A 106,057-nucleotide genomic window follows, 5' to 3' on the forward strand; every position below is an offset into this window, starting at 1 on the left:
TTCCATCAAATGCACCTCGCCAGCCAGACTGCTGCTACATGCATACAGCTACGTGTTTCCAAACGTCTCCTTCTTCTTCTTCCCAATTACACTTCCTCATTCACCATAGTTCCTGTGTGCTGCTATTTCGGTGCATTCACACAAAAAGAGAAACCACGCAGAGGATTCGAACAAGTTCACAGCAGAGAAAATAATGACACTTTTAAAGCGCTAAGATGTTATACAATGATGGCAGAGTGATAATATCCGACATATTCTCATTAAAGGTGCTACATTCGATATCCAGAGCATTAATATAGCAGCAAACAACTATTTGCTATGTAATGTCTACCTGAGCAGAGAATGAAGTCACTCTCCCTCTGTGTGTGTTGTAATCAGAGCTTCTCTGTGCTTTGTTGACGTAGCCGGGTCGGCCCTGCGTGCTTTCAGTGCATGTTCGTGTATGTGAGCGTGACCCACTGGCTAGCTCACTGCTGCTGCTCTGCACTGCTCTCTTACGGAGGTTACATCGGATAACGCTGTCTCGACCGACAGCATTGTAGCGGAAGCGTAGCACCCACCCTCCAGTTCCCCCTCAGGTAAACACTGTTATCTCTGTCAGCACTTTCGCCGTTGTTTGCACTGTTCGCACCGCTAGCTGCAAGTCGTGTCTCGCCGTCGCCATGTTGAGAGCCATTGAGAGGCAATAGAAATGCTCCCAATCGCGTATTTAAGTACCTTCCAAGTTGTACTCGGATATATGCTGTTTGGATGACAGATTATTATTTGTATGCCTCCACGCCGGCAACAGCTGTGGCCGGAGGCATAATGTTTTTGAGTTGTCCGTCCATCCGTCCGTACCATTCTTGTGAACGTGTTATCTCGGGAACGCCTGAGGGAATTTCTTCAAATTCGTCCACCTGGAATCAAGGATGAACTGATTAGAATTTGGTGGGCAAAGGTCAAGGTCACTGTGACCTCACGTCCGTCCCATTCTCGTGAATGCGATATCTCAGGAACGCCTGGAAGGAATTGTATTACATCTGGCACAAACATCCACTTGGACTCAAGGATGAACTGATTAGATTTTGGTGGGCAAAGGCCAAGGTCACTGTGACGTTTTTTGGCCATAACTCAAGAATTCATGTGCTAATTATGACAATTTCACACAAATGTCTTATAGGATAAAATGATGAAGTGATGACATTTTGGACAGACATGGATGTCAACTGCAACTTGACCGGTTGACGGAGGCATACACCCGCAAGATGGTAATTCTAGCTTTATGCTGCTTTTGACCATAAGGTATTCAAGAAGTTTGACCTAAAAGAGAATAATCAAGATTCTTGCATAAAAACAAATATTAAAACTACAATACACGTTTAACAATATGCTGATGAAAGCAGTGATTGTTCGTAATATTCGTCTAAATCTTCTTCAAAGAAGCGCTGGATGGGATTCCAGCTTTAATGTATAGTGGACTGATTAAAAAAATCTGCAATAAATGAAGTGTTTCTACGTCTCTGGATGTCGATGGTTGCAATGATAATCAGAGTGAATGCATAAGTAATCAGAGCTACTTGTGTTGTCTTAATCTCATTCATAGTAATTTGTGTTATGAATATAATGTTTGCGTGTCATCTCGTAAACCAAAAGACTCCCATATTAGCATCATTACACACTGGCCTGCTCCAAGCCTGATTGATCGTGTTTGCTAGTTTTTCCTCAGACCACCATGAAGAGGGGAGGCGAGGCAGAGAGGCACTTAGCATGTAAAAAGACCATATGTGTGAGCATGAGTGTGGGCACAGAGCAATGATATGCCTGTGGTCCTGCCTGGGCTTATGTGAGTCTGTGGGAGGCAGCATATGACTTTGTTCATACTGTAGTATATTTGTGTGTGTGTGTGTGTGTGCGATGGTCTTCATGTGTGGGTGTGTGCACTTTTTCCACAGGCTGTCACTCGTGCTGCTGCTGAGTCTTTGGTAACTTACACTGCCTGTGTGAGAGTGTGTGTTTCTCCGTGTGTGTTTAAGCTTTTGTTTAATTTCTACTTCCTGTTTTATTCTTGGCCTAATCCAAACGCAACACAGCTGTGCAGTCAGCCAGAGAAAGAGGGCTTGGGGGATGGGTTGCCAGGTCCTGGTGAGTGCAGCCATGCTCTACAACTGCTACCAACAGATGGAAGGGAAATGGGGTTACCAGCTTGGGCTTATCTTCTCTTTGTAGGCCAGACTGACCCCCCCATACACACACACACATACACATACACACACTCCCCCACCCCCTCATTTGGTCATAATACTATGCTTAAATCTCTATATTTTGGTGTTAGCTTTTTTTTCCTTCTTCTCACAGTAGTTTGATGCATAGACTATGGAAAAACAAAACAAAAGATGAAAAGTTATAGCCTACATGATGATGGCAAATCAATATTATGAGATACTAAGGGTGCTTTCACACCTGTAGTTCGGTTCATTTGGTCTGGACCAAGGGGGAAAAAAATTATACATTGTTGTGTTCGGTTCCTGTTCACACTGACGTTTAACAAACGAACCAGAAGAGTAACCGTGAAGTTATACAGACTGACAGGTAACTTGGTTGATTGGACAGTTTTGGTGATTGTCATCCTGCATCATCAGGACTCACGTGGGAAAATCAAACTACGGTGAGTGACAGAAGTTTATGCAGCACTTGAATGCTTCTGATCTGTACATTCATGTCCTTTGATTAATAAGTGATTATAAGCATTATTAGTATTATTAGACAGCAATTCAACATCATGTTATGGTGAAAATTAGTAGAGACAGGACTGTACAAAAGTCCATTCGCGCGCTCCCAGATGACAAGTGCGAACGTCGAAGAGCACACAGACACGTATGAGGCATATTACTGTGGCATCGCTGTCGCACAGTTTTTAACGGACTTAATTAACTGACAAAGTACACAGAGTCGGTTACAAGCACAGCAGTTTTAAGAGCTTTTGACCTATTAATCAGGGAAATTACCAGCGCTGACATGCTTCTACACATGGTCTTAAATATAGATACGATCGCTTCCTGAACAGACTTCACGATCAGAAGATGGATTTATTGAAATCATGCTAACATCCCTTTCTGCTCTAATAAAATCCTGTGGTTGGTTCGTTTGCTTTCACACCACAAGGAAAGCATACCAGAGTCCGCTTGGAAGCGGACCGTGACCCGCACCTTCTCAGGTGGACCAGAGTTTGATCGTTTGGTCCGCACCAGAGTTTGAATGAGCCTTCACACCAGCCTTAACAAACCGTACTAACTGGGAAAACAGACCTGAGTTGGTTTTTATCGAAACAAATGGGTTAGGTGTGAAAGCAACCTTTGTTGTTGTGTGTATAATCACCTGAAAATAAGAATTGCTGTGTTTTCGTAACTCTAGAAGGAGCCGTTTATATCTACATAGGGAGTGGGTCCTCTCCAGGGAGTCCGCCAAAACAAACACTGTAAACTCTGCCTGTTTGGGCCGGAGTTGATAACGTTACTCGCTCCCGTTACTCGCTCCCGTCACCGTCGCTCTCTCTCTCTCTCGCTTCACCACTCACTTCCCACGCACACACACACACACACACACTCAACGCACTGGCTCTGCTCCAAATGACCTACGCTACTCTTACAACAATCGGCTCTAGAGAGGGCCATTTGCGTTTTCACGTCGGACACCGTTCTTCTACACGCTTGACAGGGAGAGGCTTCAGTTGGTTGCAATCTGCAACCTCACCGCTAGATACCGCCGGATCCTACACACTGCTCCTTTAAAAGGACTGTTTGTAACTTTCAGAAATGCTTGTTAACAGCGACACCTGTGGCCGTAATGTCAACGAAAGTCAGGCTCGCACTTGCTCGCTCTAAATAGACATGAACGAGCATCGCTCAAAACAGTGAGGCGACACACGTCAGCTAAAACCACAATATCACTCTATATTTCACCTGCTTGGTAGTAATGTTAGCTGACCAGATGAAGGTCTCTCCATGAATCAATGATGATCATAGTGTTGGCTTTTCCTGCTTCAGCCTCCTGACCAGGAACAGGGAAGACACCGGCACCCGATCAGAGACGATAACGTTTCTTGCTGTGGCGCCCCGTCACTTCACCAGACACAGAAAACCTCTGTTGTTCTGGAGGAGCTGCAACATTTATTTCTGCACAAACGTCCACTGTACATTCACTAGATATTCTCAGAGCTACGAAGTCTTCTGCAGTGTGTAGTGTGCGCGCATCTTGAGTCTGAACAGCGTAGCCACACGCGTACGCGCATATGCGAGCGCGCATGGGACACCGACCCAGTAGATTGATATGTGTAAAAAGTTACAAACAATCCCTTTAATAAGCTCCATATAGCTTCCTCCATTTTGACTCTCCGGCCCCTTAATTGTCAACACTGTCCAGACAGCTTCCTATTGGTCAACAGCACAAATTTGCAGGTCAAAGTTCGACAAAGTTGTACTCAACATGAACATTTTGCATTTATTTCCGAATTAATTGAATTTGCCACAAAATTTCAGCACTTTGAATGCAGTTGTAACCTCGCTTATAGTCTCACAATTTTGACCTCTCTCATAAGGTTGACATATCATCTCCAGTATGATCTAGACCTTGTATCTCATAATGAAACATTTATATCATGTCTAAATTGTCATCAATTTTTTCCCCTTTTCCTGTTGGCAATGGGCTTCCATTATGGATAGGATTAGTTGAACCAACAGATTATAAATATAACACAAATATAGTTTCCTATCATACCGCTCTGTTTCTTTTCATGTCATGCCCTAAAATAGTTTCTTTATTTGGCTGGATATATAATATCTACATAATGGAGTCAAATTCAGATTCAGACATACAAACGTAAATATACCTCCATCCAAATCTCCTGTTTTCTCCATTTTTGTCTCATCTCCAAGAGAGGTGGTTGATGCCTAAAAATCAAACAAACTTTTAGAGGAGCCGGTGCTCAAGACATACAAATGAAGCAGTATATTGATTAGATTAATATTTCAGATGCTGCTGTGTCGGTGTTTGTGTATGTGATGAGAAGGGCAATCAAAAAGCTAAAGATGTGGACTCTCAAGCTCGAGCTCCACTGAAGTCAGCCCTCTTCAGTCTCGTCTGCCTGTGGAGAGCTGAGGCATCTCTCTCTGGTCTCTCTCAACCCAGCGCTGCACATTCATTATTAATCTACCAGAGTCTCTCCCTCCTCCTCAGCTCAGCCAATTACAGTCGGGCCCCTGCGACTGCTGCCTGTCTCATTTGACGCTGCACTGGTTTGGCTTTGATGTCTCTATCAACACGAAAGAGCCGAGGACCCGAGTCTTAATAGAGCAGAAGGGGATTATGTGACTGCCTGCCTCTGGGGGTGGAACATTTTTTTATGTATGTATGTTTAATTCATACTTTATTTTATTATCAGGAGACTTTGGGCCATGCTTTAGCCAGGGTCTTGCCACTCTCTTGCTCTCCTATCACAGTGACATGGTCGTTAATCCTGTTACTCTTTCATTTGGAGAGCCCCGCGAGCGGAGCAGAATCCGTCTACCCGAGGCCTCGCGCTCCTCCCTCCTGGGCTGGTAGCCTTTTTCCTTCCTCTGCTCATTTCATGTGGAGAACGCCTCGATTAACCAACCAGCAGCAACCACTCTGCATGCAACACTGGCGGTTTGGTATGAGGTCAGGCTGCTTTTGGCTCATAAATGTTCATGTTTATATCAGAGTTCAGAGGTCAGTCTGCTTTTGAAATCAATTCAGGAAATGGAAATGTTACTTGGCACAAATATATCGAAGTTCTGCATGCAACTTCAATTAACAGTCAAGTTTGAATGAAGGCAATCTCACTGAGATTGACATTAAAGCTGCAGTAGACAGAATGTTTTTGGCATCATTGGGCAACACTTCCATAATAACCTTTCAGCATATTGTAATTCAAGTGTTCTGAGAGAAAACTAGACTTCTGCACCTCCTCATGGCTGTTTTCAGGCTTTAGAAATATCTAGCCCGTGACGGGAGACTTTGGCCAATCACAGGTCATTTCAGAGAGAGCGCGTTCCTGTTGAGCGTTCCTATTGGCTGTGCTCCGGCTGGTGGGCGGTGCTTGGTATTTCCTCAACTGATCCCAACATGGCTGCCGGGTCACAAACTTTCTCATTTTACAGCTAAACATTACACTACAAGATGTTTCTGAAAACATTTGAGGCGAGAAATAGTCATTACAGTAACAGAATATTAATTCATATTTGATCAGCGCTGCCTAGTTTGACCGTTCGATCGGAGTTTGCGAGTGATTGACAGCTGGCTGGAAGACGGCTCCAGATCAGCTCTGATTGGTTGTCTTCCTCCGGTCTGTGAAATCTTGCAGATGCCATTAGGAGCACCAGAGGACACAGAGGCACATGATTTTTTTTCACAGATTACCTGTGTCATGCACTACTGTAAGGATACAGTGACCGTTTTATAAAAAATTACTTTTTTAAAAAATCACATTTGCTCCATTTCTACCTACTGCAGCTTTAATGTACTGTAGATGCTCAGCTTCCCGGTTGAGTCACTTATTTGTTTGAAGTGGGCTCTTCGTCCTCAGTTGAACTTTTAATAATAATCCTTCCATCACTTCCCTACCTCAGGTCCCACCCGCTATTTGCAGCGCTGACCTTTAAAGCAGGAAGTTACTGTTAACACAGCTCCAGCAGCTGCAACGACAACCTGCTTTACAGCATTTTTCTCGTCAGGCGCAGCGCTTGTGCACATTTTTTCCTCTCACACGCTCAAAGTTAAGGTTTTACGGGGTTTCTGCCGCTTAAAAATCCTGACTTCAGTTCAACGGTGTCAAGCTCAAGGCCGCATCGGCTTCGTCGTTCGATGACAACTGCATATTGCAAAAATTCATTTTCATTCTGCACGATTTTCATTAACTGCGAACAGCGAAGGGAGAATATTACATAAACCTCTGATGTAATTTTCTGAGCATGACTCAAAGCACTGGGGGACCCCACGCAGAAGACACATCTCAAAGCTGGTTTTCTTTAACAAAAGACAACATTGCATACATTTATTAGGGATGGACGCCAATTTCCAAATACATGCAAATCACCATTGTCCTTTAAATGTAGTGTTGACATTATTGCAAACACTTGTCTCCCTGCTGTTTTGTGTATTATATTTTTATTATCTTAGGATAAAAAAAACATTAACAATTACATGGGATGCCTTGTTCTGCATAATTTAACGTATACACAGTGGGGACAGGAATGGCAATGCTTTAGACATCATCACAGCCTCTTCATAACCCCGCCCACCCCAAACCCACTGCCCGCATGCAGTTTGCACTGCACAAAGACCAAAAGTCACGTGAGACAGCCTGCAAAGAGCACAAGAAGCATTCACAGTAAAGGAGGATAGGATGGAGGGGAGGGAGAGTAAAAGATGAGAGGAGAAAAGGAGGGGGGGAGAGAGGGAGTGAAACAAAGTGACTGCAGCACTGGCCTTGGTTTAGACAGGAGAAGGAGCAGCATAGTCCTGGTATATCTTTCTTCTCCCACACTTCAACTCCCGTCTCCTGATTGTGGTTTCCATTGTCTTTGACACAAAAAAGTTTTATATATGGTTGTATATATGTATATACATGTACGTATGTATATAGATATATATAAACACATTTATAGCTACAGCACCTTTTCCCATGGGGCAACAGTGTCAATACCTCGCACATGGTACATGGCCGTGCCAAAGAAAAAAAAGAAAAATAAAAAACAATATATTGGTCAGGATATTTATCTTTTTTTCCCTAAAAATGGCATTTGACATGATGATATTCTATTGCCGTCTGGGGGAGGGAAGGGACAAAGGTTCTTCTTTTGAGTTTATATTCAAGTTTTCTCCTTTTTTTTTCTTGTGTATAATTTCTTCTTTTTCCTGTTGTTTTAAAAAGAGTTCACACTTTCGTGATTTGCGTGTGCTGCTCTTCATCAAAAGGTTCATTTTCCGGATCAGAGTCAGTGGTGTCAGAGTATCGATAATGGTCTGGCTCATTGTCGCTAACGTCCGGGGTGACGGATGTCGAAGTGCTTGCCTCGGAATTCGAAGGCTCCTCCACGGTTTTCGTAAAATACAACTTCACCTTGAAATGAAGAAAAAACACACTTCAGTCTGTGCAGTAAAAGAATAATCAAATCAAGTCTCATCATCGCTCTTTCCGTTACAGCAAACATAGTTAAAAACAGACAGACTTAAATCAATCCTTCTATCCAGAAAATATGTCAATGAAATCCTCACCTTGAAGTTTGGCGAGAAGTAGCGGTTAGCTTTGTCTTTGTTGGCCTTGTCCAAGTCGTTCTTAGTGAGCGTCAGGATGAGGTAGTCCCTGTCCCGGTCGCTTTCCCTGCCGCTGTCCCTGCAGCTGTCCCTGCACTCGGCGCTCTGCGGTTGGCCCGGTGCCGGTACCCCCTGCTGGCTGTCTGCATTGTTCACCGCCCCGTTCTCCAGCTTGTCCCCGCTCTCCTCTGGGGGTCCAGGGATGAAGAAGGTGTTCACCCAGAAGTGAAACATTTTGTCCTGGAGGTCAGAGGTGATGACATGTAATGAGAAATATGGAGCGAAATAGAGAATTCAAAAAGGAACTTTTCATTACGTTATGCTATATTTTTCTTATTGTCAACAAATCTCAATAAAAACTAAACCAACAAAAGGAATTAGTCCGTCTCTCAATACTTCCCAACCTTCCTACCCCGTCTGTAGCACTCGCCGTTGAGTCCATTTGTTTCTACTAAAGACGTGGATCTTTAAAAACTGCTCACAAATAGTTTCATTTTATTACTGATCTTTTACTTAAACACCAGTAAATGAAAAATTTGTTGGGGACTATTTTCCAACTGTGGATTAATGCACATTTGGTGGGTTAGTGAGTATTTATGGCTCAGGACGGATCGACTCAAAATAAACGACAGTACCCTGCTAATGGCAATAAAGGAACATGTAAACCAACGCAATGGGGTGGCTAACTGAGGTTTTTAATAGTTTTACGACAACAAAAGAGGTCCATGGCACAGGAATAATCCATCATCAGGCTCTTGCAAAAAAAAAAAAAAGAAGCTCTATTTACGTTTTTTGTATTTTCATGAGATTTGTTGACAAAAGGAAAAACAGAATGGCGCCAGCCTTTTTCTTTAAAGAAAAAGCATAATGGTTGGCACCCAGCTAATGCCTTGTTCACACTACACGACTTTAGCCCCGATTCTTCGCTCCCTGACTCCCAGATCAGAGGCAAATCGGCGTTGGCTCGCCGTCCGCACATCGGCACATTTCAGATATCTAGCCTGCTAAATCTCTGGACCTGTCGGGGACTCCGGCCACGAGCTCCAGCCAATGAGAGCGCGAGACACAGGTTGAGGGGAAACCTGGGGTCGCCTGTAACAACAGGAACTTACAGTACTGTATGTGCTGCATTTGCAACATGGAGCAAAGTTGTGTTACACCTGGAGGAGTGTAGAAACAGGCGTTTTTGTAAACACGTGCAAACAACATTAGCAGTGTGTCTCGTGTATGGTATCACGTCATTTACTGTGTATTTGTCGTGTGTGTGTTTGTGACAAAATGTAGTTTGGGGACCTCATTGAGGATTTCTCACGGTGGAAGTGTGTGACCCCCCCCTGTCGCCGGTCAGTCATGTAGTGTGAAAACCACAACTACTTTAAGACTCCCGATTACAAGACAGCGAGTTGTGTAGTTGTGAACAGTACAGTGATCTGATGACTTTGACAGTCTTGTAGTGTGAACTTAGCTTGAGTGAGAAAACGTTCAGTCAAATGCCTACTTATTGCTCAATACAATACAATACAATGTACACAATCAACAGCTGAGAAAAAAAAAAGACAAGGCAACTAACCTTCTTCATCATCTTATTCTGTTTATGGAAGAACTCCACTTTGATATCTCCGCAAACCGGCAGCGGCTGGGGGAATTCGAAAAACATGTGCTTGTCCTCGCGCCGCGTGTGAGCGGGGTTCGACGTGTGAATCTTCACTTTCAGCTGGTACACCACAAACTGGGGATCTGCAAGAAAAAGAGTCAACGTTGCACCGGAGGGGGGCACGATTGTGAGATTCGGGAGAGAGAGAGAGAGAGAGAGAAAAAAAAAAAAAAAAAGAGACAGAAAACACAAGAAGAAGAAAAGTGAGTGACAGGAGGAGCAGGGAGTGAAATCAAGAGGGCAAGACAGGATACCAGTGTTATTGCATGAGTTTGACAAAAAAAGAAAACAGCACAGCACACCACCAACTCTCCCCTCTGAATACGTGCAAAACATTATGTTAACATTATGGAGGGGAAAGGGGAAAATGTAACACCCAAAGAGACCCAGAACCAGAGGCATACGACCCTATTCTGATAGACGGTCACGGTTTGGTCTTGGACCAGTGCAACACGTAGCATATATAATTTAACCCCTCCTTCTTCCTGTCAGGGTGGGGGTGGTGTTGGAGATGACTTCATATAGAAACTAGTCCTATCCTGCTAGGCAACATGTCCATACCTCAGCCTGCTCCTGCCTGGTGGATCTCTGGGGCCATATAAAAGCAAATGAGTGAAATGATAATAATGGATGAAAGGCTCATTTACCCCAATGCCAATTCCCTTTCTTGAAGCCCTGAGGGGTCGGCTCGCTCCTGTTTTTAACGGTACTGTCCCCTTAGAGAGAAAGAAGGCAGATTATCACAAACAGGACCTGGCTGGCCCGTCAGGGGCTTGACAGCACAGCAGTTACAAACACAAGAGCTCTACACAAATATTTGCATCTAACATAGCGTTTCCTTAAAAACAACATACAGTACGTGGCTTTAAAGTGAGGGTGTGCATCTGAACATATTGGTGTTTGTGTTGTGAGATGCACAAAGGGGAAGGAGGAAAAGGGGGAACTTGAGATCGAGGACGACCACAAAACATCAGTTGTCTCTTTGGTGAATTTAACAAACGTGAAATGTGTCTATGTTGAGTTATTTGTAACAGAATTATCAAACTAGCTGCTCCTCTTTTATGGCTGTGGTGAGCTAAAAACCTGAGGCTAGAAAAGGGTGATGTGTGTGTGTGTGTGTGTGTACATGTGTTAAGACGTCAAACTCAGAATAGGGCCTTGTGTTAGGAGGAAAAGAGAAGGATCAATACAGTCAGGGGATGTTCAGCACAGTCAGGTGTTAAGGGCGAAAAAGCCACAGAAATTAAGGAAGGAGAGGCGCTTTTTCTGACCCGGCAGTTAAAAATGGTCGGATACAAAAAAAGGCACAACGTTGTGTGACTCAGACACATTGAGAAAAAAAAAAAGAAGTTTTTTTTTTCCCTCCTAAAAACCATAGAAACCTATTTAACAATAAAAACACACAGCGTTAACATGTTGAGAAAATACAGACATGCACAATAAAAAATACATTTCTGCTGAAAGGAGAAAAAGCGTCATTATCGGATTTTACCGACAAAAGGTCTCACAAATGTCTCCGTGGGGACGACTTCATTTGAATTATAAGTTGTGGAAAGCTAAAATCAGTTTTGGTTTCAGCACAATTTGAAAAATCAAGCACAATCTTGAGTCCAACTGTCTGTAACGCTGCCACTGAACACAGGCGACAACAAGTGCCACTGTTTGCACACACACACACCATTTTACAACAAAGTCGTACCACTCAAGCTCCGAGCAAACACGCAGTGATATGTAAATACTCGTGACTGAAGCCAAACTACAGTGACTTATTAATACGTGTGTGCAAAATAAAATCACTGACCACAATATTTAATTCCTTTAAACCAGCAGTAGGCAGAATAGTTTTCACATCATTGGGCAAAAATTCCATAATAAGCTTTCAGCATATTGTAACTCAAGTGTTCTGAGAGAAAACTAGACTTCTGCACCTCCTCATGGCTCTGTTTTCAGGCTCTAAACAATCTAGCCCGTGACGGGAGACTTTGGCCAATCACAGGTCATTTCAGAGATAGAGAGAGCGTTCCTATTGGCTGCTCTTTCAACAGAAGCAGCTGTCAATCACTCTTGAACGCTGATCAAACGGTCAAACTAGGCAGCGCTGATCAAATATGAATCAATATTGTGTTACTGTAATGCCTATTTCTCGCCTCAAATGTTTTCAGAAACATCCTGTAGTATACTGTTTAGATGTAAAATGAGAAAGTTTAGCTCCGGCAGGTGGGCGGTGCTTGGTATTTCCTCAAATGATCCCAGCATGGCTGCCGGGTCACAGATTTTCTCATTTTACAGCTAAGATGTTTCTGAAAACATTTGAGGAGAGAAATAGGCATTACATTTACAGAATATTGATTCATATTTGATCAGCGCTGCCTTGTTCGACCGTTTGATCGGAGTTCAGGAGCGATTGACAGCTGCTCAGAGACGGCAAGGCTCCAGCTAGGCTCTGATTGGTTGTTTTCCTCCGGTCTGTGAAATCTTGCAGATGCCATTAGGAGCACCGGAGGACATCTGATTTTTTTCAGATTATCTGTCTCATGAACTACTGTCAGGATATAGTGATCGTTTTATAAAAAAAAAATGTTTTGTTCCAACTTGCCTACTGCTGCTTTAATGACTTTTAGTTACTTCCTGGTTGTGTGTGTGTGTAAAGCACATAAAACTTATCTGGCTTTTACTGTGCTGTCTAGTGTGTGCGTGCAGTTTACTTCCCTCGTGCAGGGCTTTAAGTGCTCTACACTGTTTAAACAGAGCATATTGTAATTCTCTGAATACTGTGCATAAAGTATGACACAGCAGAAAATGAACAAATGAAACCTGACTCCTATAAAAAGGCAATATTTATAAAAAAATGATTCAAGTTTGCAATTTTACTATCTCAGAAACCTCCAATTTCTGTTTTCACGTGCTTTACTTGAGCAAGAGAAGCCAAAGAAAAGACATCCTATGATCCTAACGACATTTCAAAATGTCATTATGACAAACAAGGGGGATCTGATTGAAAATGATTTTTTTTTTTTTTTTAAGTGGGCAGAGAATGAGTTGGCCTTGTTGTAAGCAGCAACAAGAGGACTTAATCAATAAGACACGGCGAATTCAGCCACACTTGATTTTTAAAACCCCCGGCACAGAGGACGACTCAACTCTACCACTGCTGACCTGCTCTGTTCCACAGTGCTACACTGCAGCGTGGGTTGAGCCCTACAGTGCACAACACATCCAAGGCTGTCGTTTCGTTTGAACAGCGGCGTGCATGCCTACGCCCTAGTTTGGAGTTAAAGTTGAACATTGAGCGTGACTCACTGCAGGTGCCCCCGCTGAACATAGGGAGAGTCTCGAACACCATTTTGTGGAAGAGGAGCGCCACCGGCTTGTACTCTAGCTGGTTCTTCAGTAGGTAGCTGTAGTAGTAGACGTAGCGCCGCTGGCTCGGGATCGTTACTCCCTGCAACAACACGAGACAATGTTTAGACATCCTGAACGTACAAAATGTGTGTTTTTAAGTGTTTGCAACTAGAGCTGAAACTAAATATGACTCAATCATTTGAGTCACTTTTAAAGCAAAAACAAATGCCAAATATTTTCCGGGACCAGCTCCGTAAAAGTATTTCCTGCTGTTCTCTGTTTTATATCATTGTAAACTGGATATCTGTAGATTTTTAAGTATTTGAATATGTCAAAACATCTTTCACAATTTACCGACAAAAAGATGGAAATCATTAATTTCAGCCTTATTTGCAACAACTGATCTGAAGTGATAAACAGCTGCAGTATTGAGACATTTGGTCTCAGATTGATATCTCACCTTCTTGTCCCTTGTCCTGACTTCTCCGTAAAAGTCGAGCGCTTCTTGGGCCTCCAGGAATTTTCCGCGATGGAGGAGATAGGCGCAGATCATGACGCCGGTGCGGCCCTTCCCGGCCTTACAGTGGATGGCCGCCACGTGATTGTCGTCCTCGCTGAGCCACTGGTCCAGGTCTTCACAAAACGGCTTAATTAGCTCCAGCTGAGGAGGGTTGTGGTCTTCGAAGGGGTACTGTGCAACTGATGCGTGGCGGGGACGCGGGCCCACGCAAAGTTGTAACCAGAGAGGGAAAAAAGGAAACGTGGACACAGAGCAGACAGGTCAGAGGAGACAAGACGGGGGAGGAAGACGCAGTGGACATTTCGTGGGAATTTATCAAACATTGTGTGTCATCAGGCTTTTAGGTCAGACAGTTTATTTTAAGATGGAGAGCATCTACAGGATATATAAAAGGAGCCTACCTCTGCAGTTAAATTTGGCAGCATCGTAGTGTCTTTCTGCGCAGCTGAAATGGGGAAGAACAAAATCCAGTTAGCGAAACACACAGAGGAAGTTATTAAGTGAACAAAGGAACGAGCAAAATGTGGAACACTTACAGGTTGTAGATTTTGTAATGGTTTTTATGCTTTGAATCCAAAAACCTGTTTGCAGGAGAGAACAGGATATATTTATATGAGCTCAACTGCCAGAGCAAAAACACATAAAACAGACGCAAATATTCGTACATTCTTACAACTCACCGTACTACATCGTCTATATTGTTTCTGTACACGCCTTCGAGTCTCTCTGCTGGAAAGCCCATTGCAATGATGTTGGGGTAGATATCTGTTCAGGCGGGGGTCAAGGAAATGTACAATGTGCAAGGCAGTGGAAATCAAGCCTTTTTCAGAGATGAAGGCATGAAAGCGGCATTACCAAGGCACCCAGCGCCACATCTTTAACTTGAAGAATAAGTAGGTCTGCCTATGCTTTCAACAGCTATGTAACAAAAAAAGCATTTCTTTATTTAAAAGAAGTTACAATTAATAAGAATTTTCCATTAGAGCACAATTACAAGAATGCATAGACAGGCAGCCGAGCGTGAAAAAGTTTCAGCCAATGTCAATATGAGGGTGTCATTGTCGTTATATGGATAGATGGGTGTGCAGAGGAGGGGCGCTGATCAGTGTGTGTGTTTGTGTGTTGTGACAGATGGCCTTGACAGTGAGGAGCAGGCAGAGAGGACAGGAGTAACAGCGCTCCTGCACGAGCCAGGCCCACATGTGGGTGCACGAGGATAGTCTCCGCTCCCTGACCTGCATTTATTTTTAGAGCCCAAAGTTATATTGGGACGATCGCAAATGTTCGGCTTATCTCTCTTTCGAGCTCGGCCGGGACGATTTGAATATCAATGAGATCGAACACAGGCAACATAAAAACTCACATGGTAGAAAGAAAAAAAAGAAAAAAAAAAAAAAAACTTTGGGTTTTTATGCCTTGCAGGTTGCAGCAGAAGGTAGTTGCGTTTCTATGACTTGCAGACACAAGTGGAAAGCAACACTTTACCGAACCACAAACACCAAACTCCACTGAAGGTTTAACTTCTGGTTGCACCACCTTGCTCGCGCTACACCTGCTCTTTAAAAGTTACCTAACACCATCAAGCTCCGTATTTCAGCGCAGGATAGTGATGGAAAAAGGTCGTGGCCGATCATACGGTGACATACGTGCAATCTTAAAAAAAGGCACACATTAGTGTCATGTCGCGGATAAAAGAATAATTGAGTTGGCACGCATGTCTTTGAGGCTGAGCTGCAACGCCTACCTGTAACTGAAGTCTGCTTGTCGCCATAAGCCGTGGGATTTCACACTTTAACCGCCGTCTAAAGGGCAACCTTTTTACACTTCCTGTGCCACGGTGTCAAAAATAGAAAAACTGAATATTTCTTATTAGATGCGTCTGGTTCATTTTGAGCAGACCTTATTTTTCCCCCAGAGTCAAATCACTTTTGAACTGGTCAGAAAAATTTGACACGCATCTGAAAACTCTGGCTTAGCTCGTGTGCACACATGCAAGTACCTGCGCGTGCAAAAACACCCAAGAACAACCCTTTTCATGGTGCACAGTGCACACACGCACAGTACACTGTTCAATGAGTAGACCTGCTAAAAATATTGGACTCCAGAACAAGGAGACACATATCCAAAGATTAATGTAACAAATGACAATCTTCAAAAAGCCCCAGTAAGAGGAATTCATTAGGTGTCTCAATGCAGCGTTATGCAGCTGAGGTAGGGGTGGGCAATATATTGAATATGCTCGATGTGTGCGGCTTGTTCTACGTGGGATGGAGTAAATGACCATCACGCCGGCATGAGACCTGCTTTGGCGTTTTGCTTCTCCTGTGGCTCTCTCGTGTGGCGTATGAGGATGGATAGGCGTATGAGGCGTGCTTTTTTTGTATCTGGAAGGAAGCAGGGAACAGGGAAAGAGCCTGGAGAGAGTGAAAGAAGTTAAGCGCCAAAGCGAGTTTCTAACGTGTTGAGGTTGGAAAAGGTGATGGAAGATGCCACTTCGAAAAAGACGGTCAAGCTAGCCCCCTCCTTGTTTTGCGGCACTTGTATATAGAGTGCAGTCTCGTTGTGTATACTTGCGTTCATGCGACTGTGGTGTAGTTTGTTTATAGCCTAACGTTAGGGTTTTTACTTCTGCCGATTGCATTCACGCTTCAAAAATCATAAAAGTGGGGTTACTTTGTGAAGATTATCTTGCTGAACAAAACGTGGAAGTATCATAAACTTGTGTTTGCCACAGAGTTTATTTTCTGCAATAATCCAAAAGCCAATGGGAAAATCCCATTGGCTTTTAGTCGAGGGAACCAGGGCGATGCTAACTTACGGGTTGGTCTACAAAAATACGTCATCCCTGCAGCACTCTATACTAGGCATTACTGTACGAGCGTGCAAGAACTGGCTTCAAAATAAAAACGACCACGAATTAACTTAAAAATAAAAGTGATCTTCCGGTGAATGAGATCGGCAATTTCACATAAATTCAATAAGTCACTCAGTATGTCAATAATAAATAAAACAAAATGAATAAACATTAAATAATAAATATAATGAATGATAATTAAAAGAACCAACACCTGCAACAAAAATGAATTTCAATTGTTTGAATAATTAAATCAAACTTAATAATACATTTCCAAAGACCAACCTGACTTCAATATGGCAGTACACCACCTCAGAGTGTTCAGGTTAGTTTGCTAGAATGATCACACTGGTATGATAACAACGCATCAAAGGGTTATGTTATTTAAGAGAAAATATGAAAATAGAGATATATATATTGTATATTGCGATATAGCCTAAAAATATCGAGATATTGTTTATAAGCCATATCACCCAGCCTTAAGCTGAGGTATATTCAACACAGGCCTTGATGCCTGAATCCAACAAGCCCAATAGCAAATCTATGGTATTATTTGCATACTGCCAAGCTACTCCCCTGTAGCTCACGACAGAGAAGCCTATCTGTCCATACTGTGCCATAATCCCGTCCATTAATGCCTCAAAGGCCTAATTAGGAGCCAAATACAGCTTTTCTAATGCTATTTGATGGGCTATGCTAACCCTTGGACCTACTGGCAAAGTGATCCCAGTCGGTCTATTCTAAGTGTTTTTAAAAAGCTCCAGAGCTCCCAGGAGAGCCTCAGCCCAGGGCATGGGGGGCTTGGTCTCTGCAGCTGGGAGGAAACGCACATACGGGACCCCCGACGGAAGCTCCAAGTAGGAGGAAAAAAAAAAGAAAAAAAGAAAGAAAATCTGCCGTTTCAGGCACGCCTTTTCTTTAAAGCCAGCCCTGCCTCGGCTCTATGCATACGCCAAATCCACAACTGAGAGCAAGAGAGAGGGGGAAAAGGGAGAGTGGGAACCGGCGAGCGCTGAGTGAGGAGGGGGTGGGGAGGACAGGAAAGGAGGAGAGCAGAGGAAAGGGGGCAAGCAGAGGGAGGGAGAATTAGAGTGGGAGTAGTAAAGAAAAAGAGCAAAGGAGAGGTGGTGGGTTGAGAGGGTAAGAGAGGGAGAGAGCACTCAGACGGCAACGCTGATACAAGATCACTGGCAACTCTATTTTAAGGGCAATTCCCAGAACTGTGATACTGCATTACATAACTGCAGAGAACCCATATTGTTTTTAGACACCGTGCCAAAAATGATAAAAGGGATGGTTAGAAAGGGCCCACATCTGAACAAGAGGAGACTTCAAGCCAAAGAAAGATGCCACCTTGGAGTGATGTGCCCCCTTCACACCTGCACAAAGCTCTAGAGGCAGCTCGAGTAGTGCCACAAGCGTCACCACATTAGAAAACCTTTCGGGGAATCATCTGATCAAATATTATGATGCACAGGTCGCAGCATCCGGAATCACACACAGCCCAGCTGACACTTCAGTTCAATATGTTATCTATAGTATTGAGTCAAGGTAACTAGCACTCAGCTTTACATTTCCATTCTTCTACTAAAAAAAACCCTGCTACTACCACCAAGTTCATGCAACAATACTGATGATAACCAAAGCAAATTATGTCCAAAAATATAAATACCTCGGCCTGTTTAAATGACATGCTGTGATAGGGATGCAATTTATCGACTAATCTGCCAAATACTTTTCTCGATTAGTCAATTAATCACTTGGCCTGTCAAGTGTAAAAAAATAAGAAAAAATGACCACCACTATTTCCCAGAGCTCAATTTGAAATCTTCAAATGAACTTGTTTTGTCTGACCAGCAGCCCAAAACACAAAGATATTCACTTCAATCTGAGAAAACCAGAAAATGTGCACATTTAAGAAGCCGAAAGCAGAGATTTTTTTGCATTTAAAAAACACATGAAAATCATCAAAATGTATTACACGACTACTTGTTTCAGCTTTGCAAATCAGAAATATAAGACTAAGGACTGAAAAGGCCGAAAAAGGCGTTTTCAAATCCTGATAAAGTAAAGTATGAATCCAAACTATAACCATGACCCCACTCTCAGTATTGTCACACATTATGTTCTGCAGTTAGCTGGCCATGGTCAACCACATTAGTTCCTAATCTAGTTTCTCACCGGCCAAAAAACTGAAAGTACAAACTTCAGTAGCAGCGATACTGCACTTAGGGAAGCAGGTCAACTATTATCAGTGGTACAGATGAGAAATGAGTCCTGCAGAAGGGCCTGAAATAGCAATTCTTAAAAGCTGGAAATGATTGTATCTCCATTAAAAGGGAAAGGAAAAAAAATGTAATTAGATTTTCAAAGATTTGTTGAAATCCATCAATGAATACTCACCCATAGAGGACACAGCTGAGGTAAAGGAAAGGTGAGGGGTTAGCTTACATCAGGGATGCTAGTCTTTTCAGCATCATAAACCTACTATATAATGAAATTAAACAATCTAGATGTATAAATATATAAAAAAAAGCATAGAGATAAATCCATCTATTTAAAAATTCTGACTTAATGCCACTAACAATTTCACAACCTCGAGCTAGGTCCACCTCTGGGTGACTGCTTTGCAAGTTAAATGAAATGAAATATATACAATCTAGATGTCTAAATATAAAAAAGCATACAGACACCATCTATCTGCCTTTAAACCAGCTGATTAAAAAAAAAAACTGACTTAATGCCACTAACAATTTCACAGCTAGGTCCACCTCTCGGTGACTGCTATGCAAGTTAAATGAAATTAAATATATACAATCTAGATGTATAATATAAAAAAAAGCATACAGACACCATCTATCTGCCTTTAAACCAGCTGATTAAAAAAAAAAAAGCTAATGCCACTAACAATTTCACAGCTAGGTCCACATCTCGGTGACTGCTATGCAAGTTAAATGAAATTAAATATATACAATCTAGATGTATAATATAAAAAAAAGCATACAGACACCATCTATCTGCCTTTAAACCAGCTGATTAAAAAAAATGAATTAATGCCACTAACAATTCCACAGCTAGGTCCACCTCTGGGTGACTGCTATGCAAGTTAAATGCCCTTTTTTTTCCTCCAATCACACATTAATGGTCCAGTTGAACGGGGGTTTTCCAGGCTATAATGTGACTGTGACATTTTATGCGTGCTGGTTTGACAGATCCACCATCTTTCAAACATGCTGGGGTGACAGCAAAAGCTGCTGCTGTCTGACCAAAACTAGCCAGCTAGCTCCAGTAAGTAGCAGGAGGAAGCTAACTAACTACCTCACACTGACAGGTCTGCTTCCAGTTCTGCTACTAGTACGTATTATTACTGCTTAATGTCCTGTAGAAAATGAGAACCACACAAAAGGAAGGATACATGTTAAGTCCAGGTCGAAGCCATCCTCTTGATATCTCCTTTTGTTCCGGCTGACCATTTCTTTTATAATCGCAGCCATTGTAGCAGGTTGACAGGAGTCTATAAGGAGGGTTTTCTAGTATCTGTGTCGCAGTCGGTGGGTCTCGGGTCCTTTTTGCAGAGAGAGAAGACGGTGCTAGCCAGCAGCAGAGCTAGCAGTGGCTGTAGGATTAGAAAGGCTTCTCTGGATCATAAAGACGAGGCCTTCTTGCTCTGCTGCTTCCTCCGTTACAGGCCCAGACTTTTCTCCCCCAATCCTGCAACTCGTCTTGCAAAAAAAAAAGCCCCGATTTAAATACATGCAGTTGTCCTTTTTAGATACACGGTCCAACGAGAAGAAGAAGAAGACGACGATGGCTCAATGAGACAGCGATGAAGAGGATGGAGAGAACAATATATATCCAAGTCACACACTGTAGAACGCAGCTAGATAGCTTAGCAACCAGCTAGCTTAGCAACCAGCTAGCTTAGCAACAATAGCTATGGCTACCTCCTCCTCGTTCGATCCGAAAAGCCTCCTCTAACGAGTCAACATTGTCATCGACTGATTGCCAAAGAAATACATGTGAAAAAAAGAAAGTGACAGGCTCCACCTTGAGTATATACGGGACTTATACAAAGATGAGCAATCTGCAGAGATTTGTTTGACAGTTTCCGTCCCGGGGAATCATCTTTCTTCTTCTTCTTCTTCTTCTCTCTCGCTCTCTCTCTCTCTCTCTCTCTGCTCCAGCTGAACTCTCTTCAGGCTCCCATCATGGCCTCCCTCCACCGAAGAAGGAAAAAAAGAAGGTAGAGCAGGCTGGGATTTTTTAACACAACAAATATCACTCCGCTGTCACTATATAGTTCCATACAGTTTTAATTAAAAACCGCGCAAAATGCAGCGTTAGCTTATATTGTTTTAATAATTAATATTAGATGACAACCAAAAAATACTTATAAGTGTTTTAACCATAAAAAAAAGCGTACAATAATGGAGTTATTTTTTTGTGCTTCTAGGCGGAAGGATATAAAAGTGAGTCCGCATGCGACGCTCCCCCTTCTGTCAAAGTGATCACGTGTTGCTGTAATTAGGGAAGTTTCCAACATATAATGTCACTTTTTTGTGGTTTTAAACTGTCATTTCAAGGCTGGAGAAAATATTTATTTTTTGTAACCTACTAGTGCATTTGTTTATGATTGCAGTGGAACATTTGTTTACTTTGTTGTGATTCATTTCCTGCTTCATACAATCTAACTATTATTAATTGCATTGACCACAGACTGTAATTTTATGGTTAACATTGTTGTCATTGACGAACACTAACAGGGAATAAAAACATTACGTCATACAAAATTAAATTAAATATACACTAATAACCTAAATATAAATATATATCATGATACATTAAGATAATAAAAATACAAAATAAATAATAATAATAATAATAATAATGAGAATAATAATATAAAAATACAAAATAAATAAATAATAATAATAATAATAATAATAATAATGAGAATAATAATAATATAATAATAATAATAATAATAATAATAATAATAATTAACTTTACAAACACACAAAGAAGTAATCAAAATGTTGAATGCATCCAAAGTATTTATCTGAAGTAAATTCCAGGATAAGGTTCTACGTGGCTTGGATTAGTCAAATAATCAATTAGTCAACCCACAGACAATCAAACGGCAAGCATTTTGATTATCGATTAATCGATAATTTTATTTTAATTGCCAGAATTTCACTGGTTCCAATTGCGTAAAACATTTGCTGTTTTATTTTTAATTCCTACCAGTACATTTATTATGATTGCAGTGGAAAATTAGTTTACTTTGTCGTGATTCATTTCCTGCTTCATACAATCTTCTCAAATTATTAATTGCATTTGACCACAGACTGTAATTTTATGGTTAATATTGTTGTCATTGACACACACACACTAACAGGGAATGAAAATCATTACTAATAACCTAAATAATTAATTATACAATTATCTGACGGGGACTTTGTGCAATAATCTGGCTCATCAATATACATATTGTATTTTTATATTTTATATTGTATTATCTTTCATATTTTTTATATTTTATATTTTGTATTATTGTATTATCTTTTCATTAGCACCTATGGGATTGTCACAATCTAATTTTGTTGTACTACACTATGACAGGGCTTGAATTTATGATACATTAGGATAATAATAATGATAATAATAATAATAATAATAATAATAATAATAATAATAATAATATGGGAAAAAAACATTACATCATGCAAAATAAAATTAAAGATACACTTATAACCTAAATAATTCATGATACATTAGGATAATAATAATAATAATAATAATAATAATAATAATAATAATACTTCATACAATCTTCTCAAATCATTAATTGCATTGACCACAGACTGTAATTTTATGGTTAACATTGTTGTCATTGATACACACACTAACAGGGGAAAAAAACATTACATCATGCAAAATGAAATTAAAGATACACTAATAACCTAAATAATTCATGATAAATTAGGATAATAATAATAATAATAATAATAATAATAATAATAATAATAATAATAATAATAATAATAATCAACTTTACAAATACACAAAGAAGTAATCAAAATGTTGAATGTATCCAAAATATTTATCTGAAGTAAATTCCAGGTTAAGGTTCTACGTGGCTTGGATTAGATCTGAAATGATTAGTGAAATAATCAATTAGTCAATCCACAGACAATCAAACGGCAAGCATTTTGATTATCGATTAATCTATCATTTCATTTTAAGTGCCAGAATTTCACTGGTTCCAATTGCGTAAACATTTGCTGTTTTTTTTTAAAATTCCTACCAGGACATTTATTATGATTACAGTGGAAAATTTGTTTACTTTGTAGTAATTCATTTCCTGCTTCATACAATCTTCTCAAATTAACTGTTATTAATTGCATTGACCACAGACTGTAATTTCATGGTTAACATTGTTGTCATTGACACACACTAACAGGGAAAAAAACATTACATCATGCAATATAAAATTGAAGATACACTAATAACCTAAATAATTCATGATACATTAGGATAATAATAATAATAATAATAATAATAATAATAATAATAATAATAATAATAATAATAATAACAATAATAATAATAATAATAGATTCAAGATTCAAGCCCTTTATTGTCATTGTGTAGTACAATGAAATTAGATTGTGACAATCCCATAGGTGCTAAAAAAGACAATACAAAAAAATACATAGTGCAATATAAATATAAAAAAATATAAAAGATAATACAATATAAAATATAAAAATACAATATGTATATTGATGAGATGACAGTTTTGCCAGATTATTGCACAAAGTGTCCGTCAGATAATTATATAATTATTGCACAGCATCATATAATTATAATGATCATAATACTACTACTACTACTACTAATAATAATAATAATAATGATAATGATAATAATAATAATAATAATAATAATAATAATAATATAATAATAATAATAATAATAATAATAATAATAATAATAATAATAATAATAATAATTAACTTTACAAACACATAAAGAAGTAATCAAAATGTTGAATGCATCCAAAATATTTATCTGAAGTAAATTCCAGGTTAAGGCTCTACGTGGCTTGGATTAGATCTGAAACGATTGGTCAAATAATCAATCAGTCAATCCACAGACAATCAAACGGCAAGCATTTTGATTATCGATTAATCGATTATTTTATTTGAGGTGCCAGAATTTCACTGGTTCCAATTGCGTAAACATTTGCTGTTTTATTTTTAATTCCTTTATGATAGTAAAATTGATATCTTTGGTTTTGGATTGTTGTGACAACAATCCAAAACCTTTGACTCTGGAAATTGTGATAGAAATTTCTCAAATTTTCTAAAATAACCAATCGATTATGTGGTTAATTAGCAGATTAATCAATAACAAAGATAATCGTTAGATGCAGTTTAGATTAATTTCCAACCCCACCAGCAAAAATCACTGCGTTTGACTGCGTCCTGCCTTTCGGGAAGCGGCTTTGTAGGCCCATTATTGCTAAAGCCAAACAGCACCAGCAACAGCATGAGATGGGCCTCACTTTCATGATCTTCACATCCATAATGCAAAATGATTGAGGACACAATCTCTCCTAATGAACTGTGTGTAAACGTCAGCAGCCTACATCTGGAACCAAGGAGGCCCTACTCAATCCACGTTCATGCAACACAGCTCTGCAAACCATTCCACATAGAATCTGTTACATTTTCATTTTTATAATATATATAATAAGCAGCCTTGTACATCAACCATCATGCCAGTGCTGCAACACCTGAGTGGAAATGTGACTTTTGGGGTGTTAAAATACAGTTAACCTACATTCAGAAATATTAGGCCTGTATAGGACACAAGAGATTTACACCACTGGCTGTCCTGGTCATTTCTCAGTGACATGACATGTTGGATGTACAGTAGTTGGAGATTTTATAAAGTACTGACGGTGCAGTTCAGCAGATTTAAATGGGGTTACCTGGAACATCGCAGATTAAATGATCTGATCCCATGTGAGGCTAATTGGGAATCTGCTTCTTACAGGGGATACTGGTTCTCCTCATAGAAGAACACTCATCTCGTAGCAATGTAAGCCCTTACAGCTTAATGACTGGCAAAATTAATCAGTCCTTCAACTTCCCTCAACCATCTCTTAAGTATAATTTGAAAGCGTCTCAGGATCTCCTTAATCTGTTATAAAAGATCGGGCTGGCAAAGCCAATCCAGAGCCAAACCCAGTGTTTTACAATTCAAATGTGCACAAGATGTTAGACCATTTTAAAGAACATCTCCACTGTTGACTGCTGCTTGTCCAAGTTCACCCTCCATTTAACAGAAAGACAACAGGTAGAAAGGACAGGACTATATTTGGCTCTGGTGTCAGTGAGAGAAGTTATCCCTATGAGTGCAGTTATCAAGCCCACCCCCTATCAGAGAAACCCACAGTGACTGTGCCCTTTTACATACATTTACTTGGTTCCGTTATTTTAGTGTTTTCCTGTACCACTTCTTGCCAGCAGATGGCTGCACTGCACTTCTGGCTTTGCAGCCCCAGAATGCCACACTGCCCTTCGACCTTTAACCTTCACTTGACAAGTATGTACCTTGTACAGACAGAAGTTAATGTGTTATACAACCGCATAGACAAATCAGGACAAAGGTATCACGGAAAAGATTATTTTTTTAATCCATTACATTAAAAGGCATCTTTTTTAGGTTACAGTACACAATATCCCGGTATCAGGCAGTCACCAATGATTCAAAATGACATTTCAGCCAAACGTCAGCAAGAAATTAAATAAAAGTCTGTTTTGTAACGTTGACATTTGAGAGGAAGGCACTTTCACATTATTACAAAAAAATCAATGTTGTACTTCACAATAATATGAAACATTAACAGGATGAATTCATTAACATTCATGGCCTACGTGTAGAATAAATAGGCACTGTGGGCAGTGATACAACTGCAAGTAACTTTCATTCAGGTCGACAGACGGTGATATAATTGCCATAAAATGCTATAAAAAGTGATTTTTTTTTGTCAGATATTACATGTAAATATCAAAATTGATTTCCCTGTCTTGGGATGTGCTCCTAAATTTTAAAAATAAAAATCTCAACTTACCTTTAATTTATTAAAATACATAGCTTAATTTAATATGCATATATAATACAATGTATTTATAAATCACATAGTTTTATAGGAATGTAATGCTTTAACTGCTTAAGAGAAGTCGTTTTGATTCGGTAAAGACTTGAACAAAACACCCACCCCTGCCAGAATGACTAATTATTTATAGGAATCTAAATTAGTGTTTTTGTACAATATAAAAACAAAAATTTAAGTAAAATACTCCTGGAGGGGAGGGTGTCTATTTATGCCCCTTTAACTGCTTTTCACTGGTGAACTGAGCGCTGTGATGATTACTTGTCTTTCTGCACAGAGGTGTAGTAGTCGACCAACACCTTCCAGGCCTTGGGGGCCATGAAACCATCTGGAGGGTTGTCTCCGTTTCGAGCCATGTTCCTCATCTTGGTTCCAGAGATGAACTCAAACTCGGCATGTCTAAGAGAGGGAGGAATGAGGTAAGGGCAGGACAGGTTATTAGAAGTGTTCTGCACTATTAGAATATTTAGAAATCATATAATTACACCTATACCGAAAGGTGGATATAAATCTACAAGAGTGAGCCTCAGGGAGTTGTCTTAAGATTTATATACTACAATCTGTTTGCAATATGAACAAGATTAGATGCGGGGTCACAGATGATTTACGTCTCCATAAAATTCATGTTTCGGCTTGAAAGATTTGGGCCTACAAATGTGGGCAGGATAGTGTAATATAATGCTGAGTCAGAATTTCACAGCAAGTCTGGAAAAAATGTGGTGAGCACTAATGATCTACTACACTTTGTCCTTATGCTCCAGTTTTCTAGCACTTGGGTTCACTGTAGGACAACCATGTCAGTAGATTCCATGTTTTTTTAACCCATTTGTGCTCAAAGACTATATTTAGTATGACAAGGAAAAAATGCCACAACATTTGTTCTGATCGGTCAAAAGCCTTGAAATTTGGTACGGCCATACTTTGGGAAAGTACCTAACAATACAACTTTGACATTTTTAGATCACATGAAAAGTCACACTTTTATTAATAGTCAAAATCAGGATTTTTGGAAAATTAGGTTAAGTGATTATTAAATGTTTTCCCTTTTTCATTTTTTTCTTTACACTGCATATATGTGCATATCTTTGATATTCAAGTTGTTATGAATTCATAGATACCAAATACTTGATGGTGCTCCTTGTAGTTTCTGAGATACAGACATTTTCTTATCATACTATATCTACTATTTGGGCACATAGGACTATATTGTTTTTTCTTAAAACGTGATGGAGTCTATTGCAAAAATAGTGGTCCTATCATGTGCCCAAATAATAGATATGGTATGATAAGGAAAACGCACTTTTCAACCAAACGGTTGGACCGATTTTGAAAATGTCTTCACATTTGTACAGAGAACACTTCCACCAAAGGAAATTATTTCAAATTAAAGTCAGTTGTGGGCACCAATATGTAAAAAAACAATTAGACAAAATTAATAATATGTAGACAACAGGACATGCAAGAAACATCTGCAGACGTCTTCTTTTTCTTCACTCACCGCTCTTTGTCATAGAAGTCCATGGCCTTCTTGGACTTGTTGTAGGCAGCGACCCGGAAGGGGATGATCTCCACAGAGGTGAGGCCCGGGGCCATGGTGAGGACCTTGCTTCCGTGAGTGGGGTCATACAGGTCCTGCTTAGTCTCCGGATGGGGCATGCCAGCAGGGTCTCTGCCAACAATGTAGAAGTTGGCTCCGGCGATCATTCTGGCTCTACAGTGCCACTGAACCTGATGAGACATTGGAACACATGCGCGTTAATATTCAATCACACATGTATATCACGGGTAAATGGTTGAACAGTAGAGGGTCGGACTGACCGTAACCTCGTTAACAATAAGTCACCGATCCTCCTCACCTCTGTTGGTCCAGCGTACATCATAGGTGATGGGAAGATGGCAACAATGGTTCTGGCTGGGTCCAAGATGCCCTCCTCCAGGACAGCCGCGTGCTGCTTCATCCGCCACTCCAGCGGCACGTCGTCATCTTTGGTCCAGCCGCCGAGCGGGTGAAGCAGGAGGACTGGATTGTTGTAGCCACGCTCCAGCAGACGGCGCTTGGTGTCCTGCATCAGCAGGGCGTGACCGTTGTGGACCGGGTTGCGCAGCTGGAACGCGAATACTGCATCTAAGGGGGGAAAACACGGAGAAGCACAAAATAAAGTTCACATAACAGTAATAGTATCGGCAGTAGTACAGTACAACAGAGCTGTTGGGTTTCGTGATCTGTGCAGGCCAAATTATGTGAAGATTATTGTGCATTTTAATAAGTGTCACAGTAAACATGCTCATAATACCATTCACGTAACTCAAACTCTTAAATTTCATAAAGTTGGCATCGGAATTGCTCGTGGTTTGTGTTAAAGTCTGTTGATATTCTGTATTTTTTTTATTGTCAACAAATCCCACAAATGACCAACAATGAATTGATGTCACTAACAAGTATTTTATGTGTAGCAAAACCTAATATAGCTTATTCTTCCACGTCATAGAGCTCCATTGTTGTCCAGAAACTAATCAATGTTGCACTGGGTGACATCATTACCACGAACATGAACAGTGTTGTTTGTTTTTTGTCGATTCCAAATCTGTTTGAGTAATGTTTGCTAAAAACTACAGTCCCTGTCTATTTTAGGAACTCATTCAGCCTTTTTTAAACAATGAAAGTACATATTACATACTTATTTTTTTAATCCGTTTTTAGTTCTTCAGTAGGAATAAACAGACTTGAGTATTTAGGGACGAACGACTAATGGATTGATAGTTTTGATCTTTTTGTGGAGTTTGTTAACAATAAAAAAATATAGAGTATTATAATCTGTTAAGTGCACATCACAACATGCTCACACTAGTAACAAAACTCAGGATGGGACCAAAGAGCAGCAAAGAATGCTGAAAAACTAAAATGAACACATACTGTATTGGGGTGATAAATAAATGACATAATCTTGAACGCAGCATTCACATCAAAGTGAGCAAGTGAGAGTTAAAACAGGAGATCATATTTCATTGTTTGTGACTTTACTTTTTGGTCTCCATTGATCACTGAGCACAGATCACAAACATTGCCATGCAGCTTTAAATTTACCATTTTATTTTTGCATCTGGTCCTTTGTCAAGTTCTTCTGAAAGACAAATGGTGCACTACTAAATACATTGCTTTTAATGTTTATGTTTATTAATTTCTTCACTAGCTGCGATGGATGTTTTTTATTAAATAGTATTAATCATAAGTGTCACGCCAGTAGCTACTTGCAACACATTGTATGCCATTGTGTGTTCCCTGATTGTTACTGTAGTTGTGTGATTTAGTCATTTCGATTTTCTAACCTGCTTTCATGCCTTTGAACTTCTCCTTGAGCTCCTGCGGAGTGAGGCGGTAATGGTCGAGTCCGTCGTTCCATTTGATTCGCTCCAGCACCTCCAGGTCACCACCTACCAGCCAATCGCCTCCCTCCATAACCATCTGCACAAGGTCATACACAGAATATCTTTTTTAAGGAGTCAAATAATTACCTGTATTAATATTCAGGTGCCTTTGAACTGAATAATATGTAATATTTTTCCGGGACTTGATTTCTATTTTATTTGCCACAAAATGACAAAGTTCAGTATTGACACAGCGGAGGATCTTTTCATGTGGAAGACATCAAAATTATGACTCTGCGTGTTGAAGATATTCGATGAATGCCTTATCACCTTAATGTAAGGGTGCTGTGGACAAGTGGTGCCCCACTGTCTGGCGCTGCGCTCCTCCTTGCGGTGTGGGTAGAACTCGGGGTTCCTGAGAATAGCCACGCGTGAACCCTGGTACTCCAGAGCTACGGCTGCACAACCGTCCAGTTCCCGCTTGACCTCAGCGCTGACAGGCAGGACGATGGGAACAGACAGGTTGATGGCCCCGCCTGAGACAGAAGAGGATGCAGTGATTTCAATCAGAGAGTAAATATCATCACAAAAATGTTATTTACACAATGCTATAAACAGTAAGAAAACTAATACAATGCACTGCACACACAGATACTGAACCCCAAATTGACCCCAAAGGCTGTGCTTGCAATTGGTGGTGTGTGTGAATGAATATTTAGATTAGATCCTGATGGACAGGTTGTCACCTTGCACGGCAGCCTCTGCCATCAGTGTATGAATGTGTGTGTGAATGGGTGAACGCTGACATGTAGTGTAATGCGCTTTGAGTGGTCGGAAGACTAGAAAGACGCTAGTCCATTTAAAACACTCATCACATCTGATAAGTAAGTTATGATTTATGTTTGGGGACAAGCAATAGCAGTTTTTCCCAACCCGGTGTACTTCTACAGATGCCAGGGGGTACGTGGAAAGATTTAGGTGAGTTGCAAATAATTAAAAAAATCCACATATTGAGTCAACTGAACACTTGAACACCACATGTTGCAATTGAGAGTGCATTAAACTCGTCAGCAGGCGAGAAAAGTTAAACAGTAGCAAAAAGTACTGAACAAACACTTCAAATAGTTGGCTAAAAGTAATGACTAAACAGTGGCAACAGATGTCAAAAAGTAATGGATAAACAGCTGAAACAGAAAGCTGAAAGAAATGGATGTGTAAAACACATTTTACTACCTGTTCTGTCCTTTAGGAACATGTAAAGTGTTTGGATGGGGTGTGCCTGGGTAGCTCTGTTTGGAAATAAACTCTCTAGAATGGGATTTTTTTTTTTCTGTTGTACAGTACTGCTGTCATATTTAAAAAATCAAATTCCAAGTCATAAAGACAATCATTCATAGTTTTAAGAGAACATTGTGTAACATGTCAGGGGATCTATCATTAGAAATGGAATATAATATTCATAACTATGTGTTCTTTAGTGCATATTCACCTGAAACTAAGAATCGTTGTGCTTTCGTTAGCTTAGAATGAGTCCTTCATATCTATGTAGTGAGTGGATCCCCTTCACGGAGTCCACCATGTTTCTACCGTAGCCCGGAACCGACAAACCACACACTGGTTCTAGAGAGAGCCTTTTTACGTTTTTACGTTACCCGAATGCCACCGTAGTTCTCTGACACGCTTGTGAAACTGCTGTAACGTGAGCCGCAGAGTGCAAAAACCGCGGTACCGCCAGCCGCCGTCTGACTTCCGTTGCTCCTCAAATAGTGTTATTTTTGTAAGGATGGCCTCTGAGCGAGGAGAACAGTGTTACCGCGGTTTTGCGCTCGGCGACTCACTTTACCGCAGTCTTGGAAAGGGAGGAGTATTCGGTTGGTTGCAATCTGCAACCACACCACTAAATGCCAGGTAGGGCTGAGTGGTGTATAGACAATAACCTAGCACGTTCTAAGAAGAGTAATTAAATACGACCGTCTCTTACCATCCAGCAGGCTGCCAAAGTGTAAGACCTGGAGGAACTCCCTCTCTCTCATGAAGCCCTTCAGAGGGCTAGCCCAGCCTTCTGACAGGACCTGCACCCACTGTAGATCCAACTGTGGACAAAGAATAATCACTCATTAGAAACAGCATGCAAGACACTTAACGTATGGATTTAACTGCACTGATGGTATTCAGTGTAAATGTCAATACGCTAATCAGCAAGTCTGTAATTACACTACGAATGAAAGAATCAATGGATTGTGTGTGTAGGAATGCTGGATGGTGTACGGGGTTACACTTACTGTGCTCCGTTTGAATGAGACATTGCTGCTGACATGATAATCATCAAGAAATCCTCATTAAACCATAACAAGATGGTCTGAGATAACATGTTGCGTACGGAGCCATGGATGAATAATAAACTGAAGATGGAGGAGATATTATGTATTCTTTCCTTCTTATTTCAAATACAAAAATAGAGAGTGAAATAACCATTTGACTAGGCCCACTGAGAAGATAGAACTAGAAAGAACGTTCACTTCAAAGTACTTGTACGTAGACGAGGCTGAAGCGCTGCCCTGATTCATTTATCTTTATTTCCACACTGCTATATGCCTGGTAGGCTTTTATGTCTTTATTAGTACCCAGGGAAGACCATTAATGCACCGTGTCCGAACAGTGGGGAATGTTTATGGGCTCATCATGAGCAGCTCTCCGCCATGTCCCGTATTGACCCCCTTGTCCATTTGCTGTGTGATAAAAAAGAAGCCTGTGTGCCGGAGCGGTGGGTTACCTTGGTGATGCTGATGGTGGGGAGCGTGTCTGCGTCAGCCACAGCAAGGTTCAGCTTGTTCTCTGTAACAAAGAGTTCATTCACCTCCTCCATGATCTCGCCTGGTACAATATTCTATATACAAGGAGAAAAAGGGAATATTAATATTATAGTTGGATATGGTTATTAATGTAGGGCTGCAACTAATGATTATTCTCATTATCGAATATTCTGATGACTTGTTTCCCTGATTAATGAATCAATTGTTTGGTGTATAGAATGGCAAAACAATTTGAAAAACATCCGTCACAATTTCCCAGAACCCAAAATGACGATTGCTTGTTTTGTCCGACCAGCCGTTCAAAACCCAAAGATATTTCATTTGCTATCATAAATGACAAAGAAAAGCAACAAATCTTTATGTTTGAGAAGCTGGAACCAGAGACCGTTTCGCATTTTTCAAACTAGTCAGATGCCTGACCGACTAGCACTGGACTTTTATTTCTTCTTTCTTTCTCCCTCCCCCTTCTCTCCTTTAACCTTCCATTAGTGAACGTGAGACTACAGTAGGTGAAGCTCTAAATGGTCCAGGAGATTCGACTGTTTTCAGGCCATTAAATAGGTGTTTTCGCAGGTCGCAATAAGCACCATAGATGTGGGTCAGTAGCGGCCTATTACGCCTACTTCACTAGAGGTCGCTGTCATCTTCTTTTATACTTTCTTTCGGTGGTCTACCATGTGAATAGATGATAAAACCCAGTGGCGGCCGGCCAATAGAGGGCGCTAGGGCCATGCTAGGCCGAGTGGACATCGCTACGCAGCTGGATGACGGCCACAGGACTGCGGTGAGGAAACACAGTGTCTTATCAAACACAATCCACCGGGTCAATTTCTAGAAGAGGCCTAGTTGTTATTGAAGATTCAAGATTAATGTAATTGTTATTCAGACTATACGCAGGCTAAATGCACAGCAGAATAAAATGACATTGCATCTGGCTCATGAATGTAATATACAAATGCAAAAAAACTGACTAAAGTTTAATGAAAAGTGAATTATATAAACATACTGTAAACAACAGTGAGTATATTGCACACAATCTCCTCTCTGTGTGAGGACAGTGCACCTGACCAGCAGCACCTGACCTGCAGCACTCAGAAGGAGAGAAATGCAAAATTCTAATATGCAGGCTTTCTCATCACATTGACTTTTCTTGTACATAGTTCCTTAGTCTCATTTGCTTAAATTGGTCATGCAGGCATCACAATTTAATTGAGATCGGTAAATTAGTTGTATTGTTCTTGTTAACTGTATTTTATGTAGTATTAATATCTGTGGATGTGTTATGGTTGTGCCTTATGAGTAAGGTGAGAGAGTTTTGAAACAGAAGTGTTGAAGGAGTTTACTATCTTTACACCTCAAGGCACTTGAGTCCATGTTTCTGTACATTCAGGTGTCCAAATAGCTTCGGGACTTAACAGCAGTTTTCCTATTTACACTTCCTGTTTACTTCCCCTGATCTTTACCTCACTATTGGTTTACCAAACAAAGCAAGGTCAATAGGAGCATCACATTAAGTAAACATTTCTATTACATGTTATATTGTTATATTACATTAGTATTGTATTACATGTTTATTATTGTATTATAATACATGCAGTGATGGAAGTACTCAGATCTTGTACTTCAGTAAAAGTAGCAATACTACCATGTAGAAATATTCTGTTACAAGTAAGAGTCCTGCATTCAAAATCCTTCTTAAGTAAAAGTGCAAAAATACAAGCATATGAATATACTTTAAGTACCAAAAATAAAAGTACACATTATGCAGAATAATGTATATTAATGGATTATACTTATTGATGCATTAATGTGTTCATCACTTTAATGTTGTAGCTGGTGAAGGTGGAGCTCATTTTAATGACTTTATATACTGCTGGGTAGTTTAATCTATAATAATACATCATCATTTATTCGTTGATTATATTTTGTATTAATAATCTGAATCTGTAAAGTAACTTAAGTTATTAAATCAATGTTGTGGAGTAAAAAAGTACAATATTTCCCTCTGAGATGTAGTGGAGTAGAAGTAGAAAGTATCAGAACATGGAAATACTCAAGTAAAGTACAAGTACCATCAAATTGTACTTGAGTAAATGTACTTAGTTACTTTCCGCCACTGAGTAAATGTTATACTGTTGTGTTTTTCTAAGCATTCTTTACTGCTGCTGTTGGAATAAAATAATTGTGGATTATTTAACTGCAAAGTAGTAATGTGTTTTTGATACCTTCACTTTTTTGCATTAAATCATACCGGGATGTTTGCTGAAATTGATTGGATGTGGCACAGCCCTACCTAGAAAACTTTCCACCAGTCGCCACTGATAAAACCTACTAGTGGGTGTAGCAGGGCCCTACTGACCCATATTTATGAGGCTTATAGCGACCGATAACGCCCATTTAATGGCCTGATAACTGTCTGATCGGCTGAGAAGATTGACTGTCAAATGTTCAATATAAATTTAGAAATCCTTATTCAACTAAGGAACAATTTTGTCAATGTTGAGTTTGAAGCCAAGATGAAATGAATAAATGGGGCACTTTGTTATATTTCTAAAGCCTGCTGCTTTATTTGCAATATCAATTAGGTGTTTGTCCTCCTTTGTTGGTTTCCGATCCTACAGGTAGCTTTTTATGCATTTACCTGTTATCTAAACCCTAAATTAGTCACTATTAAAAGACAAGAAATAAACCAGCAGCTGGCTACTTGGGGTTGTGAGTGCTGGAGTTAGGAAAACAGACTGAGGCCTTTGGAAAAATATACTGATAATCCCTGCTACCTCCCTTTTGTTTTGATGTGTAATTGCATTGTAACTGTGCATTGTGTATACATTAAAACATCATTAACATGCCATCACATGTCAGTGTCCACACCAGTGCCTAATAAATTGTTGGCATTTAATGTTAGCAGATAAAAAGGATAAATATTTTCGGAAATGCAATAATATTACCAGATTGCCCAATAATATAAGCTATTGAATGAGCATTCAACAGTTACATAATTTACAGTTAGGATGTGTCATTTTACTCCCACCACAGAAGGAAATGGCATGACTGTTCACGTAGTGAAGCAAATTACACCTGGGTTAGTGTCACCAGTGAACTATACTTAGAAATGACTCAAACCTGCTGTGACACAGACCATGCCTTGGAGCATTTATGAAGAAATACACTTACATGCATGTAAATGCATGTTTACATTCACCTGTATGCTTAAGTTCTTGGTGCAAAAAATGCATTTTCATCTCGGTGTATAATCTTGCAATGCCAGATATTTCCACAAAATGTTTGTAATGTATGATATGGTACGTGTGGAAATACGTTAATCTTTTTTCTACCCTGCATATTTGTCATTCTACAGTGCTCCTGCTTTCTTTTCAAGTTAATACACTGTTGCCTACCTAACACTTGTATATTTGTGAATATCCAAAAATATATCATACAACTGCCATTTCATCTTTTATTTCTTCTCCTGACTCTTCTGGCTTGAGGGCTACACTTAATTTTTTTATGTGCTTGAATCTCTCAACAGCCGTTTGCAAATATACTGGAAAAACAAAGTTTGGAAACTTGTGTTTGGTGGATTATTTCTCTGTTGTTACAATGCTAACTGGCATTGTATTTTACATCGTTGGAAAGCCTGTTTATTTACCTTTGCAATGATGTCCAACTTGTAAGGATCATGCATTTGTGGGATGAGCAGCACAGCTGATTATGTGGGTAGCGCCCAAGAAAAATTTGCCAAAATGCTCTGCCAATGGTAAACAGTGTATTCTCATAAGGCTACCAGGAAGCCTGCAATGACTGCCCTTCACCGTCAGGCCCGTTTGCGCTGGTGTCGACAACACAGACAATGGAACCTGAACATGTGGGGGAATGTCATGTTCAGTGATGAGTCCAGGTTCTGTCTGCGAAAGTTGGATGGCAGGGTCAAAGTATGGAGACGACGCGGAGAACGCTATGCTGATTGTTGACTCGATCGAGTAACAGCTTTTGGTGGGGGCAGTGTCATGGTGTGGGGCGGCATCTCCTTCACTGGCAAAACAAGGCTTGTCATCATTGAAGGCCATCTCAATGCTGTGAGATATCAGGATGAGATTCTGCAGCCAGTGGCGATCCCATATCTCCACAATCTGGCACCTAACTTCATCCTTCAAGAAACAACGCAAGTTGGACATCATTGCGAAGGTAAATAAACAGGCTTTCCAACGATGTAAAATACAATGCCAATTAGCATTGTAACAACAGAGAAATAATCCACCAAACACAAGTTTCCAAACTTTGTTTTTCCAGTATATATAGTATAGCTACATTTTCACATATAACCTGTTAACTGCTTTCTCCCCAGATACGGAGTTTGACCATGCAGTGAACGATGCTCTCATGAGGTTTTTTGACCAGTGCACCAGGTTTGTGCAGGAAGTTGATAACAACCCCTCAGCTCTGTCAGAGGTGGACAAGTTCAAGGAGGGACCAGAGATGAAGAGGGTCACGGAGAAGATCGCAGACCGTCTCGGAGTCAACTACAATAGCATCACAGCTGGTCAGTGGTGGAGGATGGTATTCAGATCTGTTATTCATGTTGCAAACACTTATTACAACATTATATAAATGCACCTTTACAGGTAAAAAGCCCTGCATTCAGAATAGGGATGCACCGAGATACCGATACCGGATCTGATACCGAGCCGATACTGACTCAAATAGCTGGATCGGATATCGTTGGCAATGGGGCCGATCCATTCAATTCAGTTCTATTGTCATGTTCTGGCTGTGCCAGCCTCTTATGATTTACTTTTGTGATTTTGGATTTGGTGTTTGTTATATTATTCCGGTGTTTCCTGTTTTATTTTGGTAATTCACTCCTCCTGTGTCTTGTCTGGTTTTACTTCCCTCCTTTGTTTGTTTTCCCGCCTTTTGTTGATTGTCTGCCCCGCCCTGATTTGTTTCACCTGTGTGTAGTCTTGTCTAGTATTTAAGCCTGTGTGTTTCCCCTCTGTCCTTGTTGGTTTGTCTTGTCTCCCCAGTCCCGTCTACCTTGTCCTCCGTGTTCATTGTTTCCTCCAGCTCTGGTCTTAGTGTTCCTCCTGCCCGTGTTCTCGTATCCTCTGGTTTGTAGTTTTGTTTTGTTCTCAGTTTGGTTTTGGTATGTTTTCTTTGTACTTTGTTCCCCTCCTTGTTTTGTGGTTTTTGGATTTTGTCAGCTTTAAATAAAGCTCGCTTTTATTTAAAAACTTCCGTTCCTGCTTGTTACTCTGCGTTTGGGTTCCCTCTGTAAACTCAGCACACGACAGAACGAACCAACCGGTAAAATGGACCCAGCAGAGCTGCAAATGTTTTTTTTTGAAAGTTTGTAATTTTGAAAGGACTGTGGAAAGACTCTTTTCTGCTGAGTCTGATGCTTGGAGTCCCATCTTGGAACAGCTTGCTGTGCAGAGGCTATATTTTAAGGAGAAGCCATGGGTGAGCCATTTTGTGCCCCACTTAGACATTGTTACAAAGAGACTGAACCAGTTCATGCACACCCATCAGCTCTCTCTGCCTACAAATCACCATTCTCAACTACAGACTGTTAACATTGGCTTCCTGACCTTCCAGCCCATGCCCCAGCAGTCAGCTAGCTCTAAGCTAGCATCAGCCCCAGATCTGTTCTTAGGAACCCGCCTTGCCCTGGGAGGCCCACTAAGTTTCCAGTCTAATCCTCGCCATGCTAGCATCCAGGACACTAGCTTCAAGCCGGATGCCATGCTAGGGGTTGGATCTCCCAGAAGGAAGCGTGGGTCTCAGAGGCGGCGTCCTCCTAAGTTTCTCAGTGTTCAACCCGAATTCAAGCCTACTCCTGTGTCGGCGGTCCGGCCGACCTCTGCTCCAAGTGTCCTGTCGGCGGTCCGGTCGACCTCTGCTCCAAGCGTCCTGTCGGAGGTCCGGCCGACCTCTGCTCCAAGCGTCCTGTCGGAGGTCCGGCCGACCTCTGCTCCAAGCGCCCTGTCGGAGGTCCGGCCGACCTCTGCTCCAAGCGCCCTGTCGGAGGTCCGGCCGACCTCTGCTCCAAGCGTCCTGTCGGGGGTCCGGTCGACCTCTGCTCCAAGCGTCCTGTCGAGGGTCCGGCCGACCTCTGCTCCAAGCGTCCTGTCGGGGGTCCGGCCGACCTCTGCTCCACGTGTCCTGTCGGCGGTCCGGCCGACTCCTGCTCCACGTGTCCTGTCGGCGGTCCGGCCAACTCCTGCTCCACGTGTCCTGTCGGCGGTCCGGCCGACTCCTGCTCCACGTGTCCTGCCGGCGGTCCGGCCGACTCCGGCTCCACGTGTCTTGTCGGCGGTCCGGCCGACTCCTGATCCACGTGTCTTGTCGGCGGTCCGGCCGACTCCTGCTCCACGTGTCCTGTCGGCGGTCCGGCCGACTCCTGTTCCAAGTGTCTTGTCGGCGGTCCGGCCGACTCCTGCTCCACGTGTCCTGTCGGCGGTCTGGCCGACTCCTGTTCCAGGTCTCCTGTCGGGGGTCTGGCCGACCTCCGTTCCGGTTGGACCGCAACCTTCACCTACTTTTCCGGTTGGGTCGCAACCGCCACCTGCTTCTCCTGTTGGGCCGCAACCTCCACCTGCTGTTCCGGTTGGGCCGCAACCTCCACCTGCTGTTCCGGTTGGGCCGCAACCGCCACCTGCTTCTCCGGTTGGGCTGCAACCTCCACCTGCTGTTCCGGTTGGGCCGCAACCGCCACCTGCTTCTCCGGTTGGGCCGCAACCTGCACCTGCTGTTCCGGTTGGGCCGCAACCGCCACCTGCTTCTCCGGTTGGGCCGCAACCTACACCTGCTGTTCCGGTTGGGCCGCAACCGCCACCTGCTTCTCCGGTTGGGCCGCAACCTCCACCTGCTGTTCCGGTTGGGCCGCAACCTCCACCTGCTGTTCCGGTTGGGCCGCAACCACCACCTGCTTCTCCGGTTGGGCCGCAACCTGCACCTGCTGTTCCGGTTGGGCCGCAACCGCCACCTGCTTTACCGGTTGGGCCGCAACCGTCACCTGCTTTTCCGGTTGGGCCGCAACCGCCACCTCCTGTTCCGTCTGGTTCGCCGGTTGGGCCGCCACCTCCTGTTCCGTCAGGTTCGCTGGTTGGGCCGCAACCGCCACCTCCTGTTCCGTCTGGTTCGCCGGTTGGGCCGCCACCTCCTGTTCCATCAGGTTCGCTGGTTGGGCCGCCACCGCCACCTCCTATTCCGTCTGGTTCGCCGGTTGGGCCGCAACCGCCACCTGCTGTTCCGGTTGGGCCGCAACCGCCACCTGCTGTTCCGGTTGGGCCGCAACCGTCACCTGCTTCTCCGGTTGGGCCGCAACCACCACCTGCTTCTCCGGTTGGGCCGCAACCTCCACCTGCTGTTCCGGTTGGGCCGCAACCACCACCTGCTTCTCCGGTTGGGCCGCAACCTGCACCTGCTGTTCCGGTTGGGCCGCAACCGCCACCTGCTTTACCGGTTGGGCAGCAACCGCCACCTGCTGTTCCGGTTGGCCCGCAACCGTCACCTGCTGTTCCGGTTGGGCCGCAACCACCACCTGCTTCTCCGGTTGGGCCGCAACCGTCACCTCCTGTTTCGCCTGGGTTTCAGCCCAAAAACCTTGTTACTGTGACTGCTGGGCCACAGTTCCAAGACCCCGAGTTCCCCGGCTCTGACTCTGCCTTGCCCCCGGGTCATCTGCCGGAGTTTCTCGGCTCGGACTCTGCCCTGCCTCCGGGCCGTCTGCCCGAGTTCCCAAACTCTGTCCCGGTTCTGCCCCCGGGCCGTCCGCCCGAGTTCCCAAACTCTGTCCCGGTTCTGCCCCCGGGCCGTCCGCCCGAGTCCCCAGACTCTGTCCCGGTTCTGCCCCCGGGTCGTCCGCCCGAGTTCCCAGACTCTGTCCCGGTTTTGCCTCCGGGCCATCCGCCCGAGTTCCCAGACTCTGTCCCGGTTCTGCCCCCGGGTCGTCCGCCTGAGTTCCCAGACTCTGTCCCGGTTCTGCCCCCGGGTCATCTGCCGGAGTTTCCCGGCTCTGTCTCTGCTCTGCCCCCGGGCCGTCCGCCCAAGTTCCCAGGCTCTGTCCCGGTTTTGCCCTCGGGCCGTCCGCCTGAGATAATCGGTGCCCGGTAAAAACTTCCGTTCCTGCTTGTTACTCTGCGTTTGGGTTCCCTCTGTAAACTCAGCACACGACATCTATGTTTATATTCTTTATACATCACAGTATATACTGGAATTTTAATTCCGGTTTAAGTTTTGACCAGTTTGTTGCTGCATTAAAAAGGTTTACACTTGAATTCCTGTTAATTTTTTTGATTTTTTACCAAGTTGCTGGTGTACAATTTATTATTTTATTGATAAATAACAGTTCAGTTCATGTATATCTATGTATTTATTTGTTACATTTTGTTTTACAAAGTCAGAAAGCAATGCTTAAGTCCAGCCTGATGTTGCCTCACTCATAAATTAATGATCCCAGTCACTTCCACACAGTGAGGCACACAGCTTATTAATTAAACGCTGGTATCGGATCGGTACTCGTTATCGACCGATATCCAAAGCCCAGGTATCACTATCGGTATCAGGACTGAAAAAGTCGCATCGGTGCATCCCCGTAATAAATCAATAATTAATGGATTCAAATGGAGCCATTTTTAAGGAAAATCATCTGAAGATCAGCAACTGTGACTCAAATACTCAAGAACTTTGTGTCTATTTTCACTATGCTCAGTACTAAATCACATTGTTTTTTCCCCAGAAAATCTCTTAAGTAATTGATAGGATATTGCAGAAGTGTAAAATAAAAAGTCACATTTATTGTGCTTGGAATATAGGACAAATACATTTCATCCTTTTATGTGTAAGGCAACATCAGGCTTGACTTAAGCATTGCTCTCTGATTTTGTAAAACAAAATGTAACAAATAAACACATAGATATACATTTACTGAACTGTTATTTATTATTAAAATATTAAATCGTACACCAGCAACTTGATAAAAAAATCTTCAAAATGAACAGGAATTACAACATGTGGGATCAGGTTGGGCGTGCTGTACGTGTTAGAGTGACCAACACAACCACGCTGGCTGACCTGCAACGAATCCTGGTTGAGGAATGGAACGCCATTCCACAGCAACGCGTGACCAGGTTGGTGACCAGCATGAGGAGGAGGTGCCAGGCTGTTGTGGCTGCGTATGGATCGTCCACCGCTACTGAGGCTCCTGACGGTGTATTAAATGAATAAAGTGTAAAATTGCCAATATGTCTTGTTTGTTCCTTGTTACTGATAGAGAGTTCAATCATCCAATCCACCAAACAACTCAAAACAAGAGTCAACACCAACAGGAGAATACACTGTTTACCATTGACGGAGCATTTTGGCAAATTTTTCTTGGGCGCTACCCACATAATCAGCTGTGCTGCTCATCCCACAAATGTATGATCCTTACAAGTGGGACATCATTGTGAAGGTAAATAAACAGGATTTCCAGCGATGTAAAATACAATGCCAATTAGCATTGTAACAACAGAGAAATAATCCACCAAACACAAGTTTCCAAACTTTGTTTTTCCAGTTTATATGGGAATACACAGTATGTATACAGTATATCCATGACAGGACATTCCTAAGAGGGATCTGTATATCACTGTAACTACATTCCCATCCTCTCAGCCTCAGGGAACAGGAACCCAGCTTAACCAGCAAACTGGTTGTGCTTAAATGTGAGTCACCTCTGCCTCATCGGCAGCAGAAGCAATGCTACTGTTTCTCTATGTCTCTATGAAGACCTATTATTGGTTGTGTTCTGTGGTCAGGGTTACACTTGTCTTTCTTGTTTGACTTTTGTGATATAGATTGTGACAAATAAAAGCATCACAGTGATGACATGCCAACATTGTACAGTGTAATGTGAACTTTTTGTCTGCATCTATGACCGGATCTGTAATTCATTTGCATGAATTTATAAATGATTATAAATGATCATTGGGTGGCAAAATGTGGCACTGAGTACAAGACAATACCTTATTTTTTTATTTATTCTCATCTGTGAAATGTGAGAATCATTTCCTATAGGTTCCTCTATAGTTTTCTACAGCACAAATCATTTAAAATAAATTATTTCTAGACTTAATAACCTGTTATTTTAATATCATATGTTTTATATTGTGTGCATATGCTGTTTCTCATTTCATTCAGCTTAATCATAGATTTTTTTTGCTGCTGCAATGACCTACTATTCCCTCTGTAATCAATAGAGTCATCTGCTCTGAGCAACCAAACACCATCTTAAGGTCACCATGATGTTATCTGTCTCTAGTTGTTACAAACCTCTCCTCTTTCATGTGAAAGCCTCCTGGCTGGAAAACTGGAAAATCCAGGACTGACACAGAGCAGTACGTTTTCTTCATGTGTACCATCTAAAGTCATTGTTTAGTTTTAGGGAACCAGCTAGAATAGCTTTGAGGCATAATCTCTTATTTAAATAAGGATATAGTATTCCGGGTACTAACATCCGACAATGTAAACCGAATGACGCTGATGAAGAATACTTGCCAAACGTCCTGATTTTCCCGGGAGCCTCCCATTTTTCCATTGCCCTTATTATCTTAACCTGTTTTTTGGCACTGTACAGAGTGTGTAAGCCTCACTGTTTCCACCCGGACGATAATAGAGCTACACCTAATGTCGTTTCCCGGCGGAAGAGGGCTGTTCACGACACAACGCGGTGTTGCGGGGCCCAAAGTTGGGCATTTCTCGACACAGCGAAAAGCTGTCGTGGCGCGACGCAAGCCATTGGAAATAACGGGTTTCAGAGCGCAGTGGTGCTGTTGTTGTGTTGTGTCTGAAACGGCCGTCAGTGAGTGAGAGAGGGAGAGAGAAATGGAGAGTATTAAGAGAAAGAAATACTCAAGCAGGTGCAAAAAATGAATAAAATCTGATAATATTAGTTCACGCTAGAGATTCACACAAGTTCATGCAAGAGGGGCAGATTTTCCAGTTTTCTTTCCTGAGAATTTAAAGTAAAACTAAAAGTAGGCCTAATTAACATAAAAATACTGTTGCAGCAATACTGTTCATTCTTTAAAAGTCACCAGAATGAAGGAAACAAAGTCTCTGAACTCGTATTTTTCTGGGGGAGGACACCCAAGTCTCAAGGTTAGCAAGTATGTGAAGAAGGCCTGTGTGAGATACAATGTGAATAATACAGTGGGCTGTGTTACACCCACCTGCTCCCTGAGCAGCTCCAACACCTGGTGGAGGCACTCATTCACTGTGAGCTCCCCGGTTTTCAGCACTAGATCTGATGCCTCGGGACGTTCGTACTCTGAGTCAATTCCGGTGAAACCTGGAAACAAATGTGAGACCACAAATCAGCATTTACATTCCATTGTAATAAGGTTAGAGTGAAACGGGTTTGGCATTACTTATGTCGCTCATAGAGAGGCAGCATGAAAAACATTGGGTGATAGTTTGCTAAGGCGAGCACTGTCGCACCGACCTTTGATCTCTCCGGCGCGAGCCTTCTTGTAAAGCCCTTTCACATCCCTGCTCTCACACACCTCCAGAGAAGCGTGGATAAACACCTCGAAAAACGGCAGTCCGGCGCCTGCGTGGATCTTCCTCGCCTCATCACGATCCTGTGGGAGAAAACAGTGCAGTTATTGCAGTGTATACTGATTACTGACTAGTATACTGACTTTTTGGAGAAAACATTCAATTGTTTCATTGTTTCCAGCTATCTGAATAACAGATATGCAACAGCAGCACAAGACTTCAACTGTTTTTCTGACCTTGGCGCAAGGAGAGATGAAACTGGCGACGCACACCAGCCCAGCGTCTGCGAACAGTTTGGCCACCTCGGCAACGCGACGGATGTTCTCCTCGCGGTCTTCGGCGGAGAAGCCCAGATTCTTGTTCAGGCCGTGGCGAATGTTGTCTCCGTCCAGTGAGTAGCAAGGAATAGCGTGGGACACGAGGAACTCTTCCAGGGCAAAACTGATGGTGGTCTTCCCGGCACCTGACAAACCTATATAAAAAAAAAATGTGACAAGACATATAAGCATGACTGCGCCACTGTTTTTAAAATCAGATTAACCCGTATGGTTCCTATGTGGCAGCCACCTCATGACCAATACATGGATGTCATATAAGACCGTAGAGATTTACCGGTGAGCCAGATGGTACAGCCTCTGAAGCCTCCTCTGCTGCCCACGATCTGCCCTCTCTTGCTCCGGGTGACATGGTGGGCCTGGTACGAGACATTGGTCGACCTGTTGAGATCCTGAGACAGAAGAACACATGCTCAGACAGACAGAAGCCAAAGTGTCTCTCTGGTGGGAGTTAATTATGGTAGCTGGATGTAAAAAAAATAGCCAAACAGGATTGGGCTGGTCGCATTAAACCATCTAACCATGCCTGAGTTTGTTTGACAAAGACTCGTCATATCATGCAAAACTAACACAACAGTGATTCACACTCAGTTTAGCATAGCATAACTGGTTTTACATTCCCAGTTGAGAGTGACTGTGTGGAGCAGGCTGTGGATAAATGGGGCTGTATTGACTTCCAGTGGGGAGGAGGGAGGGAGAGGACTGACCGGACACAATGTGTCCAGTGTGCTGCCTGCAGCCCAGCGATGATGTGGCAGTGGCACACGTTCGCCCTCTGCACCCACTTTCCCCTCTTCCCTACATCCATCCCATGGCTTCACTTTTTGCAGCCCGCCTACTCTTCCTCCTCTTAATCACTGTCCCGCTGTGCTTATAAACTGCCTCCACCCAGGGTTATACGTAACATACAAGACCGTGCCACAAGGGTTTCAGTCTGACAATCTGCATTTAAAGAGCCATTTTTCCACACACAAAAACAGCCATGAGTGTAAAAGTCAATGACCTTGATTCACCACGCATAAGGGTGTGGTTCAATCAAAGTGGGGGAAGATCACCACATAATGTTATACTTTATTACGGTTGTCTTCCTAGTGGAGGGGACTCATAAATGTGCTGGGTTTATGGATAATCCAGTCCGGCCATTGCTGGTATGAAAAAATAGAAATCACACCAAATATGACTAAAAGTTTTTCAAAAAATGTGCAGTTTGGTAAAAAAAGCGTGACGTTCAATACTGCGGAAGGATGTAAATGTATAGTAGTGTCATCATTTGTCATCAATTGGCGTTAATCTACCGCAGTGAGCATTTCGAAGTGACTCACAGCTGTTACTCACGGCTCGTAAGCAGCACAAAAAATGAGTTACACGCTCTAATGATGAGCATAATGTCATAATCAATTGACACGGCCAATACAGCTTGTGCATGTACACACCCCACAGCTGGAGAGAAACAGCACTATTCGTCCACATCTTGGCACCTAGTCACCAAGTGCGTATTGTTTAAAGAGAAAACTTTGGACGTGCTTATTTCATTTGAATTCATCTTTGATCTCTTCCCTCAATTTGCTCGCTTTTACATTTTTAGTTGTTCTGTTGAAAAAAGCACTTTCAGCTGCATTCCTGGGTAAGAAATGTGCTATAAACTCTTGTTATTATTACGTAACTCTTTTTTCCTCTTGCTCCCAGGACAGATTACATACTCTTTCTCAGGAAATCACAAAAAGATAAACATTTTTGATTATAAAGTGGTCTGAAATTTCTCAACTGAAGGCATATTTTTTACTAACATGTTTTTGCACTATGGAACTGAGATGCTGGAAACTTGAATTTCCCTCGGGATCAAGAAAGTTACTATCAATCTATCTATCTATCTATCTATCTATCTATCTATCTATCTATTTATCTATCTATATGAAATAATGGGAAAATAGTAAGGGTGCTTTGTGACAGTAATAATAACACTTTGGGTGCTTTAATAAAAAAAAAAAATCACAGGTGATCTTAAAGCTGCATAGGGGGAAAAAAAAAGTACGATATGTACTGTACTTTCATACTGTATGAAGACACAAAATAGGTTTGTGAATGTACATGATTGAGCCAAAAGGTAATTATTATTCTCATTGGTAGCAGCATTCCTGTGCAGCACATATAGACTGTGCATATGCAGCATCTGTGAAACAGTGGCCTCTTTCTCCCCAAACTACAATATGAATGGGCTACACTCACATGCCCTCTATACCTTACTACAACAACCAGCCTATTCAGAGGCAAGGCAAGTCTGTAGCCTTCACACCTGGCAGTCACTTCCAGTAAAGAGGCACAAAAAAAAGTGCAGAAAATGATCTTTTAAAGGCAACATTGTAGTTACTTTGAAGGACGAGGTCGCTGTCAACCAGGAGAACACATATAGCGGATAGTTATGGTGTAAGCTGTATTATTAAGACACTCAGCGGTGACACAACGTTACTTAAGGAGGAGTTTTACATCTCAGGCTCTCACACACACTTGGCTGAACTTTTCACAATCATTTCTAATCTGACAGCTGGCATTTGTAGTTGTTAATCTCTCCACATCTTACTCACCGTACGAAGCTTCTTCACTCCAGACATTTCGCTGGTTAACACACCGCCGACGGACTGACTGACTGCTGAACACCGGGGCTTCACGCTCACACACCGGGCTGGAGGAGAGAGAGTCGAGGAGTCGTGAACCTCCACAGAAAAACTGGTCCTGAAAAAGAAGACGAGGGGGGTTTAAAAGGAAACTTCCCAGACACGTAGCATTCCGCTGGCCCAGCCTCCTCTTCGTCCTCCTCCTCTTCCTCTTCCTCCGACAAAATCTGCATAAGCAACTGTAACGTTATATTACTGGAGCACCAACACCCTGCAGCACTATAGGACAGGTCGGGCTGGATATTCCCTTTACTCTATTGTTAAACAGCTGTTTTAAATTACACCAATACTGTCAACAAACAATGAGGAAGTTACTTCATATTATATCAGTTCACAACATAAGATAATAATGATAACAATTATAATAGTAATTAGAAATATTCAGTCATTTTATTCAGCCGAAGTTACAAAGTCGTTCACACAATATGAAGTAACTTGTCTTATTAGTTACCTGATTTGATGTTAAGTGAGGGAACATAATGAATTCCCAAAACATGCAATTAATTAAAGGGAGCCTTGCAGTGGTTCCCACAGTAAGGTCTGGGGACCCTCAGGGGGTCCTTGATGTGGTAAAGGGGGGGGGGGGGGTCCTCAGCAGAAATCATTTAATCATTTATTTCCTTTTTTTTTAAACTTTGATATTTATTTTGCATTTTCAGCTTACATCATGATCATCCATACAGAATTCAACGAACAATACAACACTTAACAAATTCAGCAAACAGTACAACATTTAACAAAAAACAGTTGTCAGGGCCAGTCAAACATGTATATATTCTCCAACAACACATGTCTCATGTTTCATGTTCCATGTAAATGATCAATTTTTCCCAGTTCTTGTCAAAGATATTGCTTCTGGTACGTCAGTTTTTCCATTAAAAAAAATATCCCGGACAATCTCAAACCAGTGATCTTTCCCTGGAGGTTCCGCTTTATACCAGTTTCTTGTTATAGCTTTTTTGCTGGCTATAAGCAGAATTTTTGCCAGATATCTATCTGCTCTTTGCACTACCTCTTCAATGTTCCCTAGTTGGCCTCCAGATTGCCACAGAGCCTCCAACATGGTTGCTGGGTCTTTAACTGTCTGCTTTTGATTTGCGGTGTTATGAAGAACCTAGTAAGATTCTTCCATCCAAATTCTCTCCATACTCGTGAACTACTATTGTGTCATACACACTGTGTCATACACATTTTAGACCATTCTTTGGCTGGGAATCATTTATTTTCACTATAATTTAATCCATAAGTAACACAATGACAGAATTCATATGACTATCCTGGTCATGGGTTTCATACACTTTCTTTAATAAAACATCTAAAAGCAACAGTCCTATCAGACGGGGGGGTGGTGTTGGATTTATTATGTACAAAAGTGCTTACTATGATCTACAATAACCTGACTGTCGGATTTGTTATGAATAGAGTGAATTGTGGGGAAAGAGAGGAGAGGGAGGTGCTGTTCTTCTTTTTCAAGGCCAAAGGGAGGAAGGAGTCAGAAGGAGATAACAGAAGAAGAAGACATGCAGCAGAAACATCACGTGCCATAAGCTCATGAATATTAATATTGTGTAAACCATGAATAGGCTGGATCAGGGATAGCTCGGGGTTCAGACTTCGCGAACTGACCCATGCACTGTATGTTGTCAGGGACACGTAGGTTGGATCCAGATATCTGTAAACTCTTTTATTTTTACTTATGCAACATTGATTGTTCGGAATAAATTGAATCATTATGCTTTAACTCATCTGTTTGGAAATTCTCTTTGTCACACAAGATTAACCAACACGTAACTGGGCCTTGACCTCCTGGAGGTAGAAGGCCAGTTCCTTCAGTGGGGAGGGGGACCCTGGGACAAGATCTTATGGGGTCTGTGCGGTTTAATTTGTGTCTGTTTGGGGGTCCACTAAGTTGGGGAACCACTGGCCTAGGGTGTTCTTAGTAGCCGTGACCAGAGAACGTATATTGCCAAGAAGTTAAAGGGACTGTTTGTAAGAATCAGAAATGCTTGTTAGCAGCGACACCTGTGGCCGTTAAGTCAATGATAGTCAGTGTCAGGCTCGCGCTTGTGCTCGCTCTACATAGACATGAAGGAGCATCGCTCAAAACAGTGAGGCGACACACATCAGCTAAAACCACAATATCACTCTATATTTCACCTGCTTGGCGGTAATGTTAGCTGACCAGACGAAGGTTTCCCCATGAATCACTGCTGATCCTAGTGTTGGCTTTTCCTGCTTCAGCCTCCCGACCGCGGCCGGAGGGAGACAACGGCACCCGGTCGGAGACGATAATGTTTCTCGCTGCGGAGCTCCGTCACTTCACAAGACACGGAAAACCTCTGTTGGTCTGGAGGAGCTGCAGCATTTATTTCTGCACAAACGTCCCCTGTACATTCACTAGATATTCTCAGAGCTAAACTAACTCTTCTGCAGTGTGGAGTGTGCGCGCGTTCACGTCTAGAGGTGGAGCGAGCTGAGTGAAGGCAAGCAGGCAGAGGAGCAGAGGAGCAGAGTACAGCAGAATAGAAGAAACAAATCACCGGCATTCACAGATAAAGGATCTTTCTTAGTTTATTCTGGGCAAAAAAAACGAACGCGTTTCAGCTATAAGACACTGATGATGGCTTACAGCTGAAACACGTTCGTTTTTTTGTTTCTTCAGCTGATTTAATGTAAGCTACAATGAATTCACTTGATTATCCATATTATCTAAATGCATTTTGAAATGTCATGTTGTCTCTTTGGGACTCAAACACGTAGGCTATGTGTCACTGTCATTTTACAGGTGAAGACCACATCTCAAGTGCGGCTGTTGGTAAGTATTTTAACTAACTAACTTAGCCTACTGTGCTTTTCTTTTTTTACCTGTACTTCACCTGAGAATTTCCATGTTAATTTATACTTCTACTCCACTACGGTGAGGCAAATGTTGTACTTTTCACTCCACTACATTTATTTTTGACAGCTACTTTGCAGCTTATTAATATAAAATATGATCAACTAATAAATTCCAGTGTGTATTCATGGATTGGCTACCTGGCAGTTTATAACATTAAAGTAGTTAAAACCAGTAGTTAAACCAGTTTAAACCAGCTGCAATACTAGTGATGCTTACACATGAACGCATCATCCAACGATATAATATAAAAATACCATGACCCTTGTGTAGAGTTTGTGTACTCAGATAAATCTGAATAACCTGGGAAAGCACAGACTGTACTAGTTTAGATACATTACTTATCATCCTCGCCTCTGCACTCTGCTAAAACTGGCTAATCACAAGTAACTCTTTAACAATAGACAATGCTTTCACTCAGAAGCAGGGTGGAAGGAGTGGGCTACAAGGGGGGGAAGGCTAAACCAAGATTATAAAGAATGATGTAGTGAGGTAGCTTCCCTAATGAATATAAACTAGCTGACCAAATAGCTGCAGGTTTTGAAAACATACCTATAATAAGTGCTCTGATCCCTATCACTCCTAACAAAAATGTTGACCGCATTAACTACATCCACTATAATGTTCTCCGTTTGACTAATCTAACCCGTGATGCAATTGCCGGACTAGCTGAACAAATGGCTCCTACGTCACTGATGGTGATCCAAAATAGAATGGCATTAGATATGCTGCTGGCAGAGAAAGGCGGTGTATGCTCAATGTTCCAAGACTCATGTTGTATTTTCATCCCTAACAATACAGCGCCGGACGGGACTGTAACTAAGGCGCTAGAGGGGCTCCGGACGCTGTCTGAATCCATGCACGATGACTCAGGTATCAACAGCCCCATTCACGACTGGTTAGACCGTACCTTTGGGAAATGGAAGTCCATGGTGGTATCTCTATTCTCCTCAATCCTAGCTGTGTGTACATGCTTAGTATTATGCGGTTGTTGCTGTATTCCTTGTATTCGCCACCTCACCTTATCTAAATGCATTTTGAAATGTCATGTTGTCTCTTTGGGACTCAAACACGTAGGCTATGTGTCACTGTCATTTTACAGGTGAAGACCACATCTCAAGTGCGGCTGTTGGTAAGTATTTTAACTAACTAACTTAGCCTACTGTGCTTTTCTTTTTTTACCTGTACTTCACCTGAGAATTTCCATGTTACTTTATACTTCTACTCCACTACGGTGAGGCAAATGTTGTACTTTTCACTCCACTACATTTATTTTTGACAGCTACTTTGCAGCTTATTAATATAAAATATGATCAACTAATAAATTCCAGTGTGTATTCATGGATTGGCTACCTGGCAGTTTATAACATTAAAGTAGTTAAAACCAGTAGTTAAACCAGTTTAAACCAGCTGCAATACTAGTGATGCTTACACATGAACGCATCATCCAACGATATAATATAAAAATACCATGACCCTTGTGTAGAGTTTGTGTACTCAGATAAATCTGAATAACCTGGGAAAGCACAGACTGTACTAGTTTAGATACATTACTTATCATCCTCACCTCTGCGAGAATATTTTAATGCTAATGATTTCGTACTTTTAAGTAAAGTTTTGAATGCAGGACTTGTACTTGTAAGAGGTCACTTCTACACAGTGTTATTTCTACTTTTACTTCAATAAAGATCTGAGTAGTAGGCTGCTTCTTCCACCACTGGTATTTTGTAAACTTTTCGACTAAATCCCATCCAGACCTTGCTGCCACACCAACATCATCTCTCAATGTTTTAATCCACCTTGTCAGCAGTATTATACTATATAAAATGTGTACACTGCAAAAAAGAAAATTAAATCTTTAATTCCTGGAAAGACACCATGAAAAAAATAAGCAATGTAGCAGTAGCAATACTGTAATGGTACAGGTGAACTTGAAATTAAAAACTTCCCTGTTGCTTCATTCAGATAAAAGACCAGGCCGAACAGTGATTTGTTCATGGTTTGCATATGAGAGGCATTCAGATTAAGATGTTTGTATTAGGACCACACATTTCACTCCATTTTGCAAATAAAAACACAATAAAGCCACTGTAATGCCCTCTTTTCCAGACTATTCTCCGTCTTCCTAAACTTAAGCAGGACCGTTGAACAACTGACACTCGTCCTCAAAGTCACAGCCTCCGAGCAGCTCCCTGTAGTTCTCTCTGACATCTTGATAGAGCGGCACGGAGGCCTGCTGCTCAGTCAAACCGGGGAAAGTCACAGGATTCTCGTTGAGCAGCGGCTGCAGTCTCAGGTTGCCTCTCCCACAGTCGTATAGCACAAAGAGTAAGTTAGCTGCATAGGGTAAAAAGTGGCTGGTGCGGAAGGAGCGTTGTGTCTGTGTGGCGTAGTTGGTGGAAGTCAGGGCATCGCTGTCCTTGAAGAAGCCCAGGAGGGTGAGCAGTGGCAAGAGGGTCTCTGCATGGCCGACCTGGACTGTCACAGCCTCAGTCACCTGCTGGCCTAACCTGACATACAGGATATACAACATCAGTTACATCACACAATGAACTCTGTACAAAGTGGAAAGGTATGTCGACGTATATTATTCACACAAGACATAAGATAAGATACAAGTCTGGAAAACAGCAAATTTCTCCAAAAATCTCATGGACGCCTAAAACTACACATTGTAGATATTAGTGCTGAAAGGAATAATTGATAAATCGATGAGTTGATCGCCAGAAAATTTTGATTATCGATTTATCGTTGAAAACAGCAAAAATACAAAAAAATCCTTTTTAGCTCTAGCTTCTCAATTGTGAGGATTTGCATTCTATCTTTGTTAACTAAACATCTTTGGATTTTGAACTATTAGTCAAACAAAACAAGACATTTTAAGACATCACATTTGGCTCTGGGTATAATAATATAATAATAATTGATGGATTAATCGATAATGAATATAATCGTTGCAACTTTAGAAGGTATCACACAAAACGTGTCTATTTAGACCTCCATACATACTACTAAGAGATATGGTAATGTTTTTTGCCAAAAGCAACAGCAAAACAATCCAAATCACAGGAAAAGCAGATTCAACGCGGATAATTATTTGATCCATTCCACTTCAGGTTTTTAAGTGTAACGGCCTGAATAGAAATTTGATCTCTGTACTTGGAAAACTTGGAGGAGTGTGCGAGTACAACTTGTTCACACAGGAGATTAATATTTTTTGATAAACACTTCAAATTGCTATGTTGTTAATTACCGAATGACCCGAGAGCCAGAAAGTAGGCAGACGTGCTGAATACAAAATCTCATCCTTGTGATGAAAATCCTCATTCAATAGATTTTTATGCAACTAAATTTTTCCTCCTCCGAAAGCTTTTAAATAAAAAAAAATAAAAATCACATTTCACATCAACGTTAAGACTGAAAAGCTAAACCTAAAGACAATAATAACAATCATATAAAACAGAAAAAAACATTAACAAGATTACAGAGTATCAGCACCCTTCATTTTCATGTACTGAAGGACAGGTTGTACTCACCTGGTCTCGTTGGCTGCTTTCTCCAGCCGACTAAACATGTCATGAAAGAGAATGCAGCTCGACTTGCTGTTAATATCATAACCATAGGCTCTTTTCCAGAATTGTTTCAGGTCATTTGCGTACTCCATAACCTGTTGAACCAGATAGGACAAATATGGTGGTTTTCTGTGAAGGCTTAAAAAAGATAGTGATCTGTCATTCTTCTGTCATACGAGGTAACATTTCAGGCTTCCTGAGGTCAAGTTCTGCTTGTAACACAAGACATAAAACACTCTTTGTGACATGAATAATGCCAAAAAAGGTTCTCAATGAATGAATACTGTGGCAAAAGCAGAGAAAAGCATTACCTACTGCTTTTGTTGTAGGTAAGGCAGGAGTCTTTCTCTAACTTGACCTTACAAACGTTTCTTCCTTTCTTATTTACTGTATTTGTTTATTCCAGTGGTTCTCAACCTTTTTCGTGTCAAGGACCACTAAATTGATAATAATTAGGTCATGGACCCCCATTTGATAAGATTTCGCTTCAAGGACCTCCATCTGAAAATATTTTGGTTGTTAGATATGATTAAGACCAGAATTATATAAACTGGGAAAAAATAAGCTTGGAAACTTGTGTTTGGTCGATTATCTCTCTGTTGTTACAATGCTAATGGTCATTGTATTTTACATCGTTGGAAAGCCTGTTTATTTATCTTCACAATGATGTCCAACTTTTGAGGATCATGCATTTGTGGGATGAGCAGTACAGCTGATTATGTGGGTAGCGCCCAAGAAAAATTTGCCAAAATGCTCTGCCAATTGTAAACAGTGTATTCTCCTGTTGGAATTGACTCTTGCTTTGAGTTGTTTGGTGGATTGGATGATTGTGAGGTCCGGTCATAAGTGGTCACTGGAGACGCATGTGGAGATGCATTATAATGCCAGGTGTGAACAAATGTATTTAAAGCTGTCCACTTGTGATCCGATCGCTCAGGACGCATGTTAATGCCAGGTCTGAACAGGAAACAGAACCGTACACACTGCTAAAAGAATGTGGCCATATGTGGCCCAGACCATCTCCGAATGTGGTCTGAGTGATCGTATCTCAATGTGTCCTCAATGCGTCATGAGTGCGTTCACACTTATACTTAGAGCTGTCCACTTGTGATCTGATAACTCAGGATGCATGTTAATACCAGGTCTGAACAGGGCCTTACTCGCATTGGGCTCACTTCTAGAGTGAATTAAATTGTAAAAATAAATGATTCCCCTTTTTGCTGAGGACCCCTTGGAACTCCCTCAAGGACCCCTCGGGGTCCCCGGACCTCTGGTTGAGAACCACTAGCTTATTCAACAGAAACAATTCAGATTAAATAGGAAGAAGTCATGCACCAGATGTAATATAGGGTGTCTAGCACAAGTTGATAATTTGCAGAAGGCTTTTAAACTCAGGTTCAAACAAATAGATAAAACATCGTGTTACTATCTAGGTTTACTGTGTCCAAAAGACTTGCCAGTGATAGATTTAAACAAATGTTTAGCAAATCAAGAACACATTGTGATAAAAAAAAAAGAACTGAACGTACCTGTGCATCGACCTCATCAAAAAGCTGACACCAGGGGGAGTTCACAGTCTTGATGGCAAACTCATAAGCACACAAATAAAATGCAGCTTCAGCCATATCTGCAGGAGAAAGGTTGCAATAAAATGTTGATAAGTAGTGAAATCAGCCTTTAAAATAAACACAATCAAAAGCACTTGAACGTGACCTGATTAATCTCAACACCACGGTGTGAACTGCACTGGTTTGAGGCCTGAGGCACTTCTTCGAGGCCACAAATAAAGTTAATATTGGCTACAGCTCAGGCTAGCGGAGCTTCAATACTTTCAAATTAGAAAACAGCTCCATCTACTGTGCAAACATCCACTGTGAAATATGACCAATGGCATGTTCAGCACACCATCTCTGCCAATACTGACTACTTAACCTCTATTAATACTGAAGTGCTGCTAATTATTGCAGTAACAATGGCATTAGAAGCATTTGAGTAGGTAATTATGGGGAAAATTGAGACAGTGTTCAATTGGGACACTTTCTATTAATTATTTCCAATTAATTGCGAGTGTAACTTTGAGAGCATTTTAGTCAGCTGAACATCCAAAAATGTGACCTTTGTTGACGGGCAAGCATACAGTTTAACATTTACGGAAAACAAAGTTTTCAATAATAAAATAGGGATGCACCGATACCAGATCTGATATCGGTGGCAATGGGGCCGATTTATTCAGTTCAGTTCTATGTTTATATGCTATATACATTATATGCTGGAATTTTAATTCCTGATTAAGTTTTGACCAATTTGTTGCTGCATTAAAAAGGTTTACACTTGAATTGTAATTCCTGTTCATTTTGAAGATTTTATTACCAAGTTGCTGGTGTACGATTTAATATTTTAATAATAAATAACAGTTCAGTAAATGTATATCTATGTGTTTATTTGTTACATTTTGTTTTACAAAGTCAGAGAGCAATGCTTAAGTCAAGCCTGATGTTGCCTTACACATAAAAGAATGAAGTGTATTTGTCCTATATTCCAAGCACAATAAATGTGACTTTTTATTTTACACTTCTGCAATATCCTATCAATTACTTAAGAGATTTTCTGGGGGAAAAACAATGTGATTTAGTACTGAGTATAGTGAAAATAGACACAAAGTTCTTGAGTATTTGAGTCACAGTTGCTGATCTTCAGAGGATTTTCCTTAAAAATGGTTCCATTTGAATCCATTAATTATTCATTTATTACGGGGATGCACCGATGCGACTTTTTCAGTCCTGATACCGATAGTGATACCTGGGCTTTGGATATCGGTCGATACCGAGTACCGATCCGATACCAGCGTTTAATTAATAAGCTGCGTGCCTCACTGTGTGGAAGTGACTGGGATCATTCTTTTATGAGTGAGGCAACATCAGGCTGGACTTAAGCATTGCTTTCTGACTTTGTAAAACAAAGTGTACAAAATGTACACAAATAAATACATAGATATACATGTACTGAACTGTTATTTATCATTAAAATAATAAATTGTACACCAGCAACTTGGTAAAACTGGTGAAAACTTAAACAGGAATTAAAATTCCAGTATATACTGTTATATATATATAGTATATAAACATAGAACTGAATTGAATGGATCGGCCCCATTTCCACCGATATCCGATCCAGCTATTTGAGTCAGTATCGGCTCGGTATCAGATCCGGTATCGGTATCTCGGTGCATCCCTATTCTGAATGCAGGGCTTTTTACCTGTAAAGGTGCATTTATATAATGTTGTAATAAGTGTTTGCAACATGAATAACAGATCTGAATACCATCCTCCACCACTGACCAGCTGTGATGCTATTGTAGTTGACTCTGAGACGGTCTGCGATCTTCTCCGTGACCCTCTTCATCTCTGGTCCCTCCTTGAACTTGTCCACCTCTGACAGAGCTGAGGGGTTGTTATCAACTTCCTGCACAAACCTGGTGCACTGGTCAAAAAACCTCATGAGAGCATTGTTCACTGCATGGTCAAACTCCTTATCTGGGGAGAAAGCAGTTAACAGGTTATATGTGAAAATGTAGCTATACTATATATAAGATAGATAGATAGATAGATAGATAGATAGATAGATAGATAGTAACTTTATAGATCCCGAGGGAAATTCAAGTTTCCAGCATCACAGTTCCATAGTGCAAAAACATGTTAGTAAAAAGGCAGTAAAAAAGTTAGTAGTGCAAAGTACAAAAAAATATACCAGATATAAAAATACAAGGAGATGAAGAAAAATGTTAAAACTGAATATAGTGCAGGGTAACAGCTGTGATACATGACTATTAAAAAAGTGAATATAGTGCAGAAGAGACTGTTACAAGTGAGTATATTGCAGAAGAGACTGTTAAATGTGAGTATAGTGCAGAAGAGACTGTTACAAGTGAGTATAGTGCAGAAGAGACTGTTAAATGTGAGTATAGTGCAGAAGAGACTGTTACAAGTGAGTATAGTGCAGAAGAGACTGTTAAATGTGAGTATAGTGCAGAAGAGACTGTTACAAGTGAGTATAGTGCAGAAGAGACTGTTAAATGTGAGTATAGTGCAGAAGAGACTGTTAAATGTGAGTATAGTGCAGAAGAGACTGTTAAATGTGAGTATAGTGCAGAAGAGACTGTTACAAGTGAGTATAGTGCAGAAGAGACTGTTACATGTGAGTATAGTGCAGAAGAGACTGTTACATGTGAGTATAGTGCAGAAGAGACTGTTAAATGTGAGTATAGTGCAGAAGAGACTGTTACAAGTGAATATAGTGCAGAAGAGACTATTAAATGTGAGTATAGTGCAGAAGAGACTGTTAAATGTGAGTATAGTGCAGAAGAGTGTTAAATGTGAGTATAGTGCAGAAGAGACTGTTACAAGTGAGTATAGTGCAGAAGAGACTGTTACATGTGAGTATAGTGCAGAAGAGACTGTTACATGTGAGTATAGTGCAGAAGAGACTGTTAAATGTGAGTATAGTGCAGAAGAGACTGTTAAATGTGAGTATAGTGCAGAAGAGACTGTTAAATGTGAGTATAGTGCAGAAGAGACTGTTACAAGTGAGTATAGTGCAGAAGAGACTGTTACATGTGAGTATAGTGCAGAAGAGACTGTTACATGTGAGTATAGTGCAGAAGAGACTGTTAAATGTGAGTATAGTGCAGAAGAGACTGTTACAAGTGAATATAGTGCAGAAGAGACTATTAAATGTGAGTATAGTGCAGAAGAGACTGTTAAATGTGAGTATAGTGCAGAAGAGTGTTAAATGTGAGTATAGTGCAGAAGAGACTGTTACAAGTGAGTATAGTGCAGAAGAGACTGTTACATGTGAGTATAGTGCAGAAGAGACTGTTACATGTGAGTATAGTGCAGAAGAGACTGTTACAAGTGAGTATAGTGCAGAAGAGACTGTTAAATGTGAGTATAGTGCAGAAGAGACTGTTAAATGTGAGTATAGTGCATTATTATCTGTCCTGCAGACCATATAAGTGGTGAATCATCATCATCATATATTGTATGTGATATCATGGTAACCTACCTGTAATAGCCCACAGCTCTGTGAGTCCTGCCTTGAAGGACAGTGTGCTGTTGACACACCTGTGCTTTGAGCTGGTCATGAATGTGATGAATCCATCTCTGAGCTTCTCCTCTGAGATCAGTGAGGGGAACAGCTTTGACAGCCTGACGGCCAGGTGCTTGTGATCGTCCACACCTTTCCGGACGAGTCTGCCGTCCATGTCCTCAGTGTACCACATCCTCCACTCGGTCTGGATCTCCCGCAGCCAGCTCTCCGTACCAACCGCGCTGCTCTTCACTAACGCGTAAAGCTTCTGCATCTTCTTGACGTTTTTGCCGGTCGGGTACCTGGTGCCGTGTCTTATGATGGCGGTCAGATGGATTGGTCGACATTGTGCAGATGGAGGCTGCAGGATGGATTTGTTCACAGCGAGGATGTCCTCTATGAGATACGGGTTCACTTCCTCATACCTCCCCTTCGTGGTGAAGTATTTGGCGATTGCTGGTATGTTCTCATTTCCCCAAGAGTTTACATCCAAACAGCAGCAAAAGCCAGTTATGATGGTGAGATGAACAATTGTTTTCCAAAATGCGTTCGGCATGATGTGGAGCTTGTTTATTATGGCCGTGTGCTCCTCCCACGCACCAGAGACAAAACCCAGTGACGTCGACCATGTGGGACTGTCCAACCAATCCAGCCTGTCCTATAAGTACACTGTGTGTTAACATAGCAGACTGTAATGGACATTGACCATTTCTAATCACGACGGCTTGTACTTTACTCAATGGTGGAAAAAGTACTCAGATTTAAACAGCAATACCACAGTGTAAAAACACCCTTTTACAAGTAAAAGTCCTGCATTAAAAAGTTTAAGCATAAAAATACAAGTAGCCTATAAGTACAAACAGAGGTGGATGAAGTACCTGAAAGCCGTACTTGAGTAAAAGTACAGATATCTAACCAGAAAAAAGACTTTAGTAGAAGTTGTAGAAGTAGAAGTCATCTATTGGAATATTAATTGAGTAATATTCTAATAGTTGACTTAATATTATAATAGGTGACTTGGACTTTAGAAGAATATTAAGTCACTTATTAGAATATTACTTGAGTAAAAGTCTTAAAGTGTCTGATATTAAATGGTTCTCCGGTTTCCTCCCACAGTCCAAAGACATGCAGGTTAGGTTAAATGTTGACTCTAAATTGCCCGTAAGTGTGAGTGTGAATGGTTGTCTGTCTCTATGTGTCAGCCCTGTGATAGTCTGGCGACCTGTCCAGGATGTACCCCACCTTCACTTAATTGTTTATTAATTATTATTACTGATGTGTGTTAGTAGGCCTAGCATTTTACTGTTGTAGCTGAGGTGGAGCTAGTCTTAACTACTTTATATTCCGTTAGGTAGCTTTATCCAGTGGTTCCCAACCCAGGGGTCGGCCCTTGCTGTTTTGCTGTTCACTCTGAAATGTAGAGGAGTAGAAAATAGAAATACTCAAGTAAAGTATTATACATGAAAATTGTAATTAAATAGAGAGTAAATGTACTTAGTTAGATTCCACCATTGTTGCCCCCTTCCTTTTAATCAGTCACTAAAGGTTACCCTGGCTGCCTAATGTATATCTGTGTTGCTATATTTTAGCCACCATCCTGACATTTGTTATTGCCTATTATTTGCTGTATAATAAAAGTGAGTTCTAGAAGGTATCTAAATAAATTGTATTTTTTACTTTTCTGGCCTTACATTGATTAAGTTGATTTATACGTTACAGTAAGAGTCAAACCACTGATGAAAACTCTAAGTTATTCCATGTAAAAAAAAAAGAAATCTGATATTGTTGCATACCATAACATCTTTTATTCTCTCATCTTTTGTTCCAGATAAGTCATCGGCAAAAGTGAATTCAGTTTTCCTACTAAGAAAGTTGTTAATAACTGATTAAACTGTTTTTTATATTATAGTTCTTTCTATGGAAAGAAAGAAAGCCAAATCTCAGAAAAACCCCCCAAAAAACATCAAGCCATATCTTAATTTTTAATTCAGTGTTTCAAAAAACATGTTTGTGCCTCCTGAAAGTGTTTGGTTACAGCAAGCAGCAAAGTGATCGATGTAAGAAATCCATATTCAAAATTTCCAAAGCAGAACATTAGAAATGCTCATTCAACAAGGAACATTTTCATGGTGGCATATTGTTTAGCAAACAAACATAAAGCCACTACAATGCCCTCTTTTCCTGCATCTACCCCGTCTTCCTAAACTTAAGCAGGACTCTTGAACAGCTGACACTCAGTCTCAAAGTCACAGCCTTGGAGCAGCTCCCTGTAGTTCTCTCTGACGTCTTGATAGAGCGGCATGGAGGCCTGCTGCTCAGTCAAACCGGGGAAAGTGACAGGCTTCTCGTTGAGCAGCGGCTGCAGTCTCAGGTCGCCTCCCCCACAGTCGTATAGCACCAGGAGTAAGTTAGCTGCATAGGGTAACATGTGGCTGGTGCGGAAGGAGCGTTGTGTCTGTGTGGCGTAGTTGGTGGAAGTCAGGGCATCGCTGTCCTTGAAGAAGCCCAGGAGGGTGAGCAGTGGCAAGAGGGTGTCTGCATGGCCCACCTGGACTGTCACAGCCTCAGTCACCTGCTGACCTGACCTGACATACACAACAAATAGGGTTCAGAATTAACTTTTCTTTTCTTTCTTTAAAAAGATTTTTGGCATTTTTGCCTTTATTTGACAGAGGACAGTGTTGAAATGGGGGAGAGAGAGGTATGACATGCAACAAAGGTCCCAAGGCCAGAATCTAACCCGGGATGTTGTGGTTATGGGGCATGCACTGTAACTAATTCGGCTACCAAGATGCTACGGGGATCAGAATTTAACAGCCTCTGCTGTGACACAGAAGGAACTGTAATTCATAAGTGAAGTGTTAAGTATAAATAAAACTCAAGAGAAGACAAAAGCACTTGCTACAAAGAAGAATAATATGCAGCCTGCACCATGTCTGGGTTGTTAGACAAGTATTTATGCCACAATTATTTTTCAGTCTATATGTGGGCTGTCAGAGTTAACGCGATAATGCAAATTCGTTTAACACCATTTCTTTTTAATTTCTTTAATGCATTAATGAAACTTGCGATTTTTAGATTGTAGCGGGCTCAATTTTAAAGCTAGAGTGAAGATACTGGCATCACATGAAATCAGAAAACCTAAGGAATCCATTGGTACCAACCATGTCATACTAGCTTGTCGCAAAGGAGGCTAAATAAAGCTTTGAAAGTACGCTGAATTTTAGCGAGGAAAAACTGGCATGGCCATATTCAAAGGGGTCCCTTGACCTATGACCTCAAGATATGTGAATGAAAATTGGTTCTATGGGTACCCAGGAGTGTTCCCTTTATATGTGTGTAAGAACACATTTTAAACCTCCATAATTGTAATTAAGGGATAGGAAACAGATTACTCTTAGGGTACTTAACCTTTGACAACAGCAAAACAACCAAGATTGGGGGACAAGCAGGAAAAAAAACAATGATACCTGTGTTTATTTCATATATATTCCACTGAAGGTTTTCATCAAAGTCTTTGCCAGGTATAACCTAGATTCGTATGGACTGTGCAGTTCACTTACTTGTTCTCGCTGGCTGCTTTGTTCAGTCGGCTAAACACATCGTGGAAGAGAATGCAGCTCGACTTGCTGTTAATGTCATAACCGTAGCCTCTTTTCCAGAATTCCCTCAGGTCACTTGCGTAATCCATAACCTGTCGGTGCAGATGGTTCAAAAGTAGCCTGCATGTGGGTGGCCTTTACACAAAGACTTTATAAATAGAAGTATTTCCCAAGATAGCAATTATGCATTCTGTGAAATAACATTTCGAGCTGCGTGAGAGTTAAGTCAGCTATGTAACACAAGACACAAAACACGCTTTCTTACATCGCATGATGCTAAAGGCTTTCTCAATGAATGACTGGTGTGGCAAAACAGAGACGGTAATGCTTTTCAATCTTTGTTTTGGAGTGTATACTCCTTAGAAACAAGCAGATATCTAAATGATTTGTCTAATGTTGAGGGTGCTAGTGTGTACCTCTGACCTAGATAAGACAGGGCTATTTGTTTGATTTATCTTGTTTGTGTTGGATTCAATAGTCGGTTTAGTTTCTGTGCCCCTGGTTGACCCAAAGTGCCCGTCTGATCAGCCCCTTACACTAACCCTGTGTACAATAGATGTGCTAGCACGTCTCTGTGTTTCTTTTTTCCCCTCCGTAAAGTCCCAAGAGACTTGCTTGTGATAAATCTGAACAGTATTTGCTTATGTAGGAAAACATCCTGTTCTACACTCGTGATGAAGAGCTCTATAAATAAATGAGCTTGTGACGGTGAAATAGTACATAAATTTGCTGCCAAAGTTGCAGAGTATAGACATTTTTGCATCTTGAAATGTAGCTGTTACGGCAGTGTCTAATACACATTTTGACATGTTGCAGCAGAAAATGCGCAGGTATGACTAATAACTGAACTATGACTGAATTCCATTTAGCAGCTCCAGTTTCAGGGTCCTGGTATTGCGCAAGCAGGCTCATTGTCACACTGTCATGTCTTATTGGGACACGTGAATAGAACAGAGCCATCGTTAATGTTATTAGTGACGCCTGTGCTTTTACTACTATGACAAAGGCCTGTGAAAAAAGGCCCGTTGTGCAGGAGAACAACCCATTTGTTCTCTCTGTAATAAATGACTCCATAAATGAATGGACTGGAAACAAACGGTTGCCGCTGCCACGTTAAATTTACATACAGTTGACCACTAATTGCTCCTACCTTTGCATCATCCTCATCGAAGAGTTGACACCAAGGCGAGTTTACCGCCTTGATTGCAAATTCATAAGCACACAGGTAAAATGCAGCCTCAGCCATATCTGCAGGAGAGGGGTTGGTATTAAATGTTTAGTGGTGAAAGTACGTAGGAAATGCAGCCATTTCAAAATTGAAAAATGCTACAGAAATGAAAACATACAAAAAACTACAGTTTGTCAGAAAGTACTTTGTCTTAATCTTAAAACTGAAGCACCTAGATTGGCACTTAAAGGTAGAGTGTGTAAGATTTGGCGACATCTAGCGGGGAGGTTGCAGATTTCAACCAACTGAAACTTCTCCCATGTGCCCAGAGGGTTACCTCCAGGTCTGAAAAGTGAAGCCAATGTGGAAGTGCCTTAAACTTGCATTCTTTCTAATAGCCAGCAGGGGGCGACTCCTCTGGTTGCAAAAAGAAGTCAGATTGTATAGAAGTGTATGAGAAAATGAGCCTACTTCTCACTTGATTTATTACCTCAGTAAACATTGTAAACATGAGATTATGGTCTCAATCGCTATAGTTTCAAGTCTTCTTCAATACAGCATTGTTCATTTAGTAAATTATGGTCGCATTTAGAGTGAAATAGACCATAAAGCAGGGGATGCTTTAGGGCGTGGCTACCCTGTGATTGACAGGTCACTACCACAGCATTGTCCGTGTTTTCGTCTTACAACTTTGAACCTTTCACAGTGTGTTTTCAGTTCATGAAAGATAATTATAGCCTTTTTGGTTGCCTAAAAATGTCTTATTCAGTGTTCAGTTGTACTTAGCTCCACCCTCTCGTGTCGTTTGTCCGTTCTGGGTTACTGTAGAAACATAACGGCCGGCTCCGTGAAGAGGACCCGCTCTGTATGTAGATATAAAGGGCTCATTCTAAGGTAACGAAAACACAACGATTCTTATTTTCAGGTGATTATACACTAAAGAAAGCATACTAATATTATATTCCATCTCTGCCAGTTGATCGACCAAAATGTTACACACTGTTCCTTTAATTATTGCCCTTTTGCGAGGCCTATGATACTAATTCAAGACCATGAATGAAGAGGTTCACTACAACCTGGTGCAGAGTCCTCAGCACTTACAAATTAGTGAACAGCTCCACCCAGTGTGAAATATTATCACTGAGATGTTCTGCACACTATCATCCCCAACATTGACTACCTTACAGTTTTTGTGTTTATTTGATGTATAGTTGCTGATATACAGTATTTAATCAGTATAAACTGGGTCTATAGTCTGTTTCTGAGGCTTGGATTAAATGCAAACTCCAAGAATCTAGAATTAACCCCTTCATACACCTGTGATAGACCTGTGACACACACAGTATAGTACATACAGTATACAGTCTTGATCAATCATTTAAGAAACCCAGTGTTAAGGACCACTGAGAGCGTGGATCCTTTGGAGTTATAAGAAAGGCTAAATACTTTAAGAGTCTCTGCACACAACACACTCAACAGCGTAAAAAAGCAGTGCTTCTGTAGATATCACCTTGTGTGATGAGACTGTATGGCGCTCCAAGATGGTCTGCAACCTTCTGCTGGACCCTCCTCATCTCCGGTCCCTGCTTGAACTTGTCCACCTCTGACAGAGCTGAGGGGTTGTTATCAACTTCCTGCACAAACCTGGTGCACTGGTCAAAAAACCTCATGAGAGCATCGTTCACTTCATGGTCAAACTCCTTATCTGGGTAGAAAGCAGTAACAGGTTATATGTGAACATGTAGCTACTGTATATAAGTGGTGAATCATCATATATTGTATGTGATCATGGTCCTATACCTGTAATAGCCCACAGCTCTGTGAGTCCTGCTTTGAAAGACAGTGTGCTGTTGATACACCTGTGCTTTGAGCTGGTCATGAATTTGATGAATCCACCTCGGAGCTTCTCCTCTGAGATCAGTGATGGGAACAGCTTTGACAGCCTGACGGCCAGGTGCTTGTGATCGTTCACACCTTTCTGGACAAGTCGGCCGTCCATGTCCTCAGTGTACTGTATTGTCCACTGGGTCTGGATCTCAGGCAGCCAGCTCTCTACGCCCGAGGCATTGTGTAGGACGATGTTGGAGAGCTGCTGCATCTCCTTGACGATTTTGCTCGTTGGGTACCTCGTGCCGTGTCTTATTATCGCAGTCAGATGAATTTCTTGACATTGTGCAGATGGAGGCTGTAAAATAGATCTGTTTACAGCAAGTATGTCCTCAATGAGATACGGGTTCACTTCCTCATACCTCCCTTTCGTGTTGAAATATTTAGCGATTGCTGGTATGTCTGGATTGTCCTCAGGAATCACATAATTAAGTAAACAGCAGGAGATGATGAGGAGATGAAAGACAGTGGATTTCCAAAGAAATGTCAGCATGATGAAGCCAAGAAGAGGCTTGAAAAGCAGCTGTTCCGAAAACTTCTCCAAACCTAAAACATCTCTGTGCACGCCATCAAAAATGGGACTGAGCAGAGTCCAGTCCAGTTTGTTTACCCTAGTTTCCTCACAGCATATCCTAAAGTGTAAAGCAAACACGTTCTTACACAATAGCCATTGATTGACAACCTGAAGGAGAAACATTAAAACAGTAAGAATAGAAAATGAATCAGAAATCTTATCAGATTATCAAGGTTATATTGTGTACCATCCAACTCCTACGCAAATGTTTCATTGTTTGCATCAGGGCCGGCTTAAGGCATAGACCACATAAGCGGTTGCGTTGGAAAAAAATTGGTGCCACTTTCACAAACATTCTGTGGTTTATGATGGTGTAATATCTTACAGTGAGAGACAGTGTTGTTGGGCTGCCTTTACTCTCTTACCACAACTTTATGGTTTGGCAACCTTCTCGTAGGTGACACATATTATCACAGTTTCAGCACAGTATAGTTTCACCTTAACCGCTTTCAGATCAAAGTGACACAATAACACATGTACCACAGAGCTTGAAGATCCAGACTAAGAAGTCATCAAGATGCAGCATGATATGGATATTTGAGTAAAATATGTCCTTATACAAAACATTGTGCAGTGTTGTGCGGGTTCATGGACCCCCACTTTACATTATTGATGTGTCACTATGGTGCTTATTTTCCTTCTCACTTATCTGCCAGTTAGAGTTCAACCACTCGATGCTGTTTGAATTCAATCTTACAGGTGCATTTCCCTTTAGTCTACTTATAATTGTAGCTTTTCCAGCCTGACATTTCATTTTCAGCTGTAATTACTCTACCCATCGGTAAAAAGTCAAATGTATTATCCTGTATATAATTTAATCCAATAGGGACTTGCCTTATATGGCACTTGCATATCAGCATACATTTAGTTGTTACATCTTACTAAATGTCAGTGGTGGAAAGTAACTAAGTGAATTTACTCAAGTACTGTACTTAAGTACAATTTTGATATATTTGTATTACTTGAGTATTTCCATTTTATACTACTTTATACTTCACTACATTTCAGAGGGAAGTATTGTACTTTTTACTCCACTACATTTATTTGACACTTATAGTTACTAGTTTTACATTAAAAAAACACATGATATGTTTTCATAATATGATGGGGTACTATACTGCTAATCTACCCGATAGTATACAAAGTGTCTCAATTTGGCTCCACATTGATGAACTACAACATTAACATGCTTTTACAAGTAATCATTAGTGATAAAAACAGAATGATATTCTGTAATAATAATAAAGGAGACATGCTGTCGAATTTTACTTTTGATACTTTAAGTACATTTTGCTGATAATACTTCTGTACTGTTATTAAAGTAACATTTTAGATTCAGGACTTTCACTTGTAGCGGAATATTTTTAGACTGTGGCATTGCTACTTTTACTCAAGTAAAAGGATCTGAGTACTTCTTTCACCACTGCTAAATGTCAAGATGACATTTAGAAATGTAAACAGCAGGAGCTCTACAAGTACAAGACCTCATTTAACATCATGTATAATTAAATTCTGGCATGGAATGAAAATGAACTACTCTCAGTTAAATGTCAACTTGAAATTTGACTTATCTTCGCCTGCAATATGTCATTAACTGTTAAACACGGTGCGTAGATATTTGCATACATAAATAATATCGCAGGCATTAATATATCAATAATAAGGAATGGCTTGTATTTTCTTTCTTTCTTTCTTTCTGTTAACATTTTGTCAATAATTACTGATTGGTCAACCAATATCCCATCCAATTCTACTAGTTATTGTGATTCATTAATTACTACACAAGTATCTATTATTTCATATTCAAGTTTTGGCTTAATCTGTACAGGAAAACCTGACTAGGAATTCTCCTGAGGTTGCCCATTGAAAACTTTTCAACAACAGGAACTGAAATTAAATACTTAAGTGTGGCAGGAGCCACTAAAGGGAAGCAGGTACTGTGGTGTGGTCTGTTTTCATCGAGCCTTCTGTTCAAGCTGTGGTAGGTATAAAAAAAAGGAAGTGATCGATGACAATATTTAGATTGCAGAAGTCCAGTTAGGAGAAGATGGTTCAAATCGGGATAAAGTTCATATTCTACTGTTGAAAATATGTGTTTATCAGAATTTTCAGAATAAAAGTCAAGGCTTGTGCTTGTTTGTAAAGATTTTTTATGACTCGTCGGGGTCTATAACAGGAATTCCTGTTTTTTTTTATGTAAGTTGGAGAAAACTCTGTGCTCTACAGCTCTTAGTGGCAGTCAGGATTTACACAGCAAAGAGGCTATTACAAATTAAACAGATTATGTGATAGGAGAGGAGTTAAAAGAGATCCATTGTTGATCCGTGAAGGAATCACATATCAGTTAAGGCTGATAAGGATGTAAAGTTACCTTTAGAGACAGTGAATGCTCTGTCAGACTAAACAGAAGAAAATGTACTCAGTGGTTATTCAAGATATGCCAACTCAATTATCCTGTCTCATCAAGCAGTATAAGCTGATCAGGGGTATCAAAAGCAGCGTGAATGAATAGCAAGAATTAGTGCAAATATTAAAGGATCAGTGTGTAGCATTTGGGGGATCTATTGGCAGAAATGGAATTTAATATGAATAAGTATTTTATTTAGTGTATAATCACCTGAAAATAAGAATTGTTGTGTTTTTGTTTGGCACACGGGGGAAGTTTCCGTTGGTTGCAATCTGCAACCGCAAGTATAGACGCCACCACATCCTACGCACTGCACCTTTAATTAATTAAAATGTCAAGTGACGCTTGTAAAGTTCTGACAAATCTGAAATGTTTTATTTGTGCTACATCCACTTTTTAGGACTGTAAATGTCCTCCCCCACCACCACTGCACCAGTTCAATTTAATATACTGTAATGATTTATCAACAATGAAATAGTATCATTATGATTTAGATAGATAGATAGATAGTTAGATAGATGTACTTTATTGATCCCAAATTGGGAAATTCTTGTGTTACAGCAGCAGGTTAACCAGACAATGCACAGGAACAGTAAATATACAAAAAATATATAAATCAACACTAGAATAATATCTATAGTATACACAATCTAAAGAATATAATACACCATAAATATACCAGACTACTACAACTAGCTTAGTAAATATAACATATGGACATAGGATAACAATAACATGCTATACACATTAGCAAAGTGTGCAATGGCATACTATACATTACAAAAGTGTTCAAGTTATAATTTTTCTTTAGAATAAAACTAAATGAGGCAGTAAGTTGTCATGTGTGTTATTGTTTTACAAATTAATGATTTGATGCATATTGTAATTAAAGACAAAATTAGTCATTGAAGGTTTTGCTGTACATTTATTAAGATCTTTGTGTGGTGTAATTATTTTATGAGTTCCCTTTTCCATAACTTTTACTTCTTGAATTACACTTTTCCATTTTATAGAATCTGGGGGTTTAGTTTTTTTTCCCCACCCTTTTGTTATTTTGCTTCAGTGCTGTGATTCTGAGTATTCTAGATCAGCTATTCTCAACCACTGGGCCGCAGCCCACTGGTGGGCCTCAGAGAGCCACATAGTGGGCCGCGAAGGTGCTGCCAAATGCTTAGATTAACCGCTATTCTGTATTTCAGAGGTTGTAGTGGCTCACTTATAAAGCTAGAGTGAAGATACTGGCATTATATGAAACTAGAAAAATCTAATGAATCCATTGGTACCACCCAAACATCATACTAGCTTGTCGGGAAGGAGGCTAAATAACGCTCCAAAATTACGCTCAATTTTTCAAAAGGGGTCCCTTGACCTCTGACCTCTAGATATGTGAATGAAAATGGTTCTATGGGTACCCACGAGTCTCCCCTTTACAGAGATATATGTCTCGGATGCATTGACACAAAGTGGAACAATTTTTTGAAACCAGTAAAAGTGTGTGTTGAGGAAATATGCCCCTGAATACTTTGGATTCATAACGGCAGGCCGTGATGGGTTAGGTGAGGGTAAGCTGAATATCTATGCGGGACATCACACCTGACAGTGGCATCACACATATTTATAGCCCAGTTTGTCATTTGTGTGGGAAGGTGGTCCTCGGAAATTTTGTAACAATCCTAAACGGACTAAAAAGGTTACAAAAGGTTGAGAACCCCAGTTCTAAATAACGTACAGGCACTTGAAGTATCAGGAAACATTTCCAATGGTGCCTGAAGGCAGCACGCAGTGACGCTTCTAGAGGAACTCCCAGCTTCTCCAGTCACACAGCGCCTCTCCACCCATGAAAACACCGGAGCGAGGGATTCAGACCACACTGCGGGGATAATAACCACTACAATTCAGAAGAGAAGTCCTTCAGCATTTCGACGGCGGAGGTAATTAACATTACACACATGTTTACTACTCTTTTTTTGTCGAGAAGCAGACCTAACTAGCTCTGTATCCTCGCTGAGCGTCTCTCAGCCCCTCTCTGTGTAGCTGCTCAGTCAGTCAACACTGTGTGTGGCTCCAATATAACTGTTATAGTTAATGTTAAACACTGTGATATTACACCATGTTATGCTGCTAGTTATGCACTATTTGTTCCTTCTTCTTAGCGTTGTATTTATAACTAAAAGGTACCGTTAGCTACAGCTGCTCATTGGCCTTGTGGTGAAACGTTTTATCAGTTAATCCAGCGTGATTGGCACAGACGCTACTCCCTGCTCGCGCTGATTTTAACCCCAGCTAAAGATTGAATTGGTTCATATATAGGTTACGAATCAATACAAATAAATGCAGCCTTGTAATCCACAATCATAGCAAACCCGTTACCCCCAAAAACCACAGTATTGGTTGTTGTTGTGGCTAACAAGCTAGCTACTGGAGACGCCAGCTTGCCTCTATTATCTATTTTTAGGTGGTCAGACTAAGCTGTTAAGCCACCACTCTATAGTGAGGTTGTGAAGGCCTTTAATGATTCAAGATGTTTATTGTCATTTACATACACAGGTACAAACGTGTGAAATACTTTTTTTCTGGGAAGCTCCATTAAAATAACAATATTACATTTACATTACAATTATAAAAGGAAATACTTTGTACAATGACATATTAATAACATACAGGCATATTAAGAACATATGCATTAATAACATATACAGTATAAGATATATATATGTTTGTGTCGTTTGAATTATCTATTTAAATGTCTGATGGTCTGGAGGGAAAAACCTGTTCCTCTGTCTGCTGGTGAATGAAAGCAGTGTTTTCACCACATTAAATATCAGCCATGTAATCTCACAGGTGTGTCTACTAATGTTACAGTTGGTGTGAATGTATTCCCAGCAGCTCTCTCTCTCTGTGTAAATATTAACCCAGAGTATTATTAATGGTAGTCAACCATTTGTTTCTGCTCTGCACCTCTTGGTCATAAGGTCATACTTTTTGAGGTGTGTGTGTTTGCAGTCGTTTATTCACCTTAAAAAACAGGGTAGAACTGATGACCTGATTTAGCACGGTTTCCCACAAAAGGGGGGAAAAACTTGATAAGTGTGTTTGAACTAGGGATGTCATGGTACAAGAAATCTAGTAGTCAATACCAATACCAGTGAATTTACACGATTCTCGATACCATGGTAGAAAAAAAAAAAGAAAAAAGAAATCCCATGTTATTCAACATGCACTCCTTTATTAAAACATTTGAACATTAAAAAAAAAAAGAGTCATGTAGCCTTTAAGTAATAAATAAAAATAAACGTCTATTAACAACGTTACAGTTGAATATAGATAGATAAGATGAACCTTTATTAATCCCCTGAGGGAAATTCAGGTGTCAAAGCAACAACATCAGCAAACAGAGTGAAACACAGGAGGGGTAAAGGTATACAAAAATTATAAAACAATAAATAGAGATATAAAAGATGCAGAGTGAATGGGTGAACATGGTGTGTACAGTCCGTCAATAAATAAATGTAGTATGTACAATAAATACATGTAATATGTACATATATGCAGTCTATAAAGTGGTAAATATCAGCCATGATGTTGATGTAATGTCACAGGTGTGCCTACTAATGTTACAGTTGAATATAGATAAGATAAGATTAACCTTTATGACTCCCCAGAGGGAAATTCAAATTCTTATATTATGCAAATACCGCTTCTGAAATCTACCTGGCCAATGAGTATGAGACTAGAAAAATATTCATGCTGACTATTTTGGTTCATTTTATTTGGGTTTTGTTTGCTAGATGTGTATACATGCAAATTTGTTCCTCCCATCAGATGGCAGCTGTACTGGCTTGAACAGACTGTGTGAGCAGATATTAAGATAAAATAAGATGAACCTTTATTAAACCCCCTGAGGGAAATTCAGGTGTCAAAGCAACAACATCAGCAAACAGAGTGAAACACAGGAGAGGTAAAGGTATACAAAAATTATAAAAACAATAATAGAGATATAAAAGATACAGAGGGAATGGGTGAACATAGTGAGTACAGTCTGTCAATAAATAAATGTAGTATGTACGATAAATAAATAAATGTAATATGTACATATGTGCAGTCTATAAAGTGGTATATAGGATGTATAGTGTAAAGTGCGCCAGTATTTAGAGTCCAAGATGGTTGCAGATAGTGCATGTTTAATATAATGTTCCCACCTGCTCTCTATCTGTAAATATTAACCCAGAGTATTAATGGTAGTCAAACATTTGTTTCTTCTCTGCGCCTCTTGGTACGATCATACTTTGAGATGTGTGTTTGCCTAAAAACAGGGCGGAACGGATGACCTGATTTAGCACGGTTGCCCACAAAAGGGGGGAAAACTTGATCAGTGTGTTTGAACAGTTGGGAAAAAAATACACCACTGCCCTGTTAGCAGGACATATTATGCCATGACTGCAAACCCAAGATCCATAAAAACTGCCTGGATATTACAGATGAGCCAACAGAGACATTAGCAATGATCGAAATAAACAGAGAGATGTCTGTGTAGAAGTGGTGAGAAAGCAACTTTTCACAGACACAAACAGTATGACTGCAGTGAGTGTCAATGGGGCAAAATGTTAGAGTTGAGTCAATGGGGTTTATTGTCGCCAGTGCATCCAGCCCCAGTTGCTGAGGAAGCCTCATTGCCAAAGCAAAGCATGTCAGACTACCAGCAAGTGGAAACAATGAGTTTTCTGTAGGCCCACAGCTATGATTCAGCCTTGGAAAGCTGTCTAAGCTGACCAAACACATTGACCAACAGTAGCTTAGATCACCGACTTCCTCTGGAAACAGTGATTTAATGTTGCTGTTGTGTTTAGAGAATAGGTCAACTCTATTTTAAATATTGTTCCTAAAGTTTTCTGGTTTAATTTGGAACAAAAAAAAGTATGTTTTTCTAATTCTGGATGTAACACACTGCTGCTTATCTACAACATCTGCTACTGCCATAGGCTGCAGATTACTTAATGACATTAGGGCGAGGTGACATTTTTATGAATGAACACAGTATAGCTTTACTGGATATGACTGATGAGTTAGTCACAGCTTCAGATATGTGATTCCATAGCTAACTGGTATTAGCATCCCTCTTAATGATCTGTAACTCATGTGGGTGTCAGCTTGTGTCTGGTCTTGAGAGAAGGAGAGACAGATGAGAGAAGGTGGAGATGCTATGAAACCATCAGCAAGTATCATATATCACCATTGACTTACTAAATTAATATTAGGGGATAAACACCCACCAGTGTATATTCAAATTAGATTCTCATTTCAGAACCTTACAATAGAATGGCAAAGATGATGTTAGTTTATATATTTTTTAACAGTAGAGCGAGTACTGTCATTGAATTTTCCTATTAAAGCCCTGTTTCTATAAAACTATGTAAAAAAACATGTGCCATGGCTTTATCCCTCTACATACAGTTGACACAAATAGACTTCATTCACTGACAATAAAGAAGGTATATACTGTACACTCAGTGTCCATTTTATTAGGTACACCTGTGCAAAGTTTATAATGTTCAGTTTTTGGTGACACTGTCAGAAATGTGTAAATTCAAGTATATGTTTATTACCGAGGTCACAGTTAAAGGTGTTGTTGTACTGGACTACATTATATTAAGAGGTGGGGTATTGGAAACACCTCTCAATATAATGCAGTCTTCTACAACACTTCCACTAACTATGACCTAAATGCTAAAACATAGAACAGAATTGACACCTCTATGACAGTGTCAACTAAAATGAATATCCCCTCCATGATGTAATCTAACCACCTGTATGTAGCTTCTCGGTAAATTTTAAGTAGAGCCAAAATATACAATACAAACAAAGTTTGCAACTGCCTGACAATAGGACTGGGCAATATGACGATATACTGTATATCGTCAAAACAATATCAAAATGTCTATCGTGTGTATTTTTCTATATCGTTTCTATCGCAATATAGGCTAGGCTGTTATGTTCATTTTGCACTCAAGTTCTTAAAATGAGGAAATACTTAGTACTTTTCATTTGTCAAGTATTTAATTCACACAGGATTACACAAAAAACGGCTTTACTATGTGGTTATTTCATATAGACTATTCATTTATTGAATTACCGGAAAACATGCTATATCGTGATATATATATCCTTATCGAGATATGAAATGACCTGTACCATAATAGAAGATTTTAGCCATATCGTCCAGCCGTACCTGACAGGGTTACCATGTCTGTTTGCCTGGCAAAGCCCGAATAAGATCTCTGTGGGTTCAAAATGTTGCCCCATTAATTTAATATGTTGGTTATTATTGATAAAGTGTGTAGATCCCTGGTAAAATTACCCCCAACATTTGTTTTGTTGATGCATGTTTGACACTTGAAATGCATATTGGTCTTTTCTAAAACGATTACACATTTGCAAATGTGTTTGCTCCTCTCTAGTGTACTTGAGCCTCTACTCAAACCACAGCTTGGGTATAATGCTATTAGCTGATGGCCTTGGCCTGTTTGTTATTCTAGCTTATGGTACTACAATGTTAGTGCCAACCAATGGCCATTGATCATTTGATTTCCATCATAAGTTTGCCTCCAGAGAGACAATATGTAATGGCTTTAATCTTGTTTCTGCCATAATTAGAAACAGATGAAGTTTTACTGCTCCTCACATGATGTCCCAGTTTCCTCTGGCCTACAACTGCTTTTTGGAAATCTAGGCTAGTAGAACTTTGCTGTAGCCTATTTTGTGTATTTCAGAAAAGAAATTATGTCAAAATATGAGATGAAGTTTTAATTATACTTGCAGGAAAGAAGGGCGGTGTTTTAAGTAATCTAATGTCTGACTTTTCTGGGCTTTGTTTGAATAAATGAAGGAGCCAGACAGACTTTAAATGAATTTGGCACAGTTTGACAATTAAGATGTGCGTAAGGTTCTGTATTAAACTAGATGATGCAGGTAGGTACATGACTAATGCATGTGGACAAGGCAAGGGTGGGGAGTGGGGAGCATTGGTAAGGAATGTTAAGTAGTGCAAGCCGCCCCTGTGAAGGCCGTCTTTTTTCTGTTTTGTGCTATTGTGTCGCCTGCTTACACCTGAGCTGGGTATTCCCCTGTCCTGACTTGTTTCATGTGTCCTCCTGCATTCCACTTATGTTAATCAAGTCTCTCAGGTTGTTTGGTGTAAATAACGGTACACCAGTGTGACTGTATTTCATCAGTAAACGCCCTAGAAGCTGTAGACCTGCTCCTGCCCTAATTTGTGCATATTTTGGCCTATTTTAAAGGTAAACATGATGCTATATTGAGGATAGCTGGTGTGACTTTAGCTAGTGTCATTTTGTGCTCACAACTGTCCTTGAAGACGCACAGATTAAAACCAAATGATGTATGTACAAAGTTCCCTGAATGTGAAAGAGACACAAAGGGTCCCTTGAGGGATGGTTTGTTTACTATCCTTTACATGCTGGCTCCACAGCAACTTGAAACTTAACTACCTCAATGTATGTTAATGATCTAATATCTTTTGTGTAAAAAAACTGTCCTATGCAAATAGATTGCTCCAGGAATGAGTCCTAAAACCCAGAAATGAGTTAGCATTTCAGCACTTCTGGTTCCCTCGTCTGAAAGTCAATGGGTTTTTTGAATGGGCTTTTAGTTAGATGCATGAAACGAGGTCTGTTGTTAACACAAGCTTAAGAGATTTTAACGTTTTGTTCTACGATATAAAATCCTTTACAGCCTTGTTGTGTATACTTGTGGTGTAGTTCGTCTGTAGCCTAACACTTAGCTTTTTTACTTCTGGTGGTTGCATTCACATTAAGATAATCATAAAGTGGTGTTCATTGATCATTCATTGAGATTATCTTACTGAACAAAACGTACTATTGTAAGTATCATAACCTTGTCTTTGTCACGGAACTTATTTTTTTGCAATAATTGTTGAGGGAACCAAGGGCGGTGTTAACTTCCTGGTTAGCCTGCAAAAATACGTCATCTCTGCAGCACTCTGTGTGCAGTGGCAGACTCTTGTTTCTTTTCCCTCTTGTAATGATTTCAAAACACTTGTCATTAGGGAGGTACTTCGATTAATTTGGTGTCCTCTAAATTGTTCCAGCCTACATGGAAATTAGCTTTATGACTAACCATGACTGTACGAGATAACGCACAGTATGACAACCCTATCTGCAGTTGTGGGTGACGCCCAGCTCCACTTGCCTAACCTTTTTTAAGCCTAGTTTACACTTCATTGTTAAAGAATGCAACAGTGTGTTTACATAATTTAGATAACATGATTGCGGATGTGGATGAACCATTTGCTCATTCTGGAGGAGTTTTTTTTTTTTTCTGGTTAGAGAATGTGGATTCTCTTATAGTGCCATGGAGTTTTCAACAAACGTGGCCCCAAAGGGGTACGATGGATGGCATCTTAATGGAAGATTGCTCAGATCAAAGAAACCCAGACATCAAGGGTTACAACTCAGTGTGCGAGTTATTGCTCTTAAAATACAAAATACCAGTATCAAAAATCCCAAAACACAGGCCAGTAGAAAGGCGTCAGGTTATGTTTGGGTGTTTTAAATAGTACGGTTCACATTCACCTTGGGCAATATATCGATATTATATAAAAATCGTGATATGAGACTAGATATTGTCTTAGATTTTAGATAGCGAAATATTGTAATGTGGCATAAGTGTTGTCTTTTCCTGGTTTTAATGGCTGCATTAGATTAAAATTCTGTATTTTTCTTAATGTAACAGGCTGTTCTATTATTTACCTTTACCCACTTAGTCATTATATCCCCATAACTGATGATTATTTATCAAAAATCTCATTGTGTAAATATTTTGTAAAAGCACCAATAGTCAACCCTACAACATCGTTGCATTATCGAGTATATTGATTTTCTCCATATCGCCCAGCCCTAGCAAGGGGTGTAAGAAAATATTGGGTATCGTGATATTATGTTTTGTGATACTGTATTGATTCTCAAAAACACTGTATCGGTTTTTAATTAAGGTTTACATGCGAAGATTAACTCAGTCTATACTTTATTCATTAGCAAAGAGATGCACCCTCTCAGTGTATGTGCCCTCTCAAAGTAGTGCTATGATGTTGGATGTTACAGGGTCTATGATAAAAGATCCCACTGTGCTGATTGCATCATTCTTCAGAATTTATGTATATGGCAGTGTGTTCTTTATACTACGACAGTTTTCCTGCAATTTTATTTTAAAAAAATTGCAATGTACCACCTTGCTTACAGTAACGCAATATATTGAATCGTAACCCCTGCATCATGATACGTATCGTATCGCCAGATTCTTGCCAATACACAGCCCTAATTTGTGCTGTTAGCACTGTTAGCTGCTAGCCACCGGCTCAGCCGTTGCCATGATGAGAGCTGTGCTCTGAATTTGGAATTCAGCACCTTTAACTTAGTCCTTGGCTTTCAAGGACTCTTCAACAGTTTAATCAAGAAGCACAATTTTTAGTGTCAGACATGCAAAAACACAGTTGGGAAATTGCATCACTCTGCTCAAAGTCTGTTAAGCTGTCAGTCTTGTTGACTCAGACCTCTGCAGTTCGGAAAGTTGATATATGAAATGATGGGCTAAATGCTGTGCTGCACAGTAATTACTCCCTGTTGACAACAAGTCCCTTGGATGCTATCCTCAATACAATTTCTGATGTGTCTGCACCACATGCATTTGAACAAGTTGTGTGTTGGTCCTCTGGGGTTGCGAGGGCCTGACATCCTAATCAGTGACTCATAAAGCCACAGGTGCTTTTCTCATTAGCAGATATCACCTACCAGTACAGTGGTTGTTATGCCGTTCAGCTCAGCTCCCCTGAGATTTGCAAGAGCCATCCATGCTTTATGGCCTGTCTCATCTTTACCCCTAGCTGAACAGCTTGCTCTGTTAACCGCCAGACTGATAGAACACAATATTATTCTGTGATAGCTGGGCTGCGAAGGTCCGTATGATGTACATTTCATTTTATCTGGCATTGTAGACTTTGGTATATCTGTGTGTTCCTCGTAGTAATATGTAATGACAGATCAGCATAGTGGTTTTGTAACACCGTAGTAGAGGAAAATGTTGCACTATTTCTTCAACTTTATTGATTTAGGGATGAAAGATGAGCGGATCCATGTATTTATTTACTTGTTTGAAATTTAAGAACTGTCATTGCAAAGGAATTGAAATAGCTAATTTTAATGAAAATATTATTTAATGTAATTTTATATGTTAAAATAATAATAATAAAAAAAAAAAGATGACACACCTTCTAAATGTAGTTTAGTTTGTGTACTATCAACGCATGTTATGCAAAGAAAAAAACAACACATTCAATCATGGAGTTATGACCACAGTTCAGCGACACTTTAAAGTGCCCACACTGGAAACATTTAAAATGGTAATCATTTGTTTTACCTCCTATTTAAATTTCATCCTCCCACTACAACTGTAGTCTAGTTATCTGACAAAATTAGAAGTGCAATATTCCTATGCAGTAGTGGGAGGATGTTATGTAATGCGTGCTTTGGAGCTTCTGTTGTCAGCTGTTATGGCTAGCAGATTGATTATTCCCTGACTCAAATAAATATCAGACCTTGCCTGTGGTCTTACTTCACAGTGACTGTACTCAGTCAAGGCTGTCATCAGACCCCAGTGTTAAAATTCTCAGTTTCATACTTTTTTATTGCCCTGAATAGCTTGTGTGATGGTGTCGAGACCTCTCTAATATCATATCGACCTTTTATCTGACAAGACTGCTCTGACATTTCTTGTAAATGGAATGATTTTTACTTAATATTGGGTTATGTGTGCGCTATCATAAGAAGCTTGTTGTTGGTGTGCAACGTGCCAGGTATGTTGATCGATTGCTGTAGGCCATTGTTCCCTGAGCTGAAGAGTAATCTGTTGCTGAAAGAAGCTGTAGAGTAGACACTAGCGTTGTCACGATAACAAAATTCTGACTTTGATGCGATACCCTGCCTAAATATCTTGATACCGATACTGAAATGATACCACAGCAAAAAATCTAAAACATCAGGAAAAGTAATGGAATAATAGATGACAGAACATGGAATTAAATTATTTTTATTAATTAAAAATCTCATAATGTATAAATGCATTAATTAAAGAAATAAAATGGTTTGCAGTAATCCGATGTCCCCTATACTTGAGTTTGCCATTTCTTTGTTAGTTAACTTTTAATTAAATTATTTTTTTTTGCATTTATATTTGATAATGCACCACATTTACATTTCATCATTACATTGTATCAGTAACCGTTAAGGCGGAGAGCACGGTAGACGACGAGAAGCTTCCAAAAAAACTAAAATCCGCAAAATGATAATAAATTTAGATGAAGTTCTGTGAGAAGTTGATGTTGTTAATTTGTTGACTCCATCTATCTGGTTATCATTACAGTTTATTTTTTGATCGCTTGCTCCCACCAGCAGCAAAGTTATAACTGCCAGCTCCCGGGGGAACCCAATCCTAATCGTTTTTAACGGCAGAGTATTGCGATACCTTTCTAGTATCTGTATACCGTGCCACACTAGTACAGACATTTCTTGACAGTAGAAAACTAAGCGTAGAAGAAAAACTTGAAGTGTAGGTGTGGTTTAAAAATTTGCTGATTCTTATTTACTTTTAAAGGTCATATTGCGCTGCAAGACCCCTCTGCAACGGTTCTAATATGGATTTTGGTCTTGTTGAAGGCTCCAAGGCTATGTTGATTTCTACAATCAATCAATCTTGATTGTTTGCTTGTAGACACACAACAACAGCACACAGCCGATACAATCATGTGATGTGATCCATCATGTGATGTGATGGTTTTGACTGTATTTCTTGGTTGCTATAAACTAAACATTTAGTTAGTAGCCAGCAGAGCACTTGGACAGAAGTAGAGGTTTTGTTTTGTTAGTAAGTAAGATACCAAGTAAATGTATTTATAAGCACTTTTTTCATTGCTATAGAGTGCACATCGGGTAAACTTCATTGTAGTTTGTCAAACTCTTGGCACTTGGCACATGAAACTGAAACTATCTGGATGTTTAATAAGTAGTATTTTTTTTTGTGATTTTAGGTGAGTTGACCCTTCAATTTCTAAAATGCTGCACATTCCAAGCGTGTCATTCATCTCCTCTGTGTTCACTGAAGCCAAACACTGTTTCACTTAGTCTGTCCTTCCCACATTCAACGAAGGTAGGCCACGTATATTCTGCTGGTCGCTGAGCATCATAGAAGTTTACCGTGCATTACCAAACTTGCTGAATGTGTGTGTGATTTTTCACCAATATTTTACAAAGTATGAACGTTTCTTAGAAATAGCAGGAGTCACAGCACCATACTGCATAAAGCTTGGTGTAAGTATATTAACTCATTCTAACAGGGCTGAACTACTGTGTAAGCATGAACATACGCGGTTAATTTTTAACCATAATCACTTTAACCGGGCTGGCTCAGTTGTGTAAATATTGACCTTGCATTGTCTACCTTTGCAGCGTTTGTATACTAGGTGTAAAGGGATACAGGTGAGAGCGTTTTATTCAACAATTGTCAGTTTGCCTCTCGAGATAAAAAAACCCTGTAAAGCGATACCTTTATTGTGTACAAACTGAAGAAAAGGACAACACCCTTAGGACACAAGGCAGGGAGAGGGCAAACAAAGCATTCCTTTTAAAAACTGCTATTCGAGGGGGAATATCATCTTCATTCTGCTTTTATGTGATTGACATAGCTGGTTGTGCACTGTCATGTCTGCTCTGTTCAAATATTTGACCATGTTGTGTAAATATTTCACATACACATGTCCAGGTTGCATGCAACATGAGCTGTCAAATACGAGAAGTTGCAGTGAAACCATGTACAACAGGACTGGATACCAATTTTGTTTTGAATTTCTGTGCCAACATAGCAGTCGGTACTGGACTGGTGCTGAAATTGGGCACCAGCAAAACTATTTCTGAATTGACCTACATTTCTACCAGTTTTAAAGTTGACCCTATCAGACTGAGAATTGGGTACTTTGTTTTAGGGCTACAACTAAGGATTATTTTTCATTAGCGAATAATTTCCAGATTATTTTTTTCAATTAATTTCTTAGTCCATGAAATTATAGTAAAAACAAAATCTCTGAGCCCACAGTGATGTCTTCAAATTGCTTGTTTTGTTTGACCAACAGTCCAAAACCCAAAGGTCGCTCCCGCGTCTCAGTGCGCTTGCTGCACGTCTACATTGACAACAATGGATATGAGCGTGCAAAAGACGTGGCATGTGTCCTGCCCCTTACTGTCATATATGATCAGGGTCTACTGTGGTGGTTGACAGCAACTCTCATATCATGTCAAACATGGTTGCTAAAAACAAACATAGTGAGTGACCCGGCCAGTGTATTTGTCAGTTTGTATCCAGCGAGACAAAATAGATACCTTTCTTATCTTTATGCTGTCAACGCCTCTCTTTTGTTCTGATGTAATCAGTTTTTTTAACTTTCGTTTTTTTCCAATTCGCTGCATCTTTCTGGTTAACCAGGTTTTCACGCTTTCTCCATTTTTAATGTAGTTTGAGGATCAAACTTATGCACCGCTGGTCATACAGCAGAGCATAAGTTTGCTTAAAGGATCACTGACTTACATTTTTCATCCAGTAATACCTCAGAGTTCTCTTTGCTGCTCATTGCTTATGAATGAGCCTTATATGATGATGATGTTACCCTGCACTTATGATGGGCTCCTTAGTGGAAACAGTGGAATGGTTTGAGATTTGGCTCAGCAACCAGCTCAAGCACAGAAATGCTGTTGTTGTGAAAAGCCCTTTTTATGACTGTGACTTATTGTTACCTAAGAGGGATACTGTATTTGTCGGAAATTAGCTACATTTTCCAGTTGTTGTTGTAAGACTGGTAAGGCCCAACTGTAATATGCCTCAGGTGTGTGTGCCTTGTGTGTACTGTATATCTGTTCTCGCATCTCATTCGTCTTCATGTATCTGTACTTCTGCCAGTTTTGACGAAGGCCATTCTTTTCACCGGGAGATTTCAGTTGCCACAAGTTAAAAGAAAGCATGAGATGAATGACCGGAAAGAAATGTGCAGCAACAGAGATAGAGTAAGAGAAAGTATAATCAATAGGCGCTGGCTCCTGATCATGCAGGCAGGGAGAAGAATGAAGGGAGAGGTGGAACTAAAAGACAGAAGGTGGCGACAGGTCAGAGAAACAATTTTCCTCCCCTCTGAGGCCAATGCTCTTGAGCCAAGGAAAGGAGAAGAGTGAATTTAGGAACACATTACAGCAAATTGTAAAGGTGCCCTTTATTTTTAAGCTCAAATTCAGATCAGGCATTTTAAAAAGCTTGAAACTGGTATCCCAACAGGTTTCTGTGGACAAACTGTAGAGTACATCCAGGTTGCTATTGACACTAGTAAATGTTTATTTACTACATGTCTATATGAAACTGAGGCAGTTTGGTGGTTTGTGCACTCACTGCTAGTTGTTACACCCTATGGGACTTGACTTTCTTCTTCTCTGAAAGGCCATTCAAAGCCATTGTGAATGAGTCATTTTCATACCACTCAAGGCTGCCTAAAGATGGGCTACGGATGGTGTGTTTATGTTTGTGTCGGCTTGACATATTGTTGCTCCTGGGTGGGATCTTTTTCTGGTGATGTCATGTCACATGTACTGCCTTGTGCAAAACCACCCAACCTCCCCTCCTCCCTTTCCCCTCCGCTTGGCCCAACAAACTTTCAGAGGGGAAAGACCTGCCACATGAGGGAAAAGTGCAATTGCGGTAATGTTATGATACTGTCCTACTTATTTAAGCTGTCTTGCTCCCAGCACTGTTGTCACCTTTACTTTGATGATAGAATAACACAATTTTATATCAGTTTTTTTTTTTTTTAAAGTTATTTTTTGGGGTGATTTTTTTTAAGTATTTTATTGATAGGACAGTGGATAGAGTGTTGGAAAGGGGGAGAGAGAGAAATGACATGCGGAAAGGACCACAGGCCGGATTCGAACCCGGGTCCACCGCTGCTAGGACTGAGCCTTGGCGTTACATGGGCGCTCGCTCTACCGACTGAGCTAACCAGCCGCCCTTATATCAGTTTTTAAAATCTGGGGTGGCATTTCAGCTTGATTTAAGATGTGTATAGCAGAGAGAGGGATGTGAAAGTAGGAGGAAGTGGTGACATGAAACACACTGAAGGTCTTATATATGCCTGTGATGTTTCAATTACAAATATGAAAAAAAGAGAGCTCGACAGAGAAGTTCAAAATCCTGGCTCCTTTCTCGCCACTGCACAGCTGGCCAATTGGGACATGAAGTGAGTGGGATTGTCGGAAAGTTACAGACATTTTTGGATCGACATCAAAGAACAAGCAGGGATGAAGGCCGACCAATGAGTCGCCTCGCATCACCTTTGTCTTCGCCTAAAAGATGCACTCGAACACACCGCAAAGGCTACAGCCGACGGCCAACTACAACGTACGTTCTGCGCCTGCATGAGATGAAATAACTCTCCCTACCAGGGAGATACAACAGCTTGTATATCGGCAGTCCTCTGTCTTCCAGTTTCCCTTTTTGAATGAGAAATACAAACTACCGCCGCCTGCTTGTAGGGATAGTTATTTCCTCTCACGCAGGCACAGAACGTACGTGCTAACTGGTCGTCGGCTGTAGTCTTTGCAGTGTGTTCAAATGCAACTTGTCGACCAAAGCAAAGGTGACGTGAGGGGATGCAACAGTCAGCCTTCATCGCCGCTAGTTCTTTGATGTTGGCTTGGGGTGTCTGGGCCTTAAAGGTTCCCTTTGGAGTTTTTGACCTCTAGTAGCGATACAGAGCTGTTTTCTATGAGTGGTTCCCCGTTTTGCTTATCTCAAGGACGCACATACACACGGATGACGCGATACACAGTCCTACCAATGGTTTCACACTATTCCACTGATCAACAGGTGGCGGTAACATGCCAAGATACGCTACAATGGGCCAGCAAAGGCAGGGAAGAGGAAGACTGCAAGCTAATAAACATGTAAACAATGCTGGATTTAAAGTGTTTAAAAAGATTTGCTTTGCAAATGTGTCCTGAGGAAAGAAATGCACTTGCCTCGTTTGTAAGACCTCAAAGATACACTCAAGTAAAGCGTTGTAAAGCGGCGACCTCCTTGTGTGTTTAGCGATCTAGCGGCCATCTGCTAACCGTGTTAACTGGTGACTTTCAGCCGAAAACATCAATGGTTGTTTGTAGAAACTTGAGGGTGGTTGGTTACCGACTGATTAATGATGTTTACTTTGTGGTCATTAGGTTGCCCTGGAACAACTAATGTTATATTTCACAATAACGCCACAGTTAGTTTATTCTGTGGGACCACCGCAGCCCCCTAGACAGTGCCTTTAGCCCACTAATGTTAGCTACGCTAGCTAAGCAGTGTTAAATTAGCTGGCGTTACTTGTTTCACCATGTAGGCCTAAAGTTAGGCAGCTGAGAACTGCTCAGGTTCTTCCTGAACTCGTGAACATCATTGTCAAAAGTAACATTGCATAGAAAGTAAAGATAAAAGTAAAAAATTGTACACTTCTTGGCTTGCATACCAACGTGTGCGTATTGTAGGGACAATACATCCAGTATTTCGCTGGATTCGTCTGTAGGGTTGGTTACCATTCACATTTGAATCATTACCAGTGCCTGTAATTCGGTACCGGTACCTTTTTATTTGGTACTTAACTCTCTCTGTAATAAGAAATTATAGTAGTAGTACTTAGTAAAAACAAGTACTAACTTCTCAATTTTAACATTGTTATTTATTAAGAATATTTTACACACCACACAAAATAAAACCCCTCCCTCCTCTCCGGTCCCAAACCCGTCCCTCCAACCTCCAGCCTGTCAGTCTTTCACCAGGGCATAGCCTGACACACATAACAAACATGCTGTCGTGTGTGTCTCTGAGGAAACACATGAGAGACGTGTTGCCACCTTTTCATTTTGCATTACAAAATATTGCAGCAAGCATTTTCTGTCGTTTCGAAAAGTGTTAGGTTAACCACACTTGCGACCGCGTTCATCTCGCCACTCACTGTGATTTGCTCTTTTTCTCTTACTCTTTCTCTGCCCCAGATGCACTCTCAGGTACCGACATTTAGCACGGATTGATTTAGCATGAATCGGTACTAGGTAGTACCAACGTAATTCGGTCAGTAAGCAACCCTTGTTGTATACTAATGAGTGTAGTCTCACTTTAAACCCAACCACTCAGCTGCTCATCTGCCGTCTCTTTTTGTGGTCAGATGAAACGAATGCCGCTTCCCTCAACTCCTTAAACATCCTCAAATGAATGATGTCAGTCCTGTAAGTAGGCTTGCAATAAGTAAACATATAACAATAGTTCTCTACCCTGCTCAGTAAGCACACACCTCGAGCGCTCTTTATCTGGTGTTGTCATATTTACTGAAGTTCTGAAGGGAAACAAAAGGCTTTCAAGGTGAAATGTTTAGGGAGTAGCTTCAATGTTTTCTCTTATCTTGTATCAAAATTCACAACATCATAAGGCTGAAGCATTTCCAGACTTTCCTTTGTTTCTGTAGTCCTCTGCCCTCAAAACAATATTGTTCTGAAGATTTCCATCTGTTTTGCTTCTGGCAGCAACATTTTTTTTTTTATCAAAGCCTGCTACGTGCCCATCAGGTGTTGGTTAACCCCCGAGATTTGCTTGGGCGAAGTTTGTGTTTTCCACAACCTTGTGTTATTGCAGGATCTGTGTGTTCCTGCAGGGTCAAGTTACAGCCAATGAAAAATAATTCAGTGCATACATACATATGTTCTCCAGATATTGTCTCCATGGCTAGGTCTTTGCTTGAATAAGAAACCACCATTCCACTACCAAAATGGATATGCATGCTCAGTTTTTAGAATAGAAATAACAAAACATATCTTATTGTATCCCTCATATCTCATATCATATGACAGACCGCTGTATTTAGATACCTGGCTGAATACAGGTTAGTTTATTAGTTTCCGGATTAGTTTGTTTTTCCCTTTTGCCAGTTCAGTTGAGTGAGATTATTTCTTCCTGGTACACGTTGTAAGCTGATTCATAGACCAAAGGTCCTCAGCACACAGCTGACTCAGTGACAGCTAATCTCTGATCTGTCTCAGTTGTATACTGTTAAGAGACTGATGCAAGTGCTCCTTGTCTTTGTTTCTCTTTTTTATTCCCTCTGAATACCGCTCTCCTTTGAACTTTTCACCCTATGTTAAGGTGCACAGCTGTGTTGTCACGTAGCTAAGCTGTTGCTGCAATGAGGAACCCCCGTTGTGCTGTATAAATGCTATCCATATGTTTATTTTTTATACTTTTTAGTTATTGTAATGTATGTTAAAATCGTTGGGTTATTAGGTCAAATTGTTCTCCAGACCTCAGCAGGAATAAATCTGATGCCAGGTGTTGTCAGAGTTGTAGACGACCCGGCTTATAGCTCATTTATTTGGCTCTGTTTTGCTGGCCCAAATGAGCAGGCCTCTGAGGTGAGATGAGGTACTGATGTGCAGTTTGTTGTCCTGCCAACCCAGCCAGCCCGCCAGTGTATTTAGCTGCCATTGGCCTTAGCTGAGCTGGCGGTGCTGGGGCTTGACTGCTGGCTGATTGCCCTCTTTACAGGGGTGGGGCTGTCTCTCTGCTCGGCGCTGACCTTCACTCTGATTTATGAGTTCCTTCTCGCAGTCTGTTTCCCCTCCCATCCTCTCTCTTTCCTCGAATCCATGCAGTAGATCAAGACCTGCCTCCAGCTGTACCTCGCACAACCCCCCTTCCCCCATCCCAACACAAGCAGGGCCACCCTGTGTCCACCGCCGGCATCGCGGTCTATAAACAAACGCATGATATGCAGCAGATGTGTGGGTTCATCTTCTCGTTAATGCGAAACCTTGGCTGTTGCCTGAAGTGCGGATGAGAAACACATGGAAAACAAAGTAGAGTTTAAAAGCGAGATCTGTGAAAGAACTGGTAGGATAGTGTTTTTTATCTGTTATGCTTACAGTTTAGGTGTTTGTCTTGAGTGACAAATTACGGAGGACGGAACCAAACATAAACAAAACTAAATTAAAAAACTTAAGAATAAATGTAGCCATTAATTAATTGATAAAATGTGACATAAGCAGAAGCAGACACCGTTTTGCTAACCAACATATAGTCATGCACCCTGACCCCATGATGACCCCCCCCATGTCATGATGTTGAGTGACAGCCCCCTCATTTGCATAATGAGGCAGAAATGCATAAATAAATATGTAAAGAAATGTATAAAGAAATAGTACAGAAATAAAAAGGGGTGAAATGTAAAGGAAAATCATGCATAAATAAATAAATGCATAAATAGATAAACACACACACATACAAAATTTTAATTAATACAAAAATAGATATATGAATAAAAATAAATGCCTTGATAAATAAATTAATTTAAATATTAATAAAAATAACTACATAAATAAATGAAAGGGAAAATTAAACAGAAGCGTAAATAAATAAGGGATTAATACAAAGATAAACAAAGAAACAAAGTAAAACAGAAATATCAATTTATTTTATCAATTAATTAATGGCTACATTTATTTTTTTATATTATTTTTGCTGAATATAAAGACATATCTATTTATTTATCAAGGCATTTATTTATTTATTTATTCATTATTTTTCATTTTGGCAGGTTCTGTCCTCCATAATGAATTACATGATCAGCTGACCTGGCTACTCCATCAAACTGAAGAAATTAAGATGTATGTGTGTTTGGCCCTGTCTGTTCTGCTTATCAAATGAATGATTAATCACTGACTCAGTGTTTTCTTGTATCTTCCCATCCATCACTTTCTCCTGCCTTCGGTTCACCATGGATCTGTTTACACACTGTTGTCTAGAAATAGTGGCGTTAAACCAGAAACCCATTCACGTGGGTATTTCCTCAGTGCCACACCGCATTCAGTTATTGTGTATTTTGACACTTTCTCAGTGAAAGTCTGTGGCAACACCCACTCAGGATGTTGCCACAGACGAGATTTGTTAGCCCAGAGTGAGGCTTAAAGAGGGGAAACCTGCGGATCGATTGAGTCCGCATACAGTCGCTGTAATTGTTGTAAAAGCTTTAGAATTATGTGAATAATTAATTTAATGTTTCACGTGTGTGAAATGGAGCTTAATTGGTTTCATCTGTGATTTTTAGTAGTTCAAAGTAGGTCAAACAACCTGTGCGTCATGCTGCTCTATTATACATAGCTTCCAGGTCTGACCAGGCTTCCGGTCTGTGACTACACCCAGTAGAGTTGTGTAAGCGGATACACTGTATTCTGATTCATAGCATTTTATTTTTCCTTTAACAGGGGTGCAGTGTGTGAAGAAGAGCTGATGAGGTGAAGAAAGGTGGTTCAACTGTGGTTCATCTGCTAGCCTGTCTATTGGCCCTAACCCTGAGTGATCCTTTCTCCCCCCCTCCCCATCGCTTCAAGAGGAGGCTGGGCTCCCTCTGGGTGCAAGAAACACCATGTGCCAAAACTGGAGAGGACTCACCACTGCCCCATAGACCGCCAAACCTCTTGTGAAGCTTCCCCTCTAGTCTGAGGACCCTCCTAATCCTCCACATTGCCCACTGGCCAAGATGAAGAAGGTGGCAGCATGGTCGGCGGAGGACGTCTCTGACTGGCTGAGCAAAGAGGGGATGCCGGAGTACATAGACGCCCTGCGTCAGACTGACGGTCCTTCTTTGCTCCGGCTCAACGCGGCAGACGTCCAGATGCCTCCCGTCTCGCTGGTGTCGTCCGACGGCGGGCAGCAGCTGTTGGAGCGACTGGAGACGCTGCGGATAGAGACTCACATCGAGGCACACAAAAATGGCCATGCGAATGGGCACGCTGGCGGGCTACCTAACGGAACTAGCAAGCCTCAAAGGAATGGCACGTTGGGGATGAAGGACTTCAGGATGGAGATGGTCCACATCCCCATCCCTACAATAGACACTATGTGCACCTCGTTCCCCATCGAGTGGGGGAAGACGGGCATAGCGTTTCTCTACGCGGTGGTGTGCTTTGTTACCACCACCATCGTCATTTCAGTGGTCCATGAGAGAGTACCACCAAAGGAGCACACCCCGCCGCTGCCCGATAAGTTCTTCGACCTGTTTAACAGGGTGGAGTGGGCCTTCTCCATCTGTGAGATTAACGGCATGCTGCTCGTGGGACTCTGGCTGATACAGTGGATTCTACTCAAGCACAGGTACAGTCTAGTTTAGCCAGCCAAAATATATATATATTTTTGAGTTAGAATCTGAAATGCAACTCAACAAAAATGTCATATTATTAATATTACTGTCTGTTATTCCCAGGTCAATTATAGGCAGGCGGTTCTTCTTCATTGTGGGCACACTCTATCTGTACCGGTGTATTACAATGTACATCACCACTCTGCCTGTTCCCGGGATGCACTTCAAATGCTCTCCAAAGGTATTATACACACACACACACACACACACACTTTTATTTCTCTCGCCATTGTAGGTTTGTTGAGCATGAAAGGCTTCTTTCTTACTTAACCGCTTTAGGCACAAACGTGCTGAATGGGCAAATTCAGCAAAAAATGCGATCTCTTTTTGTAAGCTGAAAGCCTCTGAGTGCTCTCCACTGACCACCGATCGTAAGATATGTGCATGTCCATTTTTTTTTGTGATGTAAGAGGAGCTTCGAGCAGCTGTTTCACGTTTTAATAGTTCCTGTTATTGTAATATTGCAGATTCTCTACTAGGAATGCAGTTTCATATCCTTGTATTTCAAGCCACTGTGGGCAGCTTTTCTGTTGTGGCATCTTTGAATTATTATGTTTTTGTTTGCAGAATGGATGACGGAATAGATGCAGTCTGTGCTCTCTTAGCTTTTAAAACATTTGTTTGTAGTGTAATGAGTTTTCATTATGCATGTGCTGCTAGAACACAAAATGCCAGCAATATGGGTACATACTCATGCGCAATACTGTTGGATAAACAATAGTTACTTTAACACACAAATCCTCTTTTTCATTTATGCTTATAATGCTATATTTAATTTTTTGTCATCCCATTTAATTGTCATTTTATCCTCATATGACTAGTGCTCTTCTTGCGACTAGTGCTTTTTATTGCTGGCCCGTTCTCTCGTCCCATACATTTCATGGTATCGTTGATCCCGTGTTAAAGGGGAACACCACCCAAATGAAGAATTCCAATATGTTATTTTCATGGGCTAGTAAAGTTCAATCAATATTTGTGAACATGAGCTACTCTCTCTCAAAGCCAGAAACCAGAGAAGTAAGTCTCAAACTTGTGATGTCATCGGGTATAAAGTCTGGAGCTGCTCCATAGACAATGAATGGGAGGCTGATTTTGTGGACTCACAGAATGTTTGTTTTCTTTTTTATACTCAAATGAGCTTTATTCTATTGTTGTGTTCCCAGTTGTTAAACAGAAAATGTTCTCATATACTCAGATCATTCCCCTGGGTGCTCTCAGTGTCATCTAGAACAGCGGTCCCCAACCCCCGGGCCGCGGACCGGTACCGGTCCGTGGGTCATTTGGTACCGGGCCGCACAGAAAGAATAAATAACTTACATTATTTCCGTTTTATTTATTATCTGAATCTGAATGATGTTTTATTTTGAAAAATGACCGGATTCTCTCCGTTACATCGTAGTGATACGTTAACGCTAAAATTTAACCCACAAGCTAGCAAAATGAGTAAAAAACAGACGTCTTTGGAGAGTTTCTTTGGGAAGGGGAAAAGCACCACAACAGCACTGAAAACCCTGTTGCCATTTCCGACATCCTATCTGTGTGAAGCGGGGTTTTCTGCAGTGACAGCAACCAAAACTAAATTACGGAGTAGACTGGACATAAGCAACACATTTCGGGTGTCACTGTCTCCTATTACCCCTAGATGGGACCGTCTCGTTGCAGAGAAACAAGCTCAGGGCTCACATTGATTTAGCGTTATGGTGAGTTAATTTTTTCATGCACTTTATATTCGTTTTTGTGGTGTATCTGTATCTTATTTTTGTAGGCATGTTTAAACGTTACCATAGCGACCAGAGAGCGTTAGGGGGCAGAGAGGATGATACTCATGTTATGTTGTTGGCGCGATGTTAAGAGGACGCTGCTAATAAAGTTGCATATGAGTACACAGTGCATTCACGTTTATTATTATATTTACAATATACCACTGTTTTTATGCCGGTCGTATCATTTTATTTTGTTGTATTTATCCGCCACACCTTGAAGGCCTGTCCGTGAAAATATTGTCTGACGTTAAACCGGTCCTTGGCGCTAAAAAGGTTGGGGACCGCTGATCTAGAACATCTTTCCCCATTCATTGTCTATGGAGCAGCTCCACACTTTATACCCTATGACATCACATGTTTGAGTTTTAGTACTCTAGTTTTTGGATTTGGGAGAGAGTTGTTTAAGTTTACTAATATTCTTTTGGACTGTCTTTGACCATAGGAATAACATGTATGAATTTTGAAAATGGCCGTAGTTCCCCTTTAACCTACATATGACATATAAAGTGAAACTGAAACTAAAACCACAGGTGGTCAACACCCATCTCATCTTCAAGTACTGTATTTATTATAAATACAATGTTGAGATATGTTTACTTTTACATGAGTATTTGCACTTTCTGCTACTTTTCATTTAAAAGAAATACCACTATTTTAAAAGGATTATTACAGGAAAATTTGTCTTTTTAGTTCACTAAATGTATCTGATTTTTTTTAATTATAGTTGTTTGACAGATAATGATTTTACTTACAAAAAGGGCAATATGTCCATACTGCAGCATTAATGCATGTTAGTGCTGAATGCTTCAACAGGAAGGGCGGGGTGCTCTTTATACTGTAAATTAGTACTTTCACTTTTGATGCTTGAACTACATCTTGCTGCCAATACATTTGTCCTTTACTCTACAAACTTTGAATGCACAAGTTTAACTTGCAATCAAGTATTTTTACACTGTAATACAATACTTTCTTAAGAAAAGCATCAAGGGCCTCATTACAGAAAAATACCTTAACTGGTTGCCCTATCTTAACTTACATTTCAAAGATAGGATTTATCCAATCTTCCTATTACAAAATCAATTCCTAAATTCATGGCCGTGTCCTATCCTATCTCAGACCTCCTATCTTAACTTAAGAAATCCTGACTATAATTGTAAATAAGATTCTTCATTCAGCCCTCCCCCTGTCATACCTGTGTCTAGAATGTACACAAGACTTCCTGTATCTTTGATTTGAATGTACCGGTAAGCTACTTGAGATGGACAAGCCATAATATCAACTGCTTTCACTTGTCACTGGACAAAAAAAAGACGGGTGTTACATTTTTGCGACAAGGAGTTGAAGGCACTAATTGTGTCGGTGGAGGAGAGGAAACACCACCTTTTTGTTATCAATTAATTAATTCATTAATTGTCCTGGCAGTTGATACCCGCTAATACATGGTCTGGGAAATTCAAAGCGTTATCATACGGTTTGAGTAGCCTTTCAATCATTATATTTTGGTGTTCATGTTGTTCCCCATCTTCATTGTCATTGCCGTACAGACCTAACAACAGTTCTGCTGCCTTATTTATTATTATTATTATTTTGCATTAAGGACAGGGTCTTTGCCATCTTAACTTAGGATTCCTAACTTGGGAAATCCCTAAGTTAATTCGCTTCTGTAATAGCTAAATTCCTATCCTAAGATAAGAGAAGAATGCAGTGAGGAAACATGTTTCTGTAATACCAAAAATGCTAAATGTCATCCTAAACTGAGATAAGATAAGATTTTTGTCTTAAGATGTTTCTGTAATGAGGCCCCTGGACACCAAATATCTCTCTAATGAGATCACCCCTGCAACGTTTATAGCAAAAATTAGAGAAATTTATGTGTTGTAAAAAAAAAAAAAAAAAAAAGGTGCATAAAAAAATGTGACATCAATGGAAAATGACCTGAAAAGCAATGAAAAAATAATTTAGAGGTGAGACGTGGCATCACAGGTGAATCCAGGCTCAATGGTCCGAACACCCCTGTCTGGATTAACTCATATTGTGCTGCTGATCTCTCTCTCTCTCTCTCTCTCTCTCTCTCTCTCTCTCTTTCTCTCTCCTCTACGTCCTACTTTTACCCATCATATATTTCTTTAGCAGCTACCAGTAAATATTGTCAGTTATTATACTTGTATTAATGAGTTAAAGATGACGTAATGGCTGTCTGTGTTTCTTTCAGCTTCTCGGGAACTGGGAGGCACAGATGAGGAGAATAATGAAGATGATTGCTGGTGGGGGCCTATCCATCACAGGCTCCCACACCATGTGTGGAGATTATCTGTATAGCGGCCACACCGTCATGTTAACACTAACGTACCTCTTCATCAAGGAGTGTAAGTCCCGCCGTGTCTTTAATGTACAGAAAGGTTTTTACTTTACAGCCACATATGAAGCTCTTTTCACTTTTGTTGCAAAGTATATATTTATATTAATAATACATTTCACTTTTCTTAATACTCACAGACACTTTACACAGGTTGAAATGATCATAACGTCAAAACAACACACTAAAATTCTACAACACACAACACACAACATTAATTACACATTAAAAGCAGTTCTAAAAAGGGGAGTTGTGATTTGTGATTTGAATGTGGACAGGTTACTAGCAGCAGATCATTTTGACAACCCCATAATCTAGTGTGCACTCACACACACACACACACACACACGCACACGCACACACACACACACACACACTCACACTCACACTACCGTTTCCAGCACCATCTGCATCTCCCTGATAAAGTCAAGTACTGCTTGTCTGTCGCAACACTTCTCTAAATTGTGTCAAGGAAATGTAGACGTAAAGGAAATGTGCTGTGCACATCACGCCTAACACGTTCGTATCAGCATGTTAAGACGCTGCTCTGTTGCATAACCACATTTCCCCCTTCCTCAGCAGTGTTATCTAACCCATTTGGTTTGCACACCAACTTGGTTCACTGCTCAGCACAAGGGTCAGAAGTCAGAAGCATCTTATCTGCAGGGTCTAGTTGTAGACATTATTACAGTTCCTCTCATGCTTTGAGTAAAGAGGTATTCCCTCTGCTGTATCATATGCTGCTGCAATGCTTTCCCACCACAGCAGTGACATCTAGTGGTGAAAAGGGAGAACAGTTTGGTTCATATTTCTGCAAAAGAGCCACATTGGGCCGTCTGAACTTCTGAGGCCAAATACAGTGTTTTCCCACCAACCAGCTGACACTCACCGGCCCCAATGACCCATTTAAAGAGAATTCAGCCTCTTCGATACTGCTGGGTTTGATCTGTGTCTCTGCTGTATTAACCCTGCTCGTTTTTTTTATGTTTGATTGGCAGATTCCCCCAAGCGGTTCTGGTGGTACCAATGGTTTTGCTGGACCTTGAGCGCTGTAGGGATTTTCTGCATCCTTCTGGCCCATGACCACTACACTGTGGATGTGGTTGTTGCATACTTTATCACTACACGCCTCTTTTGGTGGTACCACACTATGGCCAACCAGCAGGTGAGTGCAACATGCAGCACAAGTTATTACTCCGTTGGAATTTGAATTAAACTAAAAGTTAAGTACAAGGGCACAAGGGTTTAGTAATGTGAACCTGTATTTTAGTTGCCTATGAACAGAAAGAGGAGGGTCTGGATGGGCAAACATGCCATGTGAGTTCCCGTGTTGTCCTCAGCTGTTTGCAGTGGCCTTGCAATGTACAGTCATAAAGATTGTTGCACAAGCTGCAAAGCTACAGCACATTCCTTTGTAAGCAATCTGTAATATAAATTTATATGTTCATAAAGTGATATCATTTTGAATACACACCGGCAAAAGAATATAATGGATCTTGTATGTAGGGTTGGGAAATATACTGTGATAAGATATCAGCCGTCAGAGGCTTTATCATACTTTTTATACTGAAGCTATCCATTTAAAGGAATAGCTCAACATTGTGGGAAATATGCTTTATTACCGTGGGTTAGGTGAGAAGATCGATACCACTCATATCTGTAGGCTAAATATGCAGCTACAGCCAGCAGCCGATTAGCTGAGTTTAGTTTAATGACTGGACAAAGTCCGGCACATAACACCCCTGTTGTTTTTACACGCTTTTGTATTAAACGATTGAGATATGACATGTTATTACCCTCTGAGACCAGTGGGATTGCCGGCCGACATACTGTCTTTAAGAGGCTGTAGCGGGCTGGGGTTCAATGCTAGAGTCTAGATACTGGTATCATATGAAACCACATGACCTGAGGCATCCGTACCAAAACCAGGAAAAACTGGCATGGCCATATTCAACGGGGTCCCTTGACCTCTGACCTCAAGATATGTGAATGAAAATAGGTTCTATGGGTACCCACGAGTCTCCCCTTTACATACATGCCTACTTTATGATAATCACATGCAGTTTGGGGCAAAAACCATGCAGATTTTTGCATGTAGTATAAATGTGTTATTTCCGCCTATTCTAAAATGATGTATTTTAATATTTCTGCATACTGGGGTCCCTAAACAGTGTTGGAATTACATGAATTGGGTATCACTGTAAAGCTGAGACTCTTGTGGATCCAATGAGCCCACTTGTATTCATGTGTGATGATGTTAGTCCCCATAGTAGCCATTTCATATAGTGGGGCCATTTTTCTTTTTTTAATTTGACTGTATAAAATGAGCTGTGGTGACCTCTAGAATAATCACAGCCTCATGAAACTTTACAACCACAAACTAGAGACCTAGAGCATTCAGAGGATGGATGGCTTTCCTAGGTAGATTGATAATAAGGGGGTTTATGAGCAGTTTCCACAACAGAAGGGCTCGCCAGGTAGATGGATTTTTGGACAGATGTTTCCCCGGTCTTTTTGCTAGCGTGAGCTAACAGTCTGGTGGCTGTAGCTTTATATTTACCATACACAGTGTGGAATCAAACCTCTCATCTAAGAGAGCAAATAAGTATTTCTGAAAATGTCCAACTATTCCTTTAATATCTATGACTTTACAGGATTTATGCATCTTGAGTTTCCAGGTATGTAATTCACTGGATTAGCCAAATAAACATATTTTTGTTTGGTTATTTTAGCTATGAATTGTTTCTCAAGTACAGCATCTGGTTTCTGCTCGTCCACTGCTGTCCGTGTATGTAAAAGAGTCCACGTGAAAGACTTTTAGGAACAGAAAGTACCGCTGACACATGTCCCTGAATAATGTGGCTCAAATTGCACAAAATGAAAATGAAAATGAACTTGTAAGGAAATTTGCATTCGATATTTAAAGACCCCACTCACAGTATTTGTGTCTTTTCTGTTTTGTTTCAGTCGCTGAAGGAGACGTCACAGAGTAACCCGTTCTCGCGGGTGTGGTGGTACAGACTGTTCCAATACTTTGAGGAGAACGTCAACGGCACGGTCCCTCGTAACTATCAGCTGCCGTTGTCATTGCGATCGTTGCAGTGGAGCCGCGGCGTGAAGTACAGCAAACTGGACATCCAGTGACCCATATCATGTCAAAGCAGGCGAGGACTATGACTTCCATAAGTGCTGTTTTTACCCATGGAAGATGGCCCTGTTAAATGTAGCGCTGTCCTCTCACCTCTGGTAACAGCCACATCCCTGTCCAAATGGGTAGCACTGTGACCCACCTAGTATTTTTTTTTTTTTTCCTCTAACTGTATACATAAATATATATATTATTTTTGTTTTTTCTCATTCTCTTCTGGTAGTATTTGCCAACACAGAGCACTAATTTATATTTGTTTTGTGTCTTTTCCTCTTCGTGGGCCACACAACAGTTTATGAAGCATTTCGACAAATCCTTTTTTCCCTCTCTGCACAAAACCATAGTTAACGTCTTCACGTTCTTACAAGATTTTTTGTGCAAATGGTGTCAATCAAATGCTCATTTGATAACCAAAATGTCATAAGCATTTTTTTTATATAGCAAAAATTACTTTTTGTAAACTGTCCTTGCTAAAATGAGTCAAAGGTGCAAAAAAAAAAAAAAAGATTTTTTAAAGTATGTCAAACTTTATTTTTCAAAAACAAATGATGTCCAACAAAAGATTTTTAGATTTTTACCTTTTTCAAGATGGATAACTGAGAGCATAAGAATCTAAAGTGGTAGAACATTATTCCAGTGCCTTTCTTAGCTTGATTGTAAAACAGTTCAAGTACTACGTGTCTTGTGTCTCTCTGAGGTACTTAGTCTCGTTCCCATGAATGTAAAAACAACTACGCCAGCCTTACCAGAAAATTGGTTCTCCCAAAATTCAGTGCAGTGAGTGAAATGTCCCGTTTATTTATTGACGCTTTACGATGTCAGTTTGTGCTTAGTTGGTTAATGCTGTTCTAACAGAAAATGACTGTTAATCGTATTTTTCTTTATGTCTGTAACGTTTCGTTTTTACAAATCAGTCTTTAACCAACACCAGCCATGTTCAAAGCCCGATCATTGATGCTCAGTTGTCCGCTAGCTTTACTTTCCAACACTACATTATCTGCTAAACATCACTGCCTGATTGGAAATTTGGAGAAAACATGTCTCTGAGGTACAAGTTATTCTGGACCTGGACATATCTTGTGCATCATTGCAGCGTCTCTTGCTGAGGAGATGACGAGCCCCTCTCTTGTTCCCCCACATTGAGTCCCATTTTGAAGTCACAATTATCCTCATTACTGTCCAGTCTTGTATGTGGTGGTGATGAGATCCAAGTTGTGAAAAACAGAAACTTCAAGTAAAGTTTCTGAGCATGTCTGTAATGCATCTGTACATTGTGTGGTTCCTCTCGTACTAAATCAAGCTGCTACCTTCAAGTTTGAAGACGGTGTATCTTCCTACATTGCCTCCTCACGTGCAACGCCAAAACTAGAAGTAGCAAACACTCAACATGGAACTTGTGTGTGGGGAAGAAGCTGAAGCATGATGCACAGGAGATGGTGATATATTTGATCATATATATTGATTTCCATGAATGTGAAAATGCGTCCTTTTTTTTCGATAATCCTAATCATGTATGTTTTGGTTTTTTTTGCTTTTCTTTGTGTAACTGTGACTGAACTGTAAAGAATAAGTATTGCACAAGTTCATCTATAGGGAAAGATTTTTATGAACCTTTAATTTCAAATGAGACTGATAAGCTTTGATGAAGAAAAACTGCACTAAGCTTTAGATTATTCATATCCCAAATAAACGATGTGATTCATGTCTTTAAACATTTTCAAAAGGAAGGGGGTAGGAAAATAACATATTGTCCAACTTATGAAGCTAATACATTTCAACGCAAACAAGAGTCTTAATGTTCGAGACAAACGACAGTCCAGGCTTACCCTCCTTCCTGTAGCATTGTCCAATCATTTCACTGGAACAAAGAACGGTTTCTCAGTTTTTAAGAGCACAGCAGGTTCTTCACATTCAGCCAATACTTTGATTTGAGCTCATGTTTTAAGTTAACGGTCCAAACACGGCTCTAATATTTTAGGGCTTTGATGAGAATGAAGGTTGGAGTTAATGTTTGTCTTCTAGTTTGCCAATCAAGTTTTTTTTTTTTTTTTTTTTTGTTATCCTCGTATGTTCCTCTGTAAACTTCTCACCCACGTTGTCCCTTTTTTTTGTGTGTATACCAGATGTTTGTAAGATATGATAAAGGATTGTACTTGGGACGCTTTTGAATAAAACCTTTTACTAAAATGTATTTGATTTGCTGTCGGTCTCTTTTTATTTGTCTGTTATCTGGGTTTTTTTTCTTACAGCAGATGACGTTATCGTTGTTTCAGCTCGTTGTGCCAAAAGATGACGTCATGGCAGACCCACGAACAGCCAGCAGATGGACGCATTGAGTTTGCATAAATAAGAGCAGTGCAGTGAGTGGTGGCCTCTCCTTTCTAAATGTGTTTTTGCTTCCTGTTTGTATTTGTGTACTCCACCTACTGCAAATATGCGACACAGTTACTTCCTTCAGTAATTTAGCTCATTCTGGGGCCTCTTGTTAACCCTTAAAACATGTCTCCCTCATATTGAAAATGTCAGTCTTGTGACCTCTCCTCTCATCCACCCAGCTGTTTTATAGTCAGCTGAGCATGAGGTTTTTGTATAAACACATATCACTTACACATCCGCTTTCTAGTCCCATGTAGCCACTGTTATAGTCTTTAGCAGACGTTCTCTTTTTGGGGCCAGGGAGCCCTTACAGGGTAAAACATTTTGCCAAGGACCCCTCACATTAATACCAATGTCCTAATAATCATTTAAAATTATCAGTTTAATGCTAACTTTCAGTGAGCACTTCAACTTTAAAACAATGAACGCATTGCTCCTTATTTAAATTATTGGCAGAAAGCTCTGAACAAATCATAACAGGTTTCAAAACACATCATAGTAATTAAGCATATTCAGAAAAGTTTGATAGGAATATTTGCATTAGAGTGATTGATTCATGGCAGATTGACGTGATGTGTCACAGTCATAAAAGAGTTTCTATTGGCCCAAAGCTAACATGGGTGGGAGTAATGGACACAATGTGCTTGTTTTATTGGTGCAAATGGTTCCCATGTGTAGATATGCACTTTTTATTGATGCAGCACAATTTTATAATTTATAGCAAATTATTTCACGTACCCCACTTTGAGAATCACTGCTTGAAACGCGCCTGAAAATGTGGTTTAAAATGTTTTTGTTCTCAACAATGAATATTCATTACTAAATGAGTAAGAAAGTTCAAGCTTAGAAAAAGGCATTGCTATTTATTATTCATTTTTTTAAAGTGGGTGTATTGTGATCAGATTTGATAAGCAAACATCCCCACATCACATTTTGATTTCGATGCCGCTAAATCCAGATCGGTGTACATAAATGTGTGGCATCCAACTGATTTCCAACCAGTGAAAGATACAGGCAAAACAAAAACACAGAAAATCTCTTGTGTGAAACAAACTGTCTGAATTTATTAGAGAAGTTAGTGTTCATCATGTGGAGCCCCCTTCACTAACAGTTCAAATCTGATGAAGAAAGTGTAAAGTTAGCTACTGACTTTCACCCAATTTCACTCAAGGAATGAAGTTGTGAACATACTCTTGCACGTCTAAAGTAAGCATGTCCAAGTAGTTCATTTTGTAAATTATCAAATGACTGGTCCGTGCTGATTATTGTGGAATCTCGCCACAACAGCCTCCAGGGATAGAGAGATCCAAACAAAAACCTAATTAGATCACGACTTCAGGTGCTGAGAAATTGTTGCTATGGGGCTTTGAGGAGTTTTCTGCAGTTGCCTGCTAAAAGAGGAAGAGGTCCTCATAATTCCTTGCATGAAAAAGGGGCATATATTTATCTCGAGGCTGGCTCCTTGGCCCGCTGGAGAATTTGCTGGCACTCTGGAGAGATTGTTCTGGCAAGCCGAGCCAAACTCCCACACACTACTACTGTACACAAACGCGGGAGAGGGAGGAGTGAGTCTGTGCTCTAAACATCTTCTAGATTCAGCTGACTTCATTAAATAGGCCAGAGTGATGCTCTAAAGATAGTTCGCAGCTTAATGTGGCTGAAAATATGTTGTATTATGCAGGTGTGCAGTCTGTACTGTGGACAGAAAATAGGCTGTGTTCTTAATCCCTGTCACCTTGCATTTGGTTTGAGAGTTTGGGGTGTTAAAAATGTTGGTTTATGTTTCTGTTTAACTCAGGTAGTTAGGTATTATTCAAATGATATTCGGTAAATGATTTTACACCGTGAATAATGTGTTATCATGTTGCTCTGGCGTTGTCCACAGTCCACACTGCAACAGTCTGTTTCCCAATCTGTCCACTCTCTACGCTCTGCTGTCCATCAGTCATTTTACTAACGAAAAACATTTCTACTGCCTGCGCCTCAACATGTGCATGGATGGATTACTGAATGGGCCTACCGGGGACAGGGGACAGACCTCAGGGGCCCCGCTGGCCTTCACCTACAAAATGTCCCTAAAGAGACACGCACCAACCAAGAAGAGACTCAAAATGACTACAAACAGAAAGAAAACACTACAAAGAGACACAAAATGACCACAAAGAGACCCATGGCAACTACAAAGAGACTCAAAGCAATTACAGACAGACACAGTGTGACCTCAAAGAGACACAAAGCAACTACAAAGAGACACAAAACAACTACAGAGACTCAAAATGACTACAAAGAGACACAAAGCATCTACAAAGACTCAAAATGACCACAGAGAGACACAAATCAACTACAAAGAGACTCAAAACTACCACAAAGAGACACAAGGCAACTACAAAGACACACAAAGCAACAACAAAGGGACACAAAATGACCGCAAAGACACTCACAATTACTATGAAAATGTGTAAAGCAACTAAAAAGAGACCAAATATGACCACAAAGAGACACAAGGCATGCACAAAATGACCACAGAGGCACAAAGCAACTACAAAGAGGCACAAAACGACAACAAAAAGAAGCTAACCAACTATAAAGTCTGTGTAGGTCGAGGTGGTGGGGCCTTTTGCATGTCTTTGCCCATGGGACCATCGTCTCATAATCCACCCATGAACTGAACATAGAAACCTTATTTTTACATTTACAGTTACAGTTTACACAGTTGCATCCCAGAGTAACCTGCCCTCCCTCAAGGCCGTGATGCCAAGAGAAACAACGGTCTGATTCATGGGTTCACAAGCAAATTCTATTCTATTCTCAGCAGTGCCGCGGTCTTTCACCGTAATACCATACTTAGTCTGTGAAGATAATGTTGTTGGAGTGCAAATGGAGTTTTGTCTATTAATGGATGGCTCTGAGAGTGGGTGGTACGAGAAAGAAGGATCGGCCTAATAAAACTGCCATGGTGTATACAATCATGTTCTGCTCTGTAACCCTCATCCCCTCCTGTGCTTGTACTGGTGATGCTTACTGTAATGGATAGAAAGATACACACACACACACACACACACACACACACACACACACACACACACACACACACACATTGACATGCATAAAGCTATTGTTTGTTTGATGTCTTGTAAAGATTAAGAAGTTATCAGTTTGAACATTAATTCCTCCTCACTTCTCTCTGTGTTTTCAATCATTCGTCTAGTGCAGTGGAGTGTTTCTGTAGAGCGTGTGAATGAGAAAGCATATCCTCCTCTGATTAATATCTCTAACAGGTGATGCTGCTTGCTCTTGTCAGAATGTAATTAACCCTGCAGTAGCTTGTTTTTACCACATGGAGGCAAACAAGTTGTGAGCTTATTTACACATCCATGGAACAACATGGAGTCATGTCTCTATCTGATGAATGTAAGTCCACTATTTACTCTCTTGTAGCTCTGTTTTTGGTCTCCACCAACTCCTGAGGGAATATCTGGCTCTTTAGCTGCTCTAATGCTCCACTATGTTCATTAACTAGCTGTTTACTGTGTCTGTTTCCGCTTTGGTGTTGAGCAGGTATAGTGTACTGTGGGTTTTCAGAGCTTTTTCCACTGAAAAACAGCCGCTTGTTGCGGCCGAATATGATGCTGAGAGTGAACCGAAACAGTAAAGTTGTGGTCTGGACAGCGAAACAATGGGCTAAAACTCACTATGAAGCTCCATAAAGCCAAGAGGAGCTGCAGATTCAGGTGATAATTCCCTTCCACATTGTTTCATTGTCATTTGATACATTGTTATTATAAAAAATATCAATTATATTGAATGGGAAGCGCAGAGCATTGTGGGGAATTGTTGGAGGGTAGCGTACGGAGCTATGGAAGACTGTCATTATCTGTCACTGGACTATTCATTTGTCATCTGTCAATCGTTCATCATCAGAAGCGTATAAAGTATGTGCGAAAGAGAAATGCTCATATAAAGAGAAGCTGACCGAGGCAGAGGGGCGACATATTACAAAATTGAAATTAGTTCATGATATTGATCCTTACGAATTAGGAGGACCTTGATAGCTTGGCACCAATTTTGGTCACTGATGTGTTTTTGACGTTAGTGAACACCTGTCAGCAGTTCATAATATGTAAATCTTTGGAGGCCAATGTCCAATTTACAAACGGGTAGGTATATGACATTAAGATCTACAAGCCGCAAATGCCAACTACACATCATCCGGACAAAGATAAACTAGCTAATGTTATGCTAATGGGATAATAACAAAACGTTGGCTAATACTGCATATTTAATCTACCGTTATCTTGAAAAATGAAACCCATAACATTAGCCAACCTCAATGTCTGACTGTATGCTATATACTATATACTATATACTACAATTGGCTTTTGAATCTTATTTACTGTGCAGTGTTTTGTGTTAGCTTTTGCAGTAAACAGCCAGCAGATAGCACTCTTACCCTTTATCCTCCAAAAATGGCTTTGGAGGGAGGCATGAGGGGACAGGCTGTCGGTGTTGCCGACTTTCTCGCTAGATTCAGCGACTTTTGGAGCTAGTACTGCTAGCTACTATTATTGGAAAGGATTTGGCAACACTGGGCTGGGTTTTTCAGTTGGATAATTTTTAAAATCGAGCTTGCTGGTTTCTTGTTGCCGCCCCCAGCTTTAACAGCTTAATATTCTCTGCGCTGTTTTGTTTTACTTTGCTGCAAGTTCGTATTTGAACGACTGCAAAAAGGCTAAAATATCAGCATTCAAAAACATCAAGATAAGTTTTTGAGGTCAAGAGGTAAACAACACTATCCTCCAACAACAGCACACTTCACCCTCATGAGACTTGATATGATCGAAGTACTCCAGACCCAGAACGAAAGTGGCTGCTGCTGCTGAAGACGGCGGCGGTTGTAACAATGATAGTTATTTTCATCTCACACACCATTATCAGTGCTGGTGAGATATATGATGCCACCCCCTCCACCACCATCAGGGCCCCACACACACATCAAGAGGCCATGAAATGACCGGAGCTTAAAGAGGCGAGCGTGTCACCCGCCCCGACACCCCTCCCCGCCCCGCTAACCACTTAAGTTTATCCTCGCTTCAGAGCTTGTTCATCTCGCCACGCTCTGTCAGTTGGGCCAACACTCCCTCCGGCCTCTGACCACTTGAAATTGCATTGCAGTTTCCATCCATCTAACACTGTAGAGGTGACTCAGTAACTGGCATAATGGCCAATATGACAAGGTGGTGATTTTCAGTGGTGGAGGTCACCAATGGGACGTATTGCGCTCTAAGAAGGTTTGCGGCTGGAAGTCAATCTCCAGCTCAGACAGTGCTGTTAAATTGGGATACACTTTGTGATATTGCTTCCTCTGCCTTCTATAATCTCACGAGTTTTGGAGCGAGTCCCTGTTCGAGCTTCAATCGTCTCAGAGAGCGACATACTGTGTGATGTAACGAGTCAAAAGTGAACTCGCGCCAACTGAGGGGACTCTCATGACTGATCGAAACAGTTTCTGTGCCATCTGTCCACCAGTTCTGGCACAGCAGACCGAACAATGTGGACGTCCTCGGTCTTCTCGCCGCTCTACCTGCGAGGCCGATTTTTAATGCATCATCCTTGAATAGACACTCTGACTGTCTGGCTGCTGAGTAGTTTATTTTTGTTGATGGATTTTGGAAACGAGCCATGTTGCCGAAGCGTTCAGGTGGGCAGATGGCAAACTGATTACTGTCAGATCCTGGTTGTCAAAGTGTCATTTAGATAGGGACCACACCGCTGCCGAACTGTGGCTCGACTGACATCTATTGATCACAGTAATGTGGATTTAGTTTCTCCTCCTATTTCAATGACTATACCAGTGAGAAACGCCGGGGTCTGAAAAGTGAAACCAATGCTGAAGTGCTTTAAACGTGCATTCTTTCTAATAGCCAGCAGGGGGCGACTCCTCTGGTTGCAAAAAGAAGTCTGATTGTATAGAAGTCTATGAGAAAATGACCCTACTTCTCATTTGATTTATTACCTCACTAAACATTGTAAACATGAGTTTATGGTCTCAATCGCTAGTTTCAAGTCTTCTTCAATACAGCATGATGTTCATTCAGTAAATTATGGTCCCATTTCGAGTCAAATAGACCATAAAACAGGGTATGCTCTAGGGCGTGGCTACATTGTGATTGACAGGTCGTTACCACAACGTTGTCCTGTCTGGAAGTTTTCCATGTTTTTATCTTACAACTTTAACCCTTTCACAGTGTGTTTTCAGTTCATATATGTTAATTATAACCTTTTTGGTCGCCTAAAAATGTCTTATTCAGCATTCGGTTGTACTTAGTTCCACCGTATCGTGGCACTTGCGGTTGCAAAATGCCAAGATGGCGATGGCCATTTGGAGTCGCGTTTCTGGTCACCTGGCAAATGTATGTCCAATATTCAGTCTCTTTTTGCTCTGTTTTTGGTCTCCACCAACTCCTGAGGGAAATATTTGTCTCTTTCGCTGCTAAATGCTCCACTATGTTCACCAGCTAGTCGTAGTAGTTTGGGGCTGGGCGGGTATATCAAAACTTTCTAGCTGAAAACAGCTGCCTGCTGTGTCTGGAAACGGAGCTGACAAGAGCGGCGAGAGTGAACCAAAACAAGTCTGTAGGCAACGGGACAAGGTTTTGGCATCGGAAGCGATCTGGTTTCTGTTTTTTTGTCCAAGTATTATTGACCAATCACGTTCGAGCAGGCTTTGGTCGAATGCAGGTAAACTCTCTGTGTGGAGAGCAAAAGAGGCGCAACACATTGGTCGAAATGCAATCTGTGAACCCATCGACTATCGTCTGATGATGATTTAGCTTTTCATTGGCTTAAAATGAGCTTGTAAACTGGCTACTTGTGAAACAATCCGGTCGTATACGTCATCTCTCAACTCTAACTCCAGTTTCGCATCTCAAGTTGCTAATTGGACTGTAAACAATGAGCATATATCCGCTGGCTACACCGGAACCCCAGAAAGATAGCCCCTCGCCCCCAGAGGCTTATCTGTTGTCGGATCAATAGCAGATGGATTACAAGATTGGGGAACTACAAATCTGGGTTCATCACTACTAAGTGACCCCTTTCACATTACAGAGTCAAAATATTGATTAGAGCAGCTTTAATGTAGTGAATACACCCTGAACTTCAATAAATGTTTGTGGGGGCATCCTGGGCTTCAGGTTGGACGTGACGACAGTTAAAGGCAGCACCTATGTGTGTTGCTCATGGCAACCACAGCAGCAGTGCGTGGCCATGTACTGCCCTACTGTGGGGTC

General features: G+C 40.7%; 5 protein-coding genes and 2 long non-coding RNA genes across 11 annotated transcripts; 2 read left to right on the forward strand and 5 right to left on the reverse strand.

Annotated features, from left to right (window-relative positions):
• Positions 1-7,142: 7,142 nt before the first annotated feature.
• Positions 7,143-31,268, reverse strand: ptena (phosphatase and tensin homolog A). 2 transcript variants are annotated; one of them, XM_037781326.1, is made up of 11 exons: positions 31,256-31,268; positions 20,099-20,861; positions 14,510-14,594; positions 14,366-14,410; positions 14,231-14,274; positions 13,770-14,008; positions 13,268-13,409; positions 10,615-10,683; positions 9,884-10,050; positions 8,275-8,553; positions 7,143-8,119 (listed from the first exon to the last, which is right to left on the reverse strand). In XM_037781326.1, exons 2-11 carry the CDS (start codon positions 20,175-20,177, stop codon positions 7,934-7,936), a joined length of 1,335 nt encoding a protein of 444 aa, XP_037637254.1. In that variant the 5' UTR covers positions 20,178-20,861; positions 31,256-31,268; the 3' UTR covers positions 7,143-7,933. The 2 variants fall into 2 exon arrangements, with proteins under 2 accessions (XP_037637254.1, XP_037637255.1); XM_037781327.1 differs by lacking the exon at positions 10,615-10,683.
• Positions 20,799-21,272, forward strand: LOC119495111. The gene is made up of 2 exons (XR_005208360.1): positions 20,799-20,926; positions 21,137-21,272. It is a non-coding gene; the product is annotated as an uncharacterized LOC119495111 (long non-coding RNA).
• On the reverse strand, positions 25,367-46,731 carry LOC119495106 (bifunctional 3'-phosphoadenosine 5'-phosphosulfate synthase 2-like). Its single transcript, XM_037781322.1, has 12 exons — positions 46,508-46,731; positions 44,203-44,317; positions 43,827-44,062; positions 43,535-43,673; positions 43,263-43,381; positions 32,010-32,123; positions 31,218-31,329; positions 29,567-29,772; positions 29,198-29,333; positions 27,727-27,995; positions 27,369-27,598; positions 25,367-26,269 (listed from the first exon to the last, which is right to left on the reverse strand). The coding sequence occupies exons 1-12, from the start codon at positions 46,532-46,534 to the stop codon at positions 26,128-26,130; spliced, it is 1,845 nt and encodes a 614-aa protein (XP_037637250.1). The 5' UTR covers positions 46,535-46,731; the 3' UTR covers positions 25,367-26,127.
• On the reverse strand, positions 38,473-38,951 carry LOC119495110. Of its 2 annotated transcripts, none has more exons than XR_005208358.1 (3): positions 38,915-38,951; positions 38,645-38,824; positions 38,473-38,518 (listed from the first exon to the last, which is right to left on the reverse strand). It is a non-coding gene; the product is annotated as an uncharacterized LOC119495110 (long non-coding RNA). The 2 variants fall into 2 exon arrangements; XR_005208359.1 differs by lacking the exon at positions 38,473-38,518 and adding an exon at positions 38,526-38,578 and having other exon boundaries at positions 38,639-38,824.
• Positions 46,732-51,338: 4,607 nt separating the features above from the next.
• On the reverse strand, positions 51,339-58,770 carry LOC119495107 (multiple inositol polyphosphate phosphatase 1-like). The gene is made up of 5 exons (XM_037781323.1): positions 58,127-58,770; positions 56,404-56,598; positions 54,595-54,692; positions 53,030-53,160; positions 51,339-52,003 (listed from the first exon to the last, which is right to left on the reverse strand). The coding sequence occupies exons 1-5, from the start codon at positions 58,704-58,706 to the stop codon at positions 51,625-51,627; spliced, it is 1,383 nt and encodes a 460-aa protein (XP_037637251.1). The 5' UTR covers positions 58,707-58,770; the 3' UTR covers positions 51,339-51,624.
• Positions 58,771-59,935: 1,165 nt separating this feature from the next.
• On the reverse strand, positions 59,936-65,379 carry LOC119495108 (multiple inositol polyphosphate phosphatase 1-like). The gene is made up of 5 exons (XM_037781325.1): positions 64,721-65,379; positions 64,431-64,625; positions 62,903-63,000; positions 61,714-61,844; positions 59,936-60,735 (listed from the first exon to the last, which is right to left on the reverse strand). The coding sequence occupies exons 1-5, from the start codon at positions 65,298-65,300 to the stop codon at positions 60,357-60,359; spliced, it is 1,383 nt and encodes a 460-aa protein (XP_037637253.1). The 5' UTR covers positions 65,301-65,379; the 3' UTR covers positions 59,936-60,356.
• A 4,191-nt stretch (positions 65,380-69,570) lies between these two features.
• On the forward strand, positions 69,571-98,583 carry zgc:91976 (uncharacterized protein LOC492359 homolog). Of its 3 annotated transcripts, XM_037782625.1 has the most exons (7): positions 69,571-69,719; positions 88,191-88,220; positions 88,317-89,079; positions 89,189-89,306; positions 93,101-93,254; positions 94,243-94,409; positions 96,212-98,583. In XM_037782625.1, exons 3-7 carry the CDS (start codon positions 88,466-88,468, stop codon positions 96,386-96,388), a joined length of 1,230 nt encoding a protein of 409 aa, XP_037638553.1. In that variant the 5' UTR covers positions 69,571-69,719; positions 88,191-88,220; positions 88,317-88,465; the 3' UTR covers positions 96,389-98,583. The 3 variants fall into 3 exon arrangements, with proteins under 3 accessions (XP_037638553.1, XP_037638552.1, XP_037638554.1); XM_037782624.1 differs by having other exon boundaries at positions 88,191-89,079; XM_037782626.1 differs by lacking the exon at positions 88,191-88,220 and having other exon boundaries at positions 69,580-69,719.
• Positions 98,584-106,057: the final 7,474 nt, after the last annotated feature.

This window comes from Sebastes umbrosus, chromosome 10 (genome assembly GCF_015220745.1).
Source record: "Sebastes umbrosus isolate fSebUmb1 chromosome 10, fSebUmb1.pri, whole genome shotgun sequence".
In the NCBI taxonomy this organism is placed as follows: domain Eukaryota; kingdom Metazoa; phylum Chordata; class Actinopteri; order Perciformes; family Sebastidae; genus Sebastes; species Sebastes umbrosus.

Bases quoted from the DNA above. Each gene is read 5' to 3' on its own strand.
- ptena (XM_037781326.1), bottom strand. From the start codon at position 20,177: ATGGCTGCGATTATAAAAGAAATGGTCAGCCGGAACAAAAGGAGATAT. The intron at 14,411-14,509 runs GTGAGTTGTAAG...TCCTGCAAACAG, and splicing joins AATATAGACGATGTAGTACG to GTTTTTGGATTCAAAGCATA. The intron at 8,120-8,274 runs GTGAGGATTTCA...CTTCATTTCAAG, and splicing joins ACTTCTCGCCAAACTTCAAG to GTGAAGTTGTATTTTACGAA.
- LOC119495106 (XM_037781322.1), bottom strand. From the start codon at position 46,534: ATGTCTGGAGTGAAGAAGCTTCGTACG. The intron at 32,124-43,262 runs GTGGGTGTAACA...CCTTGTATATAG, and splicing joins TGGAGCTGCTCAGGGAGCAG to AATATTGTACCAGGCGAGAT. The intron at 29,773-31,217 runs GTAAGAGACGGT...CTTCTGTCTCAG, and splicing joins CTTTGGCAGCCTGCTGGATG to GCGGGGCCATCAACCTGTCT.
- LOC119495107 (XM_037781323.1), bottom strand. From the start codon at position 58,706: ATGCCGAACGCATTTTGGAAAACAATTGTTCATCTCACCATCATAACT. The intron at 56,599-58,126 runs GTAGGTTACCAT...CTTTCTCCCCAG, and splicing joins AGAGCTGTGGGCTATTACAG to ATAAGGAGTTTGACCATGCA. The intron at 53,161-54,594 runs GTACGTTCAGTT...CTGGTTCAACAG, and splicing joins TTGATGAGGTCGATGCACAG to GTTATGGAGTACGCAAATGA.
- LOC119495108 (XM_037781325.1), bottom strand. From the start codon at position 65,300: ATGCTGACATTTCTTTGGAAATCCACTGTCTTTCATCTCCTCATCATC. The intron at 64,626-64,720 runs GTATAGGACCAT...CTTTCTACCCAG, and splicing joins AGAGCTGTGGGCTATTACAG to ATAAGGAGTTTGACCATGAA. The intron at 61,845-62,902 runs GTAGGAGCAATT...CTGCACCGACAG, and splicing joins TCGATGAGGATGATGCAAAG to GTTATGGATTACGCAAGTGA.
- zgc:91976 (XM_037782624.1), top strand. From the start codon at position 88,466: ATGAAGAAGGTGGCAGCATGGTCGGCGGAGGACGTCTCTGACTGGCTG. The intron at 89,307-93,100 runs GTATTATACACA...TGTTTCTTTCAG, and splicing joins ACTTCAAATGCTCTCCAAAG to CTTCTCGGGAACTGGGAGGC. The intron at 94,410-96,211 runs GTGAGTGCAACA...GTTTTGTTTCAG, and splicing joins ACACTATGGCCAACCAGCAG to TCGCTGAAGGAGACGTCACA.